At 35.2% G+C, this 112,156-nt stretch overlaps 1 protein-coding gene and 1 pseudogene across 1 annotated transcript; one reads left to right on the top strand and one right to left on the bottom strand.

Annotated features, from left to right (window-relative positions):
* Positions 1-33,222: 33,222 nt before the first annotated feature.
* LOC148941868 (uncharacterized) lies at positions 33,223-99,676 on the top strand. Its single transcript, XM_089103434.1, has 4 exons — positions 33,223-33,356; positions 98,348-98,559; positions 98,600-98,981; positions 99,438-99,676. The coding sequence occupies exons 2-4, from the start codon at positions 98,363-98,365 to the stop codon at positions 99,600-99,602; spliced, it is 744 nt and encodes a 247-aa protein (XP_088959560.1). The 5' UTR covers positions 33,223-33,356; positions 98,348-98,362; the 3' UTR covers positions 99,603-99,676.
* On the bottom strand, positions 76,847-84,522 carry LOC148941869 (uncharacterized; annotated as a pseudogene).
* Positions 99,677-112,156: the final 12,480 nt, after the last annotated feature.

Here is a 112,156-nt window from a genome sequence, read left to right as displayed (position 1 = left end):
ATAACAGTCCACTAGAACAACAAACAGTGTATTTTTCCAGGGGGGGTCCAAGGTTGGTTTTAATGGCACTTGTCCCTCCAGAAGGTCAAAAAGGACAGTTTTTGCACCTTACACAGAAATACCCTCATAAAAATCTCACGAAGACGGCAAAAGAGGTACCTCCGACAAGCACTACCTATATGTGATTCTACAGTCCCCTAGTCAATATTCTATTGGCTCTCCGAAAAAAACCGCCTCAGCAAAATAATTAAAAACACACTTTGTACGTACAACAAATAAAACATTTTCGTGCTTCTTCGAAACAACAGTAGCATCGTTGCAACTGGGAACTTCTGGGATAACCGAAGATTCCTGTTGTACGTCTTGTCTAACTTCTGGAGGTGCATTAGAATCTAAGGTCTAACCGCAGCAATCATCAATATGGTCAAAAATCATAAATGTTGGTATTCCGTAGTATAAGTTGATAAACGTTTCTAGAGTTGTATATACCCAAGAACAAGTTTTGAGAAATTATATTTTTAGACGATTAGAAAATCAGGATACATTATGTCATAAAAAAATCAACTTCAGTTTTTGCTAATATTTTGTCGGTTTCATTCTGTGAACTGATCTTAAATTTTTTGCTTAGATTATGATAATAGATGCTAGTTCTTTTTTATCTGATTTATGTCTTTACATCGTGGGTCTGCAGCCCGGGTCAGTGGCATACGACATGGAAAAATTAAAAAAAAACAACACTGCTTTAAGGTGCGGTCACAGAGTGTTACAATTTTACAATTCATTAATATAGAAATATAAAGACCAAATTTTTGAATGTAAAACGTAAAAGCAATATAAGATATATAAATCTGTAATTGCAGATTTTGTAGATTTTAGCTCCCATAGAAATCCTTCTCTGGTTTCTTTCTATTGTTGTGCTGCAAAATGAATTATGTGTGTCACTCAGAGGCTGTTTCAGGAAGGGGGCAGAAGGGGTTTTTGCCTTAGGTGCAGATATTTTAGGGGTGCAAAATTTTAACCAAATAATATAACAGTTATAATCATTTTGATTTTTGAAATTTCATTTCTTATTAAAATAAAGTAGAGGGCACAGTTGGCAGTAGGTATAAGGAGATAGAATCCGAAATTTTAATTTATTTTCTTTTCCATATCTCCATCACCATTCCTTGAAAATAAAAGTAAGTAGACCGAATTTAATTAATTTTATATTTTTTTGTGATATTTTGTTTCAAACCTCTTCGTACTTTACAGGATGTCGAGATATATAATAAATTTGCACATGCTAAAGTAAGAAAAGTCAGATTTAAATAAACGGAAAACTTTATTAGTAAATACAAATTTTGAAAATGAAAAATTTGGCTTGACAGTTTTTAGGAGACAAGGGGAGAAGGGCGCTAATCAATATTTCGCCCCGGGCGCAAGAGAAGCCAGAACTACCACTGGTGTCACTTGATAGTATCAAGACACTTTCTGCACTGGAAATTAAGAATTAAACAACAGACTGTAAAATCATTTACAATAGTAATGCTGCTTGAGTCTAAGGTTTTATGGCGATTCCTTTTTTATGTTCATGGTTTCGTAACTTGAACTTCAAACAGTACGTACTAGAAAACTTTTGTCTAGATTCTCATGATGAAATGTATTTGTTTAACAAGAAAATGAGCATAGAGCATAATCACCAAGATTTGTACTTATCAATCGATTAGTCGATATTTTACGATATTTAATGAAACCAAAAAAAAAATTGGTCAAGGGAATTAATATGTTTCTTATATAACCATATGTGCATTACATGAAAACTAGCAGCAAAGCCTGTCAAATGGCAGGGAATAAAAAAAAAAAGAGGCGTATGCCCCTCTCTGAGGATCGGAGAAAAATTTTACAGGAAACTAGGAGTATCGGAGAGAAATCTTGGATGCATAACTTCATATGATGGTCTCTATTATAGTCTATAAATTAATTTTAAAAAAAGCTTTTCCGGTAGAAGTAAAGTTCAAAGTTGAAAATTAAAACGAACAAAAGTTATTGCTTCAAAATATATCCAGCATACTTTGATAAAACTAGTGCAACTAAACCAACTGATAATATTTTCCTGCGTTTGTACGATTATAAAAAAAACTAGCGCTTTATTGAAAACACAAAACAATATAGGAGTTTTGGTACAGTAAGAACGAACCGATTGAGGACACTTTTTGAAGAAAATCAAGAATTCCAGGATTGTTGCTTAATTTTTTTTTTTTTTTTTTTTTTTGTTCAATTTGTTATCATTTAAGCACAACGATCTCAGTCCAATGATTGGATGATTGTTTTGGATCTGAAAAGGACATTTCAGGATTAATCTATAGAAAAGTCTGAAGTGAAATCATCTTGATAGTATTAGGACTATAGACTAGGTTTAAAATTTGTATTATAACTTGAAATTTTACGTTGTATAAAGGGAAATAACCGGATGCTTCGAGCTCATATTTTGGTCTATTTATTCTTCATTCGAATAATAGTAAAGCGTGTTTTATAATTTAAAATTGAATATTACTCACTATTTGTATTATAGCTGGTGAGACCAAGATGTTACCTGATAAATCTATCCTTTATTTTTTATGCTATTCAATGACTTTGCGGTTATTCAAATAATATTTATTTTTATGCTTATGTTTTAACATATTTTCAATTGTTTACGGAACCTTTCTGTTATGACAGCGGGTGTAAGACTATGAAAAGCATAATAGAAGTAGTGATAGGTCAATTAAAGGTAGCGGACAGTCCCCCCGCCATACAAGCAGACAGTACTCCTTTATAGTGTTAATCTATACAAGCAGAGAGTCACCCCACCATACAAAAAGACAAGCATTGTGTTAATTAAAGGTATGTTGTGTTAATGTTTTTATGGCTATTGTTGTTATGTTATGTTGATGTTGTTATATGGTTATTGCTGGTTATTTTATGTTAATGCTGTTTGATGGCTATTGTTTATATGTTATGTTGATTTTATGTTATGTTGATGTTATTTTATGTTTGTTATGTTATGTTGTTTGATGGTTATGTTATGATGATATTGTTTCATGGTTATTTTGATGTTAAGTTATGTTGTTATGTTATGTTGATGTTATTTCATGGTTATGTTATGTCGATGTTATGTTATGTTTGTTATGTTATGTTGATGTTATTTGATGGTTAATGTTATTATGTTATGTTGATATTGTTTCATGGTTATGCTATGTTATGGTGGTTATGTTATGTTAATGTTGTTTGATGGCTATTGTTGTTATTTTATGTTAATCTTATTTCATGGTTATTTTGATGTTATGTTATGTAATATTTTTATTTGGTCGATTCTCAACTGTGTTCGGTATAATACACAACTACCATTTGAACAGTGTTGTAAGGTCCCCTACCCCAACCCCAAGGACCCCCTCCCCCCAAAGTTTTGCCCCTCCCCCCAAACTCCTGCCCCTAACCCCCCTCCACCTCCCACCTGCTAACCCCCCCCCTCCGACACCCCTCCCCTCAGCCCCCCCACTTTTTTTTAACATGATATATTTTTTCAACTTTTTTTTGCATCTCTTAGAATGACATGTAACATACTTTTTACATAAAAAAAAATCACATTTATCACATTTAATATTTTCCGAACTCAAAAAGAGAATCATATAGAAATGTTAGTCGTGACTTTTACTAATAGAAAAATAATGTTTGTAGTGACCATTTTTTTGTCAGTTTTTTTCAACTTTTTTTTAGATGGCTAAAACTCAGCACTCAACATGTTCCATCTACAAATTGTTTTCACGAGGAAAAATTGATGGTTATTGTTGATTTGTTATGTTGATATTGTTTCATGGTTATGTTATGTTATGGTGGTTATGTTATGTTAATGTTATTTGATGGCTATTGTTGTTATGTTATGTTGATGTTATTTCATGGTTATTTTGATGTTATGTTATGTTATGTAATATTTTTATTTTGGGCGATTCTCAACTGTGTTCGGTATAATACACAATTACCATTTGAACAGTGTTGTAAGGTCCCCTACCCCAACCCCAAGGACCCCCTCCCCCAACTTTTTCCCCTCCCCCCAACTCCTACCCCTAATCCCCCTCCCCAACCCCCTGCTAACCCATCCCCTCAGGCCCCCCCACTTTTTTGTAACATGATATATTTTTTCAACTTTTTTTTACATCTCTTAGAATGACATGTAACATACTTACTACATAAAAAAAATCACATTTATCATATTTAATATTTTCCGAACTCAAAATGAGAATCATATAGAAATGTTAGTCGTGACTTTTAGTAATAGAAAAATAATGTTTGTAGTGACCATTTTTTTGACAGTTTTTTTGACAGTTTTTTCAACTTTTTTTTGATGACTAAATATCAGCACTCAACATTTTCCATCTACAAATTGTTTTCACGAGGAAAAAATTAAAAAATCAAAGTTGACAATTTTCAACTTTTTTTTAGATGACTAAATATCAGCACTCAACATTTTCCATCTACAAATTGTTTTCAAGAGGAAAAAATAAAAAAATCAATGTACTAAATTCACGAAGAAAAAAAACAACATGTAATAAGTTTCTCGAATAAAAAAAAATAACATGCAACAAGTTCCATGAACAAATCCAGTTTCATTTGGATAAAAATCAATTTATAGGTTTCACAAAGATGAAAATCAACATGTAACAAGGTTCATGAAGAAAAACCAGCATGCAACAAGTTACACATACAAAAAAATCAGCGCGCAACAAGTTCCATGGAGAAAATCAGCTTCAAGAGGAGACAAATCAAGGTGCAAGTTTCTCGATGAGAAAAATCAACACGCAACAAGTTACACGAACCAAAAAAAAATATGCAACAAGTTCCATTAACAAAATCAGCAAGCAACAAGTTCCTTGAACAAAATCAGTTTCACGAGGAGAAAAATCAGTGTAAGAGTTTCGCAAAGAGAAAAAAAAATCAACATGCAACAAGTTTCACGAACAAAAAAAAAGTCAGCACACAAAAAATATCCACAATAAAAAAAAAATGCATGCAGTATGTTCCATGAAAAAAATTAGTTTCAGGAGGAGAAAAAAATCAATGTACATGTTTCGCGAAGAGAAAAAATCAACCTGCAACAGGTTTCACGAATAACAAAAAACGGCAAGCAACAAGTTCCACGAACAAAAGAACAATCAGAACGCAAAAACTTCCATTAATAAAATCAGTTTCACGAAGAGAAAAATCAATGTACAAGTTTCTAGAAGAGAATAAACAAATTCACACTGCAATACGTTTCACGAACAAAAGATCATCACTCAACAAGTTCCACGAACATAAATCAGCGTGCGACAAGCTTCAAGAACAAAACCAGTTTTATCAATGAGGAAAATCTTTGTACAAGTTGCTCGAAGAGAAAAATCAAAATTTAACATAGGTCACGAACAAAGAAATATGCATGCAATAAGTTCCATGAACAAAATTAGTTTCACTAAGTGGAAGAAAATCAATGTACTTGTTTCACGAAGAGTAAAAATATATGCAACAAGTTTCAGGAATAAAAAATCAGCACGCAACAAGTTCCACGCACAAAATCTGTTTAACTGTGAGAAAAATAATTTTTTAAGTTTCGCGAAGAGAAAAAAATCAGCCTGTAACAAGTTTCACGAAGAAGAATCAGCACTCAACAAGTTCCACAGGCATAAATCAGCACGGTCAAGTTCCATGAACAAAATTGGCTTCAAGAGAAGAAGAAAAAAATCAATGAGCAAGTTCCACGAAGAGAAAAATCAACATGCCACAAGTTTCACGAAGAGAAAACCATCATGCAACAAGTTCCTTGAACAAAATCAGTTTCACGAGGAGAAAAATCAGTGTACGAGTTTCGCGAAGAGAAAAAAAAATCAACATGTAACAAGTTTCACGAACAAAAAAAGAGTCAGCACACAAAAAATATCCACAATAAAAAAAATATGCATGCAGTATGTTCCATGAAAAAAATAAGTTTCGGGAGGAGAAAAAAATCAATGTACATGTTTCAAGAAGAGAAAAAATCAACCGGGAAAAAGTGTCACGAATAAAAAAAACAGCAATCAACAAGTTCCACGAACAAAAAAAACAATCAGCATGCAACAACTTCTATTAATAAAATCAGTTTCACGAAGAGAAAAATCAATGTACAAGTTTCGAGAAGAGAATAAACAAAATCACACGGCAATACGTTTCACGAACAAAAGATCATCACTCAACAAGTTTAACGAGCATAAATCAGCGTACAACAAGCTTCAAGAACAAAAGCAGTTTGATCAATGAGGAAAATCATTGTAGAAGTTACATGAAGAGAAAAATCAAAATTTAACATGGATCACGAACAATGAAATATACATGCAATAAGTTCCATGAACAAAATTAGTTTCACTAGGTAGAAAAAAATCAATGTACTTGTTTCACGAAGAGAAAAATAAACATGCAACAAGTTTCAGGAATAAAAAATTAGCACGCAACAAATTCCACGCACAAAATCAGTTTAACTGGGAGAAAAATCAATATTTAAGTTTCGCGAAGAAAAAAAAATCAGCATGCAACAGGTTTAAGGAAGAAAAACCAGCACTGAACAAGTTCCACAGGCATAAATCAGCACGGTCAAGTTCCATGAACAAAATTGGCTTCAAGAGAAGAAGAAAAAAATCAATGAGCAAGATCCACGAAGAGAAAAATCAACAATCCACAAGTTTCACGAACAGAAAACCATCATGCAACAAGTTCCTTGAACAAAATCAGTTTCACGAGGAGAAAAATCAGTGTACAAATTTTACGAAGAGAAAAAAAGCAACATCCAACAAGTTTCACGAACGAAAAAAAAATCAGCGCGCGATAAGTTCCTTGAACAAAATCAGTTTCACGAGGAGAAAAATCAGTGCACGAAATTCGCAAAGAGAAAAAAGATCAGCATTCAACAATTTTCACCAACAAAAAAAACAGTTAGCACACAAAAAAATCCACAATTAAAAAAATATGCATGAAGTATGTTCCATGAACAAAATTAGTTTCAGGAGGAGAAAAAAAAATCAATGTACATGTTTCACGAAGAGAAAAAATCAACCTGCAACAAGTTTCACGAATAAAAAAAAACAGCAAGCAACAAGTTCCAAGAACCAAAAACAATACGCAAGCAACAACTTCCATTAATAAAATCAGTTTCACGAAGAGAAAAATCAATGTACAAGCTTCGAGAAGAGAATAAACAAAATCACACAACAACACGTTTCCCGAACAAAAGATCATCACTCAACAAGTTCCAAGAACATAAATAAGCGTGCAACAAGTTCCATGAACAAAACCAGTTTTCTCAATAAGGAAAGTTATTGTGGAAGTTTCACGATGAGAAACATCGACATTTAACATGGGTCACGAACAAAGAAATATGCATGCAATAAGTTCCATGAACAAAATCAGTTTCACGGCGTAGAAAAAAATCAATGTACTTGTTTCCCGAAGAGAAAAAATAAACATGCAACAAGTTTCGGAAATAAAAATATCAGCACGCAACAAGTTCCACGAACAAAATCAGTTTAACGGGGAGAAAATCATTGTTAAAGTTTCGCGAAGAGAAAAAAAAATCAGCATGAAACAAGTTTCACGAAGAGAAAAATCAACATGGAACAAGTTTCACGAACAGAAAACCATCATGCAACAAGTTCCTTGAACAAAATCAGTTTTACGAGGAGAAAAATCAGTGTACAAATTTCGCGAAGAGAAAAAAGTAACATGCAACAAGTTTTACGAACAAAAAAAACCGAACATAAGATCATCACTCAACAAATTCCAAGAACAAAAATAAGCGTGCAACAAGTTCCAAGAACAGAACCAGTTTTCTCAATGAGAAAAGTTATTATGGAAGTTTTAAGATGAGAAAAATCGACATTTAATATGGATCACGAACAAAGAGATATGCATGCAACAAGTTTCATGAACAGACTCAGTTTCGCTGGGTAGAAAAAAATCAGAGTACGTGTTTAACGAAGAGAAAAAATAAACACGCAAAAAGTGTCAGGAATAAAAAAATGATCAATCAATAAGTTCTCCGATCAAAAGTAGTTTGACGGAGAGAGAATCATCGGTTAAGTTTCGCGAAGAGAAAAAAAATCAGCATGAAACAAGTTTCACGAAGAAAAATCAGCACTAAACAAGTTCCACAGGCATAAATCAGCATGGTCAAGTTCCATAAAAAAAATTGGCTTCAAGAGAAGAAGAAAAAAATCAATGTGCAAGTTTCACGAAGAGAAAAATAAACATGCAACAAGTTTCATGAACAGAAAACCATCATGCAACAAGTTCATTGAACAAAATCAGTTTCACGAGGAGAAAAATCAGTGTAAAAAGTTCGCAAAGAGAAAAAAAGAAACATGCAACAAGTTTCACGAAAAAAAAAACAACAACAAACGACAAGTTCCAGAATCAGAAAAATATGCAGGCAGTATGTTCTATAGACAAAATTAGTGTTAGGAGGAGAAAAAAAATCAATGTAAATGTTTCCTTAAGACAAAAAATCAACATGCATCAAGTTTCATGAGTAAAAATCAGCATGCAACAAGTTCCACGAACTAAAAAAAACAATCAGCACGCAACAAGTTCCATTAACAAAATCAGTTTCACAAGGTAAAAAAATCAATGTACAAGTTTCGCGGAGAGAAAAAAACAAGCTGCAAAAAGTTTCACAAACCAAAAAAAATCATCCCTCAACAAGTTCGACGAACATAAATAAGCAAGCAACAATTTCCATGAACAAAACCAGTTTTCTCAATGAGAAAAATTATTGTAGATGTTGCGCGAAGAGAAAAATCAACATGTAACATGAAACACGAGCATAGAATATGCAGGCAATAAGTTCCATGAACAAAATCAGTTTCACTATGTAGAAAAAAATCAAGTTTCCTGAACAAAAAACCATCATGCAACAAGTTCTATGAACAACAATCAGCACGTAACAAGTTCCTTGAACAAAACCAGTTTCACGAGGATAAAAATCAGTGTACGAGTTTCGGGAAGAGAAAAAATCAACATGCAACAAGTTTCACAAACAAAAAAAAACAGTCAGCACACAAAAAAATCCACGATAAAAAAATATGCATGCAGTATGTACCATGAGCAAAATTGGTTTTAGGAGGAGAAAAAAAATCAATGTACAAGTTTCACGAAGAAAAAAAAATCAATCTGCAACAAGTTTCACGAATAAAAAAACCAGCAAGCGACAAGTTCCACAAACAAAAAAAAACAATCAGCATGCAACAACTTCCATTAACAAAATCAGTTTCCCGAAGCAAAAAATCAATGCACAAGTTTTGAATTAGTTTAACGGGGAGAAAATCATTGTTTAAGTTTCGCGAAGAAAAAAATTCAGCATGCAACAAGTTCCGCGAAGAAAAATTCAGCATGCAACAAGTTCCACAAAGAAAAATCAGCACTCAACAAGTTCAACAAACAGAAATCAGCACGGGCAAGCTCCTCGAACAAAATTGGCTTCAAGAGAAGAAAAAAAATCAATGTGCAAGTTTCACGAAGATAAAATCAACATGAATCAAGTTTCATGAATAAAAAACCATCATGCAACAAGTTCCATGAACAACAATCAGCACGAAACAAGTTTCTTGAACAAAATCAGTTTCACGGGGGAAAAATCAGTGTACAAGTTTCGCGAAGAGAAGAAAAAGCAACATTCAATAAGTTTCACGAACAAAAAAGTCAGCATGCAATCAGTTCAAGAATCAGAAAAATATGCATGCAGTATGTTCCACAGAAAAAATTAGTTTTAGGAGGAGAAAAAAAAATCAATGTACATGTTTCACAAAACGAAAAAAATCCACATGCACCAAGTTTCACGAATAAAAAAAACAGGATGAAACCTGTTCCACGAACTAAAAAAAACAAACAGCACGCAACAAGTTCCATTAACAAAATCAGTTTCACGAGGTGAAAAATCAATGTAAAATTTTCGCGAAGAGAAAAAAACAGGATGCAACAAGTTTCACAAAAAAAAAAATCATCACTCAACAAATTCTACGAACATAAATCAGCATGCAACAAGTTCCAAAATCAGCCTGCATCAAGTTTCACGAAGAAAAAATCAGCACTCAACAAGTTCAACAAAAATAAAATTAGCACAGTCAAGTTCCATGAACAAAATTGGCTTCAAGACAAGAAAAAAACCAATGTGCAAGTTTCACGAAGAGAAAAAAATCAACATGCAACAAACTTCATGAACAAAAAACCATCATGCAACAAGTTCCATGAGCAACAATCAGTTTCACAAGGAGAAAAAATCAGTGTACAAGTTTTGTGAAGAGAAAAAAAGCAACATGCAACAAGTTTTACGAACTAAAACAATCAGCACGCAACAAGTTCCAGAATCAGAAAAAATATGCATGCAGTATGTTCCCTGGACAAAAAATTAGTTTTAGGAGGAGAAAAAAAAATCAATATACATGTTTCACTAAGAGAAAAAATCAACATGCAACAAGTTTCACAAATAAAAAAACAGCATGCAACAAGTTCCCCGAGCTAAAAAAAGCAATCAACACGCAACAAGTTCCATTAACAAAATCAATTTCACGAGGTGAAAAATCAAAGTACAAGTTTCGCGAAGAGAAAAAAAAACAGGATGCAACAAGTTTCACGAACAAAAAAAATCATCACTCAACAAATTTCTTGAACATAAATCAGCATGCAACAAGTTCCAAAAACAGCATGCAACAAGTTGCACGATGAAAAATCAGCACTCAACAAGCTCCACAAAGATAAATCAGCACAGTCAAGTTTTTTGAACAAAATTACTTCAATAGAAGAAAAAAAAATCAATATGCAAGTTTCACGAAGAGAAAAATCAACATGCAACAAGTTTCATGAACAAAAAACCATCATGCAACAAGTTCCATGACCAACAATCAGCTCGCATCAAGTTCCTTGAACAAAATCAGTTTCACAAGGAGAAAAACCAGTGTACAAGTTTCGCGAAGAGAAAAAAGCAACATGCAACAAGTTTCACGAAAAACAAATCAGCGGGCAGCAAGTTCCAGAAACAAAAAGCAGCAATCAACATGTTCCAAGATCAAAATCACTTTCACGAGGAAAAAATCAATGTACAATCTTCACGAAGAGAAAAAACAACATGCAACCAGTTTCACGAAAAAAACTTTAGTAATCCACAAGTAAATCAACATGCAACAAGTTTCACGAACAAAAAAAAATAAAAAGAGCGTTTGACCGGGTGCCTGCAGCCAACCTACAATACCACCCTTTTTTCAAATAACTGCATTCAAGTTAGGTTCAAATAGGTTCACTTGGCGTGGCGCGCCCCGCCAAGTGTAAACGCCAAGTTTTTTATTCGTAAAACTTGATGCATGTTGATTTTTTCTCTTCGTGAAACATGTACATTGATTTTTTTTCTCCTCCTAAAACTAATTTTGTCCATGGAACATACTGCATGCATATTTTTCTGATTCTGGAACTTGTTGCCTGCTTTTTTTTGTTCTACACTTATTTTTCTCCTCGTGAGACTAATTTTGTTCAAGGAACTTGTTGCATGATGATTTTATGTTCATGAAACTTGTTGCATGTTGATTTTTCTCTTCGTAAAACTTGCACATTGATTTTTTCTTCTTCTCTTGAGGCCAATTTTGTTCATGGAACTTGTTGCACGCTTATTTATGTTCTTGGAACTTGTTGAGTGATGATCTTTTGTTCGGGTTTTTTTTGTTCGTGGAACTTGTTGCATGCTGCTTTTTTTCTCTTCGCGAAATTTGTACACTGATTTTTCTCTTCGTAAAACTGATTTTGTTCAAGGAACTTGTTGCATGATGAATTTTTGTTCATGGAACTTGTTGCATGTTTATTTTTCTCTTCGTGAAACTTGTTTCATGCTGATTTTTTTTTCTCTTCGCGAAACTTAAACAATGATTTTCTCCCGGTTAAACTGATTTTGTTCGTGGAACTTGTTGCGTGCTGATTTTTTTATTCCTGAAACATGTTGTATGTTTATTTTTTCTCTTCCTGAAACAAGTACATTGATTTTTTTCTACACCAGTGAAACTGATTTTGTTCATGGAACTTATTGCTTGCATATTTCTTTGTTTGTCATCCATGTTAAATGTCGATTTTTCTCATCGTGAAACTTCCATAATAACTTTCCTTATTGAGAAAACTGGTTTTGTTCATGGAACTTGTTGCACGCTTATTTATGTTCTTGGAACTGGTTGAGTGATGATCTTTTGTTCGGGAAACCTGTTGCAGTGCGATTTTATTTATTCTGTTCTCGAAACTTGTACATTGATTTTTCTTTTCGTGAAACTTATTTTATTAATGAAAGTTGTTGCTTGCGCATTGTTTTTGGTTCGTGGAACTTGTTGCTTGCTGTTTTTTTTATTCGTGAAACTTGTTGCAGGTTGACTTTTTCTTTTCGTGAAACATGTTCATTGATTTTTTTTCTCTTTCTGAAACTAATTTTGTTCATTGTAAAAACTACATGCATATTTTTTTAATCTAGGATTTTTTTTTGTGTGCCGACTGTTTTTTTGTTTATGAAAGTTGAAGCATGTTGATTTTTTTTTCTCTTCTCGAAACTTGTACACTGATTTTTCTCCTCGTGAAACTGATGTTGTTCAAGGAACTTATCGCGTCCTGATTTCTTTTTTTCGTTCGTGAAACTTGTTGCTTTTTTTCTCTTCGCGAACTTTGTACACTGATTTTTCTCCCCGTGAAACTGATTTGTTCAAGGAACTTGTTACATGATGGTTTTCTGTTCGTGAAACTTTTTGCTTGTGCATTTTTCTCTTCGTGGAACTTGCTCATTGATTTTTTTCTTCTTCTCTTGAAGCCAATTTTGTTCAAGAAACTTGACCGTGCTGATTTATGCCTGTGGAACTTGTTGAGTGCTGATTTTTCTTCGTGAAACTTGTTGCATGCTGATTTTGTTCTCTTTGCGAAACTTAAACAATGATTTTTCTTCCATTTAAACTAATTTGTTCGTGGAACTTTGTGTACTGATTTTTCATTCCTGAAACTTGTTGCATGTATATTTTTTCTCTTCGTGAAACAAGTACATTTATTTTTTTTCTACCTAGTGAAGCTTATTTAGTTCATGGAACTTATTGCATGCATATTTTATTATTCGGAATCCATGTTAAATTTTGATTTTTTTCTTCAAGTAACTTCTACAGTGATTTTCCTAATTAATAAAACTGCTTTTACTCATAGAGCTTGTTGCATGCTGATTTATGCTCGTGGAACTTGTTGAGTGATGATCTTTTGTTCGTGAAACGTGTTGCAGTGTGATTTTGTTTATTTTCTTCTTGAAACTTGTAAATTTATTTTTCTCTTCGTGAAACTGAGTTTATTAATGGAAGTTGTTGCGTGCTGATTGTTTTTTGTTCCTAGAACTTGTTGCTTGCCGTTTTTTTATTCGTGAAACTTGTTGCAGGTTGATTTTTTCTCTTCGTGAAACATGTACATTGATTTTTTTTCTCCTCTTGAAACTAATTTTGTTCATGGAATATACTGCATGCATATTTTTTGATCGTGGATTTTTTTTTTGTGCTGACTGTTTTTTTTTGTTCGTGAAACTTATTGCATGTTGATTTTTTTTTCCTCCTTGCGAAACTCGTACACTGATTTTTCGCCTCGTGAAATTGATTTTGTTCAAGGAACTTGCTCCGTGCTGATTTTGTTAATTTAACTTGTTGCATATTTTTTTCGGTTTGTGTAACTTGTTGCATGTTGACTTTTCTCATTGAGAAACTTGCACATTGATTTCTCTCCTCTTGAAGCTGATTTTCTCCATGGAACTTGTTGCGCGCTGATTTTTCTGTATGTGTAACTTGTTGCATGCTGGTTTTCTTCATGAACCTTTTTACATGTTGATTTTAATATTTGTGAAACCTATACATTGATTTTTATCCAAATGAAACTGGATTTGTTCATGAAACTTGTTGCATGTTAATTTTTTTTATTCGTGAAACTTATTGCACGTTGTTTTTTTTCTTCGTGAATTTTGTACATTGATTTTTCATTTTTTCCTCTTTATTTTAACCATGAAATAACATCAACATAACATAACAACAATAGCCATCAAACAACATTAACATAACATAACCACCATAAAATAACATAACCATGAAACAATATCAACATGCGTAATAACAATAACCATCAATTTTTTCCTCGTGAAAACAATTTGTAGATAAAACATGTTGAGTGCTGATTTTTAGTCATCTAAAAAAAAGTTGAAAAAAACTGTAAAAAAAAACTGTCCAAAAAAATGGTCACTACAAACATTATTTTTCTATTAGTAAAAGTCACGACTAACATTTCTATATGATTCTCATTTTGAGTTCGGAAAATATTAAATGTGATAAATGTGATTTTTTTTTCTGTAGTAAGTATGTTAACATGTCATTCTAAGAGATTTAAAAAAAAGTTAAAAAAATATATAACGCTAAAAACAGGGGGGGCTGAGGAGGGGATGGAGGGGGGGGTAGCAGGGGATTGGGGAGGGGGGTTAGGGGAAGGAGTTGGGGGGAGGGGCAAAATTTGGGGGAAGGGGGTCCTTTGGGGGGGGTAGGGGACCTTACAACACTGTTCAAATGGTAGTTGTGTATTATACCGAACACAGTTGGGAATCGCCCAAAAAAATATTACATAACATAACATCAAAAGAACCATGAAATAACATCAACATAACATAACAACAATGGCCATCAAACAACATTAACATAACATAACCACCATAACATAACATAACCATGAAACAATATCAACATAACATAAGAATAATGATCATCAAATAACATTAACATAACATAACCAACATAACATAACATCAAAATGACATAACCATGAAACAACATCAACATAACATAACAACATAACTTAACATCAAAATAACCATGAAACAATATCATCATAACATAACCCTCAAACAACATAACATAACAAACATAAAATAACATCAACATAACATAACATCAACATAACATATCAACAATAACCATCAAACAACATTAACATAAAATAACCAGCAATAACCATATAGCAACATCAACATAACATAACAACAATAGCCATAAAAACATTAACATAACATACCTTTAATTAGCGCAATGCTTGTCTTGTTGTATGGTGGGGTGACTGTCTGCTTGTATAGATTAACACTATAAAGGAGTACTGTCTGCTTGTATGGCGGGGGGACTGTCCGCTACCTTTAATTGACCTATCACTACTAATAGATTACTTTGTTATTGTCATGCTAATCATTTACCTTTTACTCCTAAATCCATATTCCTGTTTTTTATGCTGGTCTTCGAGTGTTTTCAGTAAAATTCTAGTTTCCTAAATTATCCAAACATAGAGAAATATCATCAGTCTGTTTAGTTGCACTAGTTTTGTATGCTAGATAGACTGTCAAGCAATAATTTTTTTTCGTTTTAATTTTTAATTTCGCTCTTTATTTCCCTCGAAAAAACTTTGTTTTAGTAAATTAATCATTGCCTGTTTTGAATTTGAATTTAATGCAGAAACAACACTGACATGATACTTTTTATTTTTTCTGGGGGGGGGCAGCCCTCCTCACATAAAAAAATTTCCATTTGATTTTAGTTTTAATGTTGCTCCTTAATCCAAACGGAATTTTTTTTATTAATTTGTGACGAATTTCCAACTAATACCAGGAAATCTCCCCCCCCCCTCCATACAAAACATCTGTTGGAAAGTTCCCCAAGAAACTGTCACTCCCATGGAAAACTCTTCCCCTGGAAAATCCCTCCCCCTGCAAAATTCGACCCTAAAAATGTGTCCGAATATTTCCAAATAACAAAAACTAGGCTAAATGCGAACAATGTGAAAATCAAGTAACTTACAAACCTTTCTCCGGAGACTATGGAAAACAAAAGAAACCAAAACCAGACAAATTCGAATAACTCAATTTAATTATTATTCCGAAATACTAAAAGAGAATGTAAGAAAAGGTGAAGCCATTTTTTCAAAACCTTATCAGAAAAAAAAGTCAAGCTCATAATCGCTCAAATTTTACGGTTAGTCGTAATTTGTAGGCGTAACAGGAAAAAGCAGTGTTGGTCAAGAACTACCGTAGTCAACTTTAACAAAGACAGGTTCTCCAAGCAATCATATAGAAGGCAGGAACAGGATTGTCTTGAACCTTTGACGTCCTAATTCAAAATCCAAGCTCTACCGACTGAACTACAAACTCTATTAATCTAATCTAATATTGTGGATTTTGTAGGACCATAATTGCGTAATTTACAGCATTCTTCCAACTATGAAGGGTTATGTCATCACCAAATGTGTAGTTATTGGATTTTCAACTAAATTTCAAAAATGGCTATCTCAAAATTTGGATAGGACGACTTTAGTCAAGAGGGCCTTTTGGGGAGGGGGGCTAGCTACCCTCCAATTTTTTTTGTAAATAAGAAAGAGCACTAGCAATTTTAATTTCAATCCTAATAAGACATTAAAATTCATTTTATGACGATCAGGAAACCCCCTGGCCCTGGTAAAAAAGAAAAAAAAAGAAAAAAGGAGACATCAGCGCCACGCATGCAAAAAAAAGATTTTTCTTGTTGTTTACGGTGGAGGATTCTAATTACCCTATACAGTGTTTTGACCACACTGATTCCAATGGTACAATTTTTATTTTGGTGCGAAGCCGTTTTTGAGGGGCTTCAAGCTCTTTTTAAAAATCGCCATAAATTTGCTTCTTCAATAGAATTTTGCTTTTAAGATTAATCGAAATAACAGTTACTATTCCTGAATTAGTGTCAGATTGAAATTTTTCTCATTAAGCAGTTTATTTCTTAAACATGTTTTTAAAAATTTGGTTACTATGGGCGATGGTTTGCTCTTTATTAGGATGCAGCTACTGCTGCAACCGTAACAGAAGGTAAAAAACCTGATTGACAAAAATACCCAATACCAATATGCCTGGCCCCGTTACGCGCGAAAACAATATGCCCGATACCGATACTCGCGATGCCAACATGTCCAATACCGATATACCCGATACCGCGTACAACCCTTTCCCCAGGGACAATGGAGGGTCATTTCATCACCAAAATCATAGTTATAGGATCTTTGAGCTATGTTGAACAAAATGGGTATCTCCAAATTTTGATTGGTCAACTTTGGAGGAGGGGACCTTGCGGGGAGGGAGGGCTAGCTCCCCTCCAATCTTTTTGATTACTTAAAAATAGCACTAGCAAATTTAATTCCCGTTTTAATGAGCAATTAAACATCTCTCTACGGTAATCTGGTCACTCGCTAGCCCTGGTAGAAAAAAAGAAAAAAAAAGGAGACACAGTGCTACCATTCAAAAAAGTAATTTTCATTGGTGTTCAAGGTGGAGGACTTTAATTATCCTACAATCGGGTTTTCGACCATGCTAATTCCAATGGTGCACTTTTTATTTCGACCCAACATCATTTTCAAAGGATTTTAGGCTCTTTTTTAAAATTACCATAAATTTGATTTTGCAAGATTTAGATTTCTTTTAAGATTTACCAAGACAATAGTTACTATTCCTAATTCAGTGCCAAATGGCAATTTTTTATGATTTAGGCAGTTTTTTTTTAAGCTTGTTTTTCAGCTTTTGGTTACTATGGGCTGTGGTTTGCTCTTTACTAGGTTACAGCTACTGGTGAAACCATGAACTCCAATTCAATTCACATATTCTACGATATGGCTAAAATACTGGTGAAGACCATCTTTTCTGGCCCCAGGTAGAAATTATACACAGGCTTCTAAAATATTATGACATCAATCTGACATCAAAATATGACATCTTTGCAGTCTAAGGTCTACCCTTTTTGTAAAAACCACAGAGGTTTGCCCCTTCCCCCTTTCTAGCACTAACCCGAGACTGGTGAACTAGGATAAAAAAGGGCAAAATCAAAGTGCTGCTCCAGCAGCAAATTTATCTTGTTTTTTTCTGATTATCCATAAGAAATTTATTTTAGTTTAGACAGATATCTCAGCTACTTGTCTAAAAGAGTACAGACAACACATTTTGCTATTACATAGTAAGGGAATTTTCATTTAATTTAAACAGAATTCTGTTTATTAGAATAATACATTTTTTAGAATCAGACGTGAAACAGAAACAAAAGAAAATCTACCCCTAAACACCCGTAAGCAATCGAAGGAAAATTTCAAAATCTTTAATGAGTTAATGTAACAAAACATAATGAGTATCGTAACAAAACATAATGAGTTATCAATTATTAATATACTAAAGAAAAAAAAAGTTTTTCAGTAGAATTGTTGATTAGAACCCTCTGAATCCCCCAAAAATGTCAGTTCACTGTCTAGTTCAAACTATAAATCTAACTCAAATGAACAGTATCCATATATTTTCGCTGTTACGCCTAACGGTAGAAACTTTTATTTTCAAACTTATCAGGTTATTGCCATAAGTCATTCACTAAATTATTCTCAAAGGGAGGAACAGGAGATTAATGTAAATAAAGAGAATCAAATTATCATTGAACCGGATCATATTATCCTGGTGGTTCTCCTTTTGTGAACAGAAAACGATTTTTGGTAGGTTTGAGAACGGCAAATACGTTATGAAAACCCCCAGGTGTAAGAGTGACAATGCGTTTTTCATGCAAAGATACTATAGAAAAATATAGATATTATAGAGGTACTATAGAAAAATATGACGAATAATAATGTGGGATTGTTGGGCCCCTGGCTCTAATTATCAAATAAAGATCTCTATATATACCATAATTTCATCCGCGCTTTAAATTATATTGTATAGACTACTTTATCACTTGTTTAGATAAACTTCGGAGAGGGGATAATTGATTAGAAATAGAGAGTTCTAGTGCCCTTTCTAAGAGTGAAAAGTGATCGGAGGGCAACTAGCCCCTCCTCCCACGACCTTTTTCCCCAAATGCATCCGATAACAATTTTGAGATAGCCATTTTGTTAAAAATAGTTCATAGATCAGATAACAAAAGCTCCTTTGTCGACACAGCCCTCCAGGGCCCGGGGGCAGACGTTGTAAGTTATGCCCTAGGGGCATATATGATCCTTATGGAAGGAATGCTCGTATAAACTTCAGAGAGGGCTCACTTGATTGGAAATTGAAAGTTCTAGTTCACTTTTTAAGAGTGAAAAGCGATCGGAGCTTAACCAGCCCCCCCCCCCCCAGCCCTTTTTCCCAAATGCATCCGATAAATATTTTTAAATAGTCATTTTGTTAAAAATAGTTCAAACATAACATAACAAAAACTCCGGTGTCATTTAATTGGAAATTGAAAGTTCTAGTTCTCTTTTTATAAGTCAAAAGTAATCCGACGGTAGCTAGCCCCCCTTCCCACCCTTTTTTCTCAAAATGTATCAGAAAAATTTTTTTGATAGGCATTTTGTTAAAAATAGTTCAAAGTTCAGATAACAAAAGCTTGACACAGCCCTCCAGGGCTCAGGGAAAGCTGCTGACTTGTCTTTTATGAAAAGTTACCATATATAATTTGAATGTATCTGTATCAGAGACAACGCTATAGCGTTGCCTGTAGTAAAGACCATGTGGCTCCAATGTTTGTTTTTTTTTCCCCCAGAGGCACTTCATATGGAAGGGGTAGTCGTAAAAACTTTAAAGGAGGCTCATTCGATTGGAAATCGAAAGTTCTAATATCCTTTTTAAGAGTCAAAAGTGATCAGAGGGCAAATACCCCCTTCCCAATGAATTCATCCTCTCTCATCATTTTATTTATCAGTCCTGGTTGAACTTCGTTGAAGTAAGGATACTGGGGCTGTTTTAAATGTTTTTTAAAAGCATTTTTTAAAAGCATTTTTAGTTTTAAACTTCGTATTTTAATGTAAGTTTGTTTTTATATATATTTTTTCTTTAATGTTGTGCTGAAGACGGCCCTTGGACATAGGGCCGAAATATTCACCGATTTAAATTGCACTGTCTTGGAAAAAATTTCCCTATTGTTTTTAAGTTGTGTTTGTTTGATATGGAAAGGCAGTGTGGTCTTCGTCAATAATATAATTCGTTTTCAGTGAAGCGCCAATGACGCAGTAGGCTTCAGGTTTTTATATTTAAAGAAGGGGGCAGATTTCAAATTCTTGTTTGTAGTGAAATTATATTCGTCTTGAACAATTTTAGAAAGAACTAATAAATTATTGACAAATCCACATTAATTGTTCAAAGCTCATCAGTTCAAAATTTTACTGTAATTTTTACGTTTATTTTCATTATCAAGTACAATAAAAAATATTTGTAATGCAATTCGTTTTAAGTAAAGCGCCAAAGACGCAGTAGGTTTTAGACTTTTACATTGAGAGAAGGAGGCGATGCACAAACTCTTGTTTGTATTGATTTTTGTTCATTTCAAGCTTTATTTGCATATTCAATTTAAGTTTCACTCGTTTTAAAATTTATTTACTCATTTATATTAATATCTATTGTATGTTTGTTTGCATTGATTGTTTATTTAGTTTCTGTTAGTTTTAGGTTTCATTTATACTTCAATAGCAAAATATTATTTTTTCGTTTTAAGCTTGATTTGTGTATTCAATTTAAGTATTAATCGCTTTAAGATTTATTTATTCATTTATATTATTACTTGTTGTATGTTTTTTGCTATAATTTTTTATTTAATTTCTGTTTGTTTTTGGTTTCATTTATTCTTTAGTAGTAATCTCTGGTCGTTTTGTGTTTGAATTTTAACAGGTATTTGTACCTGCTGATCTTAAGTTTAAAATGGCCTTTACTTTTCTTTGAAAAACATCTTTTTTTCTTTGAAAAACTTCTTTTAATTAATTTTTATAAATATGGCGAAATCAAACAGTTCGTGGTAACAAACTGTATAGTAAGAGCGACCCGGCTCAATAGTAACCGAAACTCTCTGAAACGAAATTTTGATACCTAGAGATACATCAAAAGAATTGGATTTTTATACTAATGTCAAATATATAAGTTTCATCAAATTTTGTTTTACCCGCCAAAAAATACAATCCTGAGAAAATATGCCTTATTTTCGAAAAAAGAGTGAAACACCCCCTAAAAGTCATAAATCTTTGATTTCAAGCTCCTATCCGCAAAAATGTAGAATTTTGTATTTTTCGCCAGAATCAAAAAAATCACGGATGCGTGTTTATTTGATTTTTTCCAGGGGGGATTGTATCCTAGAATATCGTGGGAGAGCTCATTCGAACGGAACTTAAAAGTTCTAGTCGCCTTTTTAAGTGACCAACAAATTGAAAGGCAACTAGGCCCTCTCCCACTCTCATTTTTTGCCAAAGTCACCCGATAAAAATTTTGAGGTAGCCATTTTGTTAAGCATAGTCAAAAAATCTAATAAATATGTCTTTGAGGATGACTTAATCCCCCCCCCCCCTGTAGCCGGGGGAAGGGCTGCAAGTTATGAACTTTGCCCATTATTTACATATAGTATTGGTTATTGGGAAGTATACACACGTTTTCAGGGGGAATTTTTCCTGGTGTGGGAGGGGGGTCGGGATAGAGGGTTACGTAGAAGTTTCTTTCCATGGAGGAAGAGAATTGTCTATGAAGGGGTGCCACATTCCCCAGCATTATTTAAAAACGATCAAAAATTAAATAAAAAAAAACAAGTTTTTTCAACTGAAAGTAAGGAGCAACATTAAAACTGAAACGAACTGAAATTATTACGTATATGAGGGGTTTTGTTCGATCGTCAATACCTCACTCTTTACGCTAAAGTTTTTTTTTTCAAAAGAACTATTTATTCTCCTTAAACGGCCTTTGTAATTAAGAGATCATTCTTAAGAAATCGGAACAAATTTCGGACTTTAGCGTAAAGAGCGAGGTATTGACGATCGAACAAACTCCCTGATATACATAATAATTTCTGTCCTTATTAAGTTTTAATGTTGCTCCTTACTTTCAGTTGAAAAAACTTGTTTTTTTTAAATTTAATACACCTAAGAAGGACGGCATATCTACACATTGAACAAAATTTTCTACGAAACTTAGTAAGCAAGCTATAAATCAGGGGATAGATTCTGGGTGGGGGAGGGGAGAAGCGGAAATAACTTCGACTTTTTTATTGGAAGAAGGACATCCGAAAAAGGCAGCTAAAAAAAAACAACTCAAGCTTGAGTTCACGTATCATGTCTAAATTCCTTAAAAGTTTCATCCGGAGGAAATTAGTACGATCATAATATAATCAGTTCTTTAACCGTTTCTTCCAATAGCTAACCGTTTCTTCCAATAAAACCGTTTCTTCCAATAAAACCGTTTCTTCCAATAAAAAGTCGAATAAGTCGTTTCTTCCAATAAAAAGTCCTTTAACCGTTTCTTCCAATAAAACCGTTTCTTCCAATAAAAAGTCGAATAAGTCGTTTCTTCCAATAAAAAGTCCTTTAACCGTTTCTTCCAATAAAACCGTTTCTTCCAATAAAAAGTCGAATAAGTCGTTTCTTCCAATAAAAAGTCCTTAACCGTTTCTTCCAATAGCTAAAAAAGAAATATTTTCATCGAGAAGAACGTCTAAGAGCCTGAAGATCCTATCCTGAGATCTTTTAGTTATTCCTTTCGAAGGAACTCGAACTAGGACCCTTGGGTATCTTTCATACCGGCTATGATAATTAAAAGGGCGATCTAAGCCGTTTTATAACCTTTCAGGAGGGCCGAAAATAGAAAAAAAAGTTTGTCAGCTGTGGTCTCATTGGTTGAAATTTGGTTGATTCTTAAGCCAAAAAGGAGACACAAATCAAAGTCCGAAAGAACAGGGTCAAAAAGGAGACATTTGCTCTGCACATGTCTCCTTTATTGGCCCTGCGATCCACGTCCAAAAGTGGCATATGTCTCTTTCATTTTCGACCGAAACGGCATATTTTGCCCTTTTAAGTATCACAGCCGATATGCCATCGAGTCTGGGAAATATTGCAGAGGTGACAATATTCTCCTAGTGAATATAATACCAAATTAAAAGTCCAAATAATCGCCATCCCCATTTTTTGAAGAAACTTTTAATCTTCTTCTTCTTATTTGGATTATTATGGAGACGCCTTCACTTAACTTCGTCACCACAATCAAATTTCGAGCCCTGCAGTGTGATGCTACAGATGTGTTTGAGTTTTGGGTTCCCACTGCGCAACTACAAGACTAAGAACCTTAAAAATGTCCTATAGAGAATATCCTATCCCATCAGCGATCAAATTAAGAGTTTGGCTAGATCACCTTCATGAGCCAAGTTGAACTTAACGTTAAAAAAATAGATTAAACAGAATTAAAATCAAATTGAACCTGAATCAATTAAATTAAATACAAACTAAATACATATTATTACAAGTTAAACGAAACAGCATGAAATCTACGTTTTGAGTGTTTAAAATAGGAAATTTAATCAAAGAAATAAAAATAATTGAAAATAAGTTAAATAAATCAAATCAAATGCAAATTAAATATAAATTAGTACAAATTAAAAGAAAGAAGATGAAGTCTACATTTTGAGTGTTTAAAATAGGAAAATTAACCAAAGAAATAAAAACTAAAAATAATTGAAAATAAGTTAAATAAATCAAATCAAATGCAAATTACATATAAATTAGGACAAATTACAAGAAAGAAGATGAAGTCTACATTTTGAGTGTTTAAAATAGGAAAATTAACCAAAGAAATAAAAACTAAAAATAATTGAAAATAAGTTAAATAAATCAAATCAAATGAAAATTAAATATAAATTAGTACAAATTAAAAGAAAGAAGATGAAGTCTACATTTTGAGTGTTTAAAATAGGAAAATTAACCAAAGAAATAAAAACTAAAAATAATTGAAAATAAGTTAAATAAATCAAATCAAATGCAAATTAAATATAAATTAGTACAAATTAAAAGAAAGATGATGAAGTATACATTTTGATTGTTTAAAATAGTAAAATTAACCAAAGAAATAAAAACTAAAAATAATTGAAAATAAGTTAAATAGATCAAATCAAATGCAAATTACATATAAATCAGTACAAATTAAAAGAAAGAGGATGAAGTCTACATTTTGAGTGTTTAAAATAGGAAAATTAACCAAAGAAATAAAAACTAGAAATAATTGAAAATAAGTTAAATAAATCAAATCAAATGCAAATTAAATATAAATTAGTACAAATTAAAAGAAAGAAGATGAAGTCTACATTTTGAGTGTTTAAAATAGGAAAATTAACCAAAGAAATAAAAACTAAAAATAATTGAAAATAAGTTAAATAAATCAAATCAAATGCAAATTAAATATAAATTAGTACAAATTAAAAGGAAGAAGAAGAAGTCTACATTTTGAGCTGTACTGCTGATAAGGTTTTTTTTTATTTAAATCAAACAAATAAATAAATCAACCACCAGAAGCAAACTTGTTTAGGCTATACACCCTTCAATAAAAACCTGATATATATATATAAAAAAAAAAACAATAACTAATTATTACCGTTCTCTCACTATCACCCTCACACAACCACAATAAAAAATAACCAAAATACAAATGAGAGACCCCTCCAGAGAAAATCCCTAAGAAATATTATACTCATCAAAACACAGAGAGTTTAACCTACTCCTAAAACTAGCAATATTTTCATCAACTAATAATTCATTTGGTAAACTATTATAAAACCCTGGTCCCACATGACGGATAGAGAAGAATGATCTTCGAGTTGAAGCCTGAGGTCATCTTATCTGGGACGCTGTTCTGGTTGAGTATTCATGGACATCACATCCAGCCACGAACATTTGACCGAAACATTGTGGCAATAATCCACACTCATATTTAAACAAAAGCAAAGCTGAATAAAATTTAGAACCTCCGTGTAAAGGCAGATTACGTTGTTCGACACATCTCCTTCTCACTGTTATACCTTTTTTATCACCACAAAGCACTCTTATTGCTGAGTTCTGCATCGCACGAAGCAGAAGTAGATGTGTCGGGAAAGTACTCGACCAAACGACATTACAGTATTAGCTATAATTTATTAGCTATAATGAGCTGTATGAGCTATAATAATAAAATTAATTAGATGTGAATTTCCTTTGCTAAATTAAATACAAATTCAATTTAAGTTAAGATAAATCAAAACGGGGGAGATGAATTCTGCATTTTGAGGTATTAGGATAAGAAAATTTTAATGTAACTTTTAAAATATATTTCTTCGGAAATATAAATGGGAATTCTAGGTACTTTGCATTTTCCAACACGAGTAAAATACTTAATTTCTTTTATTTTTACAATCTGATTTTATTTTTATAATCCAATTATCAATTTAAAAGATTTAGTAGTTCTGTGTTTGACATGCCGCTATTTACATAAGCAAGTATTGGTTCCCATTTACAATGAAAGGGGATTACGGATAGTTCTTCTAGATAAATACATTTTTATTATTCTGTCACCAAGAGAAATGAATGCAGCCATAAAACTAATTTTAATCTTAGATTGGATTATTTAGTTATTTTTGATAATGACACAAACGTGTGGAAGGCATAAGTGTGAGCTGCACGATAGTCTAGACAGACGTTGAGCTTCAAGTACTAAAGATGGCAAAAATTAAATCCGATTTTTGGAATTTGATTTAATTAATATAGATATGTTTTATTCTTTGAAGCACCAAGAACTGTGAAAATGGAACTTGATGGTTTAAATTCGTTCAGTGGTCAACTTACACAGCCATTTATATTTTAAAAAAAAAGGAAAAGGGACACATGTGTATTATACACCACTTAATCAAGTTTGTGCTGTGTAAAACTCGAGAAGAAACCGGTTTCTTCGTTAGTTTCTTTCAGCTTAGCATGAGACAAGACAAAGAGAAGTGACGGAATAAATGGGAAATATATAATTTGGGCTATATATTTGCACATTAGAGGGGGGGGGGGAGTAAAGTATTTGGACAGTTTGAAGTTAGAAAACAATTCTTACTTCATAATTTGCAGAATAATTGTACCTAATACATTTTGTATACAGACCCGGTATACTTTACCCCCGTCCCCGTAATGTACAATTTTTATAGCCCAATTTTTTTTTCTAAAGTAACAGAAATACTAACGAAGAAACTGGTTTGTCGAGTGTTATAGAGCTTAAACTTGAGTGAGTGGCGCATAACACACATGGACCGGAAAAGGCAGTAACTCAATTTTTCAATGGAAAACACCTCCATATGCTGCTGTCCTGTTTTTGGTGGTAAGAAGCACCAAATTAAACAAAGAAACGTGGATGAAAAATTGGCAAAAAAGCTAAAAATATATGGCACCTAAAAGCTAAAAGAAGATGTGGCTTTGTTTTCAATGTATACTTGCCTTAGGGAATCAACCGACAGTTAATATTATAATTTTTGTAAACAAACTGCTATTGAAATCAACCAATTGAAACAATTCTATAAGATAAAACTTATATACTTGAAATCAGCATAAGAATTCGATTCTTTTGATTTGTATCAAAATTCCATTTTTAGAGTTTCGGTTACTATTGAGCCGGGTCACTCCTTACCTACAGTTTGTACCACCAACTCTTTGAAAGAGAAACGGGGGTGAAAAATTGAAAAAAATAAGCTAAAATTATGTGGCACCTAAAAGCTAAAAGAAGATTTGGCTTTCTTTTGAAGATATACTTTCCTTAGGGAATCAACAGACAGTTAATATTTAATTTTTTTTTAACAAACTGTTGTTGAAATTTACCAATTGAAAAAGTATATAAGATAGAACTTATATACTTGAAAAACCATAAAAATTTGATTCTTTTGATGTATCTATTGGTATCAAAATTCGGTTTTTTAGAGTTTCGGTTACTATTGAGCCGAGTCGCTCCTTGCTTACTGTTCGTTACCACGAACTGTTTGAAAGAGAAACGTGGATTAAAAATCGGCAAAAAAACTAAAAATATATGACACCTAAAAACTTAAGAAGATATGACTTTCTTTCGAAGGTATACTTGCCTTAGGGAGTCAACAGACAGTTAATATTTAATTTTTTTTTAAACAAACTGTTGTTGGAATTAACCAATTGAAAAAAGTATAAAAGATGAAACTTATAGCTTATATTTGAAATCAGCATACACATTTGATTCTTTTGATGTATGTATTGGTATCAAAATTCCGTTTTTTAGAGTTTCGGTTACTATTGAGCCGGGTCGCTCCTTACTTACAAAAAAGCTAATAACATGTGGCACCTAAAAACTTAGGAAGATTTGGCTTTCTTTTGAAGGTATACTTATACTTGCCTTAGGGAATCAACAGACAGTTAATATTTAATTTTTGTAAACAAACAGTTGTTGAAATTAACCAATTGAAAAAAGTATATAAGATGAAATTTATATACTTGAAATCAGCATAGAAATTTGATTATTTTGATGTATCTATTGGTATCAAAATTCCTTTTTTTAGAGTGTTGGTTACTATTGAGCCGGATCACTCCTTACTTACAGTTCGTTACCACGAACTGTTTGAAAAAGAAACGGGGATGAAAAACTGGCAAAATATAAGCTAAAAATATGTGGTACCTAAAAGCTAAAAGAAGATGTGGCTTTCTTTTGAAGGTATAATTGCCTTTGGGAATCAACAGACTTGACTTACTTGACTTATGTCTCCTGCCGGGCACTGCTCGGCGTAGAGAGTGACGTCTGCCTCCTCCATCCACTTCGGTCCATGGCAAGCGTTTGCACATCGCTCAACCTGATATTTGCCATCGTCAGGGACTCGGACAGGCTGTCAGACCATCGTTTTTTCGGTCGGCCACGAGGTCGCTTCCATCCGGCTTTGACAGGGTCGAAGTCATGGATCGTTTTCGCAGGTATGTGTGGAGGCATTCGAAGTAGGTGTCCGAACCATCGTAATGTTCGCTCGGCTCCTTGGGTCGAAAACCGAGACTGTTTGGTGAGCTGCAGCAGCTTCTCATTGCTGACGAAGTCGAGCCATCGTGGACCTTCAATCCTCCTCAGGCTCTTCGACTGAAAGACTTCAAGTGCCTTGAGGGCTGTGGCTAAAGCTTGCTACGTTTCAGCTCCATATAGCATAACAGAGCCGACGAGGGCGTTGAAAATCCACAACTTCGTTGTACGACTGATGTTTGGTTTTCGCCAGAGGTGATGGTTCAGTCTGCCCATGGCAGAAGACGCTTTGGATATTCTCGCTTGTAGTTCAGAAAGAAGCGAACCATCTGAAGAAAATATAGAGCCCAGGTAGGTGAACCTTTGGACAACTTCGATACTAGTGGTGCTATCCAGGCTAACTGAAGGATTGGCAGCATGGGAGGATGGGTCTATGGCCATAATTTTTGTTTTAGTCCAGTTTATCTGCAGTCCTACTTTTGCAGCCTCTTTTCGTAGGATTTGAGGTGTTTCCAGCAACTGCTCCATGGAGTCCGCCAGAATGGCCAAGTCATCGGCAAAATCAGCATCGGTAATGACACGATCTCCAAACTTTAGTCCAAAGCTGAGAGGTGAAGTAGTCCTTGTCATAACGTAGTCTATGATGACATTGAAGAGCTCTGGGGCCACTGCACATCCTTGGCGCACTCCTGTCATGATTTGGAAGAACGGGCTGCGCTGGCCGTTCACTTGAACAAAGCTCTCCGTCCCATGCTGTAGAGATTTGAATAGTCTGCAGTATTTCTCAGGGAGGCCTGTCGATTCTAGAATCCGCCAAAGAGCTTCTCGGTCCACTGAGTCGAACGCAGCACTGACGTCGACGAAGGTAATAAAAGCTTTTTGTCGGAACTCCGTGGCTTTTTCTATGATTTGTCGGATCGTAAAAATCTGCTCGATGGTTGAACGGTCCGACATGAAACCAGCTTGCTCCGGTCGCCGGATGTTACGAATGATATTTCGACATCGATCTAGCAGGACTATTGAGAAAAGTTTTCCCGGGACAGACAGTAGGGTTATTCCACGGTAGTTCGAGCAGTCGCTTATATAGCCTTTCCTCTTCCACAAAGGGATAATGACACCCTTCCGCCAATCTTCGGGAATTATCTCGGTTTGCCAGATTATAGAGAACAGGGTTTGGAGAAACAGGAGCATAACAGGACCTGCATATTTTACCAGCTCCGAACTCAGGCCACAGATACCGGCAGCTTTATTGTTCTTGAGTCTTTTTACTACATTCCGAATTTCTGATGGGCTGAAAGACTCGTCAGGAGGAGCATCTGCTTCGGATTTTGGACTGCCGGGTTGGCTGGGACTATCCCCAGGAGGAGGCATAGACGGGCTAGTGTTGCTCAGAAGTGAGCAGAAGTGATCCTTCCAACGCTGAAGACAAGAACCCTCATCAGAAAGATGTGTCCCATCCCTGGATAGAACGGGTCCCAATACTGGTGTTTTATTTTCTGTAAGATCACGGAGGTGCTTGAACAGGCTACCCCTGTCTTTCTTTTTTGCTGCTAGTTCTATTTCATCGGCTTTCCTTGCAAAAAACTGAGTTCGGTCTCGGTGAATAAGTCTGTTCCGCACTCCATTGAGTCTTCGATAGTTGGCCATGTCCCGAAGAAGTCTTGTCCTCCGCCTTTGCTCTATGACCTGCAGTGTTTCGTCAGTTAGCCACGATTTCTTCGGGAAACTTCGCTTGCCAAGCACCAGCTGTGCAGCTTCTCTGGTCTACGATTTAAAATACTTCCAGGCGTCTTCGCTGCTGTTGAGTGTGCCAAGGAGCTCAAAGCAATTTGATATCTCAACACTATACTTCTGGCAAGTATCTGGCTCCTTTAGTTTCCCAATAACCGCTGCTACTGGTTTTCTTTCCGATCGCTGTGCATGGAAGCGAAGCTGGACATCAGCACACACAAGCCTGTGATCTGCATTTCCGAGCTCTGCTGATCTGTAAGTTCTGCAGTTCTTCAGCGATGATCTCCAGCGTTTAGAAATAATGACGTAGTCAATCGTCTTCTTTGTGCGACCGTCGTTACTATACCACGTGTACTGGTGGATAGTCTTACGTTGAAAGTAGGTGTTTGCGATCACAAGTTCATGGGATCGGCACAGTTCGAGTAGGCGAAGGCCGTTGTCGTTCAGTGGGTTGGGGGATACAGGTCCAATTGTGCCATGCCAAACACCCATATCACCTCGCACTGTAGCATTGAAGTCACCGAGAAGAACAGTGACATTGTGGGTGACACTGTTGACAGACATCTAGACAGAGCAGAGTAGAACTCTTTCTTGGTTACGTCGTCGGAATCGTTGGTCGGGGCATATCATACGAAAATTGTCATCTTGCCATGCTTGTGCCCAAAGCGGGCCTTCATTATTCTGTCCGATACAGTTTCGTGCAAGAGTAAGGCCTTTCTTGCAGGGCCGTTTAGCGCGAGACCAACACCATTTCTTCTCATGCTCCCTCCAGACCAGACTAACGAGTGATTATCGCCTATTCGCTCTTCTCCACTCCCAGTAAGACGGGTTTCTGTGAGACCTGCAATTGCCACTTTATTCTTACGAAGTTCTTGAGAAAGTAGGTTCTTTGATGCTGGTGCATTCAGTGTCAAAGCATTCCAGGTGGCTATTCGAAGCCCCCTTTGGTCTAGAAGGTTTAGTCTGTCAGTCTTTCTGACGTCGTCAGCATATCCGTTGACGCGCAATGGTCGAGATCTTAAAAGGGGGTCCGGATCCAAGGCTATGTAGTCACTTTGCGTAGCACTTGATTTTCAGGTGGAGGGTCGCCAGCCCAACCGACCCTAGGCCTGGAATCTGATTAGAGCTAGGTTTAACCTAGGTACTGAGATTTCCGGGGTGAGCTCCACCCGCCACATGAGGTTGCAGCCACCCTGATCGGAGTGTTTAGTTAGGGGATGACCCCATATCCAGAGGCACGTGGTCAGCAGACAAGGTCTGCATCATTCCGGACGAACTCCATCCACCTCCAAAAATTTTGTTCTATCTATACAAGAGAGAGTACACAAGAAAGGGGATTCTTATGTTCTATTGCAGCACTTTCGTTGGAACTGCATATACTGATAAAATTTGGAAGTAATTGGACATTCAGAAGGGGTCAAAAAGGGCTCACAAATTCAACAAACTTATTTAATAAACAAAAAATAACGGTATAAAAAAAAAAAAAAAAAAAAAAAAAAGTTAAAATTTAAGCGATCAGACAAGTTGGCTGGGAATTAGCTCCGGTAAGTCGTTTCACTAAGATAATCAGAAAATTCTTTCAATCCTTTATTCCATTTTTGGGGTTTATGCCAATTCAAATTTACTTAATTTATCAATAACTAGATAAATAGAAAAATTATTAGAGGAAAAGACCCCTTCAGACATTCCAGGCATCAAAAGTTTTTATTATAGTATATATTATACTATTTATATTATTTATATAATTGTAGGATAGAAATACATTATTTCTGTTACAGTATTTTTCTCCCTTATAATTTAAGTTTTATAACACACCTTCGCCTTTGTTATGCACCTATCTTTTGTAATATACCTTTATTATATACCAACAGTTTAAGGTATTCTGTATGATACCTATTGGTTATCGTAGTTCGGCTACTGATTCAAGAGTTGAACCGGCAACCAGCCACTATTCACGTACAAACGGGACGAAAATAATCATAAGAGGGAATTAGAAAAGCTACCGAATTAAATGCGATCTGCCAAGTATTTTTTCCAAATATTTTTTTCCAAATATTACTTGTATAATTCTGACTTACTAGATATCCATTATTGGAAATTGTTATAAAAATTCTTAAGCTTTTCATATTTAAGGGTGGGGGAGTTTTGAAGTCCATCTTATGCTTACAGGTTTAGGTTAGGATGCATAAGCCTTGGTAATAGTTAGGGGCACTCTGAAGCCTCTTTTCATTAGAGGGGGATATTTTAACCCAATTTTCGAATCATTTATACTAAATTTTTCCCAAAAAACAATTACAACTACCAAATTAATTGCAATTTGCCATATATTTCCTCTTTTAGTTGTCAATATCTGACAACAGGTACACAAAGAGTAAGGGTAGGTAATTTATTTATTTTGAAATAATTTAGAAATTTGCAAATGAGAAGCTCGTTTCAGCCATGCCATGACAGAAAAAACTAACGGAAAATTATAAAAAGTATTATGAAGAAGAAGTAAATTAAAAGTGAAAATCAGATGAAAATCTTTAATAGTCTATTGGATTCCAGTTAGCCTTATTGTGCTTTCTTTCAGAAGAAGATGAAGAAGCTTTATACAGATAGCGAACCGATTATTTTAATTTAACAGGTATTTTTAAAATAATCTAGAAATTTGTAAATGTACCATACCTTGACAGAGTAAAACGGAAAAATTATAAAAAGTATTATCAAGGAGAAGTAGATGAAAATTAAAAATTAGATGAAAATCTCTGATGGCTTATTGGATTCCAGTTAGGCTTATTGTTGTTTCTTTCAGAAGAAGGTGAAGAAGCTATACGAAGATGGCAGACCGAACATTTAAATTTAACGGATGTTTGAAATAATTTAGGAATTTGCAAATGAGAAGTTTATTTCAGCCCTCTCATGACAGAAAATAATGGAAAGTTATAAAATTTATTATGAAGAAGAAGTAGATAAAAAAGTGGAAATCAGATGAAAATCCCTCATAGTCTTTTTGAATTTAGTTTGGCTTATTGCAATTTCTTTCAAAAGAAGATCAAAAAGTTATATTGGAGATCGCGAACAGAATATTTCAATTTAACAGGTAAAATAACTTAGAAATTGGCAAATGAGAAGTTTATCTCGGCCATGCAATAACAAAAAAAATGAAAAATTATAAAAAAGTATTAAGAAGAAGAACCAGTTGGAAAATGACAATTGGAAAAATCCATGATAGCCTTTTGATTCCAGTTAGGCTTATTTTTGTTTCTTTCAGAAGAAAGAAAAGAACCCTTAAGGGGAACTATCTCCTTGAGCAATATCGAAAGAACTTCTTTTTATGATAAAAGCAAAATCCAAAACAGAAAAAGGACTATCTACGTTCCTAAATTTTTGATAAAAGTTCAAATAGGTTCAACTGCAAGATTAAGACGGAATGCATTCATTATTGTTTTCTCATCAGTTAATAGCCTCCTCCAAAAGTCAAAAAATTACACCCAATAAATGTCGATGAAAGCTGAATTGAAATCGATGATGTAAACATTTTCAAGCGTTGCCAGATTATTGACCCGCGACTGGCAACTGCGTGACCTTTGTGTCTCAGTTTGCGATAAGATTTTTTTCGGGCGAACCGAATATTTCAATTAAAGTATAGATTGTTCTTTGAATGTTACAATAAACTGAAATTAGATATTTCCGTTTATTGGAAGGATTGAAATCCTTAGGAGACCTAAAGGTTATGCTAAGGTTATTCGTATTTCCTATGATATCTCTTATCTGGACAATTTTTAAGGGAACAGATTCCTGATCATTGACAAGGATGTAGGTGAGGAAAATAAAAGTTTGATTTATGACTATTTTCTGTCGAATCTTTCAATTCGGTACTGTTCTATTAGCTGAAAGACAAAGTGAAGTGACGTTTGGTAAATACTAATCCAATAAAAAAAAATATAGAATATATAACAGTTTAGAAACAAATTTCGGCTATATATTTGCACAATAGGGGGGTGGGGTAAAGCGCAGCATATATTAAATACGGGTACTGTTCTATTAGTTGGGAACCACTCAAGATAGATGATAAGATAGACTAGTCAAACAGGTTGTTTCAATGGAGAATTTAATTGCAGTGATGTCTCACTGCGTTTACAATATCTAAACTTTAGTTTGTTTGGGTTTAGGGGGGAAAAAGGTACCTAGGTTAGGTTATGTATTTAAAATATGCTATGCTTTACACCCCATCCCCCTAATGTGCAAATATATAACCGAAATTTGTTTACTAAACTATTATATTTTCATCCTATTTTGTTTTATTTCATAAGCATTAACCAAATTTCACTTCCTGCGTGGTTCCCAGCTAATAGAACAGTACCTAATTACGTAACCTAACCTAGATAATCCCCCCCCTAAACCCCAAAAAACTAAAGTTTAAATATTGTAAACGGATAGACAAACCACTGTTTTCAATGCTCGGCATGAATTCTCCGTTGAAAGAACCTGTTTGACTAGTTGTTTTTATCTTCTTTGCTATATGAAATCTTCGCATTATCGCGTGTCTTACAGCTAATAGAACAGTACCGTCAATTCTTTTGGCTAGTCATTTTAAAAAGTTCTTACCTCTACTGACCAAAAATTATTTTTATGACAATATGAAAATTCTTATCTTTCAATTTAGGTTCCTTTTTTTCAAAAAATGAAGTTCATTCTGCTCTAATCGGTGTTCTAGAAACTTATATTACAATATCATCAAAGTTCTCAGTTCAATGTCCCAATTGTCAGGGGTACCAAGTGGGAACAGGAGAGAATAAGTAATATAGATAAGATATGTATTTAAAAAATCACTATCACAAGCGCTGAAGGGCTGAATTCAAATTTAGAGTAAAAAACATCTTAAAAAACACAAAAACTGGACAAATGGCTACAAATGCCAAAATGACAGCGAAAAAAAACCCATCAGAATGAATAATCATTTGACAGTCAATAATTTAGGTGTAAACGTTTTATGATTATTCTTTGCTGATTTTCACTCAAACTTTAACTTTTTGGCTTATTTTCGGCTGATATTTTATCAGCGTTTAAGTATTTATAGGCATTTGGCTGCGGTTATTCAAAAGGTTGTGCTAGGTGATTCATACGCATGTGGCTGCGATAATTCAAAATGTGATCCATATACAAGAGCTATTGCCCATTCCCTTTAGATTTTGGAAAACACCTTTTTTTGGTGTTTTCAATATAAAATCTGCCCCCCCCCTTAAACTTTGGAAAATATCGTTTTTCTTTTTTCTTATATAAGAAGTCTGCCCTGTCCATCTCTTTTACTTTGTGAATAGGCGCAACTAATGCAAATTTCAACACCCAATAAATTTAAAGGTTTCCAAAAACGAGAATGTTGGTTACTAATTTCGGTAATCTGATAAGTCAGTTAAGCAACGCGTACGACAGGATAACCCTTCCATGTATACAAAGTACCTATTGGATCATTACCTGCTAAAAAAAAAAGAAAAAAAACTTTAGTAGAAAAAGTAGAAGTCAATAGTACTGACAGAAGAAAACAAGGGGGCAAATATCCGTTTAAGTTCAGCATTTATATTAGCTAGAAAGTACCACTAACAATCGAAACATCGATTGGATTTAAGTAAGATTTATAATCCGATCATAATAAAAATGCTAAAACCATGCATGCTTTTGATAGTAAATTAATTGAATAAACTTTTTCAACAAAATAAGTTTTTCAAAGAAAAGTCAAGAACTCCATTAAACCAAAAATGAGTAAAAATAAAATCTTTTCTTTGATTATACTTTTCTTTGAAAAACTTATTTTTGGAATTAGTTTTTTTAATTAAATTCTGTTCGTTTAATATTGACATACTTTTTTCAGGAAAAAAAAAATTTAAATCTTTTCGTTTTTTTAAGACTTTATAGTTTGGCCTGCTATTTGTATGCTGAAGAAAAATTTTCAGCAATTTTTAACAACATACACCCTTTTAAAAGTCTTGACAAAAATAGTAGTGTTTAATTTAGTTTCATACCTCCTCTAGTTGACCTTAAATAGAAAACTTGATGCCATTCGCCAAAAAAAATCTCTTTACTTTCTTTGATAGCTTGGATACACTTATGCTATTTTGATTTGGTTAAATTTTAAGAGCAGAAGTAACCCCGAAAGTTTGAATATAATACCCTCGGTCGTTCCTGGGATACTGCTGAGATGCCTTATTGGGAATTAGCATTAACACAGTGCATTTTGATTTAATGTTAAGGCAACATTTAGATTTAAACGTAATGGGCAAACAGGACGGTGGGCGTGGGAGGGGGATTAGTTGCTCTCCAATTACTTTCGATTATTAAAAAGGGCATTAAGCCTTTCTATTTTCAATCGAATGAGCCCTTTTCGAAGTTCCTATGACAACTCCTTTGATACGAAGGGCCCTGGTCTTAACAAAAACAAAATATATAATACATTATACCCACATCGATCTTTACTATAAAAATATCAAGCCTTCCAATCACTTTCGATTATTAAAAAGGGCACGAGAACTTACAATTTCCAATCGAATGAGCCCTTTTTGAGTTTCTACGACAACGCTTTCTATAAACACCTTATATACCCCCAGGACATAAATTACAACCTTTGCCAAGAGGGCTGTGAGGGGGTTGTCATCCTCAAAGACCCAATTTTCAGAACTTTTAACTACGTTAAACAAAGTGGTTATCTCAAAATTTTGATCGGATATGTTTGGGGAAATGGTGGGCGTGAGAGGGGCGTTAGTTGCTCTCCAACCATTTTCAACTATTAAAAAGGCACTAGCCCTTTCAATTTCCAATCGACTGAGCCCTTTTTAATTTTCTACCACAGTGCTTTCAATAAAAAACTTATATGCCCCCAGGACATAACTTACAATACTTGCTCTGAGGGTGAGGGGGGAGGTTGTCATCCTCAAAGACCTAATTTCCAGAACTTTCAACTACGTTGAACAAAATTGCTATCTCAGAATTTATATTTGATGTGTTTGGGGAAGTGCTGGGCGTGAGAGGGGGTCAGTTGCCCTCCAGTCACTTCTGACTATTAAAAAGGGCACTAGCCTATCCAATTTCCAATAGTTTAAGCCCTTTTTTAAGTTTCCATGACAACACTTTCTATAAAAACCTTATATGCCCCAGGGCATAACTTATAACCCTTGCACTGAGGGCTGTGAGGGGGTTGTCATCCTCAAAGACATCATTTCCGGACCTTTCAACTACGTTGAACAAAATGCCTATCTTAAAACTTTGATTGGATGTGTTTGGGAAAATGGTGGGCGTCAGAAGGGGGTTAGTTGCCCTCCAATCGCTGTCAAGTATTAAAAAGGGCACTATCCGTTTCAATTTACAATCGAATAATTCCTTTTTGAAGTTTCTACGACAACGCTTTCTATAAAAAAAAACCTTATCTGCCCTCAGGGCAAATATTACAAACATTTCGCTGACAGCAATGGGGGAAGTGTGATCTTCAAAGATATGAATTTCGGACTTTTCAAATGCTTCGAACAAAATGGCTATCTCAAAATTTTGATTGGATGTGTTTGGGGAAATGGTTGGTGTGAGAGGTTTGTTAGTTATCCTCCAATCACTTTCGACTATTAAAAAAAGCATAAGCCTTTCTAATTTCCAATCGAATGAGCCGTTTTAAAAGTTTCTACGACATCACTATCTATAAAAACCTTATATGATATGCGCCCAGGGCATAACTTACAACCTTGCCCCGAGGGCTCTGAGGGGGTTATCATCCTCAAAGACCTAGTATCTAAAACTTTGAACTACGTTGAAAAAAATAGCTATCTAAAAATTTTGATTGGAAGTGTTTGGGGGAAAGGCCGGCGTGAGAGGGGGGTTAGTTGCCCTCCAATCACTATCGACTATTAAAAGGGCACTATCCCTTTGAATTTCCAATCGAATTAACCCCTTTTCAAGTTTCTACGACAGAGCTTTTAATAAAAACCTTATATGCCCCCAGGGCATAATTTACAACCCTTACCTTGAGGGCTGTGGGGGGAGTGTCATCCTCAAAGATATAAATTCCGGACCTTTCAACTACGTTGAACAAAATGGATATCTCAAATTTTTGATTGGATGTATTTGGATAAATAGTGGACGTGGAAGGGGTGTTAGTTGCCTTTCAATCACTTTCGACTATTAAAAAGGGCACTAGCCATTTCAATTTCCAATCATATGAGCCCTTTTTGAAGTTTCTACGATAACGCTTTCTATAAAGAACCTTATATGCCCCTAGGGCATAAATTACAACCCTTACGCTGAGGACAGTGGGGGGCTTGTCATCCTCAAAGACCTAATTTCCAAAACTTACAACTACGTTGAACAAAATGACTATCTCAAAATTTTGATTGGATGTTTTTGGGGGAATGGTGGGCGTCAGAGAGGGGTTAGTTGCTCTCCAATAACTTTCGACTATTATAAAAGGACACTATCCATTTCAATTTCCAATTGAATGAGCCCTTTTTGTAGTTTCTACGACAAAGCTTTCTATAAAAAACCTTATATGCCCCCAGGGTATATCTTTCAACCTTTGCCCTGAGGGCTGTGGAGGAGTGTCCTCCTCAAAAACATAATCTTTATCTGGAAATCAACTATGTTGAACAAAATGCCTACCTCAAAATTTTGATTGGTTTGGGGAAATGGTGGGCGTGGAAGGGGTGTTATTTGCCTTACAATTACTTTCTACTGTTAAAAAGGGCACTAGCCATTCCAATTTCCAATCGAATGAGCCCTTTTCCAAGTTTCAACGACAACTCCTTCGATACAAAGTACCCTTGTCTAAAAACAAAATAATAATAATAATAAATAATACATTGTGCCAACATCGTTCTTTACTTAGTCAGCGCGATTGCGCTGCCTATGATAAGATCAGGAAAATTTTCTATAATATTAATTTTCGAGGAGTTGCAAGAAAAACATTAAAAATGCATCAAAAATTTGCTTATATGCATTTTGTTACTTTTTACGAGCCGGACAAAAATTTCAGGGAGGGGGGGTGTTCAAACCCGGTAGCCCCTGTTTTAGATCCGACCTTGGTAGTGCCCACATGGCACTGCTAGGGTTAGCCCGTGTCAACTATATATGAAAAGAAGCAACGCATTTGAACTTTAAGAATAAAGGTCAAATTAAAAAAAAAATTCAACAGAAAAATCCAAAGAGCTTGTGTCCTATAATGAAAAAGATTCATTTAACTTTCGTAACATAACATTTATGTAGCCTGTTTATGATTTCCACCAAGGGAATACATAATATATATCTAATAAAAAGACTCTTCCCTTTTTTTTATAATTCCATGTCAGAAGACAATTTGGAATACAGCAGTGCACAAATAGCAGACATCTTTCTTTATTCCATTAGTGCTGCTTCCGTTCTCTACAATACTGGATTTTGTTAAATTTTTAATTTTTTCCTCTTATTGTTTTTTATCGTTTTTAGTATAAGGTTTTATTATTATTTTTCTTCACATTTTTTGTCTCAGCCACTTTTTTTCCCGTTGATAAAGGCTTCCGGATTTGAAGCCAAATCATTCGGACTTTTGTTAATATTTTTGTATATATTTTGTTCTTTTTATTTCGCTTTATTATTAAAAAATTCTTTAATAATATATTTTGCTTTTGACTATAAAAGGAAAGAAAGTTTGGGTCTAAAAAACTATTTAAAACCTGACAGAAGCTTTTTTGTAGAAATCCATAAATCAGAAATCCATCTTTTTTTGGAAAGATCTTTGAAGTTTCTTAGCTAATTTTTTCACATTTTTTATTTACAAGTTTTCGAAATCTGAAATATTTACATAAATTTTCGTAGGTATTTACGTAAGTTTACGTAGCTCTACAATATCTATTTCACAGCTTTCACACTTTGCCACTTCATATGCTTAACTGGGGTGGAATTACTGGATCTGAACAATCAGATGATTTGATTTAGGAACAGAGACCTATTGGGTGACATAGTCGATGATTCTGTGTTCACACAATACACTTTCCTAAGAACTTCTTCCACTAATGCAAGGGCGAATAAAGAACAAATGCATGAGAGGAAAACTAACAAAAATTTGGCTCCCCATTGGTATTTTTTACCCCTCCACCTGTTTAGTTAGGGCAACTTTTGACCTTCTGGATGTGCACATACTCCTGAAACCCCCTCTTTGATCTGCCCTTACATTAATGGAGAGACAGAAGGGCTCATATACAAATGCTTAACAACTCCCTCGAGGAAAACTACGACGAAATGTGTGTTTGAAAATGTGTGCGTTTTTAGGCCCATAAAATCTTTATCCCCCTCTTTTCATCTAAAAGTGCGGGCAGTCTAATTGGAAAACCATAACCGAATGCATGTAATTTAAATAGAAGAGTTGCTGGTTTCTGCAGTGGAGAAATTACCGAGTTATTACCAAGTATCTATAGAAATTACCCTTTATCTTTAAATCGTCTTTATCAATTCAAATTGAAATATATAAATCCTCATGTGTATTTATGCTGTTTTTGGCAGTAGTTGGTGTCACATTAAAAAATTAAACGTAGTTAAAAATTAGCAAAAAATAAAATATAAAAATTTGGTACCAAACAGCTTATGAAGGTATAACTCTTTTTTTGAAGATGGAGCTGTCCTAGGGAATTAAATGATTTTAATATTAGAACTCTGCGAAAAAAAACGTTGCCAAATTTTATTAAATAGTTTTTCTTCCAAATTTCACGGTATATCGTGGCAACACTGCCAAAAATTTAGTCTTGCCCCGAATACATGGGCACCGAAAAAGGGCGGGGGGTCCGGGGGGGGGCATGACCCCCTGGAAATTTGGGACTTTAAAGCAATCATAAGGAAACCAAAGGAAAGAGAGCAGAATAGGGGAATACCATAGAAAAGATGTTTGCTACCCCATTGTTGGCTGCCTTCCAATAGATTTTGACCCATAATAAGAAAAATATAAGTTCTAATTTGTGATTGAGCAACCCCTAATTAGTTTTCCAAAAAATTTTTTTTTCTATATGATTTGGTCGGAGCAAAAAAAAAAAAAAAAAAAAATCAAATTCATCATAGTAATGAAATGTAAGCAAATAACGATCCTTGTCAATAACGAAAGTAAAAGAGCCTTATTGATAACATTCAGTCAAAGAATCTGCTTTTTATGATTATCCTAAATATGTATTTGTTTATTAGTAATTAGTACAGTTACTAGAACACAAGAAAGTTCGTATAATTATAGAAAACACAAGGAAAACAACTTAATAAGTGGCAATTTCGGTAAGAATAAGCCGTCAGCTTTTGCTTGCATTGCTAGTGTACCTATGAGCTGATATTTGAAGCCACTATAATCAGAAATGTTTTTCCTTAATGGAATGCTGGGAATTTCTATATTTTCGCCCTGAACGGATACATTTTTTGGGTTTTATTACCAGTTTTTTTTTTCCAGGAGTGATTGTATTTATCTAGTTGTCGCTTTGACAAGATTTAATTTTTTACGGTAATGAAGTATAAAGGTGTCAAATAGACTGGCTTTTGGTATTCAAAATCAAATTAAAAATATTGAATTAAAATTTGTTATTTTATTTTCTTAATCTTAGTTTAAATGTTTTACTTTGAACAAACTACTTAAATAATGCGTAATTTTTCATAAACACCTAGTCTAAAAGCATTAAATATTTTGGTGTTTGATAACCAAGTTCAAAACTGTCGATATTATTAAAAAGCATCCGTCCAACGCTTCGGCATTGCTCAACAGAACTGAATGCTGGGAGTTTATGTCTTAGTTTTTGTAGGTAGGCTATTTTTTTGCGTATTTTTTGTAATTACTTACTTTTTTTCATTATTATATACTTTTACTTTAAGTGACATAGTTTTTCCATTGCCCTTAGAAAATTGTTTGTCACTAAGCTTCATTAAATAAAGAAAAAAAAGTTTTTTCAACTGAAAGTAAGCAGAAACATTAAAACTAAAAAAAAATATAAATTATTACGTAAATGAGGGGGGTTGCCCCCTTCCTCAACACCTTGCTCTTCACGTTACAGTTTTTTTGGCACTTTAAAAAAAGTTACTTATTGTTCTAATTAAACGACCCTTGTGTTGCAAAAGCCGTTTTTAAACAATTGTGACAAAATTTAAACTTTAGCATAAAGAGCGAGATGTTGAAGAGTGGTAAACCCTCTCATATACGTAATAATTTCTGTTCGGTTTAAGTTTTAATGTTGCTCCTTACTTTCAGTTGAAAACTTGTTTTTTTTATTTCTGATCGTTTTTAAATAACGTTAGTATACCTGGCTCCACCTCCACGAAAAAATACCCCTCCCAAAGAAATATTCTCTGGACAATTCAATTCTGGCGAAAATTTACCCCGGACAGTTACCCTTAATATCTCCGCGCGTAAAAATGAATCGGTAAAGAGAAAGCAAGACATTTCGTATATGAATTCTATCAAATTCACCCAGTGTAAAAATTCCTCTAAGAATTTCACCCCCTGAAAACTATCCTCTCCATTGAAAATTTTCCCAGCAGAAAATTCGTCCTCCCCTCTCCACCCGAAAAATGTATACATACTTCCCAATTACATATAATATGCGTGAAGAACGGGTAAATTTATAAATTAAAAACCTTTCCCCAGGGGCTGTAGGGGGTCTCTTCATCTCGAAAGACATAGTTATTGGGCCTTTCAACTATGCTGAACAAACAAGCTATCTCAAAATTTTGATTGGACGATTTTAGGAAAAAAGGTACCCTCCAATCATTTTGGTCACTTAAAAAGGGCACTAGAACCTTTTATTTCCGTTATAATGAGCCCTCCTTCGGCGTTCTAGGCCCACTAGGTCGATACGATCGCCCCTGGAAAAACATAAAATAAACACGCATCCCTGATTTTTCTTCTAGTAAAAATTACAAAATTACACATTTTTGCAGATATGAGCTTGAAATATCTACAGTAGGGTTCTGTGATACGCTGAATCTGACGGTATGGTTTTCATTAAAATTATATGACTTCAAGGGGTTTTTCCCTCTTTTTTTTTTGAAAATCAGACAAATTTTTTCAGCCAATTTTTTGATACATCTATTGGGTTCAAAATTTAGTTTTTTGGAGTTTTGTTTACTATTGATCCAGGTCGCTCCTTACTTACATACAGTTCATTACCAGGAACTGTTTGATTACCCATCAAAATCCAAACAGAGATCATTGAAATATTGATCGTTTTTTCTGCCTTACCAAAAGTATTGTATTCATAAAACTTTACAGCTTCATGAAATGTAATTAAACACATAGAAAAGGTTTTTCAACTAAAGTAAGGAGCAAGTTAAAACTTGAAACAAATAAAAATTACTCTGTATATAAGGGGAATACCCCCCTTCTCGACAACTTCCTTCTCGAGCCCTTCTCGAGACCTTGCTTTCAGTTGAAAAGCTCTTTTTTTTAATTTAATTTCTGATTGTTTCCCAAGTCATACTCAGGCCTAGCCAAAATATAATTTGAGGTACCGGTCCCTTAATTCCCTGGTCAATTGCTTTTAAAATGTGTAAATCAATAATTGTACGTTGATTAGTACCGTCTTACTTTTAAATTCGCAATTTCAATTTTGGATAAAATTCGAGTATACTTAAAAAAATGGCGATGAATAGTAGTTTTGATGAAATATTCTTATTAATATTACTGCTAAAGAATTTTGGTTGGATGAGACGGAGTATTATTGTTTGTATGGATGGAAATTCTGTGAAACTTTTGATCTTCTACATAACTGAAGTCATCACAACCTTTACAATGGGATTTTCTTATCGATAAATACATTGCATATATTTATTAAATACACTCAAGTACTTCATATTCAAAGAAAAAGAAAAATATTACCATTTAAAATTGCTGAAAACTTTCTAGCGGTATTTGCCATCCCAAAGAAATTTCATGGCGGGGCTGATGATAACCTGGCTTGCCTTTTTCACCTCTGTGCTGGTAAATATGGGAATGTAACATATCAGCTGTATAGAGAAACATTTTAATTAATTCCTACTCCCCCTTCCTCTTCAACATTTATCTGAAGCCTTATGAAGAGTAAGCATTTTGTCCATTAAAATGTAATTTTATAGGAATCTACCCAACCCCCACCTAAACAATGACCCCACCCCTCATTATAGCTAATACGCAGTTACAGATCACCAAACATAGCCTAATTTTATTTCAAATAAAGCAAAACAACTTGGTTGAATCCAGTACAATCACCATGTGGCATTACTTCTTTTGCAACCGGGAAGCCTAAAATATAGTTATTACTACTTTTAAATCAATTAGCTTCTCAGAATTTAAAATTGATCATAAATTCGTCCTCTTCGGAGTAAAGTCGTAGTTTGGTGCCCTAAACCACCTAAACTGTCACCCAGCCACAACAGCTATTTTTGTGTCTGCCCCCCCCCCCTGGAAAATTTTCTGCCGGTGCCCTTGCCTGAATACTTAATAATTTTGAAGCAACTGAAAGAAACTCCTGAGTCCTTGCAGGAAGAGAGAAGGAACCATCCATTTCAATTCAACTGAAAGAAAAATAATAGAAAATAGCAGCTTTCAGTTATGGACGGACCTGATATGGGTCAGTAGGATACAGAAGACCTTTCCTTTTTTGGTGTGCTCAACGCTTGAACTAATATCTAGGCTCAACCTAAAAATTGAGGATTGAGGCAATACAATATTGAGGGCAATACAATACTTGAGGGCAATACAATACTTAAGATAATACGATACTTGACGGCAATAAAGTACAATAAAAATTGACAGCAATACAAAACAAAAAGGAGAGTGGGAAGTAAAAACAAACTCTAATTTTCTTATTGATTTAATATATGTAACTTTAATTAAGATTCAAGTTACCAAGAACAGTCAACATACATAAAAAAAACCTAAGAGACGGGATATCCTGTTTTACCATCTAAGTGATATCTACTTTTTTGTAGCTAGCATTCATTAACGACACCTACTAATACAAAGTGTTAATCTTTACAAAGTGTTAATGCAAAGTAATGATTTAAAAAAAATAAAAATTTCTTTATATAAAAAGACATTGTAATTTTTATATAAGAACTGCGAGTCATTCTCCGTGATAAAGATAGAAATATAGTTTTTTTTTTTCCTCAAATATATAGCCTATCATAAATCACCAGCACGAACTTAACAAACGTAGTTAATTGTTACTACTAATGCTAACAATTCAATGTAGCACCAAGGCGCCTGAAGCCAACACAGCCGGGCACGCTCCTCTTGCACCCCAGTCTATTCAAGGCTTCCCTCTCTACCCTTCCTGAACAATACAACATAAAATGCAAAAGGTAAGTATATGAATAGATTTAAAATTTTAGTAGTACAATAGTCGTATAGTAATTATTCCCCTCAGTGTTATCAACATTTCGAAACAAAAAGTACCACAAATGACCCGAAAAATGTACCAATTAGCAAAAAATTGTACCGTTCCCCATTTTTTACCACCTGTTGCGCTTCGCGCAACATATAGGTCGTCGGTTATGCACAGTACTATCTGTGAAAATATTTTATCTGAATTATTTTTTTCACTTCCTGTCACCATTCCATTGTTTTTCTTTTCATTCTAATTCAGTATCCTACTTGTGCTCCCTATGCTACTTGAAAGAACTATTTGGAGAAACATTTTACTTCAGGCCGAGAAAAGGTTGTTGCTTTTTTGCGATTTATGACAGTTTTTAGCACCAAAAACACCTGAAACAGGCTTGAAATCCATCTCAAATGACACATTTCATACAAATCAGGGGAATTAAAAGAGACTAGAACAATACCTTTCCAATAAAATGAGTCTCTTTTAAAGTTCAAGCGACCACCCCTTCCATAAAAACCTTATATGCCCCTTGGGCATAATTTATAACCCTTACCCCCAGACTTGGGGGATTCCGTCAACTCCAAGGACTTTTTTGTATGATCTTTGGATTATTTTTGAACAAATAGCTGTCTCAAAATTTCGAATCAGATACATTTATGGAAAATACGGATTGAGATGGGGGGTTGACTACCCCTATTCACTTTGACTCTTAAAAAGGGCACTACAACATCTGATTTCCAATCCAATGAGCCCCTACGAAGTTTATACGAACACCCTTTTCATAAAAACCTAGTATGCCTTCGGGACATAACTTACAACTCTTTTGCTGAGGGCTGGGGGGGGGGGGTCATCCTCAAAGACATAACTTACTGAACTTTCATCTACGCTAAATAAAATGGCTATCTCAAAATTTTGATTGGATAGGTTTTGGGAATTGCTGGGTGTGAGGAGGTTTGTCGCCCTCTAATCCTTTTTGATTATTATAAAAGGCACTAGCCCTTTTAATTTTCAAACAAATGAGCCTTTTTCAAAGTTTCTACGACAATAAATAGCTATCTCATTTTTTTTCAATCAGATGTATTTTGAAAATATACGACGTGTGTGGGGGGAGGTATCGGCCCTCCGATCGCTTTGAATCTTAAAAAGGGCACTCAAACTTCTGATTACCCATCCAATGAGCCCCTTTCAAAGGTAATACAACTACCCTCTCCTTAAGAATCTTATATGCCCCAAGGGCATAACTGACAACCCTTGCCCTGACGACTGTGGGGGGGTTGTCGTCCTCAAAGACATAATTTCTGGCCCTTTTAACTACGTTGAAAAAAAATAGTTATTTCAAAATTTTGATTGGATACGTTTTGGGAAATGAAGGGTGTAGGAGGGGGAAGGGTGGTTTCCCACCAATCACTTTCGACTATTAAAAAGGGCATTAGCCCTTTCAATTTTCAATGGAATGAGCCCTTTTCGAAGTTTCAACGACGACTCTTTCGATATAAAATGCCCCGGTCTAAAAAAATAAATAATAAATTATACATTATGCCCACATCGCTCTTTACTTTGTGAAGACAGGGGGTTATAAGTCTTACTCATGTTAAATTTTGCTTGTTTTTTTAGTTTGACTTGGCTATTTATTGAAATTTATTTTTGTTTTCAGTTTCATTTATTTATTTAATATGATTTGTGGTAGTTTTACGCTTTGAAGATTGTTTGACTTTATTTCTGCTCATTTTTGGTTTAATAGAGCTCTTTACTTTTCTTTGAAAAAGTGGTTTTGTGGAAAAAGCTTTTTAAATTAATAATTAAATATTTGCATTTAGTTCTACCCGATGTTCTATCAGTCTACTTTGGAATGAATTTTTTATCTACAATTTTTTGTTTTCATGGCTGTTCCTCTCAAATTTATTGCGTATTGATAAACGAGTACTTTTTAGGTAGAATGCTAGCATCTTATTTCGCATTGCACCTCCTTGTTTCAGGGTTTTTATTTTTAGTACATATGTTTTATACACTTAGAATCTATTTTTAATATAGATTCTGGGGTATTATTATTGCAAAAAACATTTTGTAATATGTAATAAAAAGTTCAGAATTCTTAAACTTGAAGTAAAATTTAGCAAACGTAAAATGAAGTAAAATTTGATAAGAATAGTCTACCACAAAAATTATTATAAACACAACAATCGATTCTAATAATTTCATATTTACTCTCAACATTATTTAGAAATTTATGAAAAGCTGTTGAACCTGGAAGAAAGTAACTCGGAATACCGGAAACAGCTTACAATCTTTACAGTTCATCATTTGGTGACTTCATCTTAGGGAAAATGATAAAATTTGTCTTTCACGTTCGGTGGAAATAGTTTATACAATTTATTCTAATTACCATCTATCAACAATTAGTATCTCCTTATTATTGGTAACAACCATGCTAGATTTAATTACCATTACAAGCTGATTCCCAGAATATATAAGCTGATTTATAAGCTGATTCCCAGAATTTAGAGCTACGCTCTTCCGGGTTATACAGCTTTTGAATAAGTATAAAGAAATTATTTAATTGGAATATATTTTCAAAAACGATAGTGGAATTACTAGTAATTCTTGTGGTAAACTATTCTCATTAAAATATATATTGCCTAAACTTTAATATCATAGCTAAATATATCATATATATATCCATATAATCATATATATCATAAAATATTTTTTATAATAATATATATATCAATATATATATATAATAATATACTATGATAATACTATATACTATAATAATATATATATCAATAATAAGTAGTTGCAATATATAGTATAAATATAAACTACTATAGCTAAATATATAAATATCATATCTTAGCCTCTTTAATTCCCTTTCTTTGAGAGACTGTTGAATACCTGAAAAAAAAAAGCCAGAATTGGCTTCAATTGGCTCCAGTAACACAATTGGCTTCATGAAATGTGTGCCCAATGCCATTTCGCTTTTCAGACTAGTTTCTCTGATTTAATCTAAAGTTCAGCAGTTCAGCTCGAAACCTGGTTCAATTTAAAAAACAATAGTTAGTTATTACAGAGTAAAAGCATAAAAATATCTAAAACAAAATGCATCTGGAATTTAATCAGCTAGAGTGATTTAATTTAATAATGGCGAGTGGCCATTTGCCATCTTATGCTTTAATACAGGACTGATAAAAATAACATGTTTGCTTAAGAAATTGTATGCAGGAGCTAATGAATCATTTTCAAAAGAAAAGAACGCTGTAGTCTCTCATGTGTTTGAGATTTTAGGTAAAATTTTCACAAAATATAAAAATTTTTCAAAAAATTAATCTTTTCAAATAGGCCGAATGGTATTTAGAAAACACAATATGAAATGTCGCATTTTTGTCTAAGGGACAACAAATTGTATAGCATTGATTTGGTCTTACAAAGCATAAATACTTTTCCTCAGTTTTATTTATCTAAAAAATTAATAGAATATGAAATGGCACAAGGATCAAAATTTGGACAGGGATCTGCACTGAGAACGTTTCACCTTGGGAGCAATGTCTTCCTGATAAAGGCAGCTCCAGAGCAACTTAAGCTATCTATTGTAATTTGTCCCATTATTGTCAAGTAAATTCAATTACTTTCGTACAAAGACCAGAAAAGGCGCATGTGTCTAAGAAAAACAAAAAACAAATCAGAATTCTCACGTCCCAGTTGTCAAGGGTAATTGTCCCGTTGGTTTGTTCTTCGTTGAGATTTCTCTCTTTGTTGCTCTCTGTCATTTCTGGTCGGTTCTGCTTAAGATCTTTCATTCCTATTATTATTATTTATTGCAGAAACAGTCACACAGTGCATGCTACACGCAACGGAAAATAAAAATAACGAAGAGCTAAGCCTGTCCCTATTATTAACACAAGCAGAAACTGCCCTTAAACACTAAAATAATACAAAAATAAATATATAAGTTACATACAAACTCTCAAGTATACACAAAACTGCAGGGCTGAGTTTCAATAATGGTTAACTATATATCATGTGTATACTCCGTTTTGTACTCGGGAGGGTATTCTCGATTTTTGAATTCGGGAAGGGCAGCAAATGTGGCAGCAATCAGAGTACGGGCAATGAATACATGTAACAGAAAATGAGGCTAAACGAAGTTCAAGAAACTAAAGGAAATTTGTGAGATCATATTTAGTGGGTCATCCCCATTGTTTCTTTGAGATGTAGGGTTGAAAATTGGAGAAATATTTAAGTAGCTACCCTGTAATGAATTTTTTTATCGATGATAAATCCAACGGAGGAAGAAGCTGCACCCTGGGGTGCTCCTTTTAGAGCTGAAATTTCTTTATCACGGGGTACAATAAAGTTTTGGGTGCTTTGAAATCAGAAGACAGATCTTGAGATGAACTTGGAGACCAAAGTGCATGTCCTGTAATTTAAAAAGTCACGTGGCCAAATTTTGCCTATAATAATATTATAAAATCTTTGTGTCATTGCTCTTCGAATAAGATGCAACATGCCCTTGATGTGTCCAACTTTCTATGAGAGGCTGGAAAGTACAAATAGAAAGTTGGAGGGACAGCTAGCAGACTTTGAGTCTCAAATCATGCAACTCGAGATCTATGACACTATATTTATTTTTTAAAGGGTTGTAACCTGCAACTAAAACGCAATGGAATCATAACAAAATAGAAGAACTTTTAAAAGCTTTTGAATTATTCTAGTTGCAATTTGGAGCTTGTGCCTGCTTGCTAAAACAAAAGCTTCAAAAGAAAAGCGCTAATTGAAGTTATTACGCCTTGTTTTCGTTTCTTTGAACTGCATTTCTTCTCCCCTGGTCATGGTTCGATTCTAGAAAGCAGCCACAGGTTCTTAATTGATGCTAGAATACTCCAAAAACCTTCATTGTCTTATTATTCCCCGGTCAAGTGGCTAAAATACCTTCAAAGAATAATTAATAGAAAAATTTAGATATTCAAAAAAGGGACATTTTCCCTTATCAAAGGCAGCGCGCCAGCGCTGCCTAAGTTAAGAACGATGTGGGCACAATTTGTTTTATTTTTTCTCCATACCCGGGCACTTCATATCGAAGGAGTTGTCGTAGAAACTTCAAAAACGGTTTATTCGATTGGAAATTGGAGTGGCTAGTGTTCTTTTAATAGTCGAAAGTGATTGGAGGGCAACTAGCCCCCCCCCCCCGCCCATCCTTCCCCCAAACTCAACCAATCAAAAATTTTAGAAAGCCATTTTTTAAGCGTAGTTGATTTCCAGATAGAAAATATGTTTTTGAGGAGGACACTACCCCACAACCCTCAGGGCAAGGGTTTTAAGTTATGCCCTGGGGGCATAAACGGTTTTTATAGAAGGCGGTGTCGTAGAAACTTCAAAAACGGCTCATTCGATTGGAAATTTAAAGGGCTAGTGCCCTTTTTAATAGTTGAAAGTGATTGGAGGGCAAATAGCCCCCCTCCCACGCCCATCATTCCCCCAAACACATCCAATAAAAATTTTGAGATAGCCATTTTGATTAGCGTAGTTGATTTCCAGATAGAAAATATGTTTTTCAGGAGGACACTCCACCCCAATCCTCAGGGCAAGGGTTTTAAGTTATGCCCTGGGGGCATATAAGGTTTTTATAGAAGGCGTTGTCGTAGAAACTTCAAAACAGGCTCATTCGATTAGAAATTCAAAGCGCTAGTGCCCTTTTTAATAGTCGAAAGTGATTGGAGGGCACCTAGCCCCCCCCCCCACCACTTTTTTTATCTATCTCAAAATTTTGAGATAACCATTTTGTTCAGCCTAGGCTAGTTGATTTCCAGATCTACCAAGCATGAAACTACCACAAATCAGCAGCGATAAATAAATGAAACCCAAAACGAACAGAAATTATAATGAATAACCGAGTAAAATAAAGGCCAGAACAGAATTTGCACTTTACTGAAAAAATACAAATGAATGTGCAATGTCAGTTTAATATATACATATACTGATATTTAGTAATCAAAATTTTAATATTATTTGATTTATTAAATTTATAAAAGTAAAAAAATTTGTATTTTTTTCAGTAAAGTGCAAATTTTTTTCTGGCCGTGGGAAGGCATAGGGGTTTTGTGCCCAACTTATGTTAATTTCTGCTCGTTTTAAGTTTGACTCGGTTATTTATTGTAATTTCTGTTCGTTTTGGGTTTCATTTATTTATCGATGCTGATTTGTTGTAGTTTCATGCTTTGTAGATTATTTGATTTTATTTTACTCATTTTTTGTTTAATGGAGTTCTTTACTTTTCTTTGAAAAACTTATTTTGTGGAAAAAGTTATTTTAATTAATGCTATACAATTCTGCCATCTATTATTGCTACTAGCTTACGTTTGATTTCAATTAAGTTGACAATATGTCGGTTACTCATTATGTTGCATTCAACAAAAATTTAGATTCAGAAACTTTTTGTCAAATAAGGATTGCATCCAGAGACTATGAGACAGTATTTTTGCTTACAAAGCGCAGGCTTTTGCTCAAGTACAAGTGCAAAATATTTTTTTTCCAGGGAAGAAATACAAGCAGCTTTCCAAAACATAATCTTACATTCAGTAATACGGTATGAGGTTTACGCTTTCTGTTTCCGTCTGTTTTCAAATCTCTCCAAATACTTCAGAATAAAGCAATGAGGATTCTTTTTAATGTTGATTGCAGAAATTCAGTAGACACTTATATGGGACTTCAGGAATTTTCTCTTTGGACCAACTTCATTTTATTTCTATCTCTAGTATTTGTCACGATTATCAATATAGTAATTTACCTGTAAATTTCTCCGGCATTTTCTCAACTAATTCTCAATTTCATAATTATCCTACTACGCATATTTCAGATTTTTCGTGCGAAATTCGCCCGACATCGAGAGCGGGATTCAGCATCCGTCACACTGGCCCAAAAATCTGGAACTCAATTCCAGCATCAGCTCGAGAATGCAGCAACAAGCGACATTTTCTAAGACTGGTGAAGAAATATCTTATGACATGCTAAGTATTTTGTTCATTAGGGTTTTCTTTTTCGTTGTTGTAAAATTTAGTTAGAAAATGGCTGTGTATTTTCGTTGGCAATATTTTCAGCTCTAAAGTATGCCACCAGGCATGTGCGCTGTTTTGTGACATTTATTTATGTACGTGTTATAAGTAAAAATATTCTACTGTACTCTACTCTACTGTAAAAACCACAGAGATTAGACCCTGATACTCTTCAATAGTTCTGGTAATGAAATAAAAGTGAGGGTTTTTTTTATTATTAAAATAATAAAAAAATAATTATGGTAACAAACAATACATCAAAAGAATAGGCTTTTAATTCTAATCTTAAGTACATAAAATATACTTGTGCTTGAGCTTGGAATGCTTAGAGCTCGGAAGACATATCTTGAGAATAATTTGATGATCAAAATGCATGTCCCGTGGTCAAAAGGTCACGAGACTAATTTTTACCTTAAATAACATTCTAAAATATTTTTGTCATTGCGCTTCAAATAAGACGCAACATGCGGTCAATGTAACCAGCTTTCTACTTAGAAGTTGGAAAAGACAAAGAGAGTGTTGTGAGAGACCCACCAATTGAGTCTCAAATCATACACATCGACAGTTGTCGCACGTTTTTATTTTAAAAAAAGAGTTGCTAACTAAAACTCTACCGCATTGAAATCACAACAAAATGAATGTTATTTTCAAAAGGGTTGTAACCTGCACCTCAAACACGATGGAACATTAACGCAATGGAAGAGCTTTTGGAAGTTTTTGAATTATTTTATCTTCAATTTGGAACTGATGCTTGCTTGCTAGGACAGAAGCTTCACAAGTAAAGCAGAAATTGATGCTACCCTGCCTCGTTTTCATTTCTTTGAACTCTGTTTCTTCTTTCCTGGTAATTGTTCTGTTCTAGCAGGCAGCCACAAGTACCAAATTCAGGCTAAATAATTCAAAAACTTTCATTGTTTTATGATTCATCGGCCTAGTGGCTACGATACCTTCAATGAATAATATTTAGATATACAAAACAGGGAAATTTCCTCTTTGGCCAGAAAACACTGCCATCTGCAATTATTACCAGTCTCTGTCTGATTTCAATTGGATAGTCTTTATCAGCATTTGGTTGACAACATTTTTGTTAGATATTTAATTGTTTGCACCTTTAAAATATATATTGTTTTTTGAACGTTAAAGAAATTGGAGCTTAACCTTTACTACTCTCTTGGTAAATTAAAATTCATTTTCTGTCATTTCAGCTGTTACCACAACGTAAGCTGGAACAAAAAGTTAGTTTTAGTAGATTTTTGTAGATTTTAGTAGATTTTAGTAGATTGGAATGCACCCAGATACTATGCGAATGTATGTTAGCTTACAATGTGAAGACTTTTACTCAAGGACAAGCACAGATTATCTTTTTTTTACCTAAGGTGAGAAATACACCCAGCTTTCCTAAGCCGAATCTCGTATTCATCAATTTGGTATGAGGTCTGTAAATATTATAGAGATTGGACCCTGAATACTATGAAAGACTTTTGGTAATGAACTAAAAGTAAGGAGTGACTAGTGCCACTAGCATTTGAAATAATAAAAAAAGATTTTATTGTAAAAAACAATACATCAGAAGAATTAGATTTTTATGCTAATCTCAAATACAGAAAATTTATTCAGTTTAATGCTACCAAACAAAAGACACAAGATAAAAATAATTCATCTGACTATCCAAAAGAGGCAATTTATCCTCTTAAAGTAAAACGATCTTAATGGAAACCACACTAAATATCCTCCAAAAGTAAGTGTATATATATATATATATATATATATATATATATATATATATATATATATATATATATATATATATATATATATATATAATATATATAATATAATATAATATATATATAACATAATACATCGTTATATTAAAAAACATAAATATATATATATATATATATATATATATATATATATATATATATATATATATATATATATATATATATATATATATATATATATATATATATATATATATATATATATATATATATATATATATATATATATATATATATATATATATATATATATATATATATATATATATATATATAGCGACATTTCCGATCATTTCCCTATTTATTCTAGATACTGTTTTGATAAACTGACTATTGAGAGGACTTGTGAGTCTGGTAAGAGGCCTTTTAGGTTTGGTGAAGTGGAATTGATGCTTCTTAGGTCAAGATTGGTAGAAATTTCTTGGGGTGGTTTAGAGAGTGATCCTAATTTTTGTAATTTATTTGATACTTTTTATGAGTCTATTAAAGACGCTGTTCTTGATATTTGTTCTGTTTCACCTTCTAATCGTAAGTCTAAGAATGATTTTCCTCTAAATCCTTGGATGACCCCTGGTCTCCTTAGGAGTTGTAGGAGAAAAAATAATCTCTGGATGGTCTTTAAGTCTGCTAGCCCTTCAATGAAAGCTATTTGATTTCAGCGATTTAAAATTTATAGGAATATTTATAATTATGTGTGTCGAAAGGTCAAGTCCCAGTATTATTTTAATTGTTTTTCAGATTGTGGTAAAGATATACGAAAAACTTGGCAGGTTATAAATTCTGTGCTTAGGCCCTCTTTTCAGTCTCCATCAACTCCTTCTTTTTTGGATCTCGATGGCAAAATCATCGAAGGTGAACTGAATGTTCAAGATGCATTTACTTCATATTTTGCGAATATTGGTAAAAGGACCGCTTCGGCTGTTGATTCTTCTCCTTCAGGATCCAACTTCAGGTCTTATCTTGGGCCACCTTGTATGAAGTCAATGTTTTTGGAACCTGCGACGGAGAATGAAATAGCTAAAATTGTTATGGGATTGAAAAATTGTTCGTCGTCTGGCCCTGATAATATTCCTACTAAAGTAATTAAGTTCATACTTCCTTCCATTATTTATCCCTTAATAAAACTTATTAACGTCTCCTTTCAGCATGGTATTTTCCCGAGTAGTCTCAAGCGTGCTCGAGTCATCATATTATATAAGGGGGGACACGAAATGATCCAGCCAACTATCGGCCAATTTCTTTGTTGTCTGTGTTTAGCAAAATATTTGAGAAGGCGATGCTTTCTCGTCTTAATAATTTTCTTACTTCTAAAGATTTTTTTCTCATTTTTCAGTTTGGTTTTCGAGCACATCATTTAACTGAGCATGCTTGTGCAGTTTTACTGAATTATCTTCATTCTGCCATAGATTCCCATTTGATTCCTGCTGCTTTGTTTCTGGATGTTCGTAAAGCCTTTGATTCTTTAACCCACAGTGTTCCTGTCTGGTAGAATAATTTCTGTTGATCCACTTTTTCGCTCACCAGCAACTGTTGACCAGGGGGTCCCTCAAGGGTCAATTATGGGCCGGCACTGTTTTTAATTTATATAAATGACGTAATTTTTGCAATTAGAAATAAAAATCCTCTTTATTGCTGTCGTCTATGTCATCCAAGGGTCTCCCTTACCCACAACTATAGTTTGCATACCTCGGATTCTCTTGTTACTTTTGCCAATGATACCGCCCTTACTACTTCTGGGAGAACAGAGGATGATGTTCGTACAAAGTTAGTGGACCGCTTCAAGTTTTAATTTGGTTTGATGCTAACTCTCTTGCCCTAAATGTTTCTAAAACTAGTTGTCTAGTTTTTTCTTGTATATCTCAGGCTTGTCCTCAATTATCTGAAATTGATATATACAAATGCTTTATTATTAGAAAAAAGGATGGCCATGTCCGTTTCCTAGGTATCCTCCTAGATGAAAATTTATCTTTTAAACACCATATTGATTTGATTAAAATGAAGGTATGCAGAAACCTCGGTATTCTACGAAAACTAAAACATATCTTTCCAGGGCCAATTCTAAGAATCCTATTTCATAGCTTAATTCATTCTTATGTTTCCTATTGTTCAGTCATATGGATGTATACTTTCCCTTCTTTTCTCAAACCGCTTTCGAACACTTACGATAAAGCTATAAATCTTATCCACGATGTAAATCATTAGGCAACTAAACCATTACTTGATATTAAAAAACTTTATATTCTTTCCTGTGCGTCTTTCGCTTTTCTTCAGCTCCATGGTGATATTCCTAGGTCCCTTAGATATACGTTTCATTTTGTATCTGATCGGTAAAATTATCAACTCCGTAGTTCTCTAAATATCCAAAGTCCCCATACACCAACAATAAGATCCGATTTTAATCCTCTTGTTGCGTGTCATTTGACATGGAACACCCTTCCCGATTCGGTTCGAGAATGCCACTCGTTTGGCACCTTCAAAAGACTAGTAAAAAAATATTTGTTTTCATGTGATTAATTTTCTTTACTTTTGCCTGCTGCCAATAGTTTTTTTTCATTTAATTCTTTTTTTTTTCTTTTTTTTTTATATATATAGATGTTGTGATTCACTGTGGTTTGATAAAGCTTATTTAGTGAACTCTCTTTTTTTTTTATAGATGTTGTGATTCACTGTAGTTTGATAAAGCTTATTTAGTGAACTCTCCTTTTTTTTTTTTTTTTTCTTTTTTTTTTTTCTTTTTTTTTTTTTTAAGCAAATGCTTTATATGTTAAAAGTTAAAATGCTTATGTTTAAATATTAATGTTATGTTTATATTGTTTAAATCTTAAGCGTTTAAATGTTTAATGTTTATTTGATCTTTACATAATCCCCCTCCTACAAGCCTTGGAACCTTTGTGGGGATTTGTAGATTGTTATGTAATTATTTTACTGGTATATGGAAAATAAATCTATCTATCTATCTATCTATCTATCTATCATATATATATATATATATATATATATATATATATATATATATATATATATATATATATATATATATATATATATATATATATATATATATATATATATATATATATATATATATATATATATATATATATATATATATATATATATATATATATGTGCGTGTGTCTGTATATATATATCCATGCACTTTACTAAAGAAAATACAAATGAATGTGCATTGTCAGTTTAATATGCATATACTGATATTTAGTGATCAAAATGTCAATGTTATTTGATTTATTAAAGTTATAAAAGTAACAACATTTATATTTTTTCAGTAAAGTGCAAATTTTGTTCTAGTCTTGGGAAGGCATAGGGGTTTTAAGCCCAACTTATGTTAGTTTCTGCTCGTTTTGAGTTTGACTGGGTTATTTACTGTAATTTCTGTTTGTTTTGGATTTCATTTATTTATCGATGCTGATTTGTGGTAGTTTCATGCTTGGTAGATTATTTGATTTTATTTTTACTCATTTTCGGTTTAATGGAGTTCTTTACTTTTCTTTGAAAAACTTATTTTGCGGAAAAAGTTTTTTTAATTAATTTCTGTTCGTTTTATATTGACACAGTCTTTTCAGGGAAAAAGAAAATAATTCTTTAAATCTTTTCGTTTTTTTAAAGAGACTTTATAGTTTGACCTGCTATTTGTATTCTGGAGAAAAATTTTCAGCAATTTATAACAAAATACAGCCTTTCAATAATCTGGACACAAATAGTAGAGTTTAATTTAGTTTCATACCTCCTCTAGTTGACCTGAAATGGAAAACTTGATACCATTCGCAAAAAAATATGTTTATTCTCTCTGATAGATTGGATACACTTACGCTATTTTTATTTGGTTAAATTTTAAGAGCAGAAGCAGCCCCGAAAGTTTGAACATAATACCCTCAGTCGTTCTTGGGATACTGCTGAGATGCAGTATTGCCACTACGAATTTTCAAAACCTGTGAAAAAAAATGCCAAAAAACCTGTGACCACTTTTAGAGCGTGTTCAGGCATTCTTACATTCTTACTACAGTTTATATTTGTTACTCTCAAGTAGCAGCACTAGAATGCTACTAGCAAAGATGCTTAAACCTGGGAAAATCTGTCTCTGGCCCGAAAACACGTTATGGAAAATCGAGAGGCATGCTACCTAGCGGTCTGTTCCCTCCATGAGTTCTGCAGGTATTTCCAGCTTTGACATTAACGCTACATATAAATTACATGTAGTGCTTTTCAATTTCAATAGATGACAGAAAGATATCGTCATGAGAATGTCAACAGAGCAAAATTTTACCTATTTTAGTCGGAAAGTAGAGGACCAATCATCGAGACTCATTTTCACTTCGATAATTGCGTTAGTTACGCGAAAAAGATGCGAGTCGTTGATCTTCGGTAGCTATTAAGGATTTATGGGTGTGACTAGGTCCGAACGGCTGCAGTAATGAAATGTCTATTTTAAACTAAGATGACCTACATGGTCTTAAACTTGAAAATTAAATTGTTCAATATACATGGAAAAACGTATGATCACGTGTGCACGGTTTTCCGCATCATGAAATTACATCTAAGTTTAGACAAATAGGATTTTCCTTAAAGACCATGTGCAAACCTGACAGAAATCCCAATTCCCAGACTAGAAATCTATTCGCAATACCAGGAAGGAACTATCAGTTTTTTGGTTCGTGCATTTTCTATCAAATTCTGTAAGTTTCACCCCATAGCGCAACTTATGATGTAAGGAGATAGAATGGCAAATTACGCTGCTTAGATAGAAATTCGCAAGAAAATGGAAGTTAAAATAAAAATATGTAGTTTGCTGCAAAACAACTTTGTTAAGTTCAGTCTTCATTAACTGATTCCTCCACATGATTCCGGGATCTAGAACAAAAGACGTTGATCACATTAACCACTCAGCCAACTGGTTATTCAAGTGGTTAAAATTGTTTAACAACTCCTCTATCTTGCCGTTTTCTGAGTATTTAAAAGTAGCCCTGAGCTACTTAAGGCAATTGTAGGGCTGAATTATCTATCGAAAAAGTCTTCACTGCATTTTTGTTTAATTTAAGTTAAAATCATGCAGTGATCCTAAATTTTGAGCACTTCCAAACCTGACGGACCAGAAATCTCCTTTAAAGAATTGTATTCAACTAACTCAAAGCAAAACTTCTTGCATAAGTAAAATAAGTTGGTAGATCATAAAAAAAGAAAAGGGGCATTCGCACGTTAATTTTGCCAAGGTCAAAAGCAATCACTAGACATCAAACTCGGTCCCCCACGTACAGCTTTATACAACTTCTTCTTCTTCTTAAAAAAAGCACCTGGAGTCCTAAACTGACTCCTTTCGGCTTCTAACTGCACTTTTCTTTTTCTTCGTTAGAAATCACTTGGACTCCATCACTTGGTGTCTTTCTGGCTTCCAAGCTGATGGATTCTCCTCCATGTCATTAAATTTATATTCTTCCAAGGGGGGGAGATAACTAATTGGCTGGGGCCTCAGGACAAAAACATCGAATCGTAGAGTCTTGCGACCAGGCCCTTACAAATATAGAGTAAACTCAGTAGATACCTCTGCAGCTCTTATGACAAGACCCATCTCTTCATCTGTTTATCGACCTCTCTTCATTATATTTAAGATACTTCAGAAAAAGTCACTGACTCAAATAACATGTAAATTCATTAACACGCCAATTTCCTCTATATAAAACTTCTTTTCAAGGGAGCATCCACAATCAGGTTAATATCTAGTGAAAGTGTAAAATTTTGGGATTGGGTATGCAGTTTATAAATTCCAGGAGTACTTGCAGTGCATTCAAAGAAAAGGTGTTGCAAAGTTTCTTCAGTCAGGCTGCAGAGTCTGCAATTTGTGTCACTATACTGCTTCTATCTATACTGCTTCCAACTTAGGTTATGATATTACAGTTTTCAAAAGGACAACAGGGGAATGAATTTCACGTTCTCACAAATCATATTTTCAAAACACTCCACCTGTTTTCTTAGAAACCACGCTAAATTTTGATGATCCGAGTACAATTTCTGGCAACTTCTAATCTAAAGCAATAGGTACTAAAAATTAGCCAGCCACGCTCGTCTTGCACACAAGGCACACAAGGAAACTAATATATGAAGAATCTAATATATTGAAAGCGTCGAAATTTAAGAAAGTTTTTATCTCTCCACTGTTGCTGAGTAAGATTAGATTCAGAGCTGTATGCTGTTTTTTTTCTTGATTCAAACTGTCTAAAGATGTAAAAGTAAAACCATAAAAACCCTAATAACTTTGTTTAATCTTATTTTAAAAAATTGGCGAGTGTTTGTTACTCTCAGTTAAATAATAACTGAACACAATTAGGTAATCGAACAGTTTGTGGTAACGAACTGTAAGTAAATAGCGACTTGGCTCAAAATTCACCAAAACTAAGAACGGAATTTTGATATCAATACATACATCAAAAGAATCAGGTTAGGCTATAATCAGGCTATAATCTAGCCTATAATCAGGCTAGACCGCTTGCATAGGATTCTCAAGTAAATGCTGTGATGTTTTCGAAGGAAGAAAAAAAAAAACAATTGTCACTACTACGGTTCTTCAGGTCTTGGCAAACAAGATTGGCATACAAACAAAAAAAATTGATTGGTTGATATAATGATATTGATTGATAAATCACAACTGATCCGAGTCATAATTGGTCCATATATTGATATTGGTTGATAACTCACAACTGATCCGAGTCATGGTATTATAAATTCCACCAGTAGCTTAAACCCTCCAAAAGAGATAGGTACTATCAACAGTTACCTGATGCTAGGTTCAGATGTATAAGATTTTTCTTGAAGGTTGAAAGGAAATCTTTAGAGGCTGAAGGGAAATCTGTTCGAATGTAAAGAGATATTTTTCTCTAATTCCTATTGCGAATCCTAAAGCAAGAATTTTGAAAAACTAAAACATGTCCTTAGGCAATGCTGACTCTAGACCAAAACAATTAAATCCACTTATGCTGCATTTTTTAAGTCTGTTCTAGTTGCCTGGCTTTTCTCAGTTATTTCCCTAATAGTAACAATAATAATTTACTTATAACCCATGTCATACACAAAGTTGTGAGTAAGACAAGGAAAAAAAGAGAAAAAATAAAGTAAAATACACTACAATGAAATTAACCGAACAGACGGACGAAAGGATGATGAGGCGAAAAACAACAAAAAGATGAATCCGAAAGCCTTCCTTGCAGCACAGCCAACTTTGCTGTTACATCGAGAACTTCAAACTTACGAATTATTTTACCACTACTATGCCAAGGGGGGGAGGGAGATAAAGTAGAATTTACAATATCTGAAGTAAAAAGACCGGATATGTTTAACGTCTTTCTTCTTTAAAAGGGGAAAGACCAGAAAGGTAAAGAACAGAATAATCACAAAAAGTAGAATATAGCCTACCCAGTTCTCGTCTGTTATACTTCCCTCGATTGGCAGCAATCTTAGAAAAACCAATTTAAATTTTTTTTTTAACATCACGAACAGTGTACTGGCGAAGGCTAGAAATCGATTTAGTAACAGTGATACCCAACCGTCGAAAAACAGGAGCAGAGGGTATAGAAAAACCACGACGAACTAAGGGAACATTAGAGGAAGTTGAACTATTAAAAACTAGAAACTCACAATTCTCAACATTAAGAAAAAGACTAATTTTAGAAAATAAACAGGAAACTTTCTGAAATCTTAATAATCTAATAATTTTTTAATAATCTATTTAAAATCTTATTATTATTTAAGAAACATTAATTTTTTTCTTTGGAAATTTTGAAATATCTATGAATATTATAATAATTAGTTGAAAAAAAGACAACTCGGAATCCTCTGGCATCTTAAAGGATAAGCTTATTGAAATCCTGTAACGCCTTAAAGTACATCTTCAAACCCCCCTTCTGATTAAAATTGTCTTTATTTAATCTGTTCTTGAAGCTCGTTCCAACGTTTTGGCCTAGTATCTACCGTAAGATAAGTCATTGATTTATTTTTATCAATCAGTAACAATTCCCTCTCATGTCTTTACGATTTAATGAGAAAAGACAATTGTTCTCTTCGAAAGGAAAAAAAGGATGAAGTATCGTTGGTACGATGAAAAATTACGAGCTGACCCTTTGCACTGGAGCTGGAATGCATATAAGCAACAAAATACTCACTCCATCAAAGTCAGAGTCTACTCAGTGTCGGAGTCTGAGCTGTCAGGTCCAGCACGACGAGGATCTTCTATATTACAAACTGCATCTCTCCATTTGATAGCCTTATCCAGTAGATCACTTGGAATAGTCCAGGAAGCGACTTTACCAACTAACTGTTTGGTCATCATCAATGCACTAACTATCCCGGTGTTCAGCTTGTTACGCAGTCTCGTTTTCATATGCGACAGGAAAGAGAACTGTCGCTTTGCAGCAGTGCTTGTACGGGAGAGACAACAGAGGTGCAACACAAAGGTCGACAGATCAGAAAACTTTTTTTCGCCAATACCGTTCTTTAGACGCAAAATACTCTTCGAGAAACCAGATGGTTGGTCGACCAGATCTTGACCAAGATCAGCTCTGCTCAACCTGAGCTCTTGCAGCTGACGGTCAATGCTTTCTCTCTTGCGTTCTACAATCGTTGCATTGCTTCCCAGAAGCGTAGAAAAGTGCCCGAGAATGCGAATAATGATCACCTCTTCAGATCCGAGGGCAACACGGGCATCCAAAATCTTAAGATTGGACAAAATTGGATCTTCCCAGCTTATTCTTTGTCTCATCTGCTTGCAGAACCTCAGACAGTTAACCTTAAAGGCTTTGAGTGAGTCCTCAGCCATCCTTGATCCGCGTTCTTCCAGGTAACATTCGGTATTGGTGCCTAATTTCATGTCATCCAGTTCAAGATAGTTCGCGGGAACCAAATCTATGGAGAAAGGTGATTTCGCTACCAGTATCAGGTGTTTTCTAATGAACATTTGGAATAATATTGCGTACGTCGTAATGAAGCTGCTCACCAGCCTACGGATTCTTGTGCCACTGCTCTGAAATTCAGTGTATAGGGAGTTGGTAATCCCAAGAACATGGGCAAGAAAATAGAGAGAGGCCTTCGTGACAGGACTTTTTAAAGCGTTGTATATTTTGAGTGCCTTCTCCTTGCTCGCCTAGTCTGCAGTACCCTCACCTAACGCGTGACCACCGTAAAACAATAACAAGGCATTCCAGGTTTCTAATAGCCGCCTGATGGATGCTTCAAAGCTGAGCCATCTCGTAAAATCCACCGATAGAAACTGTTTCACTTCAATTTTAGCGAACTTCTGGTGGTCATGAAATTCTCCAATCCTCTTTGGACTATGGGTAATGTAGTGTATTGTATCATGCACAAAAGACTCTAACCAGTTTCGCAAGGTTTTAGATACTGCTGAAGCAGCAGCTTAAAAGACTTATAAAAGAAGCTTAAAAGACATTTTTCACAATCTAATAACAGACAGATAATTTCTGCGAATTGGTTTTACAGAGAAAAAATTCAATAATATAAAAGCCTTTTCACTCAGACCTATCATCTTTTTCAATTCAATTCAAAATAGTTGTTTCAAAATGGCCATGGCTGTCATTTGTGATTATTGTGATGAAGCTTTAGATTTATGATACATAGATGTCGTCTCAAAATCACTATAAATAATTTGAAAATGTGAGCTCTACAAAATTCAACTTTTAGCAGAATGTTAGATCATATTAGTAGCCTTTAGCACAAAACCTGTGACTTTCTACCATTCAGTGGCAAAACCTGTGAACCTGTGACCATCAAAAAAACCTGTGAAGTTTCACAGGAAACCTGTGACTGTGGCAACACAGCTGAGATGCCTTTTTGGGATTTCGCATTAACACTGTGCTTTTTTATTTAATCTTAAGGCAACATTTAGTTTTTAAAAATATTGGGCATATGAGAGGGTGGGCTTGGGAGGGCGATTAGTTTTCCTCCAATCACTTTTGACTATTAAAAAGGGCTTCAGCCCTTTCTATTTTCAATCGAGTGAGCCCTTTTCGAAGTTGCCACGACAACTCCTTCGATACGAAGTGCCCTGGTCTAAACAACAACAAAAAAAATAATACATTATACCCACATTGGATGTGTTTGGGGAAATGGTGGGCGTGAGGGGGGCGTTCGTTGCTCTCCAATCACTTTCTACTATTAAAAAAGGCACTAACCCTTTCAATTTCCAATCAAATGAGCCCATTTGAAGTTTCTACGAAAACACTTTCAATAATAACATTATATACCCCAGGGCATAACTTACAACCCTTGCACTGAGGTCTGAGAGGGGGGTTGTCACCCTCAAAGACTTAATTTCAAGAACTTTCTACTACGTTGAACAAAATGGCTATCTGAAAATTTTGATTGGATGTGTTGGGGGGAATGGTGGGCGTGAGAGGGGGGTTAGTTACCCTTCAATCATTTTCGACTATTAAAAACGGCACTAGCCCTCTCAATTTTCAATTGAATGAACCCCTTTGGAATTTTTTACGACAACTCTATCTATAAAAACCTTATATGCCCCAGGGCATAACTTACCACCTTTGCTCTGGGGGCTCTGGGAGGTTTGTCATCCTTAAACACATATACTTCCAGAACTTTCAACTACGTTGAACAAAATGGCTATCTATAAACTTTAATTAAATGATCTTGGGGAAATGGCGGGCGTGAGAGGGGGTTTAATTACTCTCCCCTCACTTTCGTCTATTAAAAAGGGCAATTTCAATTTCCAACCAAATGATCCCTTTTTGAAATTTCTAAAACAAATTTCTATATAAACCTTATATGCCCCCAGGGCATAACTTACAACCCTTGAACTGAGGACTCTGAGGGGATTATCATCCTAAGTGACCTAATTTCCAGAACTTTCAACTACGTTGAGAAAAATATGCCCCAGGGCATAACTTACAACCCTTGCCCTGATGGCTGTGGGGGATTCTCATTCTGAAAGACCTAATTTCCAGAACTTTCCACTACGTTGAACAAAATAGATTTCTTAAAATTTTTATTGGATGTGTTTGGGAATATGGTGGGCGTGAGAGGGGCGTTAGTCGCTCTCCAATCAGTTTCAAATATTAAAAAAGGCACTAGCCCTTTCAGTTACATATTGAATGAGCCCTTTTAAAGTTTCTACAACAACACTTTCAATAAAAACTTTATATGCCCCCAGGGAATAACTTACAACCCTTGCCCTGAGGGCTGTGGGGGAGGGGAGGGGTTTTCATCTTTAAAGACCTAATTTTTAAAAACTTTCAACTACGTTGAATAAAATGGTTATCTAAAAACTTTGAGTGAATGCATTTGAGGAAAAGGTGAGCGTGAGGGGGGGGGAGGGGGGGGGTTAGTTGCCCTCAAATCACTTTCGACTATTAAAAAGGGCACTAGCCCTTTGAATTTCCAATCGAATGAGCCCTTTTTCAAGTTTCTACAACAAAGATTTCAATAAAAACCTTATATACCCCCAGGGCATAACTTATAACCCTTGCCCTAAAGACTGAGGGGGAAGTGTCCTGCTCAATGGTATAATTTTCTGAACTTTAAACTGCGTGGAACAAAATGGCTATCTCAAAATATTTATTGGATGTGTTTGGCGAAATGGTGGGCGTGGAAGGGGTGTTAGTTGCCTTCCAATCACTTTTGACTATTACAAAGGGCACTAGCCATTTCAATTTCCAATCGAATGAGCCCTTTTTGAAGTTTCTACGACAATGCGTTCTATAAAAACCTTATATGCCCCCAGGGCATAACTTACAACCCTTGCCCTGAGGGCTCTGGGGGTTTGTCATTCTCAAAGACCTGATTTCCAGAACTTAAAACTACGTTGAATAAAATGGCTATCTCAAAATTTTGATTGGATGTGTTTGGGGAAAAGGTGGGTGTGAGAGGGGGGTTAGTTGCCCTCCAATCACTTTCGACTATTAAAAAGGCCACTAGCCCTTTGAATTTCCAATCGAATGAGCCTTTTTTGAAGTTTCTACGACAACACCTTCTATAAAAACCTTATATTCCCCCAGCGCATAACTTACAACCCGTTGCCCTGAAGGCTCTGGGGGAGTGTCATCCTCAAAAACATAATTTCTATGTGGAAATCAACTAGACTGAACAAAATAAATATTTCAAATTTTTATTGGATGTGTTTTGGCAAATTGTGGGCGTGGAAGGGGTATTAGTCGCCTTCCAATCACTTTCGACTATTAAAAAGGGCACAAGTCACTCAAATTTCCAATTAAATGAGCGCTTTTCAAAGTTTCTACGACAAATTCTTCGATACGAAGTGCCCTGCTCCAAAAGGAAAAAAAATAAGTAATATATTGGGCCAAAATCGTTCTTATATGCCCCCAGGGCATAACTTAAAACCCTTGCCCTGAGGGTTTTGGGGGAGTGTCCCCCTCAAAAATATATTTTTTATCAGGAAATTAACTACGCTGAACAAAATGGCTATCGCAAATTTTGATTGGATGTGTTTGAGGGAATGATGGGCGTTTGGGGGGGGGGAGATATGGGCTAGTTGCTTTCCAATCAATTTCGACTATTAAAAAGGGCATTAGCCACTCCAAGTTCCAATCGAATGAGCCCTTTTCGAAGTATCTACGACAACTCCCTCGGTACGAAGTGCCCTGGTCTAAGACCACGAAAAAAGTAAATAATACATTATTCCCACATCGTTATTTACTTAGGCAGCGCTAATGCACTGCCTATGATACTGGAGTTTGGGGATAGTGGGGTTAATACCACCTCTCCCATTCTACTCTCTCGTTAAGGCACAGTTCTAATGGAAGAAAATTGACCTTTCGAGTCCTGGTGGGGTCAAAAATTAAGGGAAAAGAATCAAAGAATTAAAAGCATTGTTTCGAGCGAAAAAAACGTCATAAGGAGGGAAAATACGTTGAGGGCTTCGGGCAAAAAATGTCAAAAAGGTATTATCTGGCAGTGATGGTTGCACAATCATTACGGAAGGTCTGAGCTGTCGTTAAGTTATAAGCGGGGATTCCCCCGTTATAACTTATTTCGCAGGGTTACATAAAATTGCGTCATGCATATTAGACCTGACTGTTTGAAACGGAGTAAGTCCTATGACGTCATTGGAGTCCAGAGGGGTGTGTCTTGGGAGTCTTGCATAGGTGTGACAACTTGAGGGTTTGGTAGCTCCATGTATCTAATGTGCTATAAATGGCTTCTGCCACCTGGGCAGGCATGTTCGGACATGATTTCGTACAAGCGTCTAGACATGTAGAGGGGAATTTCGCCTAGAAACAAGGGTTGGTATTGGCTAATAACTCCATTTATTTTCAAATATATCCAAAGCAAAAAACATAACCAACAAACAACATAACCACCAAACAACATAACCAAAACACATAAAACAACATAACCATCAAACATCAAACAAAACATAACCATCAAATATCAAACCACATAGCCAAAAAACAACATAACCAACATCCAACAAACATTAAACATAACCAATAAACAAAACATAACCATCGAACCACATAACCATCAAAAATAACCAACAACCATCATAACCAACAAACATTAACCATCAACATACATAACCAACAACCATCAAACATAACCAACAAACAGAAACATCAATAAACATTTACCAACAACAAACATAACCAGCAACAAACATAACCAACAAACATTAACCATCAACAAACATAACCAACATAAAGTAACCACCAAACATAACCAACAAAGATCAAACCACATAACCAAAACTCATAATCAACAAACATAACCAACAAACAACATACAACAAACATAAACATCAAACAACATAACCAACAACAAACAACGAAAATAACCATGAAACAGCAACAGATATCATCAAAAAAACATAACCAACACTCATAACCAACATAACCAGCAACAAACATAACCATACACCAACAAACAACAAACATAACCAAAAACCATAACTAACATCCAATGTTAATTTCCCTGTGTTAATCTGCTATTGTGCTTCAAGAATCAATGGAGGGGATACTACTATCCCGTGGCAAATTTGTAGCTAAGAGTTTCTCCTATGAAAAATTCTTCCATTGAGAAATCCTCCTGCAGAAAATCTCCTCCATGGTAAAATGTCAAGACAATTATAGCCCAACTGAAAATTTACCCCGGACAAATCCCCTGCAATATTTCTACAAGTGGAGAGAAAGTAAGGATAAAGTCAGACAAATATAAACAATTTCTAAGAGGTATTCAGGGAAAGTTACACAGGAATTTTTTGGGAGGAGGAGGGGGAGTTTTACAAACACAAGAAATTCGGGGGGAGATGATATTTTTTGACATTGTTTACATACAGTATTTGGTTATTGGAAAGTACACAGAGTTTTTCAAGTGGATTTTCCCAGTGGAGGGGGGAAAGGGCTAGATAGGAGGATTTTTCCATGGAGTAATTTTTTGTGAGTGGGGGGGGGGAGAAATTTATCATGGAGGGGTATCAAGGGCGCCAGCAGAAAATTTTTCCTGGGTGGGGTGGGGGGGCAGAAGCCAGAATAGCAGTGTTGGTTGGATAGCAGGGAATATATTTCAGGATATTTTTTCGCAGGAATAAGTTTTTTTTAAGTACTTTTAAGAAAAAACTCTCAAATAAAAAGAACAATTAAATTGCATGTAAAATGAAGCAAAATACAGTAAATTTTAAACGACAAGGGTTCCTGGCAAAGGGATCAATTTATTTAACCAATAATATATCTAATTATAATGCATTTGATCTTAAAAGAAAATCAAACTCAAATCAAAATTAAAGAAACACTTATTGCTTCCATAGATTATAACAGATGTAGACTTGTCTTTCTGTAATTTTCTACATCTTAGAATGGTTCAAAGAAAGAGTAGAGATACTCAAAATCATCCTGCCTGCCTAGATAAAACGTTTTGATTTGATAGCGGCCATGTAAAATGTGCCTCTTTCATAACAGGACAATTTTCCTTCTTAAAATTAAATCCTTTATACTTTCGGACATTAAAAAAAATAGAATAGCGAAGAAAAACAAAATTTAAACTTACTATCCAGCTGCCAAATTGATCTACTTTATTTTTACTGTCCTCTTCAACTAAACAAAATGAAGAGGTTGAAAAAAAAATTTGTCACAAGAGAATCTTATCAAATAGTTTGTGATACAAAATGGAAGTAAAAAGTCACTTGGGCCAATATTCACCAAAACTAAAAATGGAATTCCAATGAAAATTGCTACACCGGCAGTAATAGCTTTGTATGCTGATTTTAAATATATATAATTCTTTCATTTTATTGTTACCCACCCAAAACCAAAAGTCTAAGAAAATTTGCCTGATTTTTTTTTTAAAAAGGGACACATCTCCAAAAGAGCAAGCAATTTGATTGAAAATCCCCTTATTAGACAAATCATATCAGAGAACCCTACCGAAGAGGTTTCAAGTTCAAATCTTCAAAATGTGGAATTTCGCTTTTTTTTCAGAAGAAACATCGTCGATGCATGTTTATTTGTTTGTTTGCCCAGGGGTGACTGTATCAAACCGAAGGTCCAAGATAATTGGGAGGGAGCTAACTCAAACGTAAATTTAAAGCTTTTTTATAAATGACCACACAAATTGGGCTAGGGAAAGTGCATTTTAGGGCACCAAACTACACTTTAATCCGACGAGGATGAATTTGCAGTAAATTTCAAATTTTGAGAAGCTAATTGATTTAAAAGTATCAATAACTATATTTTAGGCTTCCAGCTGCAAAAGAAGTAATGCCACGCGGTGGTAGTACTGGATTCAACAAGCTGATTCGCTTTATTTGTAATTAAATTAGGCTTACATTTGGTGATCTGTAAGTGCGTATAAGCTATAGTGAGCGGGGGGAATCATTGTTTAGGAGGGGGTAGGGTAGATTCCTAAAAAACTATATTTTGATGGACAAACTGTTTACTCTCCATGAAGCTTCGGATAAATGTTGAAAAAGGTAGGGAGTAGTATGAATTGATGAAAATGTTTCTCTATACAGCTAAAAGGTTACATTCATATATCTACCAGCATAGAGGTGAAAAAGGCAAGGCAGGCCATCACCAGCCCCGCCAGGGAATTTCTTTGGATGGTAAATACGGTTCTAAGCCTTTTAGCTGTAGTTTATTGTACCTACCTGCTGTGCTAATCTCCATTTTATGATCCTTTAGTGAGGAAGTAGAATAGGGGCCAGCTATCCTGTGCTTTGGAGCACCTTTTATGTTTATCTGCCACAGGTTTATCTAGGCACCCATTTAGAGCTGAGTCAACTCTGGCTGAGCTTACAATGTCACGGCACTAACCTTTGTTCTAAAACAAATAGCCAGCAGCACCAGGACTCCAGCCCTTGTCTTCGCCGACAAAGCATTTCAAGTCTAGCGTGCTAACCACCCAGCTAGGCCAGATCATAAGTGTTATTTATTGTAGAAGTATGTCTATACTACCTTTAGGTTGGTTCAACATCCCAGTCATTCTGCACTGAATTTCACAACCTAATAATCTGAGTTGTTCCTGCAGCCAGGAGCGTCCCAAACTTCATATCATTGGAGGGGGGGGATGATCTTCGTAAATTTTACCGAATCACTACATGATTTATGCCGAATTTTCTGCAGGAATCAGAAATTTTGCTAATTTTTGGCCAATTTTGCAAAATTTCAAATTCTTGCGGAGCTGAGTCAATTCAGGCTCAGCTTACAATGTCACGGCACTAATCTTTGTTCTAAATCAAATAGCTAGCAGCACCAGGACTCCAGCCCTTGTCTTCGCCGACAAAGGATTTCAAGTCTAGCGTGCTAACCACCCGGCTAGGCCAGATCATAAGCGTTATTTATTGTAGAATTATGTATATATTACCTTTAGGGTGGTTCAACATACCACTCATTTTGCACTGAGTTTAACAACTTATTACTCTGAGTTGTTCCTGCAGCTGCGCCTTTTTGGTAACCTGTATCTTTATAGTGTGTTTCAATTTATGTCAACATTCCCTGAAAGTTTCAGCTGAATACTCTAAGCCTGACTTGTACTTCTTTTTGACTAGTAATAAATCCCTAACAATGTACTGCAAACCGACATAATATTACTTTACCTAAGCACAAACCTAAAGGATCCAACTATCTACAAATAGTTTTATTAATTTCTTTTTTTTTTTGCTGGTTTGTCAGTAAAAAAAGCAAAAAGATTTGCCGTATTAATGGGCAGTCAAGCGTATACAAAGGAGAAATTCAAGCAGGCAGCCCAAAAAATGTATATTTTCCTCAACAATACCCAACATTTCCCGCATAAATTGCCAATTTTTGAAGTTGTGACAGGGCCTTGTTCTGGATGGGTGGGACAGCCCAAATGATACATTTCCCAAATTTCTGGGTGCCTCATATTGATATTATCTAAAAATTATTTTTACTATTCACCAGACCTCCCTCCTCCCCCCAATGAAAATCCTCTGTTTGTGCGTGGTTAAGTTTCACTAAAAACTAAAAATTTTTTGTTTATGTCAAAACAAGTTTAAAGTTTGATTAAGATACTTTACAAAAACAGGAGTTCCGATTGGAGGGGGAGGGAATATTGTCCTCTAGATTTTGAGACCCCTTTAGGTAAAAATTACTACTTTGATATTTTGATTAAACGAAATTAAAAAAAAAACATTTGCCTAATATTCCCTATTTATATTTTTATATAATTTCAATATATTTTCCCAATATTTTGAAAAATACCCTTATTGTGTCTTTATAAAAAAAAAAAACCTTTTCCCCTACCCTTTAAGTTTTCGCGAATTGGCTTTTTACCTAAAAGTTTCCTTCAAGTATTATATTCTGCAAAAGATTAAGTATTCTTATATTTAGCCTATGTTCAAACAGTTCGTGGTAACTGTCCGTGGGAATCTTTCCGTGGAGGATTTTTCCTTGAGTGAAGATACATTCCTATGGAGGAGGCGCTAGATTTCCCAGCATTATTTAAAAAACGATGAGAAATTAAATAAAAAAAAACAAATTTTTTCAACTTAAATTAAGGAGCAACGTTAAAACTTAAATCAAACAGAACCGATTATGCACATGGGGGGTCTTGCCCCCTAGTCAATACCTCGCTCTTTATGCTACAGTTTTTTTAGTGATTTGAAAAGAGCTATCTATTCTAGTTAAACGGCCTTTGTGATTCAGGGGTTTGTTATTTAAAAAGAATTTTTACTTTAGCGCAAAGAGCTTGATATTGACTAAGGGAAGAACCCTCTAATATACGTAAAAATATATACTTAATAAAAAACCATAAAAAAAGCGACACGACTCAATAGTAATCAAAACTTTAAAAAACGGAATTTTCATGTCAATAAATGTACCAAAAGAATGGGCTTATATTGCTGATTCTAAATATATAAATTTTATTAAGTTTAGTATTACTCATCAAAGGCTCCCCTACAAGTGAAAGAATTTTAATGAAAATCACACCGTCAGATTCAGCGTATCAGAAAACCCTATTACATTGGTTTCAAGCTTATATCTGCAAAAATGTGTAACTTTGTATTTTTTGCCATAAGAGATCACGGATGCGTGTTTATAATTTTTTTTTTTTAAGGGGTAATCGTACCGACCCCGTGGTCCTACAACATCAAGAGAGAGCTCATTCGAACAGAAATTAAATGTTATAGTGCCCTTTTCAGAGACCAAAAATGCTGGAGGGTAACTTGGCTCCCTCCCATGCCCCTTTTTTCCCAATTTCGTCTGATTCACAAGGAACAAATTTTTTTGTACTTTCATCAGAGATATTTATTATAATTAACGGCCTTTGTGATTAAGGAGTCTTTAAACTGAAAGTAAGGAGCGACATTAAAACTTAAAACGAACAGAAATTATTCCGTATATGAAAGGGGATGTCCCCTCCTCAACGCCTCGCTCTTTACGCTAAAGTTTTTATTTTTTAAAAAAATTATGTTTTGGGAAAGTCAAACTTTAGCGTAAAGAGCGAGGCGTTGAGAAGGGGATATCTCCTTTCATATACGGAATAATTTCTGTTCGTTTTAAGTTTTAATGTCGCTCCTTACTTTCAGTTTAAAAAACTTTTTTTTTATTTAATACCTTTAAGGATTCTTGGGATCCCTTAAGTTAAGAAAAATAATACATTTCCTCAGAGGTACCTTAAGTCCCAAAGCGTGTTGAGAATAAAAAAAGAGTATGTCCATTTACGGGTAATTAATCAGGATTTTTAGCTCACTTAGCACCTAATCACAATCTTGGGGTAGAAAAAGTGGGTGAATTTTTAATAAAAATTGCGATCTGATGAAAACTTTTGTGGAGGATTCTACCTTTGATTTTCGATCAAAAGTATCAGCCTATTAACCAATTACTTTTTATTGGACGTGTAAAACTCAAATTGTCAAACTAAAATGGGCTATCAAACAGTTCGTGGTAACGAACTGTAAATAAGGAGCGACACGGCTCAATAGTAACCAAAACTCTAAAAAACAGAATTTTGATACCAATAGATACATCAAAAGAATCAAATTTTTATGCTGATTACAAATATGTAATCAAATTTAGTTTTACCCATCAAAAGTTACATGCCTGAGAAAATTTGCCTTACATTCGAAAAAAGGGGGAAACAACCCCTAAAAGTCATAGAAATTTAATGAAAATTACACCATCAGATTCAGCGTATCAGAGAACCCTACTTTAGAGGTTTCAAGCTCCTATGCAAAAATGTGGAATTTTGTATTTTTTGCCAGAAGAAAGATCATGGATGCGTGTTTATTTGTTGTTGTTTTTTTGTTTTTTTTTTGTTTGTTTTTTTTCCCAGGGGTAATCGTATTGATCCTGTAGTCCTAAAATATCGTCAGAGGGCTCATTCGAAGGGAAATTAAAAGCTCTAGTGCTCTTTTTAAGGGACCAAAAAATCGGAGGGCAACTTGGCCCCCTCCGACGCTCATTTTTTTCTGGAAGTCACCCAATAAAAAATTTGAGATAGCCATTTTGTTCAGCATAGTCAAAAATATAATTAATATGTCTTTGAGGATGACTCAATCTCCCACAGTTCCCAGGGGAAGGGCTGCAAGTTATTAACTTTGCCCATTGTTTACATATAGTATTGGTTATTGGGAAGTAATGAAGTATACAGACGTTTTCAGGAGGATTTTTTTTCCAGGGGGGGGGGGGGTCGGGATCGGAGCAGGGGTTACGGGGAGGATCTTTCCATGGAGGATATTTCATTGGGGGAAGGGACATTTCCATGAAGAGGGTGCCAGATTTCCCAGCATTATTTAAAAAACGATCAGAAATTAAATAAAAAACAAGTTTTTTCAACCGAAAGCAAGGAGCAACAATAAAACTTAAAACGAACAGAAATTATTAAGTATAGGAGAGGGTTCGCCCCCTCGTCAATACTTCACTCTTTACGCTAAAGTTTTTTTTAGTAATTTCAAAAGAGCTATTTATTCTAATAAATCGGCCTCTGTGATTCAGAGGTTTGTGATTCTAACAAAATTCGAACTTTGGTGTAAAGAGTGAGGTATTGACTAGGGAGTGAACTCCTTAATATACGTAATAAAAATATACAAATATAGAAATTCGTTACGTAACTTAATTTGTAAATTATGCCAGAACAAAATTTCGAGAAAGCCAATTAGCCAAAAGAAGGAAAATAAATACGCGAATTTCATTTTAATTATTGATGTACGGTAAGCTAAAATCAAAGCTTCATTAATTCAAAACCGTTCAGAAATTAACTAAAAGAAAAAGTTTTTTAACTGAAAGTAAGGAGCGACATTAAAACTTAAAACCAAAAGAAATTATTCCATATATGAAAGGGGCTGTCCCCTCCTCAACGCCTCGCTCTTTACGCTAAAGTTTTTTATTGTTTTAAAAAATAAAGTTGTTAGACAGTTAGCGTATAGAGCGAGGCTTTGAGGAGGGGACACCCCCTTTATATACGGAATAATTTCTGTTCGTTTTAAGTTTTAATGCCGCTCCTTGCTTTCAGTTAAAAAAACTTGTTTTTTTTAAAGTTAATTTGTCTTAGATGAAGAACATCAAGAAATAAAAAGTATTTCAAGTATTTCATGTCTAGCGTGCTAGCAAATCGGCTAGGACGGATTGAAAGTATTATCAAGTAAGGAGCGATGCAGCTAAATAGTAACCGAAACTGTAAGAAACAGAGTTTTGAAAATAATAGATCTACCAAAAGAAACGAATTTTGATGCTTATTTAAAATATGTAAAATTCATTAAGTTTAATGTTACCCATCAAAAGTTATGAACCTGAGAAAATTTGTCAAATTTTTGAAAAAGCGGGAAACACCCCTAAGAAATCAAGTGATCTTAATCAAATTCACACCATGAGCTTCAAAATATTAGAGAACCCAAGTGTAGTGGCTTTAAGCTCCTATATACAAAAGTGTGGAATTTTGATTTTTTTGCCAGAAGCAAGATCCCAGGGGTGATCGAATCGAACTGGTGATCCAAGAAGATTGGATGAAGGCTAATTTGACCGTAAATCAAAAGTTCTAGTGCCCCTTTTTAAGTGACCAAAATATTTGAGCTAACCCCCCACCCCCTTTTTACCCGAAATTTTTTATCAAAATTTTCTTCAGTGTGGTCGAAAAATCTAATAACTATGTCTTTGAGGATGACTTGACCCCTTTCAGCCCTCGGGAAGGAATGCAAGTTATGCATTGCCCATTGTGTACATATATTTTTGGCTATTGGGAGTTATAAAAGTTTTTTCTGAGGGGGGGGGGGAGAGATTTTCTGGTGGTGCTTCTTACGTGGGAGGATCTTTCAATGGAAGAGTTTTCATGGAGAAAGGGAATTTTCCATGGAAGGGGAGCCAGATTTCCCAGCATTAATTAAAAAAAATATAAGAAATTAAACTAAAAAAACAAGTTTTTTCAACTGAAAGTAAGGAGCAATATTAAAACTTAAAACAAAAAGAAATTATTATGTATATGAGGACGTCACCCCCTCCTACGCTAAAGTGTTTTTTTTGTAAAAAGCTTATTATTCTAATTAAACGGTCCTTGTGTATCAGGAGTCATTCTTAAATAATTGGAACAAAAGGTTAAACTATAGCGCAAAGAGTGAGGTACTAAGGTGGGGGCAACCCCCTTATATACGTAATAATTTTAGTTCGTTCTAAGTTTGAATGTTGTTCCATAATTTCAGTTGAAAGAATCTAGTTTTTTTTTATTTAATTAATGATAGAAGCAAGCATATCGTACCCTTTGATTGGTTCAACATCCCACTCAACCAACACTGAATTTTATAGCTCAAGGACACCCGCAGGCAATTTTTCAGGAAAGGGTGTAGAGACCAGAATATCAGTTGCGGGTCGGGGCACAGGAATATAATTAGATTATTGTTTTCTTTGGATTAAGTTTATTATCAAATATATTTAGAAACAAATCTCAAATTAAAATAGTAACTAACATTGCATGCAAAATCCATGCAAACTCAGCAAATTCCAAACGGTGAGGATTCGAACCTGCAACTCATCGCAGAGCTAAGCCGCCTGAGGCAAACATAGCTATACACGCCCATCTTTCATCCCAATCTATTCAAAACCTTTGTCTTCAAACCCTACAAAGAAGCTTTCATTTCCCTTTAATTTTTCCTAACAACATCCTCCCAACTAATTGAGGGGCGACTTCCTTTTGGATTGGCATTGAACAGTTGCTCGACAAGGTTAATCTGCCATTTTTCATCAGGTTAATCTGCCATCTGTCATTTTTCAATCTGCCATCATGCCCTAGCTATCTCAACCTTTCTCTCATAATATAGTCCTAGAAAGTGAGATTGGCCCACAATTTTATTACAGCTTACTGGTTTAGATACGGTCAGTCAGTCGGGTAACCAATATAATCTATATGCAATGTCTTTGGAAAATATCTAGCAAATCATCCTCCGATTTTTTGGAGCACCCACACTTCTGAACCATAACTGACCATTGTCATTACTGTAGCTTCAGTTTTGAGAAGGTTCTAGAGAGTATGTATTATAGAGTAAAATATAAAGAGATTTCTTACAAAAAAAGTTAACTTTTTTTGTAACTTTTAAAAAAAAGTTACAAAAAAACTCTTTGAGCCGAATTCTTTATTTGTAAATAACGCAAAAATTTGAATAATAAGAAAATATTAGTCAAACAAGTTAAAACAAGTCAAGATAATAAGTTAAGATAATTTAAGAGAGTGAATTTTATAACCCACTTTTGTTAAAATATCCTCTTTTTCTACTAGAGGTCCGTGTTTTGCACTCTAAATTTGTAATACTGTCTTTCGAACTGATTTTAATCCATCACTTTGTTCGAGATTTCATCTTCCTTGTCTATCAAATTGATAAGTTTTTTTTTCTGAAGCTTCGCTCAAACAGCCTGTGTTTCCAACAACTTGTTTAGGACATTCTGAAGTTGCTTCTAACTCATTAATTTTCATTTGAATATATGCAACGTAAGATTTGAGGCATAAAGTTTCCTCTTCATATTTTTCAGCACTTTCTTCCTTCTCTTTCCAAATTCAACAGTATTCCTTATTCAAATTAGTAACTTCCTCTTTCAAAGACGCGACACCATAAACAAAGTTTTTTTTTAGACGAGAATCATTTTTCGAAATTAACTCTTTCTTTTCCCTTTGAATACTTCTTGCAAATACATCTTTGACTAGGACGTCTTGAAAATGCAGTATATTTTCTGTCTTCAATCGATCAGTATCCTCCTTTAGAGAAGTATTTTCTGTCTTCAGCCAAGCAACATCCTCCTGTAGAGATGTGTTTTCAGTGAGAGTGATTTTCAGTTGATGCTCCATATTGGCTGGTATTTCATTTTCTCTAAAAAATGTCTTGTTTTCAGTTTGCAATCTAGTAAAAAAAAAAAATTCAATAGCGATACTTCACATAAAGCAGCAGCAAGTTGAGTTTTAGCTATATCAAGATCAGTTAAAGAGGTAATAACGTCAGTCAGTTGCTTCTTTTTACTTAAAATTCGTTTAAGATCAACGTCTGTCTTGCCCATTTCCGGCAACTTTATGAGATGAACATCTTGTTCTTTACCCATTGCCAAAAACTGATCTGCACCTACAATTTTGAGTTTTCCCATCTGATGGACATGTTTTTGTGACTCAATGAGATTGCCTTCTAATAGCTTGTCTTTTTCCTGCAGACTTGTTTTCATTGCAGAAATTTTTCCCTGAAAAAATAGGAGGAAATTAGAAACATAAAAAAGGAGCTTCACAAAAAAAATAGAATGAGAAAGAAAGCCGGTCCAAGAGATGGCTAAAGGGTGAAACGAATTGACAAAAGAAGTGAAAAATAGATTGGTTCAGCACCACACAAAATCTAAAGCTGTGTCACTCGAGTGAACTCTTAGAAGATGTACAATTCCTAGTAATTAGATTGAGTTACAAGATTAGCGGCCTATGATATTAGTTGGACCACAAAAAAAGCTATAGGGAAAGAAGTCCTGTATCATCGACAGAACAATTACGCTGTGACAGTAAATAGCGATGTGGTCATTTTTTTTTTTTTTTTTTTTTTGGTGTGTGTTTTGTTTTAGACCAGAGCACTTTGTATCGAAGGAGTCGTCGTCGAGACTCCAAAACTAGATCATTCAAATGAAAATGGAAGGGAGTAGTCCCCCTTTTACAGTCAACAGTGATTGGAGGGCAACTAACCCCTCTCCCACTCCCACCATTTCCCCAAGCACATCCAACCAAAATGTTGAAATAGCAATTTTATTCAGTGTAGTTGAAATATCGGTAAATTATGTCTTTGAGGATGACAGCCCCCCCCCCACAAAGCCCTTATAGCAAGAGATTTAAGTTATGCCTTGGGGGTAAATATGGCTTATGAAGATAAGGTTTATATAGAAATTATTTGAAAAAAACTACGTTTTCTAAAGAGTTAAAGAGGCTGAGTTACAAGGTCGAACCTTAAAACGTACAGGGATTAGGAGGCACAGTTGGGGGCTGCCGCCCCCAAACCCCCGCTTTCGCAGCCTTTAAATAAAAAAAAGTTTTTTAAACTGAAAATAAGGAGCGACATTAAATCTTAAAACGAACAGAAATTATTCCGTATATGAAAGGGGCTATGCCCTCCTCAACGCCTCTTTCTGTACGCTAAAGTTTTTATTGTTTAAAAAAAAGAGTTGTGAGAAAGTCAAACTTTAGCGTAAAGAGCAAGGCGTTGAGGAGGGCACAGCCCCTTTCATATACGGAATAATTTCTGTTCGTTTTAAGTTTTAATGTCGCTCCTTACTTTCAGTTTAAAAAACTTTTTTTTTTATTTAAAGGCCGCGAAAGCGGGGGGTTTTTGGGGCGGCAGCCCCCCAACTGTGCCTCCTAATCCCTGTACGTTTTAAGGTTCGACCTTGTAACTCAGCCTCTTTAACTCTTTAGAAAATGTAGTTTTTTCAAATAATTTCTGCACTTTTTTTTACAGTTTATTACTTATTATTGCTTGACTAACTGTTAGCTGATCGTGTCAGGAGTTAAAGTGGGGGGGCGGCCGCCCCCCAAACCCCCCGCTCTTGAACATTCTTGTGTTAAGGCTTTTAATTCCTGAATACTCAAATCACGTCGTACAGGGTGCCTCCTAATCCCTGTACGTTTTAAGGTTTGAACTTGTGACTCAGCCTCTTTAACAGCCCCCCAACTGTGCATCCTAATCCCTGTACATTTAAAGGGTCGACCTTGTAACTCAGCCTCTTTAACTCTTTAGAAAATGTAATTTTTTTCAAATAATTTAAAAAAGAAACTGAGTTTCTTTTTTAAAGTTTAAATTCAGTATATAAAAATTTGCTCTGACGGTGAATCGAACCCGGGTTTTCTTACTGACAGTCTGAAGTTTCAAACGCTGGACTAAAGAGACACAATTGTAATTGTTTTTTAGTAAATGGAATCTATTTTTGACGCAAGCAAATTCCCACAAAACTTGATATTTGGTTTTTGGAAAACAGGGAAGGAGTGATCAGATTGAGCTGAAATTTCGATGACAAGCTCCCAGGCCCCAGGAAAGCTTATCCTTTAAATTTTAGCCCGATCAGACAACGTTAATGGGGGGTTGCGGTGGGAAAAATTAACATGGGCTATTATAGGAAAACGAGGTTTTTCATAAATGTAAATTCGGGGGATAATTTTTTCGGTCTGAAAATATCAAAAGGCCCTAATAGGTCAAATTCTGCTTCGAATGAGTCCTCATTCACCCGGATCAGTTGCCAACTGTTGCCTGTAGGCGTGGATAAGAAAAAAAAAGAAATTAATTTTAAGTGGCTATATTTGGTTTTTTGAAAACAAGGAGTGATCGGATTGAGCTGAAATTTCGAGGATAAGCTCCCGGGCCCTAGGAAAGCTTAACCTCTAAATTTCAGCCCAGTCGGGCAACGTTAAAGGGGGGATGTGGTGGGAGGGTCGAAACTTCCGGCCCAGTTTACCCCATGAAGATAAAGTCAGAGGAGGATGAAATTTTGCAAGTTTCTTAGTTTGAGCTTGGACTACAAAATGCAATTACCGCCGTCTCTCTGCGACCTCTAGGACCTGAAATCGCTTAACATTGTGGTGGATCGCCTCTTTATAGAGGCACAAGTGTGCCTCCTTGAAGGTGATATTATAAACTTTGGAGGGGGCTTATAGGATTCTTAATAAGAAGTTCTAGTGGCTCTTTTAAGATTCAGAGTGATCGGATGATGGACAACTCCCCCCTCCCTCCAAACACACACCTCGTATTTTCCAGAAATGTATGTGATAGAAATTTTGGCATGGCCATTTATTGTCGTAGAAATTTCAAAAAAGGCTCTTGCGATTGGGAATTGAAGGGTCCAGTGCCTCTTTTAATAGTTGAAAACAATTGGAGGGCAACTAACCCCCTTCTTATGGCCACCATTTCTCCAATCAAATCCAATTGGAATTTTGAGAAGGCCTTTTTTTTAAGTGTTAGTAAAAGGTTTGGATATTAGGTCTTTGAGGACGACATCCCCCCACAGCCCTCAGGACAAGGGTCGTAAGTTATACCCCCCCCCTCCACACACAATAATCTTGTATTTCCACGAAATAAATCTGATAGAAATTTTGAAAGGGTCATTTGTTGTCATAGAAACTTCAAAAAGGCTCATTGATTGGAAATTTAAAGGGCTTTTTAGAGTATTCAAAAAATATTGGGAGAAATCAACCCCCCCCCCTCAAGCCCATCCCTTCCCAGAATACCCGATCAAAATTTGGAGATAACTATTTTGTTCGGCGTAGTTGAAAGGTATGAAAATTATGTCTTTGAGGATGACAATCCCACCCCACAGCCCCCAACGTGAGCAGGGTATCATAGGAAGTGCAATCGCGCTGCCTAAGTAAAGAACGATGTTGGCACAATGTATTATTTTTTTTTTTCCCCCATACCAGGGCACTTCGTATCGAAGGAGTTGTCATAAAAACTTGAAAAAGGGCTCATTCGACTGGAAATTGGAACGGCTAGTGCCCTTTTTAATAGTCAAAATAGATTGAAATGCAACTAACACCCCTTCTACGCCCACCATTTCCCCAAACACATCCAATCAAAATTTTGGGATAGCCATTTTGTTCAGTGTAGTTGATTTTCAGATAGAAATTGTGTTTTTGTGGAGGAGACTCCCTCACAACCCTAAGGGCAAGGGTTTGAAGCTATGCCCTGGGGGCAAATACGAACGATTTTGGCACAATGCATTATCTATATTTTTTTCCTTTAGACAAGGGCACTTCGTATCGAAGGAGTTGTCGTAGAAACTTCGAAAAGGGCTCATTGAATTGGAAATTGGAGTGGCTAGTGCTTTTTTTAATAGTCGGAATTGATTGGAAGGCAACTAACACCCCTTCCACGCCAACCATTTCCCGAAAAACATCCAATCAAAATTTGTAGATAGCCATTTTGTTCACCCTAGTTGATTTTCAGATAGAAAATATATTTTTGAGGAGAACACTTCCCCACAGTCCTCAGTGTAGGGTTATAAGTTATGCCCTGGGGCATATAAGGTTTTTATAGAAAGCGTTGTCGTAGAAACTTCAAAAAAGGCTCATTCGATTGGAAATTCAAAGAGCTGGTGCTCTTTTTAATAGTCAAAGGTGACTGGAGGGCAACTAAACCCCTTCTGACGCCCACCTTTTCCCCAAACACATCCAATCAAAATTTGAAGATAGCCATTTTGTCCAACGTAGTTGAACATTCTGGAAATTAGGTCTTTGAGGATGACAACCCACCCACAGCCCTCAGGGCAAGGGTTGTAAATTATGCCCTGAGGGCAAATAAGGTTTTTATGGAAAGCGTTGTGGCTGAAACTTCAAAAAGGGCTCATTCGATTGGAAATTGAAATGGATAGTGCCCGTTTTAATAGTCGAAAGTGACAGGAAGGCAACTAACACCCCTTCCACGCCCACCATTTCTTCAAAAACATCCAATCAAAATTTTTAGATAGCCATTTTGTTCTGCTTTGTTGATTTCCACATAGAGATTATGTTTTTGAGGATGACACAACCCCACAGCCCTCAGCGCAAGGGTTGTAACTTATACCCTGGGGGCATATAAGGTTTTTATAGAAAGCATTGTCATAGAAATTTCAGAAAAGGCTCATTCGATTGGAAATTCAAAGGGCTAGTGCCCTTTTTCATAGTCGAAAGTGATTGGAGGGCAACTAACCCCCCTATCACGCCTACCTTTTCCCCAAACACATCCAATCAAAATTTTGAGATAGCCATTTTGTTCAACGTAGTTAAAAGCTCTGGAAATAAAGTTTTTATTGAAATCTTTCTCGTACAAACTTGAAAAGGGCTCATTCGATAGGAAATTCAAAGGGCTAGTGCCCTTTTTAATAGTTGAAAGTGATTGGAGAGCAACTAACCCCCCTTTTACGCCCATCTTTTCCCCAGACACATCCAATCAAAAATTTTAGATAGCCATTTTGTTCACCGTAGTTGATTCCCTGATAGGAATTATGTTTTTGAGGAGGACACATCCCCACAGCCCTCAGCGCAAGGGCTGTAACTTATACCCTGGGGGCATATAAGGTTTTTATAGAAAGCATTGTCATAGAAATTTCAGAAAAGGCTCATTTGATTGGAAATTCAAAGGGCTAGTGCCCTTTTTCATAGTCGAAAGTGATTGGAGGGCAACTAACCCCCCTATCTTGCCCACCTTTTCCCCAAACATATCCAATCAAAATTTTAAGATAGCTTTTTTGTTAAACGTAGTCGAAAGTTCTAGAAATAAGGTCGGAAGTTTTTATTGAAATCTGTGTCGTAAGAACTTGAAAAGGGCTCAATCGATTGGAAATTCAAAGGGCTAGTGCCCTTTTTAATAGTCGAAAGTGATTTGAGGGCAACTAATTCCCCTCTAACGCCCCCCTTTTCCCCAAACACATCCAATCAAAATTTTGAGATAGACATTTTGTTCAGCGTAGTTCATTTTCAGATATAAATTATGTTTTGGAGGAGGACACATCCCCACAGCCCTCAGCGCAAGGGCTGTAAGTTATGCCCTGGGGGTATACAAGGTTTTTATAGAAAGCATTGTTATAGAAACTGCAGAAAATGCTCTTTCGATTGGAAATTTAAAGGGATAGTGCTCTTTTTCATAGTCGAAAGTGATTGGAGGGCAACTAAACCCCTATCAAGCCCACCTTTTCCCCAAACACATCCAATCAAAATTTTAAGATAGTTATTTTGTTCAACGTACTTGAAAGTTCTGGAAATTAGGTCTTTGAGGATGACAACCCCCCCCCAAGGCCCTCAGGGCAAGGGTTGTACGTTAGGCCCTTGGGGTATATAAGGTTTTTATAGAACGCGTTGTCGTAGAAACTTCAAAAAGGGCTCATTCGATTGGAAATTAAAATGGCTAGGGCCCATTTTAATAGTAGAAACTGATTGGAAGACAACTAACACTCCTTCCACGCCCACTATTTCCCCAAACACATCCAATCAAAATTTTGACATAGCCATTTTGTTTCACGCAGTTAAACGTTCTGAAAATTATACCTTTCAGCAGGACACCCCCCCACAATCTTCAGGGCAAGGGTTATAAGTTATGCCCTGGGGGCATATAAAATTTCATTGATATGTATGTCATAGAAACTTGAAAAGAGCTCTTTTAATTGGAAATTCAAAAGGCTAGTGCCCTTTTTAATATTTGAAAGTGATTTGAGGGCAACTAACCCCCCTTTCACGCCCGACTTTTCCCCAAACACATCCAATCAAAATTTTTAGATAGCCATTTTGTTCAGCGTAGTTGATTTCCAGATAGAAATTATGTTTTTGAGGAGGACACACCCCCACAGCCCTCAGCGCAAGGGCTGTATGTTATGCCCTGGGGACATATTTGTTTTTATAGAAAGCATTGTCATAGAAACTTCAGAAAAGGCTCATTCGATTGGAAATTCAAAGGAATAGTGCCCTTTTTCATAGTCGAAAGTGATTGGAGGGCAACTAACCCCCCTATCACGCCCACCTTTTCCCCAAACACAGCCAATCAAAATTTTAAGATAGCTATTTTATTCAAGTTTTGGAAATTCACGCCAGTTTACGTAGCCGAAACCTGGCAGTTGAACCAGGAGCAAGAAAAAAAAATTCTTGCTTTCGAAAAAACATGTTTTAGAAGAATTCTCGACCACCACTGGCGGCAGGGGATAAACAACCAATCCATCCTTGCTAAAACAGGTCAGCCTATTGTGACAGATTCTATAAAAGTTCTCCGATGTAGATACCTTGGCAAACGGCAACGTACTTCGTATGGATCTTAATACTTCCACTGGTAATAATCGGGTACACCTGGCTGACGCAGAAAAATTTGCAGTGAAAGTACCATACATATCTGCCATACATATCACCGAAAGTACCATACACATCATACATAATCGGCAGACACAGAAAAACCTTGCACTGAAAGTACCATAGATATCTGCAAAATCTAAACACCTGAATCCAGCATCATTGGAAGGATATACTGGCAGAAGCAAACTCGCGGGAAGATAGTACCCTAGCAGTAGTAATTAATCCCTAGCCCAGAGAGTCAGAATTTACAGCTTTTGGAGAAGTTCATAGTCTGTAAATCGCGGATTATTTCAAAATGTTAATATTGGGAATCAAAAAGTGTAGAGGTCTTTGGTTATTTAGTTAAATAAACAAAATTCTACGAATTTACGAAGGATGATTTTTTTTTTACAATAAATGAATAAGAAATTTAAACCATTTTTAGCTCATCCTGAGATCGAAAAATTATATGAAACTGAAACATCTTTATTTCTTCAGGTTCTAGATCTAAGACAAATTTTTGATTGAAGATGATCATTGTCATTTCTTAAGCAGTACACAGTAAATTTTGTATGTGTAAACCAGGCCGTATCCAGGAGGGGTGTATAAGGGGTTTGATCCCCCCCCCTAAATGTTTGTCCGACTCGTAAAAAAACTAAAAAAACGAATATTATAAATTATTGATGTGTTTTTTAAAGTCTTTTTGTGACCCCCCCCCTAAAAAATCCTTTGTAAAACTCCCCCTCCCCAAAAAAATCCTGGGTTAATTTGCCTGAATTTTCATTAGAAATTGTTTATATTGCTCTTACTTTTTCCCTACTTTCTGTCTACTTCTAGAAATAATCCAGGGAAATTGTCCGGGTGGAATTTTCAGTGGGGTTGTAATTGTCTTCAGCTTTTACCACGGAGGAGATTTTCTGCAGGAGGATTTATCCATGGGAGAATTTTCCATAGGAAAAACTCTATACTACGGAATTTTCCGCGGGATCAACTTTCTTCATGCTTTGAAAAACGAGCATATATTAAACTGTTTATCAAATGAATGTATGCTAAGGAGAATTTTTCAGGTGGAAAACTCCTCAAGAAATTTTCAGGGAGGAATTTTCAGCGAAGATGGAATTTTCAGGGATGAGGGTATTTTATGTGAGAAGTACTTTCCACGTGGAGTGAGGGAATTTTCCACGAGGGAGAGTCGGATTTCCTGTCATTATTTGGAAAATGATAAGAAAATAAATAGATTTTTTTTGCTCCCCCCCCCCAGCCCGAAAAAAAATGCAGGTTAGGTGTGTTGTTGAACCAACCAATGGGTACGATAAGCATGCTTGTACTATTAATAATACTTTTAATCCGTCCTAGCCTAGTGGCTAGCAAGCTAGACGTGAAATATCTTTTTTATTTCTTGATGTTCTTGATTTAAGACAAATAATCCATTTTATTTTGGGAATTTGAGTTTTAAATATCCAATAAAAGTCAATAAAAATTAATTTGTTGAATACACTGAAACTTTTGATTGAAAATCAAAGGTGGATTCCTCCGCAAAAAGTTTTCATCAAATCATAATTTTTTTTAGAATCACCCGCTTTTCCCCCCCAAGATTGTAATTAGGCTCCAGGTCTGCGGAAAATCCTGATTAATTACCAGCAAATTTATGTGCTCTTGTTTTTATTCTTAACACATTTGTGGACTTAAGGTACCTCTGAGGAAGTGTATTATTCTACTACCTTAAGAGATCCCATGAATGTTTGCAGGAAAATAGATTAAATTTTAAAATACTTCATCTTTTACAGAATATATAGCCAATTCACGAAAACTTAAAGGGTAGGGACAAAGTTTTTTATGAAGACACAAAAAAGATATTTTTCAAATATTAGAGGTATAGGGAATACTAGGCCAATATTTTATTTTGTTTAATTAAAACACCTAAAACAGTATTTTTTACCGAAGAGGGTATTCTCAAACTCTTGAGGAAGATTACCCCCCCCCCCCATTTAAAGCTTCTTAATTTTTTAACGCATCTTAATCCGACTCTAAACTTGTTTTAACATAATTAAAAAAGCATTTTCGTTTTGAGTGAAGCACATCCGCGCAAACACAGAAGATTGTCTTCAGGTTGGGGGAGGAGTGAGCAGTAGTAAGAATAAATTTTGGATAATTTAAATATGAGGCACCCAAATACATAGGAAATTTATTCATTGCTCCCCCATCCCTCCTGCATAAGGCCATGTGTATAACTTCAAAATTTGGTAAAATTATGTGGGAAATATTGGGTATTGTTGAGAAAAATCCACATTTCCTGGGCTGCCTGCTTGAATTTCCCCTTTGTATGTGCTTGACAGCTTATTTTGTGGAAAAAGTTTTTTTAATTAATTTCTGTTCGTTTTATATTGACACGGTCTTTTCAGGGAAAAAGAAAACAATATTTTAAATCTTTTCGTTTTTCAAGTCTTTATAGTTTGGCCTGCTATTTGTATGCTGGAGAAAAATTTTCAGCAATTTTTAAAAACATACACCCTTTAATAAATCTTGACAAAAACAGTACTGTTTAATTTAGTTTCATACCTCCTCTAGTTGACCTGAAATTGAAAATTTAATACTATTCGCAAAAACTCTGTTTACTTTCTTTGATAGCTTGGATACACTTGCGCTATTTTGATTTGGTTAAATTTTAAGAGCAGAAGTAGCCCCGAAAATTTGAACATAATACCCTCAGTCGTTTTTTTGATACTGCTGAGATGCCTTATGGGGAATTAGCATTATCACAGTGCATTTTGATTTAATCTTAAGGCAACATTTAGTTCATAAACATAATGGGTAAATGGGAATGGAAGGGGGATTAGTTGCCCTTCAATCACTTTCGACTATTAAAAATGGCATCAGCCTTTTCTATTTTCAATCGAATGAGCCCTTTTCAAAGTTCCACGACAACTCCTTCGATACGAAGTGCACTGGTCTAAACAACAACAACAACAAAAAATATTACTAATCAGTTTCGACTGTTAAAAAGAGTACTAGCCCTTTGAATTTCAAATCGAATGAGCCCTTTTTCAAGTTTCTACGACAAAGTTTTCAATAAAAACCTTATATGCCCCCAGGGCATAAATTATAACCCTTGCCCTGAAGGTTGTGGGGGAGTGTCCTCCTCAAAAACATATTTTCTATCTGGAGCTCTACTACGCTGAACAAAATGGTTATCTCAAAATTTGTATTGGATGTGTTATGGGGGAATGATGGGCGTGGGGGGGGGGGGGGGCTAGTTGCCATCCAATCACTTTCGACTATCAAAAAGGGCACTAAAACTCTCAATATCCAATCGAATTAACCCCCTTTGAAGTTTCTGCGAAGACCCCTTCCATATGAAGTGCCCTGCTCTAAAGAAACAATAATACATTGTACATTGTGCCAACATCGTTCTTATATGCCCTTAGTGCATAACTTAAAACCCTTGCCCCGAGGATTGTGGGGGAGTGTCCTCCTCAATAAGATATTTTCTATCTGGAAATCAACTACGCTGAACAAAATGGCTATCTCAACATTTTGATTGGATGTGTTGGGGGACTGATGGGCGTGGTAGGGGGGCTAGTTGCCCTCCAATCACTTTCAACTATTAAAAAGGGCATTACCCACTCCAATTTCCAATCGAATGAGCCCTTTTCGAAGTTTCTACGACAACTCCTTCGATACGAAGTGTCCGGCTGAAGAAAAAAAAAGACATTGTGCCCACATCGTTCTTTACTTAGGCAGCGCTAGCGCGCTGTCTATGATTGATACCTTTGGAGAGTTAAGGTACCTTTGGGAAGATGTATTATTCTTCGTACCTTTGGGAAGTTGATAGTTTATGCTTATCATATAGAACTAAAATAGTAATATCCGGCAATTTGTCAAAAGTATGCTAAATGTTCTAATTAGTTAATTCCTTTGGGGATGATCTTGCCTACTCTGTCATAATTTCGGGGAATTATTGGCAATATATAGTGTCAAAATTAAGTTTATTGTTGATCAGTTGAAGTTTTGAATCAAACTGTAACAAGCTAAATAACCTTGGAATCTACGAAATGTCTAAAGGTAAAATATGTTAATTAAATAAAAAGAGTTACCTTGAAAAATATACTAGCAAACTCATGAAAATACAGAGGTCGGGGGGAAAATTTTTGTTGCTATTACATAAAATAGGCATTTTTCAAAATCTAGCTATAGAGAGAATATTAGGCTATTGTTTTTATTTAATATCCTTTATTGAAAATACCAAAATAGTTGTTGTTTTACCTAAAAAGGTGTTTTCAAAATATATAGATCAATCGCCCTTTCCCGAATCAGTACCTCTTAATTTTTTGTAACGCATCTTAATCAAACTTTAAACTTGTTTTAATGTAAAAATAAACCCCCCCCCTGGATACGGCCTTGAATAATTTAAATATGAGGTGCTAAGAAATTTCGGAAAAATAATAATTTGGACTCCCCTCCAGTCCAATGCTCTGTGCATAACTTCAAGAAATTGGCAAATTACACGGGAAATGTAAAGCATTGTTTAGAAAAATCCACATTTCCTGAGCTGCCTACTTGAATTTCTCCATTGTATATGCTTGACTAACCTTTAATAAGGCATATTTTCAGGAAAAAACAGTCATTGCAAAACTAGCTCTCGTACGTTTGTCTGATAACAGCGATTTATTTTTCATTTGAGTGAAACACGTCCCAGCACACACCGAGAATTGGCTCCAGGGGAGGGGGGAGGGTAGAATGGAACAGTAGTAAAAATAATTTTTGAATAATTTAAATATGAGTTACCCAGAAACCAACAAAAAATGAATGGAATTGCAACGAGGGAAGGGGCTCTAAAACGCATTTGTAAAATACCCCTTTCTTTAGTTCTTAGTTAAGAATATAAACTATTGCAACTACCTCTCGTACGTTTGTTTGATAACAGGACTTATTTTTCATTTTTTTACGGACAAAATATTTAAAACTAGTTGATTAAAAAAAATCTCTTAAAGGGTGTTTTCCTAAACTTAGCGTACAATTATCCCCCCTCCCTATCAATTGGAATCTCTTAATTTTTACATACAGAGGACCATGCACATGCAGAGGATTTTCTTCGCGGGGGGAGAATATTAAGAAAATTTTTGATAATCTATACATCAACTGCCATTCTGGTATCTGCCCCCCCCCCTGAATAATTTTCTACCGACTCCGCTGAGCTGTAAAATTCAGAGCAGATTGAGTGGGATGCTGAACCAACAAACTATATGCATGCTTCTATCTATTATTAATACTTTCAATCCGTCCTCGGTTTCAAGGTCAGTTTGGAAAAAAAAGAAAAATTTTGTTTCTTTTTTTCAGAAGAAAAATCACGGATGTGTGTTTAATTTTTTTTGCAATGATCCTAGAATATAGGGATGAATCTTGAGCATAATTATTGGGGGGCATGAGGAATCCATACCCAGATAGTCATGGGGCATGAGATATATAACATTTTGTTTCTCCACATTATTTGGGGGAATGCCCCTTTTGCCCCCCCCCCCAACTGAAGCCCCTGCTAAAATATCAGGGAACTCGTTTAAACGGAAATTAAAAGTTCCAGTGGTCTCTGAAACTATAAAAGTTCCAGTGAGTTTCTTAAGTAGCTAAGAGGATTGGAGGGCCGTTTAGCCCTCTTTTCACCCAAAGCCGTCCTATAGAACTTTAAAATGGCCTGTTTGTTCAACAGAGTTTACAGATCCAATTTTTAAGGGAAATAAAAGGAGGACAAATTTTGGGGTGGAATTTTCCGCAAGAAATCAAATTCTTTCGCTGTTTTGTACTCCAAGATTCTAATTAGGTGCCAAGGCGACTTACCAGGGCCGTATCCAGGATTTTTGTTCAAGGGGGGTTTTTACCAATTTTTGACTTTTTTTGGGGGGGGGGTTTACTAATTTTTGACTAATTTTACTGATTTTTACCTAGGTTTTACTATTTTTCGACTTATTTTCGAGTCGGTCAAAAAATTTCGGGGGGGGGGGGGTTCAAACCGGGTAACCCCCCCCCCCTGGATACGGCCATGCGACTTACCCTGATTAATAAATCACAAATGAATAAGTTTTTTTTTTATTCTCGATACCTTTGGAGAGTTAAGGTACCTTTGGGTTGATGTGTTATTCTTGGTACCTTTGGGAAGTTAATAGTATATGCTTATCAGTTAGATGTAAAATAATAACATCCGGCAATTTGTCAAAATGATGCTAAAATGTCCTAAATAGTTAATTTCTTTGGGGATAATCTTAACTATTCACTCATAACTTCGGGTCAATATTGGCAATATATAGCATCAAAATTAAGTTTATTGCTTATCAGTTGAAGTTTTGAATCAAACTAACAAACTAATTTTGGAATAACTATGGAATCAATGAAATGTGTAAAGGTAAAATACGTTAAATTCAAAAAAAGAGTTAATCTCTTAAATAATATAATAGCAAACTTATGAAAATACTGAGGTTGGGGGTAATTTTTTTCTATTACACAAAAAGACATTTTTAAAAATCTTGCGGTAGAGGGAACATTAGGCTATTGTTTTTATTTTAGTATCCTTTAATGAAAATACCAGAAATAGTTGTTGGTTTACCTAAAAAGGTGTTTATAATATATAGAAAACAATCCCCTTTCTCCAAATCGGAACCCCTTAATTTTTCGTAACGTATCTTAATCAAACTTTAAACTTGTTTTAATGTAAATAAAAAGGAATTGTATTTTTGAGTAAAAGACAACTACGCACACACAGAGGATTGTCTCGAAGGGAGAGGGGTTGAACAATAGTAAAAAAAAACTTTTATAATAATTTAAATGTGAGGTCCAAGAAATTTGGGAAAAGTATTAATTTGGACCCCCCCCCCACGTCCATTCCAAGACTCTGTACATATTTTCAAAAAATTGGCAAATTACATGGGGAATGTTAGTTTTTGTTCAGAAAATTCCACATTTCCTGGGCAGCCTACTTGAATTTCTCCTTTGTATGTGCTTGACTAACCCTTAATAAGGCAAATATTTTTTTTTCCTTTTTTTAATGACAAAACGAGCAAAAAAATAAATGAGATTGCAATGGGGAGTGGGACTCTTGATCACTTTTGTAAAATACATTTTTCTTCATATATCATTAAAAAAAATTTGGTACTAGGACACGTACATAGATTTGATACAAGAACTTTTTTTTTACTTTTTTCAAAACTGAATATTTTTAACTAGTTCATTAAGTTTTAATGATTAAAAAATTAAAATGCATGTAAATAAAACTTGACTAGAGATGTGCTACTAGCCAAAAGTTACAAAGTGCGTACTTGAACTACTGCTTCTGCTGCAGTAAAGCAGTAGAAGTGCTTATTTGGGGAGAGGGAGCAAATACCCCCACCAAGTAATTTAATGAAACATTATTATATAGCCCATACCCCTTGAATCTCCAGATGTGGACCACTTGGTCCCCCCATCCCAATAAAAATGTTGGAGCTCCGCCCCTGACTACTCCCACTGCTAAGATGTTTTATAGTCAATTAATTTAAATATAATCAAGTATGAATCAAATATCAACTTCCTTTATTTACGAATAATTAAAACTGATCTGAATTAGTGAGTAAATCTCCCCCCCCCTGCTCACATTTAAAATAAATGAATAAAGATGGTTCAGTCAGCTTACAGTAGCAGGCTATTTTAATGCTTTGTATGTTATTCAATAAAGAAAACAAGTTTTTTAAACTGAATGTAAGGAGCGACATTAAAACTTAAAACGAACAGAAATTATTCCGTATATGAAAGGGGCTGTCCCCTCCTCAACGCCTCGCTCTTTACGCTAAAGTTTTTCTTGTTTAAAAAAATAAAGTTGTGAGACAGAGTCAAACGTTTTTATTAGTAATAAATATACGTAACTTACGAATTAACTTCTATATTCATAGATTTTTAATACCTATATTAGGGGGTTCGCCACCTAGTTAATACCTTGCTCTTTAAGCTAAAGTTCGAATTTTGTTCCAATTCTTTAAAAATGACCCCTTAATCACAAAGGCCGTTAATTAGAATAAATGGCTCTTATGAAAGTACTAAAAATCTTTGGCTTAAAGAGCGAGGCATTGACTAGAAGGTGAACCCAATCATGTAGCTAATATTTTTTTGTTCGTTTTCAGTTTTGATGTTGCTCCTTACTTTCAGTTGAAAAACTTGTTTTTTTATATTTAATTTCTGATTTTTTTTTAAATAATGATGAGAAATCCGACGCCCCCTTCATAGCAATGTCCCTTCCCCCATGAAAACTTCCTTCATGAAAAGATCCTCCCATATAACCCCCGATCCACCCCCACTACCAGAAAAAATTCCCTTGAAAACTTCTGTATACTTCCCAATAACCACTATTATATGTTAACATTGGGTAAAGTTCATAACTTTCAGCCCTCCCCCTGGGGGCTTCGAGGGATTAAGTCATCCTAAAAGACATAGTTATAATATTTTCGACCATGCTGAACAAAATGGCTATCTCAAAGTTTTACCCCTGGGGAAAACCCCTGGGGGGTTTTCCCAGGGAAAAGAAAAAAATACGATCACCCCTGGGGAAAAGAAAAAAAACAAATAAACACGCATCCGTGGTCTTTCTTCTGGCAAAAAATAGAAAATTTCACATTTTTGTAGATAGGAGCTTGAAACCTCTACAGTAGGGTTCACTGATACGCTGAATCTGATGGTTTGATTTTTATTAAAGTTATATAACTTTTAGGGGGTGTTTCCCACTTTTTTTAAAAATCAGGCAAATTTTCTCAGGCGCGTAACTTTTGATAAGTAAGATTAAACTTGATGAAACTTATATATTTGAAATCAGAATTAAAATCTGATTCTTTTGATGTATCTATTGGTATCAAAATTCCGTTATTTAGAGTTTCGGTTACCATTGAGCCGGGTCGCTCCTTACTTACAGTTCGTTACCACGAACTGTTTGATTCGGCGATTATCATCCTTACTAGAGTTACCTTTTTTTCTCAAGCTACCCTCTTTCTTCTATTTTTACAAGTTTACATTTTATGTTGTTTCTAATATGTGATTCTGCCTCTCTGTCAAGCTTGTTGTGTGATGGCATCTATAAGTTGTACTTTTTATGTATTTATTTATAATATATAGTTTATTTATTTTATATTTTACGCTTTACTGGAAAAAACAACAACAACAATGACCGTGGATTGTCAGTTTAATTGACATATACCGATATATATTCCTTAAAGTTTTGATAATTTTTCATTCATGAAAATAAGAAAAGTGAAAAATTTAAAGCGTATTTTGTTTTCAGTAAAGTGCAGATTATGTTCTGGTCTTGAGAGGGTAAGAGGGGTTAACAGCCCTACTCATGTTAATTTTTGCTCGTTTTGAGTTTGACTCGGCTGTTTATTGTAATTTCTGTTCGTTTTGAGTTTCATTTATTTATTGATAGTGATTTGTGGTAGTTTCACGCTTGGAAGATTATTTGACTATATTTCTGCAAATTCTTGGCTTAACAGAGCTCTTTACTTTTCTTTGAAAAACTTGTTTTGTGGAAAAAGTTTTTTAAATTAATTTATGTTTGTTTTTTATTGACATAATCTTACTCATGAAAAGAATAATATTTGATATATTTTCGGTTTTTTCTATAAGAATTTATAGTATGGGTTGGTATTTGTATGTTGGAGAAACTTTTTTTAAACAATTTTTAATCCTGACCCAAACAGTATTTTTTCATTTAATTTTAAAGCTTCTGAAGTTGACCTGAAAAATAAAACTTAATATTATTCCCAAAAGATCTATCGATGCTCTTAGAAAACCTGAATCCACTTACACTCTTTTTACTTGTTCAAATTGTAAGAGCAGAAGTAGTAATAGCAAAATCCGAGAAAATATTTCCACTTAATACACCCACTCGTTCTCGATATATTGCTGAGGTGTCTTATTGGAAACCATAAACCCAATGCCTTTTGATATATTTTAAATAAAATCTTATTTTTAAAACATAATGGTCCAATTGCATAATTGTGGGGTTTTGACATGCCTAATATCTTTACAGACATGGTTTCTGGACCATTCTACTATGCTGAATAAAATATCTGTTTCAAAATTTTGACTGGAAGAGTTTTGAAAATGAATGGGATTGAAAAAAAGGCTTCTTTCCATCCAATCTGTTTTTACTCTTAAAAAGGGCACCAGAACTTTTAATTTTGAATGGAAATAAGCTCCTTTAAAAGTTTCAATGATATGACTAGCTATTACAGAGTGGTGCTGCGTATGATATTGCTTATATGCCCTTTAAAAAACCTACATGCATACAGTTTATTCGTTTAATTGAAACTCCTAAACGTTCCCTAGGAGTTTCATCTTAATACCCTTAGCGTCATTAGTTACAGTAACTGTATGGGCAGTGTTAATAGTATACACATAGTCAAACTTTTGTTCAGCCATTTTGTTCAAAGCAGTTGAAAGTTCTTGAAATTATGTCTTTCAGTAGGGCACTCTCCCCACAGTCTTCAGGTCAAGGGTTATAAGTTATAACCTGGAGGCAAATACGGTTTTTATTTAAAGCTTTGTCGTGAAAACTTGAAAAAACGGCTCATTCGATTGGAAATTCAAAGAGCTAGTGCCCTTTTTAATAGTCGAAAGTGATTGGACGGCGACTAATCGACCTCTTACATCCACCTTTTTACCAATCACATCTAATCAAATTTTGAGATAGCCATTTTGTTCAACGTAGTTGAAAGTTCTGGAAATTAGGTCTTTGAGGATGAAGAGCCCCCCCCCCAAAGCCCTAAGGGCAAGGGTTACAAGTTATGCTCGGGGGGCATATAATGGTTTTTATAGAAAGCGTTGTCGTAGAAACTTCAAAAAGGGCACATTTGATTGGAAATTGAAATGGCTAGTGCCGTTTTTAATAGTCGAAAGTGATTGGAAGGCAACTAACACACCTTCCACGCCCACCATTTCCCGAAACACATGTAATAAATATTTTGAGATAACCTTTTTTCAACGTAGTTGAAAGTTCTGGAAACTATATCTTTCAGCAGGACATCCCCCCCCCCAGAGTCACAGCAAGGGTTATAAGTTATGCCCTGAGGGAATATAAGGCTTTTATTGAACGCTTTGTCGTAGAAAATTAAAAAGTGGCTCATTGGATCGGAAATTCAAAGCGTCAGTGTCCTTTTTATAGTCGAAAGTGATTAGAGGGCAACTAACCCCTCTCTCATGTCCACCTTTTCCTCAAACGCATCTAATCAAATTTTAAGATAGCCATTTTTTTCAACATAGTTGAAAATTTTTTAGCTTAGTTCTTTGAGGATGAACCCCCCCCCCCCCCACAGCCCTGAAGGCAAGGGTTGCAAGTTATGCCTTTGGGGCATATAAGGTTCTTATAGAAAGCGTTGTTGTAAAAACTTCAAAAAGGGCTCATTCGATTGGAAATTGAAATGGCTAGTGCCGTTTTTAATAGTTGAAAATGATTGGAGGGTATCTAACCCCCTCTCACGCCCACCATTTACCCAAACAAATAAGATCAAAATTTTGAGATAACCATTTTGTTCAACGTAGTTGAAATTTCTGGAAATTAGGTCTTTGAGGGTGACCCCCCCCCCCACAGCCCTCAGAGCAAGGGGTTTAAGTTATGCCCTGGGGACATATAAGGTTTTTGTAGACAGCGTTGTCGTAGAAACTTCAAAAAGGACTCATTGGATTGGAAATTGAAATCGCTAGTGCCCTTTTTAGTGGTCGAAAGTGATTGGAAGGCAACTAACACCCCTTCCACGCCCACCATTTCCCGAAACACATGCAATAAAAATGTTGAGATAGCCTTTTTTCAACGCAGTTGAAAGCTCTGGAAACTATATCTTTGAGCAGGACATCCCCCCCCCCAGAGTCACAGCAAGGGCTATAAGTTATGCCCTAAGGGAATATAAGGCTTTTATTGAACGCTTTGTCGTAGAAAATTAAAAAGTGGCTCATTGGATCGGAAATTCAAAGCGTCAGTGTCCTTTTTATAGTCAAAAGTGATTAGAGTGCAACTAAACCCTCTCTCATGTCCACCTTTTCCTCAAACACATCTAATCAAAATTTTAAGATAGCCATTTTTTTTCAACATAGTTGAAAAATTTTGAGTTTAGTTCTTTGATGATGAACCCCCCCCCCACAGACCTCAAGGCAAGGGTTGTAAGCTATGCCTTTGGGGCATATAAGGTTCTTATAGAAAGCGTTGTCGTATAAACTTCAAAAAGGGCTAATTCAAATGGAAATAGAAATGACTAGTGCAGTTTTTAATAGTTGAAAATGATTGTAGGGCAACTAACCCTCTGTCACGCCCACCATTTACCCAAACAAATACGATCAAAATTTTGAGATAACCATTTTTTCAACGTAGTGGAAATTTCTGGAATTTATTTCTTTGAGGATGACAACCCCCCCACCCCTCCCCCAAGCCCTCAGGGCAAGGGTTGTCAGTTATGCCCTAGCGGTATATAGGGTTTTTAATAGAAGGCGATGCTGTAGGAACTTCAAAAAGGGTTCATTCGATTGGAAATTGAAAGGGCTAGTGCTATTTTTAATAGTCAAAAGTGATCGAAGGGCAACTAGCCCCTCTCTCTCGTCCACCATTTTCCCAAACACATCCAATCAAAATTTTGAGATATTCTTTTTGTTCAACGTAGTTGAAATTTCTTGAAATTGGGTCATTGAGGATGATAACCCCCTTAGAATCTCAGGGCAAGGGTTGTAATTTCTGCCCTAGGGGAATATAAGGTTTTTATAGAAAGTTTTGTCGTAGAAACTTCAAAAAGGGCTCATTTGATTTGAAATTGAAAGGGCTAGTGCCCTTTTCAATAGTAGAAAATGATCGAAGGGCAACTAACCCCCCTCTCTCGTCCACCATTTTCCCAAACACATCCAATCAAAATTTTGAGATATTCATTTTGTTCAACGTAGTTGAAATTTCTTGAAACTGGGTCATTGAGGATGATAACCCCCTTAGAGCCCTCAGTTCAAGGGTCGTAAGTTATGCCCAGGGGGCATATAAGGTTTTTATAGAAAGTTTTGTCGTAGAAACTTCGTAAAGGGCTCATTTGATTGGAAATTGAAAGGACTAGTGCCCCTTTTTAATAGTCGAAAATGAATGGAGAGCAATTAACCCCCTCTGACACCCACCATTTCCCCAAACACATCCAATCAAAGTTTTCACCTAGCCATTTTGTCCAACAAGGCACTAGAACTTCTTATTAACAATCCAATGAGACCCCTCCAAAGTTTATAATATCACCTTTCTACATAAACCTTATCTTCATAACCCTTATACGCCCCCAATGCATAATTTAAAACCCTTGCTATGAGGGTTGTATGGAGAGGGAGGGAGGTTGTCTCAAAGACATACTTTCCGGACATTTCAACCACATTGAACAAAATGGCTATCTCAACATTTTGATTGGATATGTTTGGAGAAATAGTGGGAGTGGGAGAGGGGTTAGTTGCCCTTCAATCACTGTCGACTATAAAAGAGGGACTAGCCCTTTTTATTTTCAATTGAATGACTTATTTTTGAAGTCTCTACGACGACTTCTTCGATACGAAGTACCCTGGTCTAAAACAAACCACACACAAAAAAAGATTATGACCACATCGCTATTTACTTTTGCAGTCAATGATACAGGACCTCTTTCCCTATAGCTATTTCTGTGGTCCTAGTAATATCATAGGCCGCTAATATTGTAACTCAATATAATTACTAGGAATTGTAAATCTTCTAAGACTTCACTCGAGTGAAACAGCCTTAGATTTTGTGTGGGGCAGAACCGATCTATTTTTTAATTTCTTTTGTCAATTCGTTTCACCCTCTAGCAATTTGTTGGGCCTGCTTTCTTTCTCATTCTAATTTTTGTGAAGCTCGTTTTTTATATTTCTAATTTCCTCCTATTTTTTCAGGAAAAAATTTCTGCAATGAAAACTGATCTAACTGATACCTCTTTAACTGATCTTGATATAGCTAAAACTCCACTTGCTGCTGCTTTATGTGAAGTGTCGCTAATGAGAAAAACAATTACTAGATTGCAAACTGAAAACAAGATATTTTCTACAGAATGTGAAAGACTAGCCAATATGGAGCATCAACTGAAAATCACTCGCACTGAAAACATATCCAAAGGAGGATGTTGCTTGGCTGAAGACAGAAAATACTTCTCTAAAGGAGAATACTGATCGATTGAAGACACAAAATATACTGCTTTTGCAAGACGTCTTAGTCAAAGATGCATTTGCAAGTCGTAGTCAAAAGGAGAAAAAAGATAAAATTTCGAAAAATGATTCTCGTCTCAAAACAGCTTTGTTTCAGGTGTCGTCTTTGAATGAGGAAGTTACTAATTTGAATAAGCAATGTTGTCGAATTTTGAAAGAGAAGAAAGAAAGTGCTGAAAAATATGAAGAGGAAATTTTATGCCTCAAATCTTATGTTGTATATCTTCAAATGAAAATCAATGAATTAGAAACAACTTCAGAATGTCCCAAACAAGTTGTTGGAGACAAAAGTTGTTTGAGCAAAGCTTCAGAAAAAAAACTTATCAATTTGACAGACAAAAAAGATGAACCAAATTGATGAATTAAAATCAGTTGTTGATGAATTACAAGAAAGTGCTGAAAAATATAAAGAGGAATCTGATCGATTGAAGAAAGAAAAAATACTGCTTTTTCAAGACGTCTTAGTCAAAGATGCATTTGCAAGTCGTATTCAAAGGGAGAAGAAAGAGCTAATTTCTAAAAATGATTCCCGTCTCAAAAAAGCTTTGTTTGAGATGTCGTCTTTGAATGAGGAAGTTACTAATTTGACTAAGGAATACTGTCGAATTTTGAAAGAGAAGGAAGAAAGTGCTGAAAAATATGAAGAAGAAATTTTATGCCTAAAATCTTATGTTGCATATCTTCAAATGAAAATCAATGAATTAGAAACAGCTTCAGAATGTCCTAAACAAGTTATTGGAGACAAAAGCTGTTTGAGCAAAGCTTCAGAAAAAAACTTATGAATTTGACAGATAAGGAAGATGAAATCTTGAACCAAAGTGATGAATTAAAATCAGTTCGAAAGACAGTATTACGAATTGAAAAAGGAAAACACGGACCTATAGTAGAAAAAGAGGATACTTTAACAAAAGTGGGTTATAAAATTCACTCTCTTAAATTATCTTAACTTATTATCGTGACTTGTTTTAACTTGTTTGACAAATATTTTCTTATTATTTAAATATTTTTCGTCATTTACGAATAAAGAATTCAGCTCAAAGAGTTTGCAGTTTACTTTTTTTCTAATGAACCTCTTATTTATTTTTTCTAACGAATCTCTATATTTTACTCTATAATGCATACTCACTAGAACCTTCTCAAAAATGAAGCTAGAGTGATGACAATAGTCAGTTATGGTGCTAAAGCGTGGGTGCTCCAAAAAATTCGGACGAGGATTTGCTGGATTTATTCCAAAGAAATTGCCTATAGATTATATTGGTTACACGACTGATTGACCGTATCTAAACCAGTAATCTCTAAGAAAAATGTGGGTGAATCCCATTTTCCATGGGAGGGAAATCAGATTTCCCAGCAAAGTTTAATTAAAAAACTTTAAGAAATTAATAAAAAAAAAGTTGTTTCAGCAGCAGCAAGTTGAGTTTTAGCTATATCAAGATCAGTTAAAAAGGTAATGTAAGTAGGGAGCAAGTTACTACCACAGGGCAAACGACTCTGCTGCCATCTGTAATCTAGCCTAACGGGACAAGATCACGTGTCTCTATCTAGGCCAATCGGATGCCTAGAGTCCTTGGGCGAACAAGACCAAACCTCTTTCTAGACCTGTTTGATGGTTATATGGTCTGATGATTATATGGTTTTTTGGTCAACTTGTTTGATGTTTCTATGCCTAATGGATACAGACAGAAGTTTATATCATTGTCGCTGTTTCTTAGTTCTGTTTGTTGATGGTTATATGGTTTGATGGTTATATTGTTTGTTAGTTATATAATTTAATGTTGTTTCTGTTCTGTTTGTTGGTCAACTTGTTTGATGTTTCTATTGCTCCGAACAGAAGTTTACATCATTCCTGGATAAGAGTGTCTAACGGGACATGATCAATGACACCTATTTCTAGGTCGATGGTTTTCTCTTACATCGTAATTCAGTCTTGAGATTTTGTTTATAATGAATATGCTTTGTGGTCAAAGTAACATATCGTTTCACGACACAATGGAACAAACATCGAATATTGTGGACTTAGAAGTTTTAGATGCACAGATTTATAATGTGAGTTCTGTTTATTAAATTTTCTTTGGTTTTTCAAAAAAAAATCATTGTTTTTGTAGTCCCCCTCCCCCTCAAATATAATCAAATTCAAGGTATACCCCCCCCCCAAAAAAAAATCTTTATACTTTGTTTAAAATATGCTCTTTTTTCCAATATGTAACCCCAACCTCCCTTCCCCCTCCCACCATTCATCACCATTTAGTTCGTTCAATTGAAATTATTACTCAAAATTGTCTTTTCTCCTTGATGTGTTTAAAACCACCAGAATCTTCACACTTGCAATTTAAACATAAACTGTAGTTGAATATATCTCAAAGGGGGTGATTTCGTAAACAAATTTTTGTGCATGCGCCTTATCTAAAGTAAGAAAAACAAGGGTAGTCACTAGACATGGAAAGGATTAAGATTGCGGGTTCCAATAATTCTAACCTGTATGGAAGAAAGGGGCGAATTAATTACAAATTAAAAGAGTTATTTTTAAGACATGGAAATTATGTAAAAGGGGGATGCTAACAGCCCTTTAGAGTGCATATTATTCCTTTTTTCTAGCTTTCTTTCGATAAAGTTTCTTTTATATTCTCAGGAGGGGAGCGTGAAAACTATGATTTTTAACTTTGATAGTATAAGGCTAGAAAGCAAAGTCTTTAATTTAGGGGGGAGGGGTTGGTAAAAATAGACCTATGTCTCCTGCACTCTAAACAAAGACATCTGTTATTATCAAAAGCGGAAGGAACTGCCTTGATGCCAATTAATATATCAAATTGTGTTGTTTTATTTTCAAAGGACTTTGAGGATGTGAAATAGCGGCTTTAGTTAAATCTCTGCGTAAAATACTTATGTAAAAAATCATATTATATTTAAAATAGATGTACAGCTGGGAAGCGAGAAGATTTTTCTAAATGATAAAAATAGGAGCATTTCTACCATAGAGCTATTGACTTTCGCAGTGTATTTCTCGCAATTTCTACTTTTTGCTTTGCTGAAAAGGGGGGATTTTCCCCCAGTAGATTTCTCTTGTTTAGAGTGAAAATTTCCAGTAGCAATCAGGTCGATAGATTTTTTTGAAAGGGCCAACGCCCATTTAAATAACGGTGTTACTGTGCTCCAATATGAAACAGAATTTGAAAGTGGAGCACGTTCTAATACAAAGGGTGTATTAGTCTCAGTAAGGGCCCTGTCAATTGAGTCTATGAATCATCGGGTGTGGTTGTTGTACAAACCGCCTAGTGAACACAATTAAATTGGCAATTTCAATCCTATTACGGATATTAGTAGAGTTGTGGGGAGGGTAAAAAGGGGTGGGGGTGTACGTTTCTACTGTCCAACATGTCTGTCCCAGTTTCGCAGTGACTTAAAGTTACAAAATCACAAGAAGCATTGCAGGCGTCACGGATATCAATCGGTGGAAACAGTTTCGGGTGACAGGGCCATCTTGAGATTTAAAAATTTTCAGAATACTCTAATGCAAAGCGATAAAATAAGTTTGGATTGTGAAGCTAAGCTTCTGGATTTGAACGACCCACAATTTCCGAATCGTATAAAAAAAACATCAAGCTATTGCAGTTTCATATGCCCGTGCACAAAGAGACAGTTTTAACACAATGCAACTGTTAGATGTAGTCAATACGTCAGATAAGATTGAGTGCATGACCAGAGCATCGAATAAAGTAATTTTCACTGCAAATGGAGGTATTTTCCGTTTGAGAGATACCCATTATCTGATGATATTGTCAGTAAAGGTTTGCCTGACTGTTGAAAATCAGAAAATATGTTGGCTTTGTAAGAAGGAATTTGAAGAGAGGACTAAGGGGAAAGGGACTAGAGGGAAAAGAGGGGGGAAGACGAAAGTGAGGGATCATAATCACTTGCCGCAGGAAATATCGTCAGGGGGTAGTAATTTTCGTGGCACATCAATCGTGCAATGTGAATGTAAGCCAGCAGTTTTTTATACCAGTTTTCATTCACAATTCAAATTATGATTTGAAATTTATTTTACCGGCTTTGGCACGTATGCACAGGGAGGGAAGCGGAGCAGATAGTCCATGGATAAATAACTCATTTACCTACAATATTATCCCCGAATCTGCTGAGAAGCTACAGCTTTTAGAATTGAAATGGCAGGTAGTGGATAACAGACATACGTGCTGGAATAAAATCCAGTTTTTAGATTCATATAGTTTCTTCCCCGTGGCTTTGAGTCAACTCATTCAAGTGCAGAAAAGCGACAGTTTTGATAGTTTTCCTCTGCTTAAACAGCACTTTCCAGACAGTGAAATGTATGGTTTACTGACCTGTAAAGGCATATATGCGTACGACTATTACTGCTCTGGCGCACGGTTAAGTGAGGAGAAACTACCCCCAATTGAAGCATTCTATAATCCACTTACCAATAGTGAATGCACTTCCGAAGACTATGAATTTGCCAAGAGGGTTAGGGAAAAGAGTAATTGTAAAAATGGTTGGGATTATTGTAGAATGTACTGGGCGAGTGATGTATTAATTCTTTTAGATATTGTCTGCAAAAACACAGATCAAATTTATTCAGAATTTGGGCTAGACATTGACTATTATTTTTCCACTCCTCATTTGGTGATAAACTTAATTCTAAAAATTAGTAGGGAGGAAATAGGGTTGATCAACGATGTGGATCAACATCTATTTGTAGAAAGATCGATGATAAGGGGGTATGTTTTTCATGGGAATAGCGTTCTAACAACGAATCCAACTGAACAAGACACCGGTGTAAGGTCTAATGCAGTTTTCTTGACATGAACTCATTGTACCTCTCGGCAATGCCTCACTACCGTTTACCATTTGGCAATTATAAATGGCTTGAAAATCCTTGTGACATCCCTGACATTCAAACCGTCGAGGAAAATGGGCCACAAGGATGGTTCTTTGGAATTGACGGGCACACACCATTGGAACTTCACGATACAATAAAAGATTTTATATTTCCATGTGTGAATAGACCTGTGACCTAGGACTCTTTGAGCCCATACAATTGGTCTTTGGTCGAGGATATGGAAATGCCCTGGACCCTCTCCAAGCAAAAATTAATTGCAGATCTGGACCATAAACAGAATATTGTTGTTCACCATGTACTATTGAGATGGATGGTTAGCAATGGTTTCAGGGTCACAAAAATACACAGGGCCATGCAATTCAATCAGAAACTCTACTTGAAGACGTTTACTGAAACCTTTGTCAGTAAACGGTCTACAGGCAAGAAGTAAAGTCGAAAAAGAAATGTACAAACTTATTCTAAATTCAGCTTTCGGAAAATGTGGGAAAGCGTACGAAACAGATCACGTTGTGACGTCGTAACATGCCCCCAAGAATGTGCACGAATTATTGCCGACCCCAATTTTACAACCTTCACGAGCATAGAGCCGAATATTGTTCTTCTACACAGAAAAAAGAGAAATGTTGTACTGAACAAGAATATAGAACAAGAACATGAACAAGAACATGAGTTTTCCAAAAAACTCATGTTGTCGTTATTTTACAATGTGTGCAAGGTAGAATGGCTAGGGGAAGGAGAGGTTCAAGTTTACTATGGGAACACAGATTCTCTATTGTTAAAAGTTAAAACCGGGGATTTATTAAACGATTTGGAAAATGGGGTGCAAATCAGCTCGCGGACGGACTACACTAATTGGAATGAGTCCCTCTACCCTGAGTTGTGGAAACGCCAAGCCCCCAATCACCTATTAATGTTAAAATCGGAGACAGGGAATGATTTAATATCCAACCGGGTGTTCCCCGATCCTAAAGTTTAATGTGTGGAAACACACGACAAGGATATAAAACAGGCGTGTAAAGGTGTGCCTACACACTTTGTAAAAAATAATTTCGACATGAGTGTCTACAGAAACTGTGTAGATAGTTGTCTAGTACCATGAGAAAAAGTGCCAGCAAGTCGCTATCTGCCTTATAGAAACTGTAGTGTTAGAGTGGAAAGTATTACTATCTCGTGCACATCTGACAAGGTCTTTGTGCTAAAGAAGGGTGTAAAAGTTATCCCCCACGGCAACTATTAAATTTTAGATCAAGTTGAACGTGTGTACTGTCAAAATAAACTCGGTCTTGATAAGTTAACTTGAAAACCTCAAATAGTACTTTGTGGGTTGGGGGGGGCAACATCATTTTGCAGCAGTGGCTATTGTATACAGAGTTTGTTTTTCAGCTTTCCGTCCCCCCCCCCCCCCGCGTTGCCCCGGGGGGTCCCGCCTCTGGCCGGGTTTCGGGCCCGGCCCCGGAGGGGTGGGGGGATTCTCATCTATTAAATGTTGTAAATAGTCTAGAGATTTGTTCAACTGTGTTGCTATTGTTCATGCTGTATTTTAAGTTGTTTTTTGTCAATAAGGGAAAAATGGTGTGTGCTTTTGTTGTTCTTGTTGTATTTTAAGTTGTTTTTGGTAATAAATGAAAAATATTGTTTTATTTTAAGTTGTTTTTGTCAATAAATGAAAAATAGGTTTATTATTGCTGTACAAAAAGTGTTTTTGTCAATAAAGGAAAAAAATATGTTTTTGTTGTTCTTGTTAACGTACTAGATAGATCTATGGGAAAACTATTGTGTTTTTCATTACACTAGTATGGTTTACAGTTAGCTGTAGTCCAACTGTTGTCAACGGCACTATGTATCAATTTAAAACACCATTCAGGTCGTTTTTGTGCGGCCAATCAATGTCTGGGAAAACGATACTTTTAGCTAAAATAATTAAAAATTGAAATAAAATGTTTTTGGAAAAACCAAAGAAAATTTACTATTTCTATAGTATTTGGCAAGAATCCTACGACCAAATAAAAGCTATTGCTACTGCCACGTCCATGCCAATATAACTCATAAGGGGACTTGATGTTTTCAATAGTATTGAGCCAAACTCATGGCTGATTATTGATGATTTAGCTGAATCCATTGAACAGTTCTCATAGGATATGCTACAACTGTTTATTGTTCGCTCTCATCATGAACACATTTCCATAACGCTAGTTCTACACAATCTGTTTCATCAGAACAAATGTATGAGAACCCTTGCTTTGAATTGCACCATCTATATTATCTACCGAGTTGTTCGTGATTATAGCTCACTAATAACTCTCAATAAGCATATATATCCAGGTGCCCCCAAATTTCTACTTTCAGCGTACAGTCAGGCGACAAATAAGCCCTATGGTTACATTTTGCTAGATCTTAATCAGAATGAGCCCGAGGATCTACGTTTAGTCACAGATATTTTCGACAAAGAAATTACTGTATATCTTCCGGTGAACAGTAGAAAAATCTATTAGTTACCATCATGACATTGAAGAAACTATACAAAAAAAGACATTTATTTTCCGTTCTAGGCACTTCAAAGCCCCCATTCAGGCAAGCCATACTCAAACATGGTGTTGACAAAGAATTCATTAATTTAATATCTGAACTTTGTTTAAATTTAACTGAGGGCAATATACGCTTGTCAGAAGGTGTTAGACAACAGACAAAGCAACATCGTTCCACTGTACGTGCCTTGGCATGCAAAAATAAAGGAAAAATTTTTAAAAGAAAACGTTCCCTTCAAGCGGGCGGTAGCTTTTTTACACTTTTACTGCCAATAATTGCAGGACATGTACACAGGTTTCTCTAGATGGCTAAACCCTATAAATTGCTTCCATTAGAACTTGTCCTCTCACCCATGGAACACTTTGAAGACAATCTAATCAAATTCATTAATGATGAAAATATTACCGAGGATAAAAAGCTAGTTTTACCTCAAGATGCATTGCGTTGTGTGGACAAACATAGACCTTATCGTGAGAGACCCGTCGCCGTCGCCGTCACAGATCCCCTAGACAGGAAATACATCCTCGAGATTCAGCCGTACGACAAAATAGGAAGGAGTCTAATTCTACAGTGACAATGATTTGAAGCCTACAGGCAGTTACCAATTGAGCAAAGATCAAAGAAGAATTAACCTATTTGGTTCCGGAGGGTTGTGGTGATGATTATCAAATTCCGATCAATAAAACTAGATAATGAATTATAATTCAGGGAATAAGTTATAATCTACTTGATTTAATTTGCGACATGGTTACAAATCGTAAAGGACTTTTATCATTAGAGAATAATCTATACACCTTTTTAAATGCATCAAACTTCCCCAAAAAGTCTAATTGGTAATAAGGAAATTCTAAAGAAATTAAGAGAATATATTAGAGGTGTTAGTCCTCTAACAGTGCCATCACCATTTGAAAAAGAAGAAGAAGAAGATTTTAATTCAATCTTGGAAAATACTAGCACTCCTAGTAGCAGCAATGTTTTGATAACACCAATGACTATGGCTAGGCAAAAGCGAAGACGTATTGATTCACCCTCCATTGTGCAAAAGGGGAGTGGACATTACACTACATGTTTGCGTTGAAAATGGATGAAGTTTTAAATTATGTCTATGAAAATATTGGTGAAGTGGGAAGTCTAAGTTCCTCCACAATGGCAGCACATTAAAAAATGCAAAGGAGTATCTAGAAAATTAACCGAGTTACACACTGCATCGGAATCGCAGGCTTCGTGGCAAACAATATCGACAAACTAAAGCCTTTTTCCCTCTGCATATAATGCAAACTGATCTTTTATTCCTAGACGCGATTCAACGGCGTCACAATACACCCTACAAATATATTTTAGTGGCAATTAGTGTCTTTAGTCGCTATGCATATGCCATTCCATTGCTATCGAAGAGAGGTGCTGAAGTTGCTCAGGATAAAGAAAGTATTCTTGAACATGATTTCTATAGAAAAATTCAATGGGATCTCGGTAGCGAATTAGCTAATCCTCATGTGCAAAAGGTTCTATTCAAATATAATACAAAGCTCTATCATAGTCACAGTCCGATAAAGGCTGCATTGGCTGAACGATTGAAAAGAACGATTCTTCTATTAATTTCAAGATATTGCACGCTGAAAAGTTCTGCTACTTTTATTCATGATTTAGAAAAAATCATGCAAATATATAACCAACAACCGCATCGATCCCTTCCAATGTTAGCCCTCGGGAAGTTCATTGCAGTGAAAATACATTTAATGCTTTTCTAAAGCAATATTCCAGTGAAAAAAATTGTGAAAAAGAAATTCAATGTTGGCGATACTGTTCGAATTAATAGAACCACCAATATTTTTGAAAAAGGGAATTGTTTATGGAGCACTGAACTTTTTAAAGTGTCCAAAATCCTAGACACTTCACCCATGACATATCGGCTGCGAGACACTAAAGATGATGAGATCCTCGGCAGTTTTTATGAATATGAACTACAAAAAATTAGAAACACTAGTGAAAATGATCAAATTGAAAAGATATTAAAGAGCCGTACTCGCAGGGGCAAGAGACATTTCCTTGTTAGTTGGCTATGATTCAACTCTCATTTTGATTCTTGGGTAGTAATTGAAGACATTAACAATGCCCAATGATTTCTATGTGACATTCATGTCCAATGTATCTGATCCTCTCTAAAATGATTCGAATAGAACAAGTTATTTTTGGACGGAACTCTCCCCCACCATCAAATTTGACGGTGCGTGTGAAGTGGCTTTTGTCGACTGTATTCTCAAAAATACATATGATATCCTGAGAACAAATTCAAAAGATCAATTGGATGAATTATCTGTATATTGAATAACCCTACAAAGAAATCAGCTGTATCAATGATTTATGTCGTTCTATCAATAAAAGAATTTCCGCTAGTAAAAAAGGAGCCTTTCATTTCAACTATTTAAAGGAGGAGGGCAAGATCTAAATTAGTTCACCCATAAAAGAGTATTCACAATGATAATCTAAAGGATATTCTTGGCTTTAAGCTCAATATAATCAATGGTAAAAGTGCTGGAAGCACTAATTTTATTTTTGCTGACTACCCACCTGCCTTTTCGACGGACACATGTATATTTCTCTATGCTTCATTTGTTGAAACATCCAGAGTTGGCAAAAGCAATGTCCCCCTCCTACGAGTTCTTGAACGAAAAACTAATCAAGAACATATTCACCACTACAATATAAAGCATCTTCAGTATATCCCCGTAAACAATTCCTATTTGGAACTCTGTCAGTTAAAACTAAGGAATGAATTAGGTGATCCCTTAGCTATATCAAAAGGTTTGGCTGTGATTACATGCCATTTTTGACCCATTCAGCAACAAGATATCTAATAGAAAAGTGGTATTCATTTGTCCTGATATTGACTACTATGTTAATACTCTTGGGCCAAGACAACTGGGCAATGGAATGGAATATTAAAAAGATTATTCATCAATGCCTGGCTATGGTCTTGGCAGTTGGTTTTCTAAGCTGTTTTGCTCTCCACTACCTCTGGCTAGAAAATATATTGTACCGGCTGCGACAGATTTTGCATCCTCTACACTATACGATTGGGGCGAACGCTTGGCGAACAATTGAGATCTCATCAAAATGGAAAAGGTTTAAAAAGGTCGAGAAACAGTGCACCACTCATCAGTCTCTACTCAGGTCAGAAACGAAAGACATCACCCCTGTCAAAGAAAAAAAGGGAAAAGACGACACGCACAGTAAACAGTAGAAGAAGAAGCTCCAGGAAGAGAATTGTTAGATCGAAACTAGATTTCTTTTATAGATGGTATATCTACCGCATAAGGATTCCCAACCTTCAATCACTTCCTCTTTAAATCTATTCAATGCAGAAAATGTTGATGTGAGTTTTAAACATGGATACTATGAACACTTTTATCCACAACATCCCTTCTCCAATAATATCCACTTTCAAATTTATTCCAATGAAGACTACTTTATGGAGATGTCTTCAACATTTATAGATTTACGAATGAAAACTCCAGAAATCCGACAATACATTGCCAATTCCTGCCGATGGAATATCCTATGAAAATTGTATATTACATAATTTATTTCGTCAAATCAGTGTCTACATAAATGTGGCACACTGGTGAGCAAAAGCAACGACCTCTCAAATTATACAAGCTATATGCAATTCATGCTGATGACACCCAAGTCATACAAGGAATTGAGAGGCATATCCAATGGATATGAATATATTACTAATACTGATAGTACAGATGCACTTAAAAATGCTGCAGCTAGTGAATTACATCTAGTTGGAATAATATATCATGAAATATTTAATATACCCCAATAGTTACCACCCAATATTAAAGTGGATATAAAATTGACGCCTGCTCCATCTAATTTCATTTTACGAAAGGAACTTGCTGCCAATCCTGATGTAACACTCTCCCTCGACTCGGCAATACTACATGAACGCAAACAGCAAGTAGTGAGTTCTGTTGCTCTGGCAGTGGAAAAACTGAGAGCTAGTGGAAATAATATAAAACTACTTGTTCCTCATACAATCACCAATCAACGTCATATTGCCCAAGGTTCACGTACCTTCATCGACTCATCCTTTATTAATGGTGAAATTCCATCAAAATTAGCATTGGCATTTGTAAAAAGCGCTAGTGCAATAGGATCTTGAACTGGATGCCCACATAAATTTGAAATGTTGGACTTTCATCTTTCGTCTGCAAAGTAAATGGAATCCCACTCTACAATCCATGTTTTGATAAATCCTATACGACATTGTGTGAGTGGACAATGCAAACCTTACATCATGATTCACAACTATTTGAAAATGGTATAACCGAAGAAATATTCGCTAAAACACATAGTATCATTGTACTGGATTTTTCTGGCACCCAGGATATGAGTATAGTACGAACGGGGAGTGTGCGTTTAGAGTGTACATTTGCCGACCCATTAGCCGAGAGTATTGCACTAATCTCGCTGACAAAATTCAATGCGCAAACTATACCCTAATCATTGTTAATAGCAGTCCCTCGACTGTAAATACCGGTCATTGGTTGTGCATCTTTCAAACAATGAAGACGATTGAATTTTGAGATCCTCTCGGCCTACTCTATACATTCTACACTCCACACATCAGCAACTATATTGAGAGCAGTGGGAAAAATATTATTTAAAATCGGAAGAGAGTGCAGGAGCTGACGACTAAAAGCTGTGGTTTCCATGCGCTACTATATTTCGTATTCAGATGTCGCGGCTATACTTACAAGCAGTTTCTCCACATTTTATGCAGACAACCCACGTCTGAACGACTTTATGGTGGAAAATATCCTTTCAGACCTGTATAATATTGATTTTAGTGCCCTACGAGTAATGTGCTTAAAAAAAATATTTGAATTTGTTTATTAATAAAGAAAAAATGTATACAACAATGTCTTTATTCTGCACTTTAGATTTCTTCTTCGGTGTATAGGCAACTGTCGAGAACCACTAATGCTGATAGATCATTTGAATTCACTGTATATTGATCTTGATTGGCTGCAAAGTCAGGGTCACATTTTCTACTGTATATTGTAACTTCACTCTTGTCGTATCTCTATGTATAGTCAATGATACTATTGGCATTCAAATTGTGAAATTCACGTGTTCCAATCTGTCTATTTGAAGCAATATCGCATACAGTGTTTTCAAATGGTGAATCACATTCGGTAACTGCCAAATAAAAATCACTAGGTTTATAGTCATAATAGGTAGTGTCGTCATAACGATGACGTAGAAACCAAATTATCTTGCTACCCCAACAGTTGAATCGTAGACCCGATTCTTCCTTCCAAAATAACTTAAATCCACGACGATACCAACCTCGTAGAAATAAACTAAAATCACGTCTGGGGTTCTTTCCAATCATACCGGGATATGTATTCTCCCACTGATCATATTTTTCATAGTGGCAATTGGAACATATATGTCCTATAGGGTGAGAGTCACAAATCTCTTCAAGACAGTAATTATAGTCTTTAATTTGTGCTGCATATCCACTATGCAATTTACAGGGATTGCATAATTTGCACTTTTGATTATACTCATCAATAATTGTACAATTCTCACATGATGACCAACTGCCAAGAGTGTACAAGCATAGTGGACATGTATAGAACTTTTTTTTGGTTTCCGATGTCAACTCTCTCACAGCTAAAAAGAAACTGATCCACGTTCGATAATTTCAGAGGGGGATGGGAGAGGAGTAATTCTGTGACGTTACATAACATGTTTCGAAGGGGGAGCCATCTACATAGAATCTATGGCAATGTTTTCAAAAGTATATCCACGATATTATTCTGCTTTGTTTCAATTAATATATCAATGAATTGAGTAAAAGCATCTGATTCACGTCGTTGAAGCTTCATACAATAGTCCAATGGGGGGGGGGAATCAGTTTTCATTATGATGTCAAGTGTCCCCTGTGAGAATATCTTCCGTTGAAGGGATAACTCGAGAAAATCGTCATCCAAAATCAAATGTTTTTCCATAATCATAAGATTCGACCTAATTATCTCTTTCTCAAGTTTATTCATTTTTTAATCATAAAACTCTCACTGCTGACTCTAGACTAACCATTATTC

Source organism: Artemia sp. Qi Xiang Cuo, chromosome 17 (genome assembly GCF_049724085.1).
Source record: "Artemia sp. Qi Xiang Cuo chromosome 17, ASM4972408v1, whole genome shotgun sequence".
Taxonomy (NCBI): Eukaryota; Metazoa; Arthropoda; class Branchiopoda; order Anostraca; family Artemiidae; genus Artemia; species Artemia sp. Qi Xiang Cuo.
The sequence above is the reverse complement of the archived record's forward strand: the minus strand, read 5'-3'. Positions and strand labels throughout refer to the sequence as shown.

Excerpts from the sequence above, each read along its gene's own strand:
- LOC148941868 (XM_089103434.1), top strand. The coding sequence starts at position 98,363 with ATGAAAACTGATCTAACTGATACCTCTTTAACTGATCTTGATATAGCT. Across the intron at positions 98,560-98,599 it reads ATCACTCGCACTGAAAACAT|TTCTCTAAAGGAGAATACTG; the intron begins ATCCAAAGGAGG and ends GACAGAAAATAC. Across the intron at positions 98,982-99,437 it reads CTTCAGAAAAAAAACTTATC|AATTTGACAGATAAGGAAGA; the intron begins AATTTGACAGAC and ends AAAAAACTTATG.